General features: G+C 29.0%; 3 protein-coding genes across 27 annotated transcripts; 2 read left to right on the top strand and 1 right to left on the bottom strand.

Moving 5' to 3' along the window:
* Positions 1-2,335: 2,335 nt before the first annotated feature.
* Positions 2,336-3,211, bottom strand: LOC129975451 (gastrula zinc finger protein XlCGF7.1-like). Its single transcript, XM_056088513.1, has one exon. It carries the CDS (start codon positions 3,209-3,211, stop codon positions 2,336-2,338), a length of 876 nt encoding a protein of 291 aa, XP_055944488.1.
* Positions 3,212-3,932: 721 nt separating this feature from the next.
* On the top strand, positions 3,933-5,078 carry LOC129975452 (gastrula zinc finger protein xLCGF3.1-like). Its single transcript, XM_056088514.1, has one exon. It carries the CDS (start codon positions 3,933-3,935, stop codon positions 5,076-5,078), a length of 1,146 nt encoding a protein of 381 aa, XP_055944489.1.
* A 24,540-nt stretch (positions 5,079-29,618) lies between these two features.
* LOC129975221 (neurogenic locus notch homolog protein 1-like) lies at positions 29,619-92,471 on the top strand. Of its 25 annotated transcripts, none has more exons than XM_056088220.1 (39): positions 29,620-29,780; positions 32,874-32,990; positions 35,460-35,570; positions 38,369-38,476; positions 40,668-40,787; positions 42,299-42,406; positions 42,494-42,601; positions 47,944-48,054; positions 50,855-50,962; positions 53,151-53,270; positions 54,781-54,888; positions 54,986-55,093; positions 59,829-59,936; positions 62,929-62,991; positions 63,095-63,166; positions 64,679-64,798; positions 67,274-67,384; positions 69,348-69,398; positions 73,068-73,112; positions 73,231-73,275; positions 74,944-74,994; positions 75,118-75,168; positions 75,295-75,345; positions 76,095-76,145; positions 76,859-76,909; positions 77,037-77,087; positions 77,215-77,265; positions 77,393-77,443; positions 77,571-77,621; positions 77,749-77,799; positions 77,927-77,977; positions 78,104-78,154; positions 78,282-78,332; positions 78,821-78,871; positions 79,004-79,054; positions 80,259-80,309; positions 82,286-82,403; positions 83,730-83,761; positions 88,538-92,471. In XM_056088220.1, the coding sequence occupies exons 1-39, from the start codon at positions 29,702-29,704 to the stop codon at positions 88,597-88,599; spliced, it is 2,949 nt and encodes a 982-aa protein (XP_055944195.1). In that variant the 5' UTR covers positions 29,620-29,701; the 3' UTR covers positions 88,600-92,471. The 25 variants fall into 25 exon arrangements, with proteins under 25 accessions (XP_055944200.1, XP_055944199.1, XP_055944206.1 ...); XM_056088219.1 differs by lacking the exon at positions 76,095-76,145 and adding an exon at positions 76,529-76,579; XM_056088225.1 differs by lacking the exons at positions 76,095-76,145; positions 79,004-79,054 and adding an exon at positions 76,529-76,579 and having other exon boundaries at positions 29,619-29,780.
* Positions 92,472-128,207: the final 35,736 nt, after the last annotated feature.

The raw sequence follows: 128,207 nt of genomic DNA on the forward strand, positions 1-128,207 counted from the left end.
TTCATCATGACATTAACAAAATTTTCATTTTGTTAAACATTTATTTGCATAATTGTTGGACAGTGTTTGGCAGAGCGAGGGAAGAAAGGCTTTTCACTCATTGTGTAGTTGAACAATAAAGTATTTCAAAGAATAAGAAAGTTATTTCGCTATGTCATTAATGAAACTTTCATTTCTTTAAATATTTATTTGCAAAGTTGTTAAACAGTTTCTTTTTCTGAAAGAGTGAAAGAAGAAAGGTATTTCTCCATGGCATAAACAAAAATCTGCTTTTGTTAAAACATTCATTAGCACAGTTTCTGAACACAGTGTTTCAAATCAGCAAGATTAGCAAGGCATAAACAAAATTTTCATTTAATTAAGTTAAACATTCTTTTGTACAATTGTTGAATAATACAATATCTCAAACAATCAGATAAGAAAGTAATTCTCCTAGATATAAAAAAACATTTCAATTTGATAAGTTAGAGACTCATTTGCATAGTTGTTGAATAACAGACTATTTCAAAGAGAAAGATAAAGGCATTTCTACATGTTATTAACAAAACTTTTATTTCATTAAACATTTATTTGCGTTATTGCTGAACACATAGTTTTTTTTAAAGAGTGCAATAAGAAAGGAATTTCTCCATGTCATTAAAAAAAAAATTATCTTCAATAAGTAATATATTCTTATGCATAGCTGCTGAATAAGAAGAAAATTTCAAAAAGCAAGGATTTCATCATGTTATTAACAAACATTTCATGCCATTAAACATTTATTTGTATAGTTGTTGAATGCTACAGTATTTCAAAGAACGAGATAAGTAAGGCAATTCTGCATTCCAGAAACAAAAATTTCATTTTGTTAAGTTAAACATTCATTTCTATAGTTAATGAATAATAGTATTTCAAACAGCAAAATAAAAAAAATTCATTTCGTAAAACATTTATTTGTATAATTTTTCAAATAAATGAAATAAGAAGGCATTTCTTAAAGTCATTAAAAAAATCAGTTTGTTAAGGTAAACATTTATTTGTATAGTTGTGATATAATAGAGAATTCCACAGAGCAAAATAAAAATTTCATCACGTCATTAACAAAAATTTCATTTCATTAAACATTTATTTGCATCGCTGTTGGACAGTGTGGCAGAGAGAAGGAAGAGAGTCAATTCCCTAAACTATTATCAAAAACTTTATTTCATTAAGTTAAATATTTAATTGCATAGTTGTTGAACAATACAGCATTTCAAAGAATGAGATAAGGAAGGCAATTCTTCCTGTCATAAATATTAATTTGCATAGTTAAACAATATAGGGAGGCATTTTTCCATGTCATTAACGAAAACTACATTTCGTTAAATATTTATTTTAATAAGCTGTTGGAATAGTTTTTTCGAAAAAAGATAGATAAAAGATATTTCTCCACATCATAAACAAAAATTGGAATTGGTTTAATATTTATGTGCACAATTTCTAAATACAGTGTTTCAAATCAGCGATATAAGACATTTCTCAAAGGCATTAACAATATTTTCATTTAATTAAGGTAAATATCTATTTGCACAGTTGTTGAATAATAAGAGCAGGTATGATAGGCATTTCTCGATGCCATTAACAAAACTTTCATTTCGCTCAATATTTATTTGCAAAGGCATTAAGCAGCTTTTTGGAAGAGTGAGAGAAGAAAGATATTTCTCCATGTCATGAACAAAAATTTCATTTTCTTTAAATAGTCATTTGCATAGTTTTTGAAATAAGTGAAATACAAAATGCATTATAGAAAATGCAAAATTTCTCAATCATTACAAAAATTTCAATTCCTTAAGTTAAAGATTCATTTACATGGTTTTTAATAATACAGTTTTTCGAAGAGTAATATTACAAAAATAAAATACATTTCACCAGGTCACAAAAAAAATTTCATGTACTAATTACTGACTAGACTTTATCAATATGGAATATATTTTTACAATTAATGTACAGATAATACCACCAGAAAGGCATTAAACTATTATTCAATTACATACTATCATATATTTTGATAAAATACATTTTAGTTTAAATTTATCATAGAACAGACATTTCCAATTATACGTTTTAAAGCAATAACAACAGAAAAACTGTAAATGGAATTTAATCTCTGTCTTATGTACTTTATTGTTTCTAAATACTAAATATTTTGCAGTTTTTAACATTTATCACATTTTTAAGGCTTTTCTAGATCTACAGCTAGTAAAATTAAAATCTAGCATTTCTCATACATAATAAGAAAAGAATTATTGAGTTTATAATAAACATCACCAAACCAAATATTAAGAAATGCTATTTCTTTACAAAAACAATGAATCATTTATTCTATGAAATGGGACCGCTCATGTCTTTCCAAAGCACTTCTATTTTTAAAAGATTTAGGGCACACATCACATGCAAATGGCTTCTCATTTGAATGGACTGCACAATGCTGATCAAGACCAACTTTCATCTTAAAACTTTTACCACATTCTTTACACACATACGGTCTTAAGGAGGAATGTGTAGAATAATGTTTATGTAAATTTGTTTTCAATGTAAAAGCCTTGAAACAAACACCACACACATGAGGTCGCTCATCAATGTGTATGAGCCGATGTTTCTCTAAATAGCCTTTGGATGTGAAACCTTTATCACACAGATCACAAATATGCACTGGTTTTCGATCTGAATGCGTCAAGTAATGCTTCTGGAGGTTTGTTTTCAGTGTAAAGGCCTTGCTGCAAATATTGCAAACGTGAGGTTTTTGTCCCTTATGTATCAAATCATGCTTTTTCAAGTAGGCTTTAGATGTGAAATCTTTACCACATACAAGACAGAGATATCGTTTGGCCTTTTCTGGATCATGAGTAAGATAATGTTTCTGCAAATTTGACTTGTGGCTGAATGACTTGTCACATGCATCGCACGAGAAAGGTTTTTCACCGTCGTGTAGCATGACATGTTTCAAGAGGTATGCTTTGCTGGTAAAACGTTTCTGGCATATCTCGCATTGGAAAGGTTTCGATTCATTTTCAGTTGACGTATCAGGAACAATAGTTTCTTCCTCGTTGTTTGCTTCATATCCATGCGTAAGCAGGTGTTCAGTCAAATCCGATCTTGTCGTGAAAGCTTTACGACACAGATGACATAGGTGAGGTATAACTGTAAAACTTGTTACACCGTTTTCTAATTTAAGAAGTTTGGTAACCAACATCTTTTCTCCAAAACGAAAATTCAACTAATCCCTTCACTAAAATGATAACAAAATTATATCATGAATATTTCATTTCAGAATAATTTTATAATCTATAATAATAGAAAAAATAAATTACTACAGGCGTGCTTCAAAACAAAAGCATATTCAGGCAGTAACAACAAACTTTGTGCTACATCATGTACGATATTGTACTTTTTTCCACCAATGACAAGCAACATTCATATTGTTCCGAGTTTTAATTCGCTGATAAGGTTATCTGAATTGACCAATAGACATCGCTTTATACAGCCACCTAAAAGGCATCAAAGTCGATGATACCTTATTATATTAATATGTTATTATACCTTCGAATCTTTTAATCAAGATTATTCCTCTACAATTATCTTCGGATATATTATAAGAGTTGTTACTTTAGGTTAATCAAAATTTTTGAAAATTCATTTATTTGAAAAATGTGTTTAGAAGCAAGTGACTAATCGATATTATCTGCGCTAACGATAGAGCGATACTGATTATTTAACAACCACAAGTAAGAAACAGGAATCAAAGTGAAAAGTACTGCCATTTTGTCTTCTGTCGGTTTGTTTTGATAAGTTATGAACTTTAGAAATGTTATTCCCTGCTTAGCCTTGCAGTTAACAAATGAATATTAATTTATATGTAGTAACTTACATACTTTTAATAGAATTTTAAGAACTGCAATAGAAACTATTGAAATATGATAAAAATCGAAGATAAAATTGCGCAGTCTGTGCCCTTGATTGTTTTAGATGATGATAGGAACAGTTTGGATACAGACTTAAACATTTTTGATGCTCAGTCATCTACCTTAAAAGATTCCAAAGTGAAACAGTATTACATGTGTGAAATCTGCCGCAAGCAGTTTTCATCAAAGAGTTGCTTAAGTGTTCATCAAGCGAGTCATTTTCAGGAGAGTCCACGTGTGTGTGATGTTTGTGGTGAATCTTTTTCTCAGGCAGGAGATTTTGCTGATCATTATGCTCAGCATTGTATAGAACAAGAATACGAATGCCTTACTTGTGAGGAAATATTTTTCGACAAAAAAGAATTCGATTGTCATCAGCGCTTTCATAAAATATCATCGGGTCTTTTCACTTGCGATATTTGCAATTCCACCTTTGAAACAGACCAAGACCTATGTGATCATTATAAAAATCACTCAAAAAGATCCTTTGAATGTCCGGTTTGCAGAAAATCTTTCAGCTTAAAAAGTAGTCTTAACCGACACAGGCTGATACATGGGGCAGAAAAACCATTTCACTGTGAAATTTGCCAAGCAGGTTTTACTCAAAAAATAACTCTTAAAAAGCATTATATGGTACATAAAAATATCAAACCTTATGTTTGCCAGCTATGCAGTAAGTCTTTTTCAACTAAACATAGCCTTGACTTACATTATCTTAATCATACAGGCGAAAAGCCATTTCTGTGCTTTATATGTGACCGCAAATTCTCAAGTAAACGTAACTTAAAGCGCCATGGTCTGGAACATATGCCTGGACAGCGAAGTGCATGTGAAGTTTGTGGCAAAGTGTTTCCTACTAAACAGAAACTGAGTCTTCACTTTATGGTTCATACTAATGATAGACCATATAATTGTCATATTTGCAATCGTGGATTTACATACAGTAGTCATTTAAAACGTCATATTCTGTGGCACCGTGGAGAAAGACCATATATTTGTCAAATCTGCAACATAGGATTTATAACTAGAAGTCGTTTGACCCGTCATTATGACAAGCATGCAATGGATTGTTTAGATTATGAACCTGATATCGACTTGGAAGAAACAGACATTGAAAACTGTAATACTGATGCAGAAACTTATACTTCTAGTGTTTAAAAATTTGATAAAATATTTAATGAAAATATATGACGTATTAGTGGTATTATTTTTGAGACTGAATTTAATGAATTCTTACATAATCGGACTGAAATTTGGAAACAAATTAAATTAGTGCTAACAGGGTTGTTCCAGAGACATGCTTAAGTTTTAATTCCTTTGTTTTGTATATGATATTATTATGAATTCTGTGGAATTAAACAAACACAGTGTACAAATTGGATTATTTACTGTTAATGGTGTGCTTTATCCAAATATTTTGCATGCTAAGAATGTATATTTATATTAAATCCTATCATGTTTAAGGATCTTTTTAAATACTTAGTTTGACGGGGGAAAAAAGTTATTACTTCTTATGCCTTTCATTTTCATCTCATATATATCTCATCACAACTTTTGGATTTTTTTTTTTTTTCTTTTCCAAATTTTTATTTTAATGCTACAAAATCTCTTCAGGGAATGTAATTCTAATTCCTGTATGATTAAATTACTGTACTAATAATTTACAGTAGAATGAACTTTATTATTTATATATATATTTTAGCATTAAGTGAAAAGATTTTAATTAACAATTATTCATGTAATTTCATATGGGCTTTGTCAGTTTTTTTTTTTTTTTTTTTTTTTTTTGAAATTTAGTGCATGGTTACCAAAAGAAAATTTATACTTATAATATTGTTAGAATGGAAATTTCTTCCTAAGTATATATGTGGTATATATATATATATGTTAAATATATCTATATGTCATGAATGCTGTTTCCAGTACAACATTTTATTTATAATGAACTGTTTTCCTTTTATTTTGACCTATTGTTTGGATATTCATGAATAATTTTTATTATTTGTATTTTGATTGATAATAATTTTATTTGCATGATTTTAATCATATTTTTTTCTAAATATATCCAACATTGTATGTATATATTAATTTAAAAATGCAATGCTTAAAATCATATACAGCAGAATAATAAGGAAAGAAATTTTTACTATTGTACAAAATTAAAATTATTCCTTATTAACCATTGTAAAAATTTTAAATTTTTTTCCTCTATTATTTAGTTATTACAATGAAGTGATATTTATACAATTTTTCTGTACCAAATTATATTCTGAATGCAGTTTTATTTCATATGGTGAATATTCTTTTATGGATTAAGGATACTTTGATATTTAAACAAGTTTAATCCTTATCCGCCAGTGTCCTGGCATAGGAGTAGCATGTCTTCCCTGTGATCAGAGCTTCCGTGGTTCGAGTCCCATTTCGGGCATGGTTGTTCTTTCTCTGTTCTATCTGTGAGATATGTGAATGTGCCCCCCTGTAGAAAGGGGTTGTGCAAGCGAATAAATGATGCGTGAGTGGCAAAGTCGTACTCTTGGCCTTAGTTCGCGCTACTAAAACAAGAGGTACTCTCTACTGGCTTAAATCGCTGTCTTTGTAACAGCGGGCTTGTCCATGGCAAGTGCCATAAAAAAAAATCCTTATCCATCAAGGCAATTAATTAATTTTCTGTGTGATCAATAGCAACAATTATCCAGCATGTGATGAGAAATATCCCTTTAGAAGCCGCACACCGAATTTTTTTGTGGCTTGACAATGTACAGTGTTAAATAAAGTATTTTAAACTGAGATTTAAAAGAAGAAACTGATGCAAATTTTGCTATCTTAATTTTTAAAATTTTTAATTCTGCATGCTTATTAAAAATGAACTACAAAATTTGTCAACGACTAATTTCTAGTTATTACTTGGGCTCATATATCTTCACTAATAGCAGCATATCCTGAAACTATAAATAAATATAGCTGCTGATATTTAACCAATAATTCTTTAATTTTCTCATAAAATGAAATCACTATTTAATTATGAGATTCAGTACTATTAAGATTTAAAGGTTAGGGTATCGAAATTTAACAAATAATTGTCCAACATGTTTGAAAACACTCTAAAATTAAGATATGAAATGATAGGTAATTTAGGAAATATTTAGCAGTGTGAGCAATCATTTGTCTTTAAGGAAGAAAAATGTTAGCATCCAGCAGCATTATTGTAACTCTTTACGAATCAGTTTTTAAAGCATTGACTGCAAACAAAATACTCATATCGCCCCTCTCCACTTTCAAGCAGGGAGAATGGCAATTGGAATGAGAAGCAAAGACTCAATATATATGTAACATTTTTGTGTGTATAATTTTGATCATTGTTTTCATATTCTTTTTTATTCTATTTTTTTAAATTAGATTTAGGCCTGTTTATAACTATTATTGGAATTCAGCATACTTGATTTACAACATAAAAATCAAATTATGTGAGAAACTGTTAAGTACAATAAGTTTTTGCTCAGAAGTTAATTACTCACTATTTTCCCTTACTGTATTTGATGTGTTTTTGTGGTAATGCTATGTAGAAGAAAATCCAAAAGCTATTTGGTTACCTATTTTTGAATCCTGACCTGTAATCAGATAATAATATTAATACTTTTACAATTTTTTCCCCCATTTAGATGAAAAGCACCTAACAGTTCATTATTTTCACCTTATTTCATTTTTTTTTTTTTTTTTTTTATCTAAATGTAATCCTGAATTATACGTGGAAGTTATTTGGAAATCATTTTAATCTGCAAGAAATTTTGCTTGAACTTGATGCCATTTTCTCTGGTTTGCATAGTATATTTACTTTGGCTGCTACTACATTAACAAACATAATATATTGATGTTCTATAAATTCCAAGACATTTTATGTTAGGAAATACTGATCTTAAGTTTTTTCATATGTGGCTTGTTATAAACAATCATCAAAAAAGATTGGACATATTTTTAAAATATAATTCTAAAGGCAGTTGAAAAGACAATTTTTTTAACCGTGAACTCGGCTGTTTACCAAGTTCTTTAAATATTATTATAGTACTATATTTATATGATTTCTTTTAAATGTACTAGTATTTTTCAGTGACTATATATTCCATTTTGCTTCATCATCTTTTAACTCATATTGTCTTAAATTTTACATAAAATTATTTTGTCAGAATAAATAATGAAATATTAAAAAATTTGTGATTACAGATAATTGTTTTAAAATATTAAAAAAAAAAAAAAGAATTCTTTTTTCAGGATTAAAGACAGATTAAAAATCAAGCATCCTTAATGAAAATTTCATTTAAGCTAGAATTTGAAAGTCGTGCTAATATTATTGTTTAAAACATTTTTACTTGATTTTATATATAACATATTTTTGAAAAAAGGAAGTAAGAAGTTATGGATTTATTTTTTGTGCTTTTTTTTTTTTTTTTTCAAAATTTAATTATGATATATTGTATATTTTCTTATTATTAATTTAAGAATGTTTCAATATGGTATAAAGTATGGATTATTAATTTTATATGTCCTGATAATAATTACATTAATATTTAACTGAATTATCAGAACTGGGGCCTTAAAATGTTAAATAATTCTGATTTGTAACTTCCTGACTTGTACTTACAAATTTTCTAATTTAAAATAATATAAATATTTATTTCAAATGCTTTTTTATTGCTCCTCGAAATAAAATTGAATAGAATGTGCAATGCTTGCAAATTATATTTATATATAACTACAATACCTAAAAACTGTACTATCTAAAAATAGTGGAAATAGTCTCCCTAAAACTTCCTTGCATACTCTCTAATAAATTTGTAATGCCTAAGAATGTCTTGCATGTCAAACACCTGAAAAAGATGCCATGGTGCTCTTTCTCCCAAATATATAGTGACACCTGAAATTGCTTAACTGTGGTGATCAGATGAGCAAATACATGATCTTTGGCAGTTAATCTATGTACCTGCTAATAATTTTTTATCCATTGTTATTGTGTCTACTATTAGCAATCTGTTTATAGGCCAGTAGATAGTGCAAGTTGCTTTATTCAAATAATATATTTATCGTCAATAATTAATTTATGGAATTAAAAATTATTGTGAAATCTTTGAATGACTTTTATGGAAAATTATAAAAAGTTATTAAGTTTCATCACTGTGGTTGCTTTTCAGTGTGTGGGGTTTTTTCCCCCATTATTATTGGTTATTTCAATGATTTTGAAAAATTATTATCATAGGACTATAATTTTTATAGTAAATTTGAAGATGGCGTGAATTAGATTAACCAATGCAATTATATCATTACTCTGTTGTACTCTGCAGTTATATCAGTACTCTGTTGTAAGACTGGCTTAGTTTGAATGTTGTTCTCCGATTCATGTTTATAACCATGAATTTGTCTAAAATTGCATGCGAAAATGCAATTATGAAAGCCCCCATTGTTCCAGATTCAATTTATGTAAATTGGACTTGTGTAAATAGATAGTTATTCAAAATAAATGTCTTAAATATTTGTTTAAAGCTCGTTTACTTTTATTTCGATATTCTTGCAAAATGTTAAAGCATGCATGCATCTTTATTGAAAGTAATACTGATACATTCTTGAATATGATTTTTTTAAAAATATTTTGAATGTGGTTTGTTTTAATAAGTTTTATTACAAATACTCCATTCAAAGTAATAATCATAAGGGATTGAATTAATGTTTTGCTTAAGTTCTTTTCAATACTACTACTGTTCGTCAACGGATTCTGAGAAAACCACATTTCGGCGACTCCATCTCTACTTGAACTTTTAGGAATGTTTATCATAAAACACAAGAAAGCTTATGAACAATTGGCTTTTTTTTCTATAATATTTTATAAAATATTATAGAAAATATATTATTTTGTACATAATATTATTATAAATCATTCTTTTGATATTTAAAATTCGTTTCATCATGATCACATATATAGTGTTGTTTAAATTGTAAAATTCTTTCATAATCGATTATTATTTCCATGAAAAAATTAATTGTATAATTTATAGTTAAAGGTAAAGAGGAAATCGTTCAAGTCTCAATTATTTAAATTAAGAGTATTTCGTTTCAGAATTAAAAAAATTATCTTTATAATGGTACTAGTCACTTTTGGCCACCAGTTTATTTGGCAGGCTAAATTACTGCAAAAAAAAAAAAAAAAAAAAAAAAAACTCATTAAATATTTTGATATTTAAGCTTTCTCAAGATAATATTTTAAAAGTTCGATCGAAATATAATTAAAACTATTTTATAGTCTGTATTTTCTGAAGGCGGTTCAAAGTAACGTTTTCTACCGCGTTACTGGTACCAGACAACCAATAGCAAGGTAGAAAATGTGATCTTGAACCGCCTATTGAAAATACACAGACTTTTAAAGCGTTGCACTACTTTGTTCATTATACTATGCATTTCAGTTATTATAAAGTAACCATCTTTACACATAATTTTTTATATATAGAAGTACCAGAAGTATATAAATAAGTACTTTTTTAAGATTTTTTTTTCATCAAATAATGCACAAATTCAAATCTAATTATTGGTAAAAACATTTAATGTACTGTTTACGAATTTAATTCATAAATTACACCAAACAAACTACACATTCTTAAATTTGATTAAAAATAATGAACTCGAAATCGATTACAGACTATTTTTAATTGTTCCATTTTGTTCAAGTAACATTTTAAAAAATTATTTTTAAAAGATATTGAAGAGATGGCAGCACGGGAATATTGAGAATTCTTTCACAGTGCGTTCTAAAATTTATTATATATTTTCTTTCGTGTATCTCCACTTTTATCAACATCATGAAGTTTTTCTATATTTGTTTATCACTTAAGAAGGCTCATGAGATAAATATAAAAAAAATAATTTCTTCCCTCCTCATTACAACGATAAAGGACAAGCATAAAAAAATATCTCAAACTATACATTATAATTCTGTCTTACGCCTCTTGTTATTATTTGGCGATTTTTATATTACGCCAAATTGCCAAGCTCCATTATACATAAATTGCTAAGATGATTGGGGACAGTTCGCAGTTTTCGGCGTTTTATATTGGTGTTTTTTTACATCAGGGGCTGCAAAAATAAACAAGTACCCAATATAATACATTAGCTGCATTTGAAATAAGCATGTTCGTCAATAATATAAATTTTTCCGGTTGTTAAATTGTAAATATGGGATGCATTTATTTATAATTTCAGCTTGTTATTTTACGAGACTGAAAAATGCGAATTTAATGGAATCAGTCTATTGCAACTTACTGCTCGTGCTTATTAAAAACTGTATATATTACGAAATAATATTGGTAGTAAAAATCCTACTTCGGAGTTAATATTTAAAGAAAATGATTCTTTAAAAAATTATTTAGAATTTAACACTGGCAACCGCAGAAAATGGTTTGATGGAAGAAAGCAATTAGTTTGGATTTCATTATAAAAATAAAATTATTATAAAATATTGTATATTAGATTTAAAATTAGATGGAAAGTTGTACGAAAATAAAACGAGTATCATTTAAAAAAGCAATTTTTTAAATTTTAAAAGAAGCAAAAATCTTTTTTTTTTCGGAAAATGCAGCGGAAAAATTCTAAAAATTTACTCAATTTTTTATTAACATATCTTATAAAAGCTTTAATTTTGTAAAATTGATAAGATCTTATTCTCTTCTATAAGAGCATGTGTGCCAAATTTCATGGAGTTGGGGCAAACATTGTAAATTTATATTTTTACAGAAAGATAAAAGAAGAAATAAAAATAATAATTAATGGACTCGAAACAATGGCCATTATCGTCATGGTTCTTTCCCCTGATTATATATATATATATACCAGGTGGGCAAAAAGTCCTTTAAAAATAAACAAAATAAAAATGTCCCGTAAAATTAAGCAAAATAAAAAACGGTTTGCAGATTTAGCATTGATAAATCGCTGGACTTTTTTTTAGGTAAAAAAAAAAATTAATTCAAAAAATAGCCGATAGGTGGCTTTTCATATATAAATGAAAAAAAAAAAATAGACACGCAAATAACAAAAATAATGTTATCAAATCATTTATTATTGTAATATGTGTTCAACATGTCCACCACCACAAGTGATTACCTAGTGCATGCGTGTCACAAATCCAGCAACGGCAGAGTGGAACATGTCCAGCCGTATACATGACATCTCTCGGCGGATTGAATCCTTCAATTCCGACAGATTGGATGGATGGGATCGATACACCCGGAATTTTAAATTTCCTCAAAGCCAAGTCTGTTGGTATCAAATCTCGTGACCGAGAAGACCATGGAAACTTGAAAAGTCTGCTAATGATTCTCTCTTCCCCGAACGTCTGTATGAGGAATTCCTTGACCAGAATAGCAGTGTGACTTGTTGCTCCATCTTGCACAAACGTAACAACAGAAAGAGCATCTTTTACACGCAAACATGAAACAACTTTTTCACTCTGAAGTGTTAAATAACGCTGGACATTTACTATCATCGTTTTCCACCCATTTACCGGACACTGTGTTTCAAAGTAAAAGAATCCTATGATGAAGGAACCTGTGACCCCACACCACACTGTGACTTTGGGGGAACGCAGTGGTTTTTCAGCGTACACTCGAGGATTTTATGTCACCCAGATGCGACAATTATGTGTACTAACGTCACTATAGAGCGAAAAATCAGCTTCATCTGACCATAAGATGTTACAAGATCCAAGAGGTATCTTGTTCAATTTTGGAGAGAGCCCACCTCGCAAATACTTCTCTCTCTACAGTATTCGATGCTAAAAGTTCATGGCAAGACTGTAATTTGTATGGATATTGATTAAGAACTCCATGAAGAGTGTTGCGTATCGAGGATGGTGGTAATCCCAAGCGTCTGCCAGCTTCTCATGCACTGCTAGTTCCTGCAGCAGTTTCGGAAGCTAATGTTTCCATTTCGGCTGCAATGTGTTCCGAACGTGTTTGCATTAGACTTGGTCGTCCGGACCTTACATGATCTTCCAGCAATCCAGTTTCCTTAAATCGCTGAACAAGCTTTATGAAGCCTGCCACTGTTATAGTCATTTCCCATTCACTACATTTTTCTGTCGGTTTTTACGCAGTGGAACAGTCGCTGATTCCTGGTTCAGGTAAAAGAGCTTCACCAACAAATCTTTATCTTTTCCACATAGCATCCTTGTTTACTTACATAGCATGCAACGGAAAATTGATTCTGGATCAAGAGCGTAAGTATTTGTAATCGCCTGTCTCATTTGCATATTTCCAACTGTCGTTCATACCAGCGCCACCTATCGGCTGTTTATTGAATTATTATTTTTTTCCTAGCAAAAAAAAAAAAAAAAAAATCCCGTGACTTATCGATACTAAATCTGCAAATCGTTTTTTATTTTGCTTAATTTCACGTGTTTTATGAATTTTTGCCCACTATATATATATATATATATATATATATATATATATATATATATATATATATATATATATATATATATATATGGTAAAATAGTATCAATGAAGGAAAAAAGTTCAATGTGTTCTTTGGTTCCCTGAATTCGAGGGGGTCTCATTACTATTAAACACTTTTTGGGGTTTCGTGAAAGAGAATTTGCAATGGCAGTTGCAGATTTGGATACACTCAAAGTTAGGAACAGCCAAAATGTTGGCGATGCTTGCCGAAAATCAAAATATCGAGCTGCCAAAGATACTAACGTTGGAATTTATGGACACTAATGGTTTTATTAAAAATTTTATAAGGAAACAACAATATGCCTATTCTAAACCTGTTTAAAACAGAAGGAATCAGTTCAACCAAATTGGGCCCCTTTTCTAAGCAATCATTTATTGATGGGGAATTTTTGCCTCGGGCAGATCCATCGAAGACGGGCCTAATCTTCGTTGTGGAGTTTTCTTTGAAAACAGGGCGATGAGGTAAGTAGTGTTCAGGTTCTGAAGTATCCACCTCCTGATCCAACCAGTCCTTAAAAATGTTTTCGTATTCTATTTTTCCTAATTTCTTTAGAGATTTAATGGAATTTGCAAGTCTTTTTTCAGAGATACCTTTGCAGTTTGTTAAGGGGGGATATCCTTCCACCCAAGGTAATCATATTTGGTATCTCCCTGTTTCATTTCTAGTTACAGTTCGAAAAAAATGCTCCTTTGCTGATTGTTCCAATTCTTCCATAGTTTTCTTTTCAATTGGATCACAAATTCCAAATGTGTCTAATCGCCATAAATCTGAGATGACTGCATGATTAACGTGACAGGAAAGAACAGTAGACGTACTGTCTCTTTCATTTGTTTTTCCCATCAGCGTCCAGCCTAATTTGGTTCCTACACATACTACTCCTGAACTTAGTTGCCTTACCTCTCCTGTGAGCAGTTTACCAGAGACATCAACCCCAATTAACAAATGAATTTCTAATGGAGAAGACTGATACTGAAGCGGTATGAGACGCGTTAGGATAGAACCTGGGACCTTGTGGTTCGCAGTCCATTAACTTAACAATTATACCAAAACGATCGTTCTGGTAGAAGAGTTGTTACTGGCTTATATGCGATTCACCACAATACAATAATTGGTCATCATAAGCATGCACTACATCAGTTAAAAATATTCTATTAGATTTAAGTTCTCTTATATAGGGAGACAATATTACTTTAGAAATATCGGAACAAATCGTTTCCTGATCTAACACCTTAAAATTAAAATGGTAACTATTATCGACATTACTTATGCGTACCCGATACTTTTTATGGTTTTCCGCTTTTTCAACTCCGCTAAATAAAGAATGCATAATAGATTCCTCACTGATAACTTCATAACTCATTCTTTCTGCGGCGTATTTTGATATGTAGGATCATTGAAACCCTATATCATATCGACAACGAATTAATTTTGTTTCACCGTTTCCACGAATTTGAACTACTAATGTTTGTAAATAAACTTGACGTAAGGATGTTTTATTAGTTAAAGAACTGTCGGTAACACTTTTTTCTTCCGAACTTTTTTCATCATTTTTATTACTTGTTCATTCATCATTAGCATTACACATGATAGGTAAATGTTTCCCATTGCATTTAGAAAAATTAATTGTTTGTTTACAGAAACACGCATTATGTTTGGGTTTAGAATTAAAGCATCGAAACAAATTCCGCGATTTAAAAGAATTTCCTTCTTTTTTTCGTATGTTAAACTTTTCGCAAACCTACAATCTTGAGTCATATGCGATTCATCGCAAAAAGCGCATTCTTTATTTTTTTTAAACAACCGGATACGAATTTCTTCTCGGATTATTAAATAAATGAAAACCAGATGGCCTATTTACGTTTTCACGAATATGATGATTCAGCGTTTTTTTATTATGTTTTTTCTAAATCGAAAGAAGAACGCGCAATATTTAATTTTGGTTCCGATTCGATTTCCTTTTTACGAAACTGTAAGAGATGAGTCAACCTATCACTCCCTAAACTTTCTGCTGTAATTAATTCAGTTTGATTTCGTTCGTATACTCTCAATAAATCGCTTGGTAAACATGACTCTACAAGAGGATATAGCAAAATACTTCAAAAGCTTTCTGCAACTCCTAATGATTTTAATACTCTGAGTTTCTCTTCTAAAGTATCATACAGTTTAACTAGAGAATACTTTTGACCTTGAGGATTCGCGTAATTTATGACTACCGAAAGAAGCTCTCTAATGTTAACTTCGATCAGCAAATCATCTCTTCCGCAGAGCTGTTTTAAACATTTGACAGCTTTCTCATAATTTTTTCCTGCTGGCGGGAAAGATTCTATTAATTGCCTAGCTGGAGAACTCTTTTGTGTTGATTGCAACAAATACTAAAATTTGTCATCATCTATAAAATCTACATCTTCATGAATCTTTTTAAATTGCCCCCACCATTGAAACCATTCTTTAATGTTTCCACTAAATTGTTTTTTATCTTCTCTGTAGTTTCGTTTTCGTTTCCATAGATCTGTCTGCATAAGCAGTAATTGTTTCATATTCTAGATCAAAATTTTCTAGAGTGCCCGTTGCATTCTCTAAATCATTTAATTTTTTAAATTTCTGTTCTAGCAGAACTATCTGTGCCGCCAAGATATCTCTGTCCTCTACTTTGTTTTCTAAAATTTCACAGGCTTTATTTAATGATCTCGTAAAATTACTTTTCGTAGGAGTTCTTAACTTTTTAATACTTTCGACATCCATTTCTAATAATTCCTAAATTCTAATTCCAAATACCTCTAATTCTACATCTATTTACGTTAATTCTATATACGTAAATCCCGGCAGGGATGCCAGATTTTGGGATTTCTAGGTCCCAAATTCAAATTTATCGAAATATAAGAAAAAATTCACTCTTACCTTGTCATTCCGGGATCTTCTAAATGATGTAGAATCGAGGTATTAAGCTTTATTTAATGATCTCGTAAAATTACTTCTCGTAGGAGTTCTTAACTTTTTAATACTTTCGACATCCATTTCTAATAATTCCTAAATTCTAATTCCAAATACCTGTAATTCTACATCTATTTACGTTAATTCTATATACGTAAATCCCGGCAGGGATGCCAGATTTTGGGATTTCTAGGTCCCAAATTCAAATTTATCGAAATATAAGAAAAAATTCACTCTTACCTTGTCATTCCGGGATCTTCTAAATGATTTAGAATCGAGGTATTTCAAGGTGAATTAGATCACATAAACATCGAAATCATTAATCCAAGTATTCTCAGTTTTATCATAACTAATTTGCAGGACGAGGACACAGGCACAAATAATTATATACAAATATTTACATATTTCATTTTACAAGCACTAATTCTTTCTACAGCACATAGCCATCTTTGGTTCCATCATACATCTTCATCAACCCAAACTCAAAACTCAACATACATCTGTTATTCTATGGAATCATGGGAAATTTTTAGAAGCGGATAGCGAGAGAACGATCAAGTAATGTTAACGGACTCGGAAAAAGTTTTCGGGAGAAATATCCACCAGGCAGCTCTAATCGATAACATTTCGCTAAGGTGCTTAAAAGTGCTTAATTTTTGCATCCATTTTACACTACGCACTCTAGATCAGATATAATATTAATTTAAGTTTATTTTTGCGTGCAAATACTTTTAGACTATTTGTTTTATTTATTCTGTAATTTTTTTGCTTTCATTTAGATTTTTGTTTAACACTTTAAATGTGTCATTATCTAGAATTATGCATACATATGTATAGATAGGCATATAAATAATTTTAATTGAATTATTCTATGCAATGATTTAAATTAGAATTTTAATCATTTGAGTGATTAATTTTATCAAATTTTTGAAACTGCAATTATTAAAAATAAAAATTTACACTATTATAAATATCAGCTTTGTAAAAAATATTTTTGTTTTATTATCATTTTCTCCTATTTAATCATTTATATATATATATATATATAAAGCTTTATATTAAAACTGTTTATGTTGCTTCAGCCATATAAAATTCTTGATGGTTCTGTGCTATTTTTCAATATATGCTTTATTAATCACATACTTTCACAATTACATATATCACTTTCATTGTTATTTAATTTTTGTATATTTTTGATTAGCACATATCCAAAAGAAATATTTTTTTGTTCTTTTTTTTTCTCCAATTATAACACAAGGAATATGATGATAAGGTTTCATAAGGAATATAAAAATCTTACATTTATCTTACATCTGATTTTAAATTCATTTATAAATTTTACATAATTTTAGATTCTCTGTCAAGTCACTCATGCATTGCTTTAACCCTCTATATTTTGCAATTTTTTAAACGTATATAATTTTAAATTTTCGTTATATTGTTGTTTGAATTTTTGTATTACTGATTACTTCATGAAAAATAGCATTGATTTTCAATAATGGCACAATGTATGTTATATTTTATGTATATTTGATTGTAAACTTTATTTTGAACTTTCTATCTTGTCAATCTAGAGTTCTATTACTATTCTGCAATTTTTTTCCTCAAAATCTCTTCATTTATATTGTTTGAGTTTTTGTATTATTAATTTGTCCAGAAGATTCAGAATTGGTTTTGCTTTTTAATTTTTATAATTTGTATACAATGGCAATTATATTTATGTTGCGTAATTTTCAGATATTTTAGAGAATTTTTTTTTTCTTACCTTGATTTTTATCTTTTCTACCTATACATTGTAAAACTTTTGTAAATTCTACATTTAACTGTACTCATAATAATTTACTTTATAATTTCAAAATTTGTTTTGTGATTTTGATATTTGAAAAACGTTTATATTTATAACTTAGAGCAGTATTCATCTTATATTTTGTAAAGAGTAATCAGATGCATTTTGTAGTTCTAATGTCTGTAATAAAAATTTCAAAATTGTTTATAATTATGCTAATTTATTATTCTCATTCAGTTTTACATTTCAGTACACTTTTTCTTTCATTTAGCTTAGAAAAATGTCAAGTAAAAATATCAAAATATTTATTGCTTAAAATAAATAAAATGAATATGATATAAGAAATCTCTTATAATTTTTCTATAAAAACACTAACATTTTGGTATGGCTACATAATATATCTTATCAGATTTTTATAAAAATATAAAATTATTAATATTTATAATTCATAATTTCTAACAAAAATATTGAAACTTTTATTTAAATTAAAATGTTTAGAAATCAAATTTTTAAAAACATATTTGTATTATTTAAATATATCTGAAAGAATGAGATAATAAATTAAATTCTCTGAATTAAAAAAAAAAATTGCTACACCAGTAGTCCTGGATGGGCAAAAGTTGAAATCATACGAGTTATTAAGATTTTTTTAAATAGTTATTCTATTAAAAAAGAAATGGTTAATAGTTACTCTTGGATTATTGATTAATTTAGTTTCTGATAAATGCATATCAATCATGGTGGTGAAAACTTGTAGATTTTCTATTTTATCTTACTTGCCTAACTACAGAAATCTATTTCAGCAAGACATGACCAAGATAGTTATTCCATGATTGACTCCCTTTTGAGTATATAGGCATGTTAAATTTTATCTAAATATTGTTTATTTTTAAGAATCCAAAGAATTTGGGGAGGGGATCTTATTAAATTTTATTTTAGTCTCTTTTGATAAACATTTTATTATTAATTTAAACTGATGATTTTTTTCCAGTTATCTTTCTCTGATACTACCATAATAAAAACTTAAGTATTCATCAAACTTAAAGTATATGCAGTAACAAAAAGTGTATATGTTTTAAAAGAAAGTCCGTGCCACTGAAGAAAAAAAAAATGTAGCTGTAGAATAGTTCACGCTTATCACAATTAATTTGACAAATGGCTTTTTTTCTTTGCCAGAACTGAGTTTCAAAACTATAATTCATTATTATTATTTTTTCAATTATTTATTAGACTGAAATAAAATTTAAGGAATATTTGAAATCAGTAGAATTATATCCCCTTAAATTCTTTGCTCAAAAAAAGGTTTTAGATCAAATTTTCGTTCCATTGAGAGGATGTAGATACTTATTATATTTAAAATTATTATCTACACAAGTACTTTTATTGCAAAAATAGTTAAAGTGATAATTTCATTAAAAAATACATTGATTAAATGGAATTTGGATTGATTACATGGAATCTTTAAGTGGAAGATTTATTAAATTCTTAGAAAAATTAGGAAACATGATGTAAATAATCCTGTTTTTTATGAACTAGGATTACGATGATAGGTGGAATCTTTAGTATTATATATAATTATTGTATTTTTTATTCTCACTTCAAATTACTACAAAAATAAGATCTAGAATTTGTAATTTTTTATCAGCTCATCTTTCAATTAAAAAAAAGAAGTTTTTGTAACTAAAATGCTCAAGAAAAGAAGATATGAAGAAAAACAGCAGCTTCAATTAATATGCTGGTTGATACTTCCTTGTTGCTCAAAAGCCCTTTTTAAAATGATTTCAAATGTTATTCTCAGAAATTCCTCAAAGGAAGATAAATTTCTTTCAGTTTTCTAAATTATTATGTTAAATTCATAGATATGGGTATTTGATTACAAACATTTTTAAATAAAGAATTTAAAAAATTTTAAAAAAATAAGGTTAACCTTTATTTCACTTTAAATATAAGAAAAAAAAACATAAACATACTTTCCTAACTTACATCCTCAATATAGTATTGAAGACACGTCAATTTTCAGGAAGTTTCATTAAATATTTAAGAAATCAAAAATCAACCCTATTTTTAAAGTTTGAATTATAAAACATTTTTATTTATAAAATACTTTTTTAATTAACTTTCGAAATACATTGAAAAAAAACGTTCCTATTTTTTTTTTAATAGTTGTAAATGATAAAATATTTTTAACATTTTTGATTTTCTAAACACGAGAAAATTCGTCCTGATGATGCTCCTGACATAAGCGGATAGCGAGAGAACAATCTTGAACCATAGTGAATATTACTTATTTTCTCCAGTAAAATCTGAGCATGCGCAGAGACACTCATTCCTGTTCAGAAAATTTCTAATTCCGTTAATATTGTATGATCGTTCTTTCGCTATCCGCTTCTGAAATTTTTTTCTGACGTCACCAGCACGCATGCGCTAAAGGGTTAGATTTAATTAGGGTTACGGCAGGAATCCCAACACACAGAAAAAAGTACTTTTAATATTGCCACAATGCATATGAATAGAAATAAAATGTCAGTTAAAATATAGTTATACAATATTTTTTAATAAAATAAAATTACGAAAAAGATAGTATGGAAATAAAATTAGCACCACTGAACGATTTATTTATTGATTTAAATGTGGTGCAAAAACGATTTTTTATAGTATTATTTTGAGGAAAAAATTTTAAAATTTTCATTACTCTTCAATTAAAATTTTAAAAAGTCTTCTAGCAATGATCCATTATTCAAGAAAGTAATTATATATCAATTTTGACAGCTACAGCTGAAATGATCCATCTTTATGTCATGGTTCTCAGGTAATATGCCAACCTATAAACAATATCATATAAAAAATTGACTGCAATCTTTAGGATTTAATATCCTCTTATTTAATTTTTAATTAAAAACCTTATCATTTAACCTCACATTGTAAATTACTTAATAATTTAATATCACTCTTCCGCCTTTACCTTTCCAGCTAGTTGCTATGGAAACCGGTACATGCGCAGTGTTTCTAGAATTTGGAGGCGGGTATTTAATGCTTAGCTATTTAGATTTGTAATATCTAATTACAAATGTATCTTTGTGTTCGTGTGTGTTTTCCGTGTGCGTCAATAAATGCCATTTTGTGTTTAATGATATACTTGGTTTTGAGAATTAGAAAATAGATTTTAGATGTTGGATCATAGACAATTAAAACCTCTGGACTACATAATAGAATTAGAATGGCGCGATTGCACTTTTAGTTGTTGAAAGCTTTGGCGCTATAAATAATCACTTTTTTTTTTAAGCAACAAGTCCGACATTCGATAGTTAATCATCGATCCTCTAACCGCATTCAATTAGTGTTGCGTTCTTTATTAATCACATAATTCATTTATACATAAATATAATTGTTAGGTCTGATTAAAGTTTGCGATTACGTTCAGGATGATTTTTTTTTTTTTTTTTTTTTTTTGAAAAATCTTATGAAATACTCTAAGCCAATTAGAAGCCACAAGTGTTTTGAAAATTGGAAGAAATGAGATGTTTTGGGCGGTAAGGGCTAAGAAAGGGTTTTAACTAAAGAAGATGAAAAATCTTTCTGGTTCAGAAGTATATCAAATAATTTTTTGGTAATCTTGCAAACGAGGAATATATTATCTAGTTCGTGAAATCAGAAATAAGCAGTATTTTTATCCAATTTTTCAAATATTGGGGTTCAACTGATAAATAATATGAAATTTTCAACTTTTTTTTTTAACTATATAAAGCATTAAAGGAAATGTGAAATCTTTTTAAATTCTGCTAACTCTGTTGCTTACAAATTACAGAAAATATTGAAAAAAATCTATGCGAAAACGAAATCGGAGGGGGGAAAAAATTGCGTATTGACTTATATTTATGGGAAGTAAACCAAAATTTAAAATTTCAGAAGACAGTATTTAAAGCTCTAAATGTGTATTAAAACGTAAATAATGAAAATAAAAGAATCAATGCAACTTCCCAAAGAAAGAATACAATAATAAAATTAATTCGTTTTTATAGAGAAAGCTACTAAGAAATTTAGATCATGGAATGAAAATATTTTTGCCAAAAATCGATTTTATAACGCAGTTATCTACTTTAGTTAATTAAGAAAAATGCTAATTAATTATAATAATTAATGATTTTTAATTAATTTAAAAAGAAAATTTCCTGCATGTTACGTTCATTTGACCGGGATAGCCTGGTTGGTAGAGCGTTGGATTTGCATCTCTTGGCTTGTGAGTTCGAAGACTCTCCGTGTATAGTGGTGGCTGGCGCACGTATAAATCTATAGTGGTCACAAAGTCCTCCATGTCTAGAATAATAACCACTGGGAGTACAGGATCAGAGGTGATCGTACCCTGGTTCAGGTCTAAATCACGATCTGTGGGTGAATGGATGAAATGCATGAATGAAGTCCCCCTCCCCCGTAAAGAGGGTTGTGACGCGTGAGTAGCTAAGATGTACTCTTGGTCCTAGATGGCGCTACTGAAAAACAAGAGACGCATTCTCGGCTTCAAATCGTTGACTTCGTCAGCGGGCTTATCTATGACAAGTGCCATTAGAAATTTGACAAATGACAAGTGCCATTAGAAAACAACAACATTCATTTATCTAATTTTTTCATTGTGCTTAAGGAACTCAAAATATTATCAGATAAGCTACCTTAGGCTAATTAGTTGATATTATTGCTTAATTTCAATTGAATACCTTATACATAACTTGATGCCCATTATTCCCTCAATAAAGTAATTTTAAACATTAAATTGTGATAGATATTAAAACCATGTCGTTTTAATAATCTCACATCGTTCACTCATTATGTGCAAACAACCTAATAGAGTCGAGTACCATGACGTCATAGTGTCATTAAAACATAATTGCCCGTTTAATCTAATTATACATCGTCTTTCGTGATGCTGGAATTTCACTTTCTTATTCCTCATATGAATTGCGAAAATAATCAGGAGAATCTTTTTAATTTTAAAGAATGGAAGAATTACACGATTAATTATTTAATGAAGCATTGAAAACGGCTTGAATTTCTCTACAACAATTAAAGTGTTGCTGAAAATTATGTTAAAACATATTTTTTTTAAAGTTATAATTGGGAAAGAAATTGTATTATAATTAAACTGATATCATTAAAAAGACAATTTTCTTTATTTAAAAAAAGTATCATTATTATTTTTGTTCGTAATAATTTTGGATATTATTGCAGTAAAACGCTAAAATATCGCGTATAATTTTTAACTAATCAAAACTCTAATTAATATTTTCAAAACAAAAAAAAGTTAGACTAACCACTCGCACTGAGGTGGGTATTCTAACCTTACGAATTTGAAATTCCTGATCAAACCAACAGCGTAAATGCGAGTACATTTATTATTATTATTATTATTGGTAGAGTTATATCGTAAAAATATTTTGTAGTATTTTTGAGCGAATTTTGTTTTTGTATATCAAATTCGCTCTTTTTTAGGATTATGATGCTTGCAAAAACATAATAATAATAATAAAACAATTTTAAAACACAATGCTTGAAATAACATAATAATAATAATAAAACAATTTTAAAACACAATGCTTGAAATAACATAATAATAATAATAAAACTATTTTAAAACACAATGCTTGAAATAACATAATAATAATAATAAAACTATTTTAAAACACAATGCTTGAAATAACATAATAATAATAATAAAACTATTTTAAAACACAATGCTTGCAAAAACATAATAATAATAATAAAACAATTTTAAAACACAATGCTTGCAAAAACATAATAATAATAATAAAACAATTTTAAAACACAATGCTTGAAATAACATAATAATAATAATAAAACTATTTTAAAACACAATGCTTGAAATAACATAATAATAATAATAAAACTATTTTAAAACACAATGCTTGCAAAAACATAATAATAATAATAAAACAATTTTAAAACACAATGCTTGAAATAACATAATAATAATAATAAAACTATTTTAAAACACAATGCTTGAAATAACATAATAATAATAAAAAAAATAATTTTAAAACGTAATGCTTGCAATAACATATTAATAATAAAGTAATATAACAAGTAATTTTCTAAGTGACTGTCTTTATAAATTAAATTTGTTAAATATTGTGAAACGGTTTCAGAAAAAAATATCATTCGTAAATTTAAACATTGAGGTAAACATTTTTTTTAAAAAAGAAAGAATCATTTGAGAGGCAGTTTCGATTCCACCCATTATTGCACACTTAAAAAAAAATGTCTTTTTTTTTGTCTTTTACTGATAGCAGTTGCAGTCTGTTTATAAGAAATGGTGATAACAATTTCTTTTTAACAAAAAAATGGAGAATCAACATCACTTTTCTTATCAAAAAAGTTTCGGTGATAATAAAAATGTGGATAATGGTGTTATTGAAGCTTTAGTGAATGCACAATAAAAATGCAACATTAACAAATGTAAAACAAAGTTTTTTTTCTTTTCTTTTGATTTGTAAGTACTTAAAAATAAAATAAAAGATTGCATATAAAAAGATTCATATACACGAATACATATAAAACTAAATGCTTCAAAACATCATCTGCTCTAATAAAGGTATTTAAATTCATTTATTTTTATTATTTATTTATTTAAAAATTTGCAATAACTATCGAATAATTATTTTTATTTACTATAAATTTATTTAAAATATTTGGTACATTTAAGAAATAAGCTATGATAAAATTTAGTGGACCTTCCATGAAAATAATTTTATAAAAAAAAATTGCAAATTATAAAACAGCTAGAATGGGAAAACTTGGATAACCAAAAATTCCAGACCAATACATAAATTTTTCGAATTTCAAAACACTTTCTGTTTTTTAAAGTTCATTAGACTTTCATTTTTCCTTGATAAGAGAAAATTAATGATATCTGTATGCAAATGAAATAATTCCCTTTTATTGTACTATAATGTAATGTAAAGGATTGTACCATCCTTTACATTACATGAGGAAACATAAGGCGATGAATTTCGGAAACCTCTCATTATAATAATTTTAATAATAAACACAATTTTAATTATTTGATTACATCTGATGCATCAGCCCTTTCATTCCTAAGTTTAATCAAATTCAGCTATTTCAAAATGCTAGAATGTCAGAGCTCCTCTTTGAAGAAGGATAATTTTTTTCTCCCCTTGTCCAAAACCCCAATGTGTTATAAAGGTGTTGATATACAAAAGAGGACCCGTCTTAGCTGATGGCTATTAAGCAAATACATGCTCGGACATTCTTTGAGAATTCTTAGAACATACTCCTGTCTCGAATCCATAAACAATTGTCAACTTGCTATCATCTCAAATGAAGTAAGCACATCCCTCGAGTATCCAATCAATCACAGTTAATGAAAGGAGGAAAAAATTTGGCAATGAAATTTATGCGTCTCGGGAGCCTGCCGTAGTTTCGTTAACGGGCATTTGGAACCTTTCAGTTTAGAGTTAATGGAATATTTGAAATATTTTTAAAGTAATACATTAAGAACAAGATAAAACCCCGAGGCTATTCCAGATTCTTTATAGTATCATCCGGTATACATAATCAGCAGATACGATTTCAATGCCATTGAAGGAATGCGGGAAAATTACTGCACAGTAAAAATCTGACATCATTTTTAAAAAATCGAAAACTATTTTAGAATAAGAATTCCGTGTTATTTCAAAAATCTGGAAACTATTGAGGGACAAAAATCTAACATCACTTCAAACAGTCCAAAATACACACATTGTCAAGAATATTCATTAACAAAAAAAAATATGTATTAGAATCAGCTTGTGCTTCTTCATCATTTTAAGAAGAATCGTCGTCATCAGTTATTTTCATCATTAGAATCAATTCATCATTTTCAGAAAATATTGAGTTTTTTTTTTTTTAAATTATTGAATATCCTTCAATTAATTGCTGGATTTAACTTGATCCTTTACTTTTTCATGTAAGAAAATACTTTTTAAAAAGTAATGTAATTGTTAAACATTTTCTTCTTGAGAATTTGCCGAAAAAGTGCCGAAAAATCAAACTTTTTTTGAAATAATGGACAAAAAAAAAAAAAAAAAAAAAATTGGACTATGGTTGTTGTTGCGATATTAACTCAAAGTGACAATCCGTGATCATTATAATATATCGGCTTCGAATTTTGGATTAAGCTTTTGAAAGGAAAGATTCCATGCTTGTAAATAACCGGAAAACGTAGAAAGCTACTTGAATGAAACTTGGTATGAGGTTTTTCATCAAAGACAGAGATTTTTATCCAGTTTTGGAGAAAAGCCATTAATGGATGTTTGCATATCTGTCCGATTCCCTGTATGTTAATACAATAATTTATAAATGCAATGACTTTGATGAATAAAATTTGGAATATGGTTTTATTCTTGTAATAGTAAATCTGTATAAATTTTTTTTTCAAATCTGTTAAATTGTCTGTCAGTCATTGTATCACGATAACTCAAAATTTGCTAAATGTATAAAATTTTACCTTTGCTTGTCTAAATCCTTTAGCAGTTTTAGTGTGTCTTAATTAATCTATTCGTTCAAATTTAACTAAAATATTTAAAGAAGACTTGGTTCTGCAATCCAAAATATCGTAGCATGATAGTGTTTTAAGCTTGAATTATTAAATCTATCTTTTATATGGAAAACGTACTCTTAATTATATATATATATATATATATATATATATATATATATATATATATATATATATATATATATATATATATATATATATATATATATATATATATAGGTGCAGATTTTAAATAAGAAGGGATATTCAAAAATTTCACTCTGAAATATAACTTTATTTAATTAGCTATAGATCGTTTTTATTGAATACCATCTTTGACTTTTCCCATCTTTCAGGCGATATCGTAATTCCATGTTCATAAAATTTTTGATATTTGGCAGCAAAAAACAAAATTAAATGAGATTTTTATGTCATCAGTGCCATTAAAAACTTTACCATTTAAGGAATTCTACATTGAATAAAATGAATGGAAATGAAAGGCGCAAGTTCAGGGCTATATGGTGGATGTGTCAATACATCCCAACTTACCTCCAATAATTTTAGGCGAGTGACCAAAGATTGCATTATCATGTTAGAAAATAACATCCTTACGAGTTGCCGATTCTAATTGCTTTTGTTGAATTGCATCCCTCAGTTTGTAAGTTAGTGAACGTAAACTTTTGAATCAACTTTTTGGTGTCGTGGTAGAAATTCAAAATGCTCTTCGGTTTGTATCATGTTAACTTATATTCGAATAGCTGGGCAGACGGACTTCCTCTAAACAGATTTGACTCAAAATTTGATAAGATTTTGCACATTCGGTGTAAAGACCGTATACCAAATTTCAACCGCCCATGTGAAAGGGTGTTTGTGTTATATTTGTCAGAGACAGACAGAAGGACATTTTAGAAAAAAAGAGTTTTTCGGACTTCGGGAACATGGAGATTCGTCAAAACCGCGATTCCGAATTTTTTTGAGTTACTATACTTCTTCTATACTACCTATACAAGAAAATAAAAATTATTTAATAGTGTTATGATATGAATTATATATAAGTAAAAGACGCAATTTCTATAGCAATGAAAAATATTAAAAATAAAATATAATCAAAAAATTTTTTAAAATTTTTAAATATTTCAAAATAATTTATTAAAAATAAACAAAAATATCAATTCAATTGTTAAATTGGAAATGTAACTTTTGTAAATTTTTAGATAATGTAAAATTCATTTTTGTGTTTACGTAAAATTTAAATTTATAAATGATTGAAAACAATACAAGAAGGATGAAATTTATCATTGGAATACTTGGGTTCATAGACCAGCAACCTACAAAACTGCATGCTATTTTTATATCCCAAATAAAGTAGTTCTGAATCATTTATGCCAAACGATCAAAAAAGAATTCGAAAAAGTTGAAATATATCGTAGAATTTTAAATATTTAAAAAATTACTTTCTGTTTTCAGTACTTAAGTGAAAAAAATATTAAAATTTTGCCCAACATTTCATCAATTAAAATGATGAACTGCATGGTATTTTTATATCCCAAATAAAATAGTTCTGAATCATTAATGTTAAACGATCAGAAAAGAATTCTAAAAAGTTGAAATATATCGTAGAATTTTAAATATTTTAAAAATTAATTTTCTGTAATAATTTTTCAATACTTAAGTGAAAAAAATACTAAAATTTTGCTCAATTTTCAATTAATTAAAATGATGAACTGCATGCTAATTTTATATCCCAAATAAAATAGTTCTGAATCATTCATGCCAAACGATCAAAAAAGAATTCGAAAAAGTTAAAATATATCGTAGAATTTTAAATATTTAAAAAATTACTTTCTGTTTTCAGTACTTAAGTGAAAAAAATATTAAAATTTTGCCCAACATTTCGTCAATTAAAATGATGAACTGCATGGTATTTTTATATCCCAAATAAAATAGTTCTGAATCATTAATGTTAAACGATCAGAAAAGAATTCTAAAAAGTTGAAATATATCATAGAATTTTAAATATTTAAAAAATTACTTTCTGTTTTCAGTACTTAAGTGAAAAAAATATTAAAACTTTGCCCAACATTTCATCAATTAAAATGATGAACTGCATGGTATTTTTATATCCCAAATAAAATAGTTCTGAATCATTAATGTTAAACGATCAGAAAAGAATTCTAAAAAGTTGAAATATATCGTAGATTTTTAAATATTTAAAAAATTACTTCCTGTTATAATTTTTCAGTACTTAAGTGAAAAAAATACTAAAATTTTGCCCAACATTTCATTAATTAAAATGAACTGCATGCTAATTTTATTTCCCAAATAAAATAGTTCTGAATCATTTATGCCAAACGATCAAAAAAGAATTCGGAAAAGTTGAGAATTCTTGAAATATATCGTAGAATTTTAAATATTTAAAAAATTAATTTTGTATTATAATTTTTCCGTACTTAAGTAAAAAAGTACTAAAATTTCGCTCAATTTTTAATTAATTAAAAAAACTTTTAATATAACTCCGAGATGTATATTTTTACCCTCTAAAGCTCATCCATACCAGGTTTTGCAGTTCTACATCAAACTGTCACCAATATACACACATTTTTTTTTATTAGTAGTAGAAATTATAGAAAAATAATCAGTCACTCCTACTATCTATCAGTTATTTTGGAGATAAAACACTGTTGATGACTGACTTAAATATTATATGAAAAATCAAATAACTTTATATCCTGAAAAAGTTGAGTCTCAGTTCCTGCGAGACATTTCTGGATATGAATTTCCGGGAACACCGAAGTTTTTGCTGAAACTACTTAATTTGTCCTGCAACTGTAAAAACTCGCCGAAATTCATGTGATAGCACCTGAATTCTTGCATCTGCTCTTAGAAGGGGATTTCCCTCCTCTTAGATTCATCGTATTGAGAGACGGGAAACGATGAGAAATAGATAAGGAGCCGAAAGTTCAAAATGTGCACTTATCTCTCACTGCGTTGGAAAGCTTTGTTTTTAGTTCGGAGTAAATTTAAGAAATGGAAGCGTTGCTTTTGTTGAGTCTTCTGTTTTTCTTGTATGATCCTGGAATTTCTTTACCAACATCGTTAAAAGGAGGTAATTGATCAAATTTTATATTTTGAGTTTTATTAAGAAGACTAAATAATACAGGCAACACGGAAAATCTTGATTTTCTGTTGTTTGCCTTGAATGTCGAATGTAACCCCGATTGTAATTATGAATAAACAGCTTTTATGAAGAAAAATATGAAATATAATTAATTTTTCAAAAAAATTTAAACTAAGCAATTAATTTTAAATTTAAGTAAAGTAAAAATGAAAATCCTTTTCAAATATTTATTATACGTATAAAGATATACGTATATATATTATACGTATAAAGAGATACGTATATACGTATAAAGAGATCAGACCTCTCGATTTCCGATGAATATGTGATTTTTTTAATGAAATATTTTCGATTGTTTCAATCTATATGTTGAAGTAACAAGTTGAAACTGTTGTGTTCGTGCGTCAACAAAAATAAAATGCAGACAAACTTACTATAAAACTAAATCTTATTACATTATAGATAATATTATCAAATTTACATCAACTTATTTTCATTCAACATTCTAGCATCGTTTTTAAACAACAAGTTCTAAAAAATATCCTGTTGCCAATCTGAATTTTACAACTATTTACAAAATAAAATTTATAATTATTAAAATAATCGGTAGCTACTTTTAAAGAAAATAAAATTTATGTCGCAACAAAACTAAGAACACTAATTAGGTTTAATACTTAGGCTTAAAACATTTACTTTCTAAAATAGAGCCTTTTTAAAATGACCAATGTAGATAAATCCGCCTAATGTAAAGATAAAAAAAAATTTATAGGAAAAATATTTTATTCAGGCTTTTTTAAATCTTTTTCTTTTGAAAATGAATTTAAAAAAATAGTCAATATCCCAAAATATTTTAGTTATTCCTTTTGTATCCAGCTTCATCGTCTGTTTCCCTAATAGCAATTTCTTATTACGCGTTCAGATTCCAGAATGTTTTTTATAAAATTTAAAAAAATCTGATCCTTTAGTATTACTGAAATGTCTCTCAGAGTCATGTTATCTGTTTCTTTTATCTTAATCCTTTATAATGTTTAAATTTTCGAATTTAGTATAATTAGATTTATAGATTAATCTTATTAATTTATCTATTTGCTGCATAGGAGTTTAAAAATGCTTTGTTTGTGTTGCCAAATACTACTGTGTTCGTGGTATTTCAGCTGAATTAGCTTTTAAGATTTAGCAACGATGGTGAAGCTAGTTTATATATATATATATATATATATATATATATATATATATATATATATATATATATATATATATATATATATATATATAAAAGTACCGGAATTTTGTGCAGTTGTATGACAATATAATATTTTGATTTTCTGAGAATCTGCAGCATCGACTGGATTTTTAATAAAATAAAAGTTTAGCTTTTAATCAAGAACAGATAAATGATTCAGACATTATTCTTTCAATTGCATCTAAAATAATCTGTTCTGAAGGAAAAAAATAAAATACAAAATAAAAGGAAAAGAATATATATATAAAAAAAAAATACTCGTAGATTGAAGATTTTTCCTGCTGTTGAGTAAATCGTATTTTCAAGTCAAGAAAATACAGTGGAACTTTGATTGACGATCATAATTCGTTACCGATTTTTACTCGTAATGTGAAACATTCTTAAGGCGAAAATTTTTTTCCCCATATAAATCTTTGTGAAATAGCACAATGCGTTCCATTATGGGAAAAAAAAAAAAACTCAAACAAAATTATAATAATGTAATTTATTATTTATAATGCATGCTTTTTTACAAGAATGATGTCTAAAGATATTTGTCTTTAGCCGCTCTTCAAAATTTGGTGAAAATGGGAACACATAATTATTATTATATGAATTTATAGCGCGTATAGCCACTGCCTTATTAGTGTGATACTTCTCACCGTATGGTGCAATAATTCTTCATGCTCTTAGCATCTCCCTTATTTCAATGGAAAATTGCTTCTCAAGTCTATAATTTCCACCTGACTAAATCTCCACCCCATATTTTTGTTTTAGCACAGAATGCTTCTTCATATGTTCTGTATCAAGTTTTTGCATCGATATTGTCCCCTAATTTGGGCTAGAGACACGATCTCTTCGATTATAGCTCCACAGCCCCTCGCAGTCATTTTCGGCAACGCTATCCAGCCCAAGCTTCTTCCATGCAAGTGTAAGGATTCTCTCAAATAAATGATCAGCAGATTGATATCCAGAATACCAACCAATTCTGCATATGGAGTCACGATGTCTGCTCGTCACTCATTCTGCATAACTTCGCTCGTGAAAAATAGCCTTTTTTTTTTTTTTTTTTTTTTTACATTTTATTTTGCTCGTTATGGTAAATGTTATAAGTTAAGTGACATATGATTGTCTAACGAATTTTAGTAATAGTTCTGGATTTCTGTAAAAATGTATTTTATCGTATTTAACAATCTGCGTGATCTGTCTTTAAGATTATAAACGCAAGATTAGTATTAGAAACTCGACAGAATGGTTGCATATTTATACACAGCAATCTGAATTTTCCTGAAGATTGACCACATTTATTTGTTTCTGTCATGCATGTACCGTCATCGCTTCTCCTTACCACTTTTGAAGAACCCCCGGGGGGTACCTTGAAATGAGGATGAGATGCTTCCGGCATGGTGGTTGGATCTCGCCACCCTGGAGGGTACACTAATAGGTGGGGGATCTGACTCCTCCCATCGATGACGAGACGTACTTCCTTCGGGGAGGGTTGTACCGTGGTGGGGACGGCCTTTAGGACTCAACCACAGTTCCCGCCAATGTTGCTGTTGCGGTGGTCCTGTAATTCAGTTTTTATGGTTTAAATCCGTGTGCCTTCGTGGCGGGAGTTAGATGGCTGACTTACCACTTTTGAAGAAATGATTACCACTTTAGATGAATCCTAATCTTTTATTCTTATTTTGAAATCTCCATCTATGATAATTAGCATGTGACTTCAAAACAGGACATACATGTAATAAATATTTGCAGATGGAGTGTATGCATTATGTTGTAAAATATTTTATTTGAAAAATTATATTAGACTTTAAATTGCTTATTCGAAACCTTAATTTTATCTAATTTATTTCCAGACACTTCTTCTCCATGTGATTCAAATCCTTGCCAGAATGAAGGAGTTTGTGTACCATCTGATGAAAAATTTATATGCATTTGTTCCTTACCATTTTCTGGAACACACTGTGAAAAAGGTAGGCTTGTTTTCTCAAATTAGTGATATAACTTAAATGTTCAGGAATCTTATTAATTATGTTAAAAGTATCCTCATAGATTTTAGACGGAATTATTTCTGAATTTAAAAACAATATCAAATTCCGAAAAGGAGGTTGTTATAACAAAATGAAATGTTTAGAAAAATTGATAGAGAGGCAACTTATAAGAAACACTTCAAAATGCAAAATAATAAATACTTCAAAATTTCAAATTTTTATTTGAGTGTTTGAGAGTATTTTGAAATAACTCCTTCATTTCATATAATGAATTCTATCTGTCTTCTACAATTTCCATTATGTTAATGAAATCAATTTTCTTTTAAAAAAAAAAAAAACTTTGGGAAAATTATTTTAAAATAAAATATGAAGAATCTTCCAAAATAACGTCTACAAACTTTCATATAGGTCAGTCATGCACAAACCAGTCGTTTTTATCATAGAACATGGTGCAGTAAACGGAAAATGGATTGCTACGGGAGTTGTTTGCCGATGAATTTAGAAAAAGAAATGGATACACCAGATAATGAGACAGCATGGCCAGATAGTTGATCCTTTTTATATAATTGGTTCAAATTTTCGCACAAATTTGCATTTCTGGCGATAAAAGATTTTTCATGACATAAAGAATTATATTTCATACTGCTTATATCAATTACTGCACTTCTGAAAATACATCCGCAAGATCTAAAATTTTATAAAAATTCCCTGGTCCTATTTGTCATATTTAGTAAAATATTTTTGACGCACTAACATTTTAAACAAACAAAAATATCTCCATTCTCTTGCGATTTGTACTAACACTGATATAAATCCTTGCATTTCATTTATTTAGGCTCTGTAGAGAGGGCCATTGCAATTATATAGAATGCTTTGAAATACAAATATCCAAAGCTTCATTATTCGATTAGTTTTAATCGCAGAAGTATTATCTTTCTTGGATTTAAATATTAAAAAAATGACTAATAGAAATATTTCCCTTTGTGGTGGTATGAAGATCACTATGATCCGTGCAGTGGAAGCAAGAGGACGTATGTTTTAGGGAACATTTCTTTAATAATCACATTTCACACAAAACAAACACAAATACGAAAGACAAGACAAGACATTCACGTGCGCACCTTAACAGAACAGTGTATCATTTCCTTATTTACAATCGCAATGCACTATGGGATGCGTACCTAATCAGGCATCGCCATCTAATGTCCAAAAACAGAAGATAGAGTAATGCAACTGCTACAAATATTTTTTTTTATATTATTGATTACAAGCTGTGTGCCAACAGCGGCGTTACTCAGAATAAGCTCTATCAGTAATGATTATAAATTTAGAATTTAGAAATAAAAGAACATTCATTCATTCCCTGAAAGACATAAATACATGTGCTGATATGATAGACATGAAGATGGGTACGTAAAATAAAAATAAATAATCTACGGTAAAGGGACACAATCAATATAGTCTACACCACATATTATAGAAAATAATACATTTTGAATAAAATGAAATGGAAATAAAGTTATGAGAGATAAAATAAAAATAAGTACACTAAAATAGAAAATAAATTAAAATAGAAATACATACACAAAATAGGAAATAAATAAAAAGAAAAAGAAGAATCAAGAATGTTTATTTACGGCTTGTGTACCATATATTTCTCATTGCGTTTACATATATTCGAAAATACAAATAGACAGACAGCCAACCGTTTGGCAGATTTGATTCAACATATAAAAAATAAATTTACATTTTAGAAGCTGAACTTGTGTGCTAAATTTTATCTATCTGGTTCACCTATACACCAAACACTCGACAGACAGACTTCTTTTGAATGGATTCCGTTCAAAAAGTGATAAAAACTGTAAATTTGATGTAAAATCCAGATCCTCCATGCGTTATTATGTTATTATCTTCACTGCTAGGCAGAGATAATGTCAAAAATAACGTTTTTTGGGCTCAGAGAGGTCTGGATATTCATCAAAAACGAACTTGGATATTCATCAAAATATCTTTATCAGTTTTGTTGATTACAATACTTCTTCTATAATTCGTGTGCAAGAAAGTAGAAATGTGCCTTTTAAAATCCAAAGGTCTGAAACGTCCAGCCTACTTTGTATTTTTTGACAATTCCAATATTTTCTCTTCCTCATATATTATAACCTCGATATTTATTCTGTACCTCGTAAATTGTGAATAACCGTTCTCTTACAATATTCAAAATTCGTTTAAACAAGATGGATATCTTTAATTAGTTTTTAAAATTTAAATATAGAAATATTCAAATGCTAGAACCTAAGCCAATAAAAATTCAATGCCTTTTCACTTCTGATAAAACGATAGGAAAAAGCCGCCTTATGATACATTGAAAGAAATTTGCATTCTGATAAAAATAAATTACAGAATGGAGCTAAAACTATGATTAATAATTATACAAATATTATATTATTGTAGGTCCATGCACGGAACACCCCTGTGAAAATAACGGAACTTGTTCATTAGATCAGAAAGGAAATCGTATATGCAACTGCTCGAAGCAATTCTTTGGAGAAAACTGTGAAAAAGGTAAAAGAAAAGAAACTGAATTCATATTTTTGCATTGAAAATATTATTGCTACTTAACTTTAGAAAATAAGATCAAATTTTACAAAGAAGCTTGCAGAAGATAAAGATTGAAAGAGTACAATCATAACTTAAGGATTAATTCCGAATATCATATTTCCTCTATAATATTAGTTGCAGGTATCACTGCTTTTGTTATTTTTATTCTTATCTTCATGATGATGATGTCGTATCCGCGTTACCACGGAAAGGGAGTGCAGTAGCTTCTGAGAGTAAAGACCGCTGTGCACTAGAAGGCAGAAGTCTGACTTCTAGCTCATGTGAAGATGATACATACATTTTCGCTTGCACAACCCCTTTTTACGGGGGGGGGGCACATTCACACACCTCACAGACAGAACACAGATGAAGAACAACCTTGCCCGAACCGCGATCCAAACCCGCGACGCCCAGATCGTGGGGAAGATGCGCTACCCCTGTGCAAGGACGCCGGCATTTTTATTTTTATAGAAATCATTAATACAATGCATATGTTACAGACAATGTATGAATTTTACAAGAAGTCAGTATTCCATATAATACTGCTAGAATTAACCAATGATGGCGCCTCATTTATATTTCTATATTACATTACAAATTTGATTTGGACAGATAATAATGAGGAAAAGAATGTCATCTTGATTGATTTACAGTAAAAACTCATGATTGTTTTATTGCCTTTGCTATTGCGCCCTTTTTTTTTAAGTCAAAAGGGTCAAAACCGCTGTAGTTATGTAGACCACTTGTAGTGAAAAAATGTTTGGAGGCCTATTAATAAAAAATACAAACACATTGTGTGACTTTATTAGTTTCCATCGCCTTTGGCAATCAACTGACTCGCCAATTTAATTTGGCAATCAACTGACTCGCCAACTTCCTTTGACAATCAACTGACTCGCCAACTTCCTTTGACAATCAACTGACTCGCCAACTTCCTTTGACAATCAACTGACTGGCCAACTTCCTTTGACAATCAACTGACTCGCCAACTTCCTTTGGCAATCAACTGACTCGCCAACTTCCTTTGGCAATCAACTGACTCGCCAACTTCCATTGGCAATCAACTGACTCGCCAACTTCCATTGGCAATTAACTGACTTCCATTTAATTCCAGTTAACTCGCTTAGGTATAATTGCTTTTTCGTGATTCCATCAACTGTCAAGCATTAAAATTGTGTTATTCCATCTGTTACGCATACATTCTGCACATTTTATACATGAACTTTTCTTTGGCTTTCAACATTAAGAAAATATTGCTAATCAAATATTTAATGAAACAATTAAAACGGTTTGTATTTCAGAGAATCAATATAATATATTATTGGCAATTAGACAAAAAGAATATTTTTTAAAAAATGCTACAATTTAATAAACATTAGCAAGTTTTAAATTGGTATCATTAAAAAGACGATTTTTTACAATCTTCAAACGGTGTAAAATTTATTATTGTGCAATAGTATTTTCGTAAGTTATTCCAGAAAAATACAACAATTCAGTTTAATTTTTAATTGCTTACAATTCTAAATAAAAATTTGGCACATATATAGATTGGATGGTGAAAAAATGAAACCTGCAGCGATTTTTTTGAAATTTTAATTAGAATTTTAATCAATTTAAAATTAAGCTGAATTTTGGCGTATTTCCGTGTTGATTTCCGAAAATATTATTACACAAAATAAATGAATAAAGGAAAAAAATTTTAAAAAAATGTACGGCAAATATTATGATTAAAAAAACAACAATGTGTGCTATAAAAAAATGTAAAATATTCTTTTATATGGTATCTCAGAAATTATCACCGAAGAATGGGAAAAAAATGCAGGTTTTTATTTAATAATTAAATATTTTCAGAAACAATTTATTTTATAAAGTCTAAACTAATACAAATGGACAAGAAATGGGGAAGTATCAATTTTCAACCATGTCAAATTTCATGTTCTGTAACACTTTTAACAGAAATTCTTGTAATTAATAGATAAAAAAAACAGAAGCATGTATTTTTGATTTATATTATAAATGGCAAAATTTTGGTCAAAGAATTTTTATTGGCTTATCTACTGTCTTTATTTTCTGTGGGCATTGTATGTAAAAGCGAAGCTTTATATAAAATGATAAACAATATTTTGCCAAAATAATAAGAGAATCAATGAAAAGGTTTTAATTGAAAAGATATATATTCAAAAAGAAATAAATATAACCTGAAGAAATACTTTTTTATAAGAGACAGTAAGAGAAAAACAAGATATGAACTTGCTTGTTGCATTAACAAAATAAATAATTTCATTTCAAAATGCTCTTAAGGAGTGTCAAACCCAAACAACCAAAGTCTACAACGCATTTTGTTTCTTATTTAAATAATTTTTATTTTAAATATTTCTTTATATATTTTTTATTTAACTTGATTTGTTTTTTTTGTTGTTGTTGTTGTTTGTAAAGAAAGAATTTTAAAATAGAATTTCAACTCGCATTTTTTTGTACTGTAACTTTATGTTTTTTTTATATTTTTCCCGAATTTAAAATTATTTGTTAATAGATTAATTTGATTCCGACGAGCTCCATCTAGTGGTGAAGTATTTAAGTAGAAATTACTTTCAAAATATCACTTAATATTCATAATAATGAATAATATATTAAAGATTAAAAATTAATCAAAGAATTCAAAGCTTTAGTAAGCCTATAAAAGACCATTTTTAAAGATTGCTTTTATTCATTTTTTTTTCACTTTTTAGTACATTTTCTACACCATTTTCTTTTTATTACAGATCCTTGTAATCCAAATCCTTGCAAAAATAATGCTAAATGCATAATTAATGGTACAAGTTACACTTGCGCATGTAATGGACATTTTACAGGAGATAGGTTCCAAGAAGGTAATAGTGGATTTTTTTTTCCTGTATTTTCCTTTAATCGGCACATTGTATCCGTTTCACCGTGAATAAAATTCTATAAGTAATTACTATTTTGTAAGAACCTATTTTGGTATAAAGTAAATGACTAAGTTAAATTCTGTAAAAAATGTTATAAAACAATATAATTTTTAAATTTTCAAAGACATTGATTTAAAAATGATGTCTAAAACAAAAACATATCAGTTAAAGACCAAAAGTTTTTTAATTGGTAGTTTGTTAAACTAAAAAGATGTATAAAACAAAATCTTACTAATTTAGAATTTTATCAAATTACATAATTTGATCAATATTTTGAAGATAATTTAAAAATATATTTTTCAATTTATGAATTAAGAAATTTTTAGATATTAGTATTCGACAAATATGTTGCATTATAAAGCATGAAAACGATTGGAAATTTTTTTAAACGAACAGATTCTTATTCTATATTTTCAGAAACTATAGAACATTTTGTGAAATCATTATACCAATTCAAGCAAAAAAAAATGTATTAGATTCTAATTCGTGATGAAATTTTAAGAAAATTATTTCCCAAATACGACAACAACATTTCAAGATATAAAATGGCATTAAAATTTGGGTTTTGCAAATATAAAATGAGCTCGGCTTCGTAGAATGAACAAAAAAAAAAAATCAATTAGTTTTATAAGGAATTGTGTTCTTTCCAGTTTCTCAGTTTTTTCTTTAAGTTTAATGATTTCTGTTTTGAACTTCAGGTTAAAATGAAACATATATTGTATTTTAGTGTTATTTTTTTTATTTTGTTCCTTTTAATCTATTTCTTAATTTCTCATTATAGTTATTACCTGAACTTGTTAATTTTTCTCAAATTCATAATCAGAAGCTCTCCCTTATATTGAATTAAAAATAAAATCCAGAAATTAAATTGAGAATTGTATTTTGAGAATATTATAATGAGAACAAAATGTTCACTGTGTATTTTTTAAGTACGTTTGTACATTCTTTATTCTATGAACTGTCTGTTTATTAAAAATAAATTTTGTAATCTAAATATACTTGATTTCGTATAATTATAAAATTATTAATTTCAAATATTTTAAATATGCTTTTAGTTAAGTATTTGCATTTTTATTTCAGCTATGCTAGAAATCTTAGAATTTGCATTTAATAAAATTTCACTTAAAAAGAAAACGATATCTGCAATTTTCAGACTAATCTTATTTATTAAAAGACTATTTTGTAGTTCACATTTTATATGTAATGCTTTTATTCACTAATGACATCTAAATTTAATGCATCATTTATAAACTATAGATAAACTGCTGGCAACTCAAATATTTGTCCATAAATTAAATTCTTATATTATATTTTTAATTTTAATTTTAATAATATCTCAAAAAAATGCGTTGGAGAGCAAATTTTTTTATTGGTGTTGTTTTCCTTTCCCTATTTTTATTAAAAATTATTTTCTCTTTATGATAATAAAAGAGCATTTTTAAAAAAATCCTTTTCTTACCTTTATAATTTTCAAACTTTTTGTCTTTAATATATGCATTCATCATAATATAAATATTATGGATGCACTGTTTCTTCATTCCCTCTTCAGATGGTGACACCTTATAGTAAAACACATTAAATGAAAATTGATCGATTAATTAATAACTAATTTTTGAAATTATCTCTATTTTATCATTGGTAACGCATAATTATACAAATTTTCAGAACTTCTGTACACCAAAGATAAGAATTTAAAAACATCGATAACAAAACACTATTTTTACAAAAGTGAAAAAATTAAGTTAAAAAATTTACGAAAAAACGCTTTGAACAATTTTTTTAGTGAACTAAACGGTGAATAATTTTTTAAGTCAATTATTTTAGACTTTTAATATTTAATTATAATCAATTTTGCACAGACTTTCAGTGCAAGGTCACTGGTATGAAATTAAAATTTAACTTAATAAAGTAATTTATTCCTATTTCATATCTAAAAAATTAAAATAATGTGAAGTAAAATTTTTAAAAAGATTCCTTCTTTTCAAATTTGAGGTTAATCAAGTTAAATAAAAGTATTTAATAAAAGCGTATAAAAATTTTAATTAATCTAAGAATATTCCATTTTTACCAAAAAAAAATATGTTTAATACTTTGCAAAAAGCGTTTTTTATCTTTATCTCTCTCTCTCTTCCAGCAATACTTCCCAAAACTTGTGACAACAATCCGTGTTTAAATGGCGGAACGTGCCAAACTGCACAAAATGGCTTCAACTGTACCTGCACTTCTGAATACTTTGGAAATATCTGTGAAAATAGTATGATGTCTTTCATTTGTTCGACAAGTTCTTTAATTAATAATTTTAAATTATAATTTTTATAGAATATATTTTTTGCTTGATTATACGATTTATAGTAGTATTTTCAGCCAATTATATTTTAGATAATTTATTGTTTAATACTTAAAAATTAGCGTGATTAGTCTCCCTAAAATTTTCTCGTGTGTCATCAATAAAGACTTATACTCCTTCTCCCGTATAAATTTGTTAACACTAAAACCGGGAATGCGTTGCATAGTATTAGTGATCAATAATTACGAAATATTGTTCTCTGGCCCGAATTTAACATTTTTACTGAACTTATCGTGTGCTTAATTCCTGGCAGTTAATAATAGGTAACCAAAAATCGCTCAAAATTTTATAGAAATCTATAAATTTGGTAGTAAGTTCATCTAACAGATTTCATAAGTTTAATTCAGAGCGTTTTTGAATTATTGTGATCACAGACAGATAGACAGATATAACGCCCAAAATGTGTTTTTCGGACTCAAAGAGAATGGAAACAGGAAGATTCGTCAAAATCTCAAGTTCAAAGGTTTTGACTATTAATATACTTTCTCTATACTTCGCAATTGACAAAAGTCAAAAGCCCAATTAAATTCAAACAGACAATAGAAAATTTAGCTTTATGAAGATGCTCCAACGGAGTTTGATACTAAAAGCGGTATTGTATAAAAATTTAAATGTATATATATTTGAAAAGAATCAAAGGAATCAAAATGTTTGAAAATTTCTCTATGGTATTCGTTTCTAAAGACGAAAAACATAATACATATACGGATATCCAAATATCCGACTTTCCATTGTAAAGAAAAGAATTAAGTCTAAAACCTTTTGATGATCTTGAAATGAAAATCTGCATAAGCGTGTGTTTCAGATGCCAGGCAACATAATCAATCTAGTATAGGAGAGACAAGATTGACAGATAAGTTTGAAATATTCTTTACTGGCTTCCACAGAAAAAACGTCCTATTTAGAGTGAATGACAGATCTTATAATGCTTGACATACATATTTCCCAAATATCGATCTAGGTTGACATCAGGTAGTCACTTAAATTGGCAATTTCCCTCAATTTTTTATCAATATAATCGCCTTTTGAGACCAGCAAGTTCATCCTGAATGTTCACCACTTGCAGTACATTAGCTAATAAATCAAATTGCCCTTTCTTTATTGGCAAGTAAAATTTAAAATGTAACTTTCTTTTGTTGTGATCAATCATAGTTGAACAAAACGGATTGACATATCTAAAAGAAATGTTGTTAATATGATAGGCAAAAAGCAGGTTTTTTCGAATTCGGTTTGCCAAAATCGGTAAATGAACGTTAACTTTTGAGTGATGCATTTGACAAAAGGAATTTCTGGCAGTAACTGACTATGAGTTTGTAATACATATAAGGAAGTATTTTTTGAAGCACAGTGCTTTAGAATTGCCCTCTGCCATTACTTTTTACTTATTGTACTAATCGTTATTTGTTTCATTGTCACAGAAAAATGCATTTTTAACCAATGTCAAAATGGCGGGATTTGCATTATCCACAACGACACCAATATTTGCATTTGCCCGATACCATACACAGGAGAACGTTGTGTTGAAAGTCAGTCGTTTTTTCTATATTTTTTTAGACTTTTAATTCAAATTCCATGTAGTGTCGATTCTATTTTAAATTTACATTCCAAAATAGGCCCGTGTGATTTGGATCCTTGCAAGAATAATGGCATATGTGAAATAAAAGGACAGGAAGTTACGTGCCGATGCATAACACCATATAATGGGAAATACTGTGAAGAAGGTAAGCATATTTCTTATTTTTTCATTTCTACTAGGAATGCTCACATTTCACTTGAAAACACACACACACATATATATTAAAAAAACCAAAGTTTTTTTTTATTGGAAGGTTTTTTTTAAAACTGAAAGCAAAATCTTAAAACAAAAACCTTCTAATTTATAAGTTTATCAAATTAATTGGCCAAAATTTTGCACATAACTTAAGACATACGTTATCATATTCATGAACTAAGAAACAAACTGTATTTTGATCCAATCTTTTATTAGTAACGTTTGAAATAGAAACAATAGTATAAAAGATTAAATAATTATTAATAATTATATAGTTATATTACTAATAATCATATAATTTGAAAGAATAGTATAAAATTTAATTTTTTTTCTTGCATTATGAAACATTAAAAAAATTTGCAAAAATTATTAATGAACAGATTTTTCATTCCTTAGAAAACTTATCTTTTGGAATAGAAAACATTCAGTCTCATGAAGAGCATGTAAAACATTCTCAGAAATCGTTTAACCACATTTAAACTAAAAAAATGACTTAGATTTTAATTTATGATGGGATTTTTAAGAAAATTTTATCAGAATTCAAAATTTGAGAAAATAGTATTTAAGGACGTAAAATCTCATTCAAATGGAAGTTTTGCAAAAATAAAATATTGCTTGGCTTTCTGGAATGATAGTAAAAACAAAATTCAAGTAGGTTTATAAAGAAAATTCTTCTGAATTTGCAAAAAGTGAATAAAAAATATTCGATACTTTCGCCAAAAATCGCAAATTAGTAATATATCCTAATGGCTTTGAATCTAATTTAACCAAAAAGATGCTTATAAAGCATTTTACAGCATGTGAAAAAAATTATTAAGGACATTATTATTTTGCTTAAGAAAAATTATTTATTTTTTACAAAAATGTAAAAAATTATTTTGGAAATTTGGACATCAAAGCTCAAAGTATAATAACCTAATTTTTTGAAAAAATCTCTTCGAAATAATGGATTTTTGTCACATTCATAATATATTTTAATTTTCAACTAATTGTGAAGAATTTTTTATCATATATTTACTGTGGTAGCAGCTTAATAAGCCAGTTAACAGCCTCCGGATGCGAGTGTTTACTTTTGCCTAGTGGTTATGTTACGCGGCTACGAACCCTGAAGTTGCGAGTTCGGTCCTTGGTAACTCAACCACTTTATTACGATTTATATTAAGATCTTATCATTAAGCGTTTTAATGAATATTACTTTGACCTCCAGGTATAAAATGCAATATACATTTTGAAATACAAATAAGTAGGCTCTTTAATCGCTCTCTTCTATATTTTTTCTCCTGTTGCCTTTAATCTGTTTCATAATTTCTTATAAGAATTATTACAGAAATATGTTATCAATTTTTCTCAAATTCATAATCAGAAGCACACCCTCATATTGAATTAAAAATAAAATCAAGCAAAAAATTGATCATTTAATTCCGAGAATTTCAGAATCAGGACAAAATGTTCATGGGAATCTTTTAATCATAACTGAGTATTCTTAATTTTAAAAATCGCATCTATATTAAAAATATACTCTAAAATCTAAACATAGTTTATTTTCACATTACTATAAAGCTATTAATCTCAGATATTGGAAAGACTTTTGATAAAATACATGTGCTTTTTTCTCAGAATCTGCATTGAATAAAATTTCGATTAAAAAAGAAAGTATATATCTGCGATTTTTATATTTGTCATATAATAAATGACCATATTGTAGTTCATATATTATATGTAATATTCTACTCCTTAGGGACAATTAAATTAATGCATTTATTATTAAATACAGATTATAGGCTGCTAAAATTGTTAGACTCAAATATTTTTCCAGAAATTAAACTTTTGTATTATACCTTAAACTTTAACCTTAATAATATCTTAAAAAATAAAACTGTTGAAAAACACACATTTATTGATGCTGCTTTTAATTCTCTTATTTTTATTTAAAATTATTTTTTACTTATAATTATAACAATAAAAAGCACTCTTGTTATCTTTGCCATTTTCAATTTTATCGTTTTTAATATGCTTCATTCTCCAGTTTTATAAATATTATAAAAGCATTGTTTTTTGGATTCTCTTTTAGATGGTACCACTTATATAGAAGCAAACATTAAATTAAAATTAATCGATTAACCAATAACTAATTTCTTAAATCATATGGGTATTGTTTTATTATTGGTAATACATAACTACCAAAAATTTCAAAACTCGAGTACATCAAAAAGAAGAGTATAACAAATTAGCATTAAAATGCAATTTTTATAAATATGAACCATGTTAAGTTAAAAAAAATTTTTAAATGGGTTTAAAAAAATTTTTTTACTGAGCTAACCGGACAATAACTTTTTTTGTTTAATTATTTTAAACTTTTTAATATTCAGTTATAATCAATCATGTTTAGACATTATCAGGTGAATAGAATTAAAAATTAATTTCATTAACCCTTTATTTACTGAATTATGATGCCATCTTTTAACTTCATTTTTACACTAGTGGTTAAGTTTTCTTGCAGAATAATTCCAGAGAACCCAAGAAAAATATTTTAATCAATTTAATTTTATATCTTAATTAATTTAATTGTCAATTAAATATTTTTAATTCCTTCTTTTAGCTTATATTAACTTCTTGCTATTTGGGTTACATTCTCCGTGTTCTTTAGTATACCATTAGCAAAAATTGTTATATTACGAAGATATAAACCAGATTTAAATGGTACTTTTAAGTACCGTCACTAAATAAAGGGTTAATTAATTACTTCGTAATTAATGCCCTAAAAAATTTCAAATAATGCATTCCGATTTAAGAACACATAAATGTACAAAAGTTCAAACTATAACATATCAGGAGAAGAGAGCAAAATTTGTTAAGAGATTCCTTCCTTGCAAACCTGAAGCTGCCGATTCTATTTTAAATTTCTACATTCCAAAATAGGCCCTTGCGATTTGGATCCTTGCAAGAATAATGGTACATGTGAAATAAAAGAACAAGAAGTTGCATGCCGGTGCATAACACCATATAATGGGAAGTACTGCGAAGAAGGAAAGAATGCTATTTTGTTTTTATTTTTATTAGGAGTACACTTTTATTTGAGTGTATGAGAGTATTTTGAAATAACTCCTTCACTTCATATTATGAATTCTATCTGTCTTCTACAATTTCCATTATGTTAATGAAATCAATTTTCTTTAAAAAAAACGTTGAGAAAATTATTTTAAAATAAAATATGAAGAATCTTCCAAAATAACGTCTACAAACTTTCATATAGGTCAGGCATGCACAAACGAGTCGTTTTTATTATAGAACATGGTGCAGTAAACGGAAAGTGGATTGCTACGGGAGTTGTTTGCCAATGAATTTTACAAAAGAAATGATACACCAGATAATAAGACAGCATGGCCAGATAGTTGATCCTTTTTATATAATTGGTTCAAATTTTGGCACAGATTTGCATTTCTGGCGATAAAATGTTTTTAATGATGTAAAGAATTATATTTCATACTGCTTATATCAATTACTGCACTTCTGAAGAAACGTTCACAAAATCTAAAGTTTTATAAAAATTCCCTGGTCCTATTAGTCATATTTAGTAAAATATTTTTGACGCACTAACATTTAAACAAACAAAAATATCTCCATTCTCTTGCGATTTGTACTAACACTGATATAAATACTTGCATTTCATTTATTTAGGCTCTGTAGAGAGGGCCATTGCAATTATATAGAATGCTTTGAAATACAAATATCCAAAGCTTCATTATTCGATTAGTTTTAATCGCAAAAGTATTATCTTTCTTGGATTTAAATATTAAAAAATGACTAATATAAATATTTCCCTTTGTGGTGGTATGAAGATCACTATGATCCGTGCAGTGGAAGCAAGAGGACGTATGTTTTAGGGAACATTTCTTTAATAATCACATTTCACACAAAACAAACACAAATACGAAAGACAAGACAAGACATTCACGTGCGCACCTTAACAGAACAGTGTATCATTTCCTTATTTACAATCGCAATGCACTATGGGATGCGTACCTAATCAGGCATCGCCATCTAGTGTCCAAAAACAGAAGATAGAGTAATGCAACTGCTACAACTATTTTTTTTTATATTATTGATTACAAGCTGTGTGCCAACAGCGGCGTTACTCAGAATAAGCTCTATCAGTAATGATTATAAATTTAGAATTTAGAAATAAAAGAACATTCATTCATTCCCTGAAAGACATAAATACATGTGCTGATATGATAGACATGAAGATGGGTACGTAAAATAAAAATAAATAATCTACGGTAAAGGGACACAATCAATATAGTCTACACCACATATTATAGAAAATAATACATTTTGAATAAAATGAAATGAAAATAAAGTTAGGAGAGATAAAATAAAAATAAGTACACTAAAATAGAAAATAAATTAAAATAGAAATACATACACAAAATAGGAAATAAATAAAAAGAAAACGAAGAATCAAGAATGTTTATTTACGGCTTGTGTACCATATATTTCTCATTGCGTTTACATATATTCGAAAATACAAATAGACAGACAGCCAACCGTTTGGCAGATTTGATTCAACATATAAAAAATAAATTTACATTTTAGAAGCTGAACTTGTGTGCTAAATTTTATCTATCTGGTTCACCTGTACACCAAACACTCGACAGACAGACTTCTTTTGAATGGATTCCGTTCAAAAAGTGATAAAAACTGTAAATTTGATGTAAAATCCAGATCCTCCATGCGTTATTATGTTATTATCTTCACTGCTAGGCAGAGATAATGTCAAAAATAACGTTTTTTGGGCTCAGAGAGGTCTGGATATTCATCAAAAACGAACTTGGATATTCATCAAAATATCTTTATCAGTTTTGTTGATTACAATACTTCTTCTATAATTCGTGTGCAAGAAAGTAGAAATGTGCCTTTTAAAATCTGAAGGTCTGAAACGTCCAGCCTGCTTTGCATTTTTTGACAATTCCAATATTTTCTCTTCCTCATATATTATAACCTCGATATTTATTCTGTACCTCGTAAATTGTAAATAACCGTTCTCTTGCAATATTCAAAATTCGTTTAAACAAGATGGATATCTTTAATTAGTTTTTAAAATTTAAATATAGAAATATTCAAATGCTAGAACCTAAGCCAATAAAAATGCAATGCCTTCTCACTTCTGATAAAACGATAGGAAAAAGCTACCTCATGATGCATTAAAAGAAATTTGCATTCTGATAAAAAAAATTACAGAATGGAGCTAAAAGTATAATTAATAATTATACAAATATTATATTATTGCAGATCCATGCACGGAATACCCCTGTGAAAATAACGGAACTTGTTCTTTAGATCAGAAAGGAAATCGTATATGCAACTGCTCGGACCCATTCTTTGGAGAAAACTGTGAAAAAGGTAAAAGAAAAGAAACTGAATTCATATTTTTGCATTAAAAAAATTATTGCTACTTAATCTTTTAACTTTAGAAAATAAGGTCAAATTTTACTAAGAAGCTTACAGAAGATAAAGATTGAACGAGTACAATCATAACTTAAGGATTAATTCCGAATATCATATTTCCTCTATAATGTTAGTTGCAGGTATCACTCCTTTTGTTATTTTTATTCTTATCTTCATGATGATGATGTCGTATCCGCGTTACCACGGAAAGGGAGTGCAGTAGCTTCTGAGGGTAAAGACCGCTAATCACCAGAAGGCAGACTTCTAGCTCATGTGAAGATGATACATACATTTTCGCTTACACAACCCCTTTTTACGGGGGGGGGGCACATTCACACACCTCACAGACAGAACACAGATGAAGAACAACCTTGCCCCAACCGCGATTCAAACCCGCGACGCCCAGAACGTGGGGAAGATGAGCTACCCCTGTGCAAGGACGCCGGCATTTTTATTTTCATAGAAATCATTAATACAATGCATATGTTACAGACAATGTATGAATTTTACAAAAAGTCAGTATTCCATATAATACTGCTAGAATTAACCAATGACGGCGCATTATTTATATTTCTATATTACATTACAAATTTGATTTGGACAGATAATAATGAGGAAAAGAATGTCATCTTGATTGATTTACAGTAAAAACTCATGATTGTTTTATTGCCTTTGCTATTGCGTCCTTTTTTTTAAGTCAAAAGGGTCAAAACCGCTGTAGTTATGTAGACCACTTGTAGTGAAAAAATGTTTGGAGGCCTATTAATAAAAAATACAAACACATTGTGTGACTTTATTAGTTTCCATCGCCTTTGGCAATCAACTGACTCGCCAATTTAATTTGGCAATCAACTGACTCGCCAACTTCCTTTGACAATCAACTGACTCGCCAATTTCCTTTGACAATCAACTGACTCGCCAACTTCCTTTGACAATCAACTGACTGGCCAACTTCCTTTGACAATCAACTGACTCGCCAACTTCCTTTGGCAATCAACTGACTCGCCAACTTCCTTTGGCAATCAACTGACTCGCCAACTTCCATTGGCAATCAACTGACTCGCCAACTTCCATTGGCAATTAACTGACTTCCATTTAATTCCAGTTAACTCGCTTAGGTATAATTGCTTTTTCGTGATTCCATCAACTGTCAAGCATTAAAATTGTGTTATTCCATCTGTTACGCATACATTCTGCACATTTTATACATGAACTTTTCTTTAGCTTTCAACATTAAGAAAATATTGCTAATCAAATATTTAATGAAACAATTAAAACGGTTTGTATTTCAGAGAATCAATATAATATATTATTGGCAATTAGACAAAAAGAATATTTTTTAAAAAATGCTACAATTTAATAAACATTAGCAAGTTTTAAATTGGTATCATTAAAAAGACGATTTTTTACAATCTTCAAACGGTGTAAAATTTATTATTGTGCAATAGTATTTTCGTAAGTTATTCCAGAAAAATACAACAATTCAGTTTAATTTTTAATTGCTTACAATTCTAAATAAAAATTTGGCACATATATAGATTGGATGGTGAAAAAATGAAACCTGCAGCGATTTTTTTGAAATTTTAATTAGAATTTTAATCAATTTAAAATTAAGCTGAATTTTGGCGTATTTCCGTGTTGATTTCCGAAAATATTATTACACAAAATAAATGAATAAAGGAAAAATTTTTTTAAAAAAATGTACGGCAAATATTATGATTAAAAAAACAACAATGTGTGCTATAAAAAAATGTAAAATATTCTTTTATATGGTATCTCAGAAATTATCACCGAAGAATGGGAAAAAAATGCAGGTTTTTATTTAATAATTAAATATTTTCAGAAACAATTTATTTTATAAAGTCTAAACTAATACAAATGGACAAGAAATGGGGAAGTATCAATTTTCAACCATGTCAAATTTCATGTTCTGTAACACTTTTAACAGAAATTCTTGTAATTAATAGATAAAAAAAACAGAAGCATGTATTTTTGATTTATATTATAAATGGCAAAATTTTGGTCAAAGAATTTTTATTGGCTTATCTACTGTCTTTATTTTCTGTGGGCATTGTATGTAAAAGCGAAGCTTTATATAAAATGATAAACAATATTTTGCCAAAATAATAAGAGAATCAATGAAAAGGTTTTAATTGAAAAGATATATATTCAAAAAGAAATAAATATAACATGAAGAAATACTTTTTTATAAGAGACAGTAAGAGAAAAACTAGATATGAACTTGCTTGTTGCATTAACAAAATAAATAATTTCATTTCAAAATGCTCTTAAGGAGTGTCAAACCCAAACAACCAAAGTCTACAACGCATTTTGTTTCTTATTTAAATAATTTTTATTTTAAATATTTCTTTATATATTTTTTATTTAACTTGATTTGTTTTTTTTGTTGTTGTTGTTGTTTGTAAAGAAAGAATTTTAAAATAGAATTTCAACTCGCATTTTTTTGTACTGTAACTTTATGTTTTTTTTATATTTTTCCCGAATTTAAAATTATTTGTTAATAGATTAATTTGATTCCGACGAGCTCCATCTAGTGGTGAAGTATTTAAGTAGAAATTACTTTCAAAATATCACTTAATATTCATAATAATGAATAATATATTAAAGATTAAAAATTAATCAAAGAATTCAAAGCTTTAGTAAGCCTATAAAAGACCATTTTTAAAGATTGCTTTTATTCATTTTTTTTTTCACTTTTTAGTACATTTTCTACACCATTTTCTTTTTATTACAGATCCTTGTAATCCAAATCCTTGCAAAAATAATGCTAAATGCATAATTAATGGTACAAGTTACACTTGCGCATGTAATGGACATTTTACAGGAGATAGGTGCCAAGAAGGTAATAGTGGATTTTTTTTTCCTGTATTTTCCTTTAATCGGCACATTGTATCCGTTTCACCGTGAATAAAATTCTATAAGTAATTACTATTTTGTAAGAACCTATTTTGGTATAAAGTAAATGACTAAGTTAAATTCTGTAAAAAATGTTATAAAACAATATAATTTTTAAATTTTCAAAGACATTGATTTAAAAATGATGTCTAAAACAAAAACATATCAGTTAAAGACCAAAAGTTTTTTAATTGGTAGTTTGTTAAACTAAAAAGATGTATAAAACAAAATCTTACTAATTTAGAATTTTATCAAATTACATAATTTGATCAATATTTTGAAGATAATTTAAAAATATATTTTTCAATTTATGAATTAAGAAATTTTTAGATATTAGTATTCGACAAATATGTTGCATTATAAAGCATGAAAACGATTGGAAATTTTTTTAAACGAACAGATTCTTATTCTATATTTTCAGAAACTATAGAACATTTTGTGAAATCATTATACCAATTCAAGCAAAAAAAAATGTATTAGATTCTAATTCGTGATGAAATTTTAAGAAAATTTTTCCCAAATACGACAACAACATTTCAAGATATAAAATGGCATTAAAATTTGAGTTTTGCAAATATAAAATGAGCTCGGCTTCGTAGAATAAACAAAAAAAAAATCAATTAGTTTTATAAGGAATTGTGTTCTTTCCAGTTTCTCAGTTTTTTCTTTAAGTTTTAATGATTTCTGTTTTGATCTTCAAGTTAAAATGAAACATATATTGTATTTTAGTATTATTTTTTATTTTGTTCCTTTTAATCTATTTCTTAATTTCTCATTATAGTTATTACCTGAACTTGTTAATTTTTCTCAAATTCATAATCAGAAGCTCTCCCTTATATTGAATTAAAAATAAAATCAAGAAATTAAATTGAGAATTGTATTTTGAGAATATTAAAATCAGAACAAAATGTTCACTGTGTATTTTTTAAGTATGTTTGCACATTCTTTATTCTATGAACTGTCTGTTTATTAAAAATATATTCTGTAATCTAAATATACTTGATTTCGTATAATTATAAAATTATTAATTTCAAATATTTTAAATATGCTTTTAGTTAAGTATTTGCATTTTTATTTCAGCTATGCTAGAAATCTTAGAATTTGCATTCAATAAAATTTCACTTAAAAAGAAAACGATATCTGCAATTTTCAGACTAATCTTATCTATTAAAAGACTATTTTGTAGTTCACATTTTATATGTAATGCTTTTATTCACTAATGACATCTAAATTTAATGCATCATTTATAAACTATAGATAAACTGCTGGCAACTCAAATATTTGTCCATAAATTAAAGTTTTATATTATATTTTTAATTTTAATTTTAATAATATTTTTAAAAAAATGCGTTGGAGAATAAATTTTTTTATTCGTGTTGTTTTCCTTTCCCTATTTTTATTAAAAATTATTTTCTCTTTATGATAATAAAAGAGCATTTTTAAAAAAATCCTTTTCTTACCTTTATAATTTTCAAACTTTTTGTCTTTAATATATGCATTCAGCATAATATAAATATTATGGATGCACTGTTTCTTCATTCCCTCTTCAGATGGTGACACCTTATAGTAAAACACATTAAATGAAAATTGATCGATTAATTAATAACTAGTTTTTGAAATTATCTCTATTTTATCATTGGTAACGCATAATTATACAAATTTTCAGAACTTCTGTACACCAAAGATAAGAATTTAAAAACATCGATAACAAAACACTATTTTTACAAAAGTGAAAAAATTAAGTTAAAAAATTTACAAAAAAACGCTTTGCACAATTTTTTTAGTGAACTAAACGGTGAATAATTTTTTAATTCAATTTTTTTTTACTTTTAATATTTATTTATAATCAATTTTGCACAGACTTTCAGTGCAAGGTCACTGGTATGAAATTAAAATTTAACTTAATAAAGTAATTTATTCCTATTTCATATCTAAAAAATTAAAATAATGTGAAGTAAAATTTTTAAAAAGATTCCTTCTTTTCAAATTTGAGGTTAATCAAGTTAAATAAAAGTATTTAATAAAAGCGTATAAAAATTTTAATTAATCTAAGAATATTCCATTTTTACCAAAAAAAAATATGTTTAATACTTTGCAAAAAGCGTTTTTTATCTTTATCTCTCTCTCTCTTCCAGCAATACTTCCCAAAACTTGTGACAACAATCCGTGTTTAAATGGCGGAACGTGCCAAACTGCACAAAATGGCTTCAACTGTACCTGCACTTCTGAATACTTTGGAAATATCTGTGAAAATAGTATGATGTCTTTCATTTGTTCGACAAGTTCTTTAATTAATAATTTTAAATTATAATTTTTATAGAATATATTTTTTGCTTGATTATCTGATTTATAGTAGTATTTTCAGGCAATTATATTTTAGATAATTTATTTTTTAATACTTAAAAATAAGCTTGATTAGTCTACCCAAAATTTTCTCGCATGTCCCTAATAAAGACTTTTACTCGCCCCCCCCCCCGTATAAATTTGTTAACACTAAGACCGAGAATGCGTTGCATAGTATTAGTGATCAATAGTTCCGAAATATTGATCTCTGGCCCGAATTTAACATTTTTACTGAAATTATTTTTGTCCTTAATTCCTGGCAGTTAATAATAGGTAACCTAAAATCGCTTGAAATTTTATATATCTATAAATTTGGTAGTAAGTTCATCTATCAGATTTCATAAGTTTAGTTCAGAGCGTTTTTGAATTATCGTGTTCACATATAGATAGACAGATATAACGCCCAAAATGTGTTTTTCGGACTCAAAGAGAATGGAAACAGGAAGATTCGTCAAAATCTCAAGTTCAAAGGTTTTGACTATTAATATACTTTCTCTATACTTCGTAAATGACAAAAGTCAAAAGCGCAATTAAATTCAAACAGACAGTAGAAAATTTAGCTTTATGAAGATGCACCAACGGAGTTTGTTACTAAAAGCAGTATTGTATAAAAATTTAAATGTATATACATTTGAAAAGAATCAAAAGAATCAAAATGTTTGAAAATTTCTCTATGGTATTTGTTTCTAAAGACGAAAAACATAATACATATACGGATATCCAAATATTCGACTTTCCATTGTAAAGAATGGAATTAAGTCTAAAACCTTTTGATGATTTTGTAATGAAAGTCTACATACGCGTGTGTTTCAGATGCCAGGCATCATAATCAATCTAGTATTGGAGAGACAGGATTAAAGGATAACTCTGAAATATTCTTGACTGGCTTCCACAAAAAAAAGAAGTCCTATTTAGAGTGAATGGAAGATCTTATAATGCTTGACACACAAATTTCCCAAATATGGATCTAGACATCAGATAGTCACTGAAATTGGCAATTTACCTCAATTTTTTTATCAATATAATCGAATTTTGAGACCAGCAAGATCATCTTGAATGTTCACCACTTGGAGTACATAGCTAATAAATCAAAATGCCCTATGTTTATTGCAAGAATAATTTAAAATGTAACTTTCTTTTGTTATGAAAAATTATAGTTCAACAAAACTGGTTGACATATCTAAAAAAATATTGTTAATATGATAAGCAAAAAGCAGGTTTGTCAAATTCGGTTTGCCAAAATCGATTAATCAACGTTAATTTTTGAGTGATGCATTTGACAAAACGAATTTCTGGCAGTAACTGACTATGAGTAGCAATACATATCAGGAAGTACTTTTATTGAAACACAGTGCTTTAGAATTGTTCTCTGCCTTCACTTTTTACTTATTGTACTAATCGTTATTGGTTTCATTGTCACAGAAAAATGCCTTTTTAACCAATGTGAAAATGGCGGGACTTGCGTTCTCCAGAACGACACCAATAAGTGCATTTGCCCAAAACCATACACAGGAGAACGTTGCGATGAAAGTGAGTCGTTTTTTCTATATTTTTTTAGACTTTTATTTTAAAATCATTGTACTGCCGATTCTATTTTAAATTTCTATAATATTCTTTTCCAAAATAGGCCCTTGTGATTTGAATCCTTGCAAGAATAATGGCATATGTCAAATAAAAGGACAAGAAGTTACATGCCAGTGTATAACACCATATAATGGGAAGTACTGCGATGAAGGTAAGCATACTTCTTATTTTTTCATTTTTATTAGGAATGTTCACATTTCACTTCAAAGCATATATATATATATATATATATATATATATATATATATATATATATATATATATATACAGGGTGTTGCCGAATTCGACCGACAAACTCTTATCTTCAAAAATATTAAAACTTTAAGAAAAAAAACCCTTGAAAATATTAGGAATTTTATACTCTTTAATTTTATACCAGTCTGTAGTGTGAAAACTGAGGAGGTTTTAAGATATTCAAGAAAAAATAAAACATTTACCGGGAAACATCGCTGCAACATCGGCACCGATGTTTACAGAGGGTGTTTCCAAATTCGAAAGGTAAATTTAGAGAAGTGATAGTAGGCATAAGGAGATGAAAAATTATCATAAAACATAGGGTGGCGGGAGACGTCTATTCTGTGAAACTCACAAAAACAAACATCAAAGAGACAATTAGCCTGGCGAAGAGAATGGCCCTACGAATGCGAGGATTTGGAACAATGTAGTCGAGAAGAAGAAGCTTTCTCGTATGTAAATTTTCCATACGTTCGAGGAATATAAAAGCAGCGAGCATTGTAGAATTGATGGTTTGATGAGTATAAAAGCAGCTTGTATTCATTAAAGAGTGGTTCAGAATTGATAATCGATAAGTTTCATTCATAAACAACATGCCAGATTTCACGAATGACGGATATGCATTTAATTTACTGCCGAGCGTATGGTAATGGACGCTTAGCACAAAAAATATACCAAGAGCAATATCCAAGTAGGCGTTATCCACACCACAGAACCTTTGCAAATATTGATCGACGGTTTCTGGAGACAGGATACCTCAAAATAACGAGGCCAAATGCAGGGTCAGAACGCACACCTGAAACAGAAAACCGAGTTTTGCAGCTCTTTACCGATACCCCGTCGACAAGCACGCGATCAATTGCAGCTGAATTGGGTGTTCGGCACGCTGTATACTTGGTGTCACACAGGAAGATGCACTCTTTCCTGCAAGCATTTTATTCTCAGATTTTATCTCAGACATGTTGATTGGCCACCATGTTCCCCGGACCTCAATCCCTTGGATTTCTTCTGGGCTACATGAAATCTCTTGTTTAACAGACACCTTTGGATACAGTAGAAGAGCTCGTGGCACGGATCGTCGTCGCTGCTGGAGAAATCGCAAGAACACTTGGCATGTTTGAGCGCGTCCGGCGGTCCTTTAAACGTCTGTGTCGGTTGTGTAATAACCTTCGCGGCCAAAACATTGAGTAATTTTTATAAAAGTTTCCCATCGTCTCCTTTCTTATATTAAAATGTCTGTGCTGTAAATGTATGCTGTATCTGTATTCCACCAAATTAATTTTCACCATCGTTTGCGACATTATACTTATTTCTTTGGAAATTCTTATCGCTTTTTTGCCTACTATCACTCCTCAAAATTTTTTGGTAGAATTTGCAACACCCTCTGTAAACATCGGTGCCGATGTTGCAGCGATATTTCCCGGTAAATGTTTAATTTTTCTTGAATATCTTAAAACCTCCTCAGTTTTCACACTACTTGTATAAAATTAAAGAGTATAAAATTCCTAATATTTTCAAGGGTTTTTTTTTTCTTAAAGTTTTAATATTTTTGAAGATAAGGGTTCTAAACTACTTTTTCGTTTTCAATAATTTACGACCCCCTGGTTCATCAAATCGGCATGTTATTTATATGAAAAATAGCCTTTAAGAATGTGCTTTCACTTTTAAAAAATTCATATTTGAAACACCATTTATTATTTTTTTATTAATTTTTTACAGTTTCCAACAGTTTTACGACTCCCTATATTTTTGCGATTTTCACCCCCTAAACGTCGTTTGGGAACCCATGTTGAAAGGTGATTCTTTATCCTCTTGATGCCTACTATCACCCGTCTGAGTTTGTCGGTCGAATTCGGCAACACCCTGTATATATAAAACAATTTTTTTTTTTATTGGAAGGTTTTTTTTTTTAAACTAAAAGCAGAAATTTAAAAGAAAAACCCTCTAATTTCTAAGTTTATCAAATTACTTGCCCAATATTTTGCACATAGATTAATACATATTTAATCAAATTCTTGAACTGTAGAACAAGCTGTATTTTTATCCAATCTTTAATAAGTAATGTTTGAATAAAGAATAGCATAAAATTTAATTTTTTTTCTGGCATTATGAAGCATTAAAAAAATTTGCAAAAATAGATTTCTTATTCCTTAGTTTATAATAGAAAACATTCAGTCTCATGAAAAGCATGTAAAACATTCTCAGATATCGTTTAACTAAATTTGATTGAAAAAAAAATAATAACTTAGACTTAAATTTAAGAAAACTTAATCAGATTTCAGAATTTGGGAAAATAGTTTTTAAAGACATAAAATCTCATTCATATGGGAGTTTTGCAAACATAAAATATTGTTTGGCTACCTAGAATGAGAGTAAAAACAAAATTAAAGTGGGTTTATAAAGAAAATTCTTCTGAATTTACAAAAAGTGAATAAAAAATATTCGATACTTTCGTCAAAAATCGCAAATTAGTAATGTATCCTAATGGCTTTGAATCTAATTTAACCAAAAAGATGCTTATAAAGCATTTTAAAGCATGTGAAAAAAATTATAAAGTGCATTATTAATTTGCTTTAGAAAAATTATTTACTTTTTACAGAAATGTAAAAAATATTTTTGGAAATTTGGATTTCAAAGCTCAAAGTATAATAACCTAATTTTTTGAAAAAAATCTCTTCGAAAATATTGATTTCTGTCACGGCACATTAATACTATATTTTAATTTTCAACTAATTGTGAAGAATTTTTTATCATATAATTACTGTGGTAGCAGCTTCATAAGCCAGTTAACAACCTCTGGATGCGAGTGATCACTTTTGTCTAGTGGTTATGTTACGCAGATACGAAACCTAAAGTTGCGAGTTCGGTCCTTGGCAACTCAACCAAGGCATTACGATATATATTAAGATATTATCACTAAGCATTTTAATGAATATTACTTTGATCTCCAGGTATAAAATGAAATATGCATTTTGAAATACAAATAAGTATACCTATTAATTGCTCTCATCTATATTTTTTCTCCTGTTATCTTTAATCTGTTTCATAATTTCTTATAAGAATTATTACAGAAATATGTTATCAATTTTTCTCAAATTCATAATCAGAAGCACACCCTCATATTGAATTAAAAATAAAATCAAGCAATAAATTGATCATTTAATTCCGAGAATTTCAGAATCAGGACAAAATGTTCATGGGAATCTTTTAATCATAACTGAATATTCTTAATTTTAAAAATTGCATCTATATTAAAAATATACTCTAAAATCTAAACATAGTTTATTTTCACATTATTATAAAGCTATTAATCTCAGATATTGGAAAGACTTTTGATAAAATACATGTGCTTTTTTTCTCAGAATCTGCATTGAATAAAATTTCGATTAAAAAAGAAAGTATATATCTGCGATTTTTATATTTGTCATATAATAAAGGACAATATTGTAGTTCATATATTACATGTAATACTTCTACTCACTAGTGACAATTAAATTAATGCATTTATTACAAAATACAGATTACAGGCTGCTAAAATTGTTAGACTCAAATATTTTTCCATAAATTAAACTTTTGTATTATGCCTTAAACTTTAACCTTAATAATATCTTAAAAAATAAAACTGTTGAAAAACACACATTTATTGATGCTGCTTTTAATTCTCTTATTTTTATTTAAAATTATTTTTTACTTATAATTATAACAATAAAAAGCACTCTTGTTATCTTTGCCATTTTCAATTTTATCGTTTTTAATGTACTTCATTCTACAGTTTTATAAATATTATAAAAACATTTCTTTTTAGATTCTCTTTCAAATGGTACTACTTATATAGAAGCAAACATTAAATTAAAATTAATCGATTAACCAATAACTAATTTCTTAAGTCATATGGGTATTGTTTTGTTATTGGTAATACATAACTATCAAAAATTTCGAAACTCGAGTCAAAAAGAAGAGTAAAACAAATTGGCATCAAAATGCAATTTTTATAAATATGAACCATGTTAAGTTAAAAAAAATTTTTAAATGGGTTTAATAAAAATTTTTTTACTGAACTAACCAGACAATAACTTTTTTTGTTTAATCATTTTAAACTTTTTAATATTCAGTTATAATCAATCATGTTTAGACATTATCAGGTGAATAGAATTAAAAATTAATTTCATTAACCCTTTATTTACTGAATTATGATGCCATCTTTTAACTTCATTTTTACACTAGTGGTTAAGTTTTCTTGCAGAATAATTCCAGAGAACCCAAAAAAAATATTTTAATCAATTTAATTTTATATCTTAATTAATTTAATTGTTAATTAAATATTTTTAATTCCTACTTTTAGCTTATATTAACTTCTTGCTATTTGGGTTACATTCTCCGTGTTCTTTAGTATACCATTAGCAAAAATCGTCATATTACGAAGATATAAGCCAGATTTAAATGGTACTTTTATGTACCGTCACTAAATAAAGGGTTAATTAATTACTTCGTAATTAATGCCCTAAAAAATTTCAAATAATGCATTCCGATTTAAGAACACATAAGTTCAAACTATAACATATCAGGAGAAGAGAGCAAAATTTGTTAAGAGATTCCTTCCTTGCAAACCTGAAGCTGCCGATTCTATTTTAAATTTCTACATTCCAAAATAGGCCCTTGTGTTTTGCATCCTTGCAAGAATAATGGCATATGTGAAATAAAAGAACAAGAAGTTACATGCCGGTGTAAAGCACCATATAATGGGAAGTACTGCGAAGAAGGTAAGAATGTTATTTTGTTTTAATATTTATTAGGAATGTTCACGTAAGTATAAGTAAGAATGTTTATAAGTACCTTCAAAGTCAATCCGTAATTTAGATAGTGCACTGCTTCTATGTTAACGTCTTAGCCTAGGGTAGCTAATCTTCCCGTGATCTGGGCGTCCTGGGTTCGAGCCCTGGTTCGGGCATGGTTGTTCTCTACCCTGTGTTCTGTCTGTGAGTGTGTGAAAGAGTCCCCCTGTAAATATGGATTGTGCAAGCGAGTGTGTGAGTGTCATCTTCATTTGAGCTAGAAATCAGACTTTTGCTCTCTGGTGCTCAGGGATCCTTACCCTCCGAAGCTACAGCACCCCTCTTTCCCCGATCTCTTACTTAGTTTGAATTGGAATGCAAGTCAAGGGGGGTAAGCAACAACAACAACTTCTTCTATCCGTCGTAGGATTCAAACAGAAAAAAATACAAGACAAACCAAAAGAGAACACAAAATAAGCCAGAATCGATTAGAAATGTATAAGCTCTGGAAATGTTACGCAGATGAATTAAAGGTTACAGGAATATGCAAAAGTTGCAAAACAATAGCAATGAAAAATCTTTTATTCATTAGAACAAACTGAACACAGTAGTTGCTAAATCTTTTGATGAATTCCTTAGGAAAAAAATCCCAAGAACGAAGAAAAGGATATGACTTCCCTCTGGAACCATTATATCCATATCTACAGTAAAAATTCGTATCTGCAAGCAGGGAAGGGAAAATATATTCCTTTTCCAATAGATATAATGATATTCTCCAACAATTTCTTCCTCTAATTTCATACGAGTTTGTCTTATGAAGATAGAAGAGAGCAGGATAAAATGCAAGTATGAACTCAAGTTTAATAAATTTGGGATGAAAACCCATAATTTCGGAGAAAATCATTTTTCAATCCCTAACTTTTAACCAGTTAACTGTTTTAGACGAGTATACTCGTCATGGAAAAAGTACATTTTGCGTTATAACGAATTTATTCAATGATAGTTATTATATTTATATAATAATTGTTAACAACGCAAAGTTGTTCATTATAATCAGACGGCAATCATCAATTACTATTGATAATTTTGAAAAATTTTTCTACCTTCAGTCATAAGGGAATTGTCTAGAAATAAAATCCCATTCCACTCCAACATTCCTACCTCTTTTTAAGTGAACGACCCTCCCACCTAAGCGGCCAAGATTTTTACTTTCCCCACACATATTTCTCGCCTATTTACGTCTGGTTAAAACTATTCGATTTATCTTGTTCACGCCATGAGTGAATTTCAAGGAATGATTTTTATATTAATAAAATTCACTAAAATTAATTTTTTTTATTATATTTTAGACCAAACCTTTAACAAGCAGATTGTAGCTTTATTTATTCGTTTGTTATTTGTTCGATAAAAGGGCAGCAAATTAAAGTCTTGGTATGTCGTCTTGATACAGAAATTGTAGATCCATTTCAAATAATTAATCTAATAATACTAGGGGAAGAGGTCCAAAATGCATAGTTGATTCTTTTCATTAAGATCCGAAAATAAACATAAAATGTACTGTATTGCATCAAATGATTGCAAAATAGTTCATGTCCGATCTATTGGTAACCTTCAAACATACGAGATTAAGACAATATAGCAATATTATTCATGAATATAATCTCCAATACCTTGAATAACATATTTCCATCGATCTACAAATTTGCCAATTCTATTTTTGAAGGATGATCTAGGTTTTCCAGGGAAAAATGCCGTGCAACGCTTTTATACATACCACTATTATGTATACCACTATTATGTATTTTTACCACTATTATGTAAAGACTTAAGCAGGTGATAAGCAGACGGCGCGAGACTAGAAGAATATGGTGAATGTTGAAGAAGCTTCCAATTTCAATTCTTGCAGCTTTCACGGCTTTTGTTGCTATGTGCAATGTAGTTTCGCATTGTTGTGGAGGAAAAATTTCACCATCTCTGCTTCCTAAAAACAAACGTTTTTCTCGTGTGTTTGTATCGAGTTTGGTAAGTTGTTTACAGTCCTCGTCAAATGTGATCATTTCTAATGTCATCGTTTCACCATTTTAGAATAGTTCGAAAAGAATAATTCCGATGATGTCCTATCAAGCACATAATATCAATTTTAAAAGTGGCAGACTAACCTCTGCGACAGGTTCTGCACTTTCACCCTCTTTTTTTTTTGCAAGTTCTTTTCCCCTAAATATTGCTATAGATAATCCATTTCTTATTCCTGATACCACACATAAAAAAAGCGCTCTGTATTAAGAAAAAAAAAAAAAAAGGTACGGAACCCAGGTATCGAATATGGAAACGCATCCAAGACTTTTTAATGACCAGACTTGTGGAATTGTCAGTGTCAAGTTCTTCCGCAATTCCCTGTGGTTTCTAACATTTTCTTCCATTAAAACATTTATAATATCGCTATCAACACCAGAAAGTCATCCTGTCTTGCTTGAATCTTCCAATATAAAATAACCATTTCAAAATCCACTTTACCATCTTTTTCACAGTTCATAGAGCAACAACATGTTTTAAATAAACAACCGTAGCAATTTTGTACAGTTCCAACACCCACGCCTTTTAGAAATTGATAAAGCATTACATGTCGGTATTGAACCTTTTCGTTGTTCATCTTTAAAAATGAATCGTATTCAAAAATCATTTTATTTTAACAACATTCAAAGCTTAAAAAATAAAAGACATTTTTAACAAGTTCAAGTTTTTTTCTTTAAGGAACACAGCCAAACAAAGCAACGACATTTCGCTATAAATATACTATTTCCCCATAAAGTATACTCTGACGCCATCTATGAAAACTGGACAGAAAATTTTTCATTTACCTAATATAAAGCGTGAGAAAATCGAAGGAATACTACTGTAGCTAATGTGGAATAATCACATGATATAACTTGTCTTTTTAATGTATAATATAGTTATAAACATTTAATTTTCTTTCTAACAGTAAAAACGAGTTCGTTGAAAGTAACTGATTCGCCGGTAACTTTAAACGATGTAGGCACGTATGGTAAGTATATCTTTTTTAGTAAAAATTAATGTAAAATTAAATATTAAAAGATTTTAATTTCTGAACTTAACGCATAGTTTAAGAAAGTGGTTTTTAATTTCAGACACAGATGAAACTTTTAGTGAAATACAGCCGATAGATGTAGAGGTAACTTCAGATCGTTCGACCAAGGATGGTAATTAGCACATATTTTTGTTCTTCTGTTTGTTTCGATACTTTTAGAACAATTTATGTAAATTTAAATTATTAAAGTATGAATGGATAACACTCTACAACTTAGAAGTGAATATTTTTCTTTATCTTGTAGCGTTTTTCGAAATAGGAACTCACCACTAGGTGTCGCTATAAGTGGTTGCGTTACTACGTAGCGCGTAGCCAATTTATTATACCTAGACAACACTTATATTACTATAACTGCTGTCGTTCTGAAGCTGAAAGGGTTTAAGTACCTGTCTGTATATGCGTGCATTTTATTTTATCATTATTTTAGGAGCCTTATCTCCATTGTGATGTGTGTGTGTGTGTGTGACGCCACAATTAAAAGAAATAAAACTAATATGTCTTTCTCTAATTTGATTAAATGCTCGTGAAAAAAAGTTTAATAATTCAAAAAAAATTTAACAAATAAAAATAATGAAACACAAAGATTTATTGGCAACATTTTGTAAAAATGCTCTGCTTTTAAAAAAATTCAGAAATGGCTTCTGTTGTGTAAGCTTTGATATTTTTATATGTAATTTATTATAATCTTATCAAGAATGTGAGAGTATTGAATTTCGTACAGATAAATTTTGATGTTTTGAATGTACACATCTCTCTCATGTGTTGTTGTTTTTATTGTTGGAGTGTCAAGAATATTTCCCAGAATACAATTCTTCAGAACTAAAAGAATGTATAAAATTTTTACTACATATTTTTTCGTAGATATATTTATCGACTGAAATAAGATAAAATATTATTATTTACGTCATTTAAATCCTTTTGAAAGTAAAATTAAAAACTGAAATTTATGATGATTCAGAGAAATTTTTACTCATATTGCACAAATTATAAAACCAATATTCTGTACTAAGGAAAAGATTTCAACGATGGAATGATAATCATTTCTTTCATATTTAAAAAAATATCTACGAGTTTTACGAAAGCGTTTTTTTATTAATTGAAATTTAATCACTTCCACTTTAATTTAAATTTAATTTGTGAACTCTCGATTGCATGATCGAGCCTGCAAAACATCAACTGACAAATATGCAATTTCTTTTTTATTTTTAGTAAAGATTTGATCTTGTTTTAAGTATTGTCAGAACTCTTCTTACTTTCGTATGTTCCATGATTCCATTAAATAGAAAAACTTAATCTGTGACAAAAATAAATAAAATTAATTGGTTTTCTACATACGTTTAAAAACATATAATTTTATTAAATGTTAACGGAGAATTTTCAATGAAATATCATACTGGACATCGGATCAATTTAACTTTTCATTGTTATTTTATTAGACTTGAGAACACTATACAGTCACTGTCTTCAAAATTTTTAAGTGATAACTCAACAGATTTTTTTTTATTGTTAAATTTTAAACTAATGTGATAAGGGCTCTCAACTAGTTTTTTGTCTTGCGAAGTAGCTTACACTTTTTCAATGAATGAATCCTTTTTGATATTTATTTGGAAAAAATTTGTTTTAGGAAACGAAGACACCTGCGAACCCAATCCTTGCAATAATGGCGGTACCTGTTCATTGGATGGTTCTAAAGGATTCAGGTGCATATGCATGGCAGGATACTATGGAAGCTGCTGTGAAGAATGTAAAAATTTCTTTGATAAAAATTGTCATATTTTGTGTTCAGTTAAAACTTATTATTTACATAAGTCTGTGAGGCTTTTGGGAAGGAGCAGGATTTGGATGAAAAATTATTCAACAAAATATTGTATAATTTTGGGCATCTCTTAAAATGGGTTGGAGATTGAAAAAAAAAACCTTTTGATTTAAATAAGGAATAGTATCAACGCATCAATCAATTCTGCATATTATTAAATCTTTGAATCCCGATAAAAACATATTCACTATAATATTGGTAATTTTTTTTAATGTCAAAATGGCAAATTAAACGTGAGTGAAGACCTTAAGATATTAACTGGTAGCATGGGAGAGCGAAGGATTTTAGGAACAAATGAATATTATTACTGCTGATTTTTTTTTCTTAATCACACATAGAAAAAAGATAGATGAATGCAGATAAGAGATCGAGGAAACTATACAATGTAAAAGTAACAATTTATTACAAACAGCAAAAGTGGAGGTCCGGGACTACCTTTAAAACCATATAAAGTATTTAGAGAAGCCTGTATCTAAAAACAAACGTTACAGTTCTTCCAAAGTATTACAGACCTGTCATGTTTGCATTTTGTGCCATTTTGTGACACCCAACTAGCCTGTAATAACTTACAGAACACGAATAAGTAAACTTTTTAACAATGATCGGTGATAATTTTCTAACGATGATTCTCTTTTTGATGATGAGATATGTCTCCGGAGCTGGCTTGAACTCCTCATTGAACTCTAGAATAAATTATGTAGGAAATCTACATCGCATAGTTACTTTTTTGTGGTCAATATCCTTCTCTAATATGCTTCGTTTGAGTTGTAAACGAACTTATGGTAGTATCCGAATTGTTTATACTTTTGTTTTTCGCACCTACGCAAAATTCACAGTCAGTGACCATCACTCAAATATCTCATTAGACTAAAATTACAATATATAAGTGAATGGAACTTCTTAAACGTATTTAAACAAAATTCAGAATTAAATTTTTTTGAAGGTTGAATAGGCAATTGCAATTATTCACTGAACTGTTGCAGATATATCATTAAAAATTTCAACACTATTCAAAAACATTTATCAACTCTATTCAGAAGTTTAGCCTTTCTTCAGATCTCTACGGGCTGAGATGTCTAATTTATAAAAATTTAAGAGAATAATAACTTAAGCTGTACTAAGTGCCCTGATAAGCATCAGATGTACTCTCTAATTCTTTTGGGAAAATTTAAAGGCATTTTTTTTTTGCACTTGAACTAAGATTTTCTGTTTTATCCAATTTAATTTATTAATTTTATATGCTCACTTCATTTTCTGTATCTTAAAATATCCAAACTTTACTTTGGGGGATACGGGCGAACTATCGAGTTAACTTGTAAGGTACGGGTTTATGCTATCGAAAAACATCCTTTTGAAGCTAGAATTATCATGAAGAAACGAAAAAAAAGGCATTTTTCATCTTTTCAAATCATTGGGCATAAGATAGATGCTCTTTTTTTTTTACTTATGCATGAGTTGCTTACGCATGCTTTTTCAACAATTCTTTCCAACATACTTGCAGTTAATAGGTTATTCAAAAGGACAACTAGATACGTAATTAGTCAGTCTGAGAAAATATTTAGAGAGAGAACCCATTTTTTTACTCTTCGACAGTAAAGTAATAGCAATGTATATTACAATATATTTAACACTGCAATTGTGATATCTTCATTGGAACCCTCTAAGACCTTCAGTCCTTACCATTTGATAAATATGACTATGTTATTATTTCGTCCCTTTAAGCAATTCATCAATTCTAGTTGCTACTAATTCGATTGCTATAATTCTTAACATAAAATTGCAAATAGTTTTATGCAATATTCAGCAGATTAACTGAAATCAGCAGAAAAAATCAGTTTGAAAACGGAAGCAACTATTCAATGTACTCTTTGTCAAGCAGACTATGAAAAAGTGATGCAAAGGTGGCGATACAAGGATTAGAAAGTAGGTATTACTTATATAAACAACTAATGGTGTAATTAAATGGTTTGGTGCAATAAAAAAATGTTTAGAGTGGAAGTTAATCCATGGATTAACTAGTTAATTAACAGGTCTTGAACTTTCTCGATAAAATATACGCCATCAAATCCCATCGCTGCGCACACCTGAATTCCCACTTAAGGCCGCTTGATTAAATAAATAACGAATATTAAACCCATAAAGCAGGTGAAATGTAATAAATTCAACACTTGACCTTGAGTGTAAAATTTTTCATCAGAAGTCAATATTTTTTCGAAGGAGAAAGAAGATATTTTTTCAATTCTTGAGCGAAAAAATCGTTTGCACCTTCTTTTTTTTTGTTTTTTTTTGTTTCTGAGTTGATGATAATCTACAATTAGATAAAAGATAATAAAAACTTTGGAAAATAAATATTTCGTTTCAGGAAATGATAAATATTTTTGACTTAAATAAATATTATTCCAGATCTTTGTTCACCAAATCCGTGTCAGAATAATGAAACATGTAGTATTATTGGACAGGATGATTATGAATGCGCCTGTAAATCTTCATATTTTGGAAAAAACTGTGAAACAAGTAAGAATTTTTTCTTTCTTTCCTTAGAGCTAATGCTTGAAATTTATGATAAAATTAAATATAAATAATTTTAGTATACTTTGATATTTTGAGATATTCAGTGTACTCATACACTTTCAGAAGATTGCATGTTTCATGCTTAGAGAAGATAAATTAGTATGTAGTATGCATGCATTTATTTTCTTCAGATGGTTTTTTGAGTATCACACTCTTTTACACTTAAATTAACAGGCCAACAAAAAAAATCAATCAGTAGCTAAATTTATTCTGTTAAATAAATATTTACGATTCTAATCGTGAAGGAATATTTGAGTTTTCGTTCACCTACTTGTGGTTTTCTTTTTAATTTTCTTACTCACATGCTGACAGATACATACCTAACTCCCAAAACTGTTTTCTCGAACTAAGGATGGTCTTAGAGGTGAAAAAATCTTGGAAATCTAGAGTTCGAATTTCTTGATGATTACAGTATTTCTTTTTTCTCTTTTTATGCTTTCTTCGTAAATAAAAAGAAGAAAAATCTCTTTAGCATATATTTGTGCGCCATTTTTGTTAAGAATTTGCTCTGGGAAAAAATCTCCGCTCGACTTTTTTCATATACTTTCATGTAAGAATTTGCCGGCGTCCTGGCATAGGGGTAACGCGTCTTCCCCGCGATCTGGGCGTCCTGGGTTCGAGTCCCGGTTTGGGCATGGTTGTTCTTCCTTTGTTCTATCTGTGAGATGTGTGAATGTGTCCTCCTGTAAAAAGGGATTGTGCAAGCGAATGAGTGATGCGTGAGTGGCAAAGTCGTACTCTTGGCTCTAGTTGGCGCTACTATAAAAAACAAGAGACGCTCCCCTCCGGCTTAAGTGCCATAAGAAACAACAACATGTAAGAATTTCATTCACAATATGTAATCGAAGCTAATTTATCTATGCGTTATTTAAACAAATCAGCCGTCTTTAGTGTTCAGCTTGTTCGCCAAGTCTTTTTTTAGACTATTAAGTTATTAAAAGGGAATGCATTTGTTTTTGAAATTTCATTTTGTTTCTTAATAATATTGAAAAACATAATTTTAATTATATCTGTACTACAAATTATCCCATTGAGAAATTAAGTAATACATGTTTTAAGAAATAAAAGCAGGAGTGAGTTAATGTCTAAGAAAGTCAATTTTTTCAATCTTAATTTTAACATTGGCAAAAACATGTTATTTTATATTTTTATGAATAAGTTTGAATTTCATAATAACATTAATTCTGATACCGATTTTGTATCAAATTATATTTGAAAAAATCATTAAAAATAAAAAAATGCATCATTATAAAGGTAATTTTTTGAGTTTTAAGATAAAAATCATTTTTGTGAAACAATAGTTGAGGAAAATTTGAACATCAACTTCCAAAAAGATTACCTATCTGACAAAGGTTAAGCCTATTTTTGCATTCGGTTAACCTTTGTTTGACGGCTATTTCTATCATATTGGTTTCTTTTATATCTTCTTTCCTCTGATTGAATGGTGATTTCAAAAATTCCAGCCCTTCTCAATATTGCTAACAGTATTTTGCAGTTTTATTAATTACCTTTTTTAATTATTTTCAGCTTATAAAACATATGATGAAACAATCGCAAACCTTCTACATTTGACTGTTACTATTCTACAGAAAATAATATGAACAATTACTACGCCACTTATGAAACTCATCGCAATTCCAGGCTGAAATTTGTTTTCCTTCACAATTGTTTCTCTATATGTGCTTTGTACGCAGAAATTTTTTATTATTTTACAAAAATCTATAACAGCGATTAATCCTTAAATTGATGTTTGCCTTCTAGCATATGATAATATCTATTAAGTAATTCTTTATATCTCTTAAAGTGTTGTGCTAATAAATCTATTTTTGAATTCCTAAGAGTTTATTTAATTATTTAGTTATTATTAACATTTTATTGTTTATGAAATATTTTCTAAATTTTACAGAGCTTGATCCAGGAACGGAAGCAACAACTGAAGATATGTCTTCTAGAAAATGTAAGATCTTACTGCTTCAAATTTTTATTTGATCCTTGAAGAAAGCGAAAATAGGCTACATAAAAGTATATAGTATTATATACCTTTTAATCGAGCCTATTTCAAATTAGAATTTTTCTATAGATGTTGCTCGTAAAATGTGGCAACCACCAGTCAGTGTGATTTTTGCTGTAATTCTAAAACTCTCGATGAGTTCTTAATATTTCGTATGATTTGTGTACATTGGAGAAATAACGATTCCATTTATTTAGTATTATCTGAATCTTGCTATGACTCATTTCAAATCTTATCCAAAATTACTTATTATCACACATACGAATACTGCTGCTAAGATTTAATTTATTCTTATATAAATTCAATAATTCGACATTAAAAAGTTTTTCTACCTCCTTTCTTGTTCCCTCTTTTTTTTTCTAATTCCTAAATATTGATATTTTCTATTGTATGTCAATCAGAAATTAATATTATAAAAATGATTTACAAATATATACTTCATTAATTCCCGAGTTATTTAGTTTTCCGCAACTGTCTAATTAGATAACATCTGTTTTTGAAATATGTTAGTGTTTTGATTTAGTGAAATATCTGTAACTAAAGTAGGATATGTTTGCATTCTAAATCATCTTTGCATCGAATTATGGCGTCAATAAATGATTTAAGTCCATTTTATTTAAAATAAATGTCTTTCTTTAACATTTTTGTTTGAGCTTGAATGAATGACAATATCACAGTAAAAAAAGTCCATGAAAACATCCCGTTAAATGGGCTTTCAAGATAGTTTTTGTCTTAAATCTATGGACTAAAATTTCGCTTTCGTCCAATACTTAAGCTGCAGAGAGACATTAATATAAAGCTTTTTTTACATACTGTTATATTCTTATGACCATCATGACACATAGTTGTCGACAATTTAATGTCGTTTTTTAGTTCATTCGATCTGAATATCCTCAAACTTGGAATCTCTAGGATTAAAAAAAAAATGATTTGAGCTGTACTTACTACTTTAAATTGTTGGGTTAATCATTCGAAATCATTTCTATGTGATATTGGATTGGATAAAGGTATGAAATAGTAAGAAAGTTAAAATATTGGTTATTTACTTTTAAATAAGCTTTTAATCAGAGAAGGAAATTTTATTAGCAAAAGTTTAAGATCTATAAAATGAATCGTCAAATATTGCTATAATTTAATCAAGTGATGAAAATTTTTAAAAAAAAAATAAAACATTTTTATTTCAATTTTTTTTTTTTTTTTTACTAATTTATCGTATTTTAGTAAATATTTTTTCAATTCCTCTTAAGTATGTGTTACACAGAAAGAAAACCTAGTGAAAATTTCATATCGATATCTGTATTTTTTCAGACATTTTTGACAATGTTTTTTTTTTTTTTCAAACAAAATTAAGTTTTCCAAAAAAAAAAATAATGCAGACATCAAACTCAAAATTTTGCCATTCTTCGAAAAAAAAAATGGTTATGTGGAATTCCAACAGTTTTAATACATTTTTTTAAAAATTAATTTGCAAATTTGTGCTTTTTTAATTGATTACTGACCTGATTAAAGTATCTTAACATTCGTAAATTTGTTATAAGCTCTATAAATTTCCTATTTAAATTCTTCCGTTTAGATCAATAATCTTTTATTAAAACGCAGAAAACATGTTTTCACCAACCCCTGTTCCACTTCTATATCAACGAACTTATAAAGTGGCCTGTTTTGGAAGACAGGTCCAACAGTTTAAAGGAACAAACGATGAGATGATTTTTTTCCTTTCATTTTGATACATTTCCTGACAATTCAACTGAGTTTGAACAGAATTCTGAAACAATGTTTCAGAATTTTAATTCTATCAGTATGACGTGGTTGTAGGTGAAATCTTCTTCAATGCAGGATGACCCATAATACTTCAAAAAATCATAAATTAAAAAAAAAGTAAGAAAAAAATAGCTGCTTACGGGAATATGTTCAAAAAAGTCTTTGGATTTTTCCCCATTAAGAATGACTCTAAAAATGATCGATAGATGGCGCTTACACGTCAAACCTAGTCGGTTTATGCAAATCACGATAGCTATAAAAGCTGGACATTTATCCAATTTTCGATGCCAGAGCATGTTATCGTTAATGGTTAAACTTTTCTATAAGAACGGTGAATCCACAACTAAAGCATTGCGAAAATGGAAGTAATCAAGGCAAATAAAAGCCCTATTTCCTTGAATGGGATACTGAAATTAGTGGAAACAAGGAGTTTGCAGGGCCGTCTACAAAGTGGCAGACCTTCCATCAATGGGAATCACGTTCTTGTTGCACAAAGTGTCATGGGAAACTTGCCAGCCAAGACGTCAACGTAGGGTAGCAGCGCGCGTGATTCTGAGAGAATAACGGAGATTTCGAAAACGTCGATCCGAAGCTGCAAGGAATCTTGAAACTGCATCCGTATAATAAAGTACAATTATTACAATTATTGCCTTCATAGATGCTTCTGAGGGCTGAGAGTTAAGCAGAGAATGTAAGATAAAGTGGCCCTCATGATCGCCAGATCTTACTCCAGCAGTCTTTTGGTTGTGAAGATACCTAGTCTCGTGTCTGCTGGAGCTCACCAGCCACTTTGGGGGAACTTAAAGATGTCTTTCAATGGGTCGTCGGTGGCATTGATGACATGCTACACTCAGCTGTAATAGGCGTAGTTACACGGCTCATTGGACAGTCATGTTGAACATCTTTTGCTTTACAATAATATTCTCTGTGTTAAGTCACTCTGCTCTGTTTTCCTAATTTGCATAAACCATCTCAGTTTGACGTCTGTGGGTTATTTTGAATCCTTTTTTTAATGAGGATGAAAATCTAAATGCTCTCTGACTATATTCTAACAAACCGCAGCATTTCGAGCATTCTAAGGAACATCATCGGTAAAGAACTGAAGAAATTTTTCCAAAGTCTTGTTATGAGAATCATTGGAATAGATAGTCTTCCTATAGGAATCTATCTAAAAGAAGAAGAAAAATCAGACTATGTATATCAGTGCCTGATTGTATCCGTTGTTGAATGGTTTCATTGTCCATCCAGGTGTTTTTTTTAATGGTGTTTACAGGGAATCAATTCAAAAACATCGACTTGTATTAAGGCAAGATTCTAACCATGGTGAATGGTGAAATGAGCCAGGTCCATTAACGTTTTTAAACAATGTTTATAGGAGTAACAAGTCATAAACACCATAATGCATATCAATGCATAACTGTGCTGGTCATGGAATGGTAGCTGAAACCGATTTTCATTTAACTTTTAACAACTATGCAAAATCCGTGACAATTAAATCTGTTTTCTGGTATTGTAGATCAATATATCAAGAATAAAAAAACTTTCATATTTCGAATAGATTTTATTTATGACGATATGTATTAAAATTCTCATGAAATAAGACAATTTTAAAATGAATTGGGCGTGACATCGTCGTCTTTTTTTAATGCAATTTTCTCGAAATCTGAGAGTTTGAAATAGCTGCTTTTTGGACGCTTTTTATCCTTTGAGATTGAAAATCCGTACTACACCGAATTTGTAAGGTAATTGCGAGGCACTGTGTATATAAAATTTTGTCTCGTTTCTGTCCTTATTTAGTATTTTTTCATTCATATACCTTATTGATATTCTTATGAATGAAGCCTTTATTTTCAGTTTCTACAACAGAGAATATGACAGTAGAAACTACTTCAGTTCAAGGTAGGTAATGTTACATTCATAGAGTCATTCTCATGTTGCCGAGCAAAAATGTTTCATTGGCGTACTTGTATTTTGCTTTGAAGTTTGCACTGTTTCTCATAAGCTCTTATACTTTTAGTTCCTACTTCAACAATTCAGATAAGAACTGAAGAAACTACCAAAGGTAGGAAACATATTTTTCGAATTCATGCACAATTTTTGTGTGTGCAAATATATGTTTACATAATTATCCTTCAGACTTTTATTGAACATAAATATATTAAAATATCATTCTTATATTATCAGCTACAACAACACAAACTGGTTAAATTATTGATACTGTTCGTTTCAGTATTCTGAGACGACCACTTTTCAACGTTTCTCCCTCATTATGAGATGAGCACATTTATGGAATTCTTCCTCATTGATATTTTCCCCCTAAAAGATACTTTTCCGTTCAATTATTTTTCACGTATGTGTCGTTTTTGACTGACTATTTTATTTTAATTGAAAATTGCATGTTGATTGTTTATATGGTTAATTCAAGTGCTGGTTCAAATTCTGCTAATTATTTCATGTGATATACATAAAATAATAATATTTTTAAAGAAATAAAGTCAATATTAATAATTTTTTTTAAAAATACGATTTAAAAATAATATTTATAGTATTCTTAAGACGCTCTATATTTACAGCAACTCCTTAAATGAAAAAAAAAAAGTTTTTAATGGAGTAAACTCTCAATTATCTTAAAATATTGTCAAAAAATTCAATAAAATATCAAAAAAGAAGTATTTTAACATTAAAAAAAAACTGTATTATTTTCTAAAAAAGTAAGTCACCAAGTTTTAACTTGATCTTATGATGAAATAATGTTTATGCCCTTTACCATAACTAAAAGCGTTTAAAATTTTATGGTGAATAAGTATCTTTTTGCTATTGTATTGCGAATTATCTACAATGTTTACGCCTCATAAGTCCACGAGTAATCCACGTAGACTTTATTGTTAAATGTAAACATCTCATCCTTTCATTTTTCCTCTCACCCCTATTTTGACGAATGAGATCCATCCTAACGCTTGCGCAAAAGAGCGGAAGGTTTTAGAATCCGTTGGCAAATAATACAACTTCAACAAAAGGTAGATAATATATTATTTATTGAATAATTTATCGTAAACGCTTATGACTGATATATACGTCAATCAAACCATTAGTTCAGATTTACATAGTCGTAATAAAATCTTTTATTACCAATTTCTGCCATGCCAATAGAAAATGCTATTGAATAAATTACTGCAAGCAAAGGCAGGGCTTATTATTTTTCTTAAATCGTGTTGTCATCACAAATCATTTCGATCAGCTAACATACTTCATTGTATTACTTGTTAATAAATATTATGTAAAATTTACGTATTGTTAATAGGAACCTGCATTTTTAGATCCTACAACATCAACAAGGGAAGTGATAGCAATATCTACAAAAAAAAAGGGGGGTGGCTATTGCACCCTTCGTCATCACAAACGATTATTTTTACCATGTCTGTTTCATTCGCGTACTCGACACGTATGATAAAATAATTATATCAAATTAACATTCCATCAGTTCCTGATCTTACTATGCTAAAAGCTGGAACAATTGTGAAAACTGAATAAATTTTGTAGTTCATGCCACTTTATTATATATCTTATTAATAGCTTCTTTCATTAATATATATCATTTGCATAATTATTGAAGAAAAATTCTATCTTCCAGTTATAATAAATTACATTGTACTTCCAATTATAATATATTTCTAAAAGTCAATATTTCCAAACTGCTATTTTATTCATTTTATTATTTCTCTATTTTTAGGTACAACTACCTCAAAAGAAGATGTAACCAATAAAACGTTCACAGCGAAAGGTATCACATATTCCATCTCATTATTTTCGTTTGAATTTGTTTCACTCCCTACGTATTGCCATTTCTCTAAATGAAGCATTAATTTCATATTCGTATTGTATTAATGACAGCCCGTATTTTTAGACCCAACTACACAAGCAGACGACACAACTGCTGAAACTATTTCAACCGTAGGTTGGTATCACTTAATTCAATTTACTATCTTATTCTTATTTTTTTTAGTATTCGCATACATGATTAACTAATAATGAGACTTTTATTTCGAATATATATTAAATTAACGTTATCCTTAATTTTTAGATTTTACTACAAAAACAGACGATGCGACTGCTGAAACTATTCCATCCAAAGGTTGGTATCATTTCATTCAATTAACAATCTCATTCTTATTGTTTCTTTCATATTCGCCTGCATGATTAACTAATAATCAGGCTTTTATTTCGTATATATGTTACCGTTAAAGTATGAAATACGTTATTTTATAGAATACCTAGTTATTCCATGAAATAACTGATCGTGTCCGTTAAAGTGAAAAACTCTCTTGCATTTCTTGGTTTAACTAGTTATTTCATAGAATAACGATCTGCAGGATGTTAAAGTGCAAAATGATCTATATCATATATCTCGCACGACAAATACATTTACCTTCCACCCCTACTGCATTTATGTTTTTGTTTGTTTGTTTTAGAAATAAAAAATGTTTTTGTTTTAGAAATAATGTTCTTTGTAATTCCAAGTGTCATTTTAGTAATCCTTGTTGTAACAAATGATTTTATGGTACGTTTCCATAAATACCATTTATATGCTGCATAAATGAGATAAATTGCTTCTTTTTTAATTTTAATTGTCTATCATTAGTTTAATTTCAATTTTAGATCAATTTTTTATTTTACACTTTAACTTTCTCTCATTAGTTAATTTATGGAATACCTAGCTATTTCATAGAATAACTAGTTAAAGTGTCAAATTAATAACATATTACACACTTTAACGGACACGATAAGTTATTTCATGGAATAACTAGGTATTCTATGAAATAACTGCATTATATACTTTAACGGTAACATATACATTAAATGAACGTTAGCCTGTATTTTTAGATTCTATTACACATGCAAACGACACGACTTCTGACATTATTCCAACCAAAGGTTGGTATCATTTCATTCAATTCTTATTTTTTCATTCTTATCAATTCTTATCATTCTTTCATTCAATTCTTATCATTCTTTCATTCTTATTCACTTCTTATCATTTCATTCATTCTTATTTTTTCTCATATTCGCCTGCATGATTAACTAATAATGAGGCGTTTATTTAATATATACATTAAATCAACGTTATCCTCTATTTTTTGATTCTACTACACAAGCAGACGACACGACTACAGGAACTATTCCAACCGAAGGTTGATATCATTTAATTCAATCAACTATTTTAGTCTTATTTTTTCTCATATACCCCTGCATGATTAACTTATAATGAGGCGTATATTTAGTATAAACTTTAAAACAACGTTATCCTCTATTTTAAGACTCTACTACACAAGCTGACGACACGACTGCTGACACTATTTCAACCGAAGGTTTGTATCACTTCATTAAATTAAATATCTTCTTATTTTTTTTTCATATTCGCCAGCATTATTAACTAATCAGGCGTTTATTTATTAAATACATTAAATCAACGTTATCCTCTATTTTTAAATTCTACTACACAATCAGACGATACTACTGCTGAAGGTTGGTATAATTTACTTGAATTATCTCATTCTTATTTTTTTTCATACTCGCCTGCATGATTAACTAATAATGAGGCGTTTATTTATTATACACATTAAATTAACGTTATCCTCTATTTTTAGATTCTACTACACAAGCCGACGGCACGACTGCGGAAACTGTTCCAACAGAAGGTTGGTATCATTTCATTCCATTAATTATCTTAATCTTATTTTTTTCTCATATTCAATTGCATAATTAACTAATAATGAGGCGTTTATTCATTATACACATTAAATCAACGTTATCCTATATTTTTAGATTATACTACACAAGCCGATGACACGACTGCGGATACTATTCCAACAAAAGGTTGGTATCATTTCATTAAATCAACTATCTCTTTCTAATTTTTATTTCATATTCGCCTGAATGATTAACTAATAATGCGCCTTTTATTTAGTATATACATTTAATCAACTTTATCCTCTATTTTTAGATTATACTACACAAGCCGATGACACGACTGCGGATACTATTCCAACAAAAGGTTGGTATCATTTCATTAAATCAACTATCTCTTTCTAATTTTTATTTCATATTCGCCTGCATGATTAACTAATAATGCGCCTTTTATTTAGTATATACATTTAATCAACTTTATCCTCTATTTTTAGATTATACTACAAAAGCCGATGACACGACTGCGGATACTATTCCAACAAAAGGTTGGTATCATTTCATTCAATTAACTATCTCTTTCTAATTTTTATTTCATATTCGCCTGCATCATTAACTAATAATGCGCCTTTTATTTAGTATATACATTTAATCAACTTTATCCTCTATTTTTAGATTATACTACACAAGCCGATGACACGACTGCGGATACTATTCCAACAAAAGGTTGGTATCATTTCATTCAATTAACTATCTCTTTCTAATTTTTATTTCATATTCGCCTGCATGATTAACTAATAATGCGCCTTTTATTTAGTATATACATTTAATCAACTTTATCCTCTATTTTTAGATTATACTACACAAGCCGATGACACGACTGCGGATACTATTCCAACAAAAGGTTGGTATCATTTCATTAAATTAACTATCACTTTCTAATTTTTATTTTATATTCGCCTGCATGATTAACTAATAATACGCCGTTTATTTAGTATATGCCTTAAATCAACATTATCCTCTATTTTTAGATTCTACTACACCAGCAGACGAAACGACTGCTGAAACTATTCCAACCGAAGGTTGGTATCATTTCATTCAATTAACTATGTGTTTCTAATTATTTTTCATATTCGCCTGCATGATTAACTAATGATGAGGCGTTTATTTAGTATATACATTTAATCAACTTTATCCTCTATTTTTAGATTCTACTACACAAGCCGATGACACGACTGCGGATATTATTCCAACAAAAGGTTGGTATCATTTCATTAAATTAACTATCTTTTTCTAATTTTTTTTTCATAATCGCCTGCATTATTAACTACTAATGAGGCGTTTATTTATTATATGCCTTAAATCAACATTATCTTCTATTTTTAGATTTTACGACACAAGCCGACGACACGACTGCGGATACTATTCCAACCGAAGGTTGGGGTCACCTCCTTTGCATTATTTTATTCTGATTTTTTCTTACATTTATGTACATGGTTAATTGTTTACGAGAATGATAGTTCAAATATGTATTAGGTCATTTATTTCTAGGTCCTACAACATATGCAGAGAATATTACTACTAAAATTATTCTAGTTAAAGGTTGATTTCGTATAATTCGTTTCATTTTCTTAGTTTTTTTATAGATTGGATTTACGTACATGATTAGTATGACTATTAATATGACGTTTCTTTCAAATATGTTTTGTGTTGATGCCATCTTGTTTTTTGAAATCTCATTACACTTACAAATGATGCAACAACAAAAACTATTCCAACCGATTGTTAACGTCACTAAATTGTTTGCATTATCATATTGTGTTTCTTTTTCGTTTCTTTTTATCTTCACTTACTTGATTTGTAGACCTATTAATGAAACGTTTATTTCCAATATATTTTATTTTGATACCACCTTGTATTTGTAGATCCTACTACGTCGATACAGGAAGTGACTACTAAATCGTTCTCGGCTGAAGGTTGGTATCGATCGTATTGTTCTTAATTGATTTTTTTTATTTTATTTACAGGAGATATATATATATGTCTTTCAATAAAATTTTATTTTCAATTTTTCTACTTTTATTTCCATGTTTTTAATGTATCTCCAGATCTTACTACCAGATCAGAGGAAATGACTACTATAACTATTACAAACAAAAGTAAGCAGCATTTCATTCGTCGTTTGTTTCTTTTTGTTGGTGTTGCTTTTAAACATTCTCTCTCCTTTTTAAATGTTTCTCAATAAAACTTTATTTCGAATTTGCATTTCATTTATGAGATATAAGTTCCTACTACAGTAGCAGGAGAACTTTCTGCTGAAATGTTAGTCACCTTCTTTTCGTTTCGCTACAGAACACCCTAATTAGAATCTCTGGGATTCCTTGCAAACTTTAATTACCCAATGCCTATAACGCTCCATTTCCTACTTTAATTTTTTCTAGTCTGTGAATATAATGTATTTTTCATATTCTTGTTGCTTTATGCGATATGGTGTCTGGAATATCCTCACTTTTCCAAAATTTCTGTTTTGCTGAATTTCATCTTTAAATATATCTCTTAACATATTCTTTTTCTGATTCCATGCCATACTTTTTTGAAAAACCATTTTTAAATGTTTAGAATTTTCTCCATTTTCACCAGACCGCAGCAGTAAGAATTTATGGTGCTACCATAATCAAACAGGTACACAACAATCCTGTTTAAACACTGCTGGCTTTTTATTTAAGTGAAGATTGCATGTTGGCATCATACCTTCTTCTTCTGCCATGTTCAAAAATGTATTATCATAAAATTGATTTTAAAAATATGTTAACATACCGAATACAGAAAATAAAGAAGTCATAACTTTTTGGATCTCGCTTTTGTTATTGCACTTCAAGAGAGAATTTTTTTTAATGAAAAATATGGATGTCAAAGCATTAGTTCCGGATATTTTAATAAATCTCATTAATTAGAAAGTTAAACACTTTTGAAATTTTTTTAAATCCGATATGCTTTGGAGATTTATATCAGTATCTTGAGCTGTTCCATATATTTTTCTTCAACTCCCTCCCCCCAACAAAATTTATTTTCCATTTTTAAATAAAATAAGAAAAGCGTGGGTTTTAAACACTTGTTTTTTTAATATTATATTTTTCTCAAGTTTTTAAGATTAAGATTGAGTTTTTAAGTACTTATCAGTTATATATGCATACTTATGACTCTAATGTACAAACAGCTTCCGGGAAAAAAAAATTTTTTAATTTGAGCGAAAATATTTTTTAATTCGTTGTATCAGTTTTTTCAGTCATTTTAATTTTTTAAAGCTATTTTTTTAAATCAGAATTTACACTTATAACTGTTAATAGTATTGAATCTTTTCAGACTTTACTGCAATTACTGGAAGTATCAACGATGAAACTGTTACACGCGAAAGTAAGCAAAATTTCTATGAATTCTTATCCCTGAATAATTTCAGAACTCATCAGAAATATTCATTAAAAATTAATCCGACAATATTAAATTCTTGTACTACTGAATTTGTGACTGATGACCAGGTTATTAAAATAGGTTAGATACGTTTTGAAAAATTATATCTAATGAGATATATAACATAAATAACCGAATTCTTTCGTTGCAATTTTCAAGTATTATTCAAAATTTTATTTCAGTGTCATTTGCTTTTAGCCATCCAGAAGGCTTTTTATACTTTCTCGTATTCTATGTACTTAAAGAAAAAGTATTGCCATCGTCAAAAATAAAAACTCAGAATTTTGATAAATCTTTTCAGATTTCCCTGACTTCGAAAAACACATTTTTACTTTATCGCGTACGAAGTATAGTGGAAGTATTGTAATCATAAAAAGTTCGAACTTGAAATACTGATGAATTGCCACGTTTCAATCCTCCATATTGGAAAAACATATTTTTGATATTATGTCTGTCTATCAGCCTGTGAATGCGATAACTCAAAAACCCTTTAACCCTTTATGAGGAATTGGGACTAAATTTGTAAATTTTTGACAGATTTTGAACGAAATTCATTCATAGGCAATTTATCTGTCTAACTGTTCGCTTATAAGTCAACATGATAGCTACAAAACACAAAAAGTCAGGTTTGTGAAATTTGGTATACAGGCTTAGCATCTAAAATATAGATAACAAATTTGGAAACATTTCCGTCATTGGGTTGACTCTCTGTTGGTTTATATTTTTATATGCATGCAAATGCAAAAGTTCAGAAATGCGATAACTTAAATCAAGAAAATGTGGCTCGTAATTTTTGCGAAATTTGTAACATTTTGTTTAAAATAGTCGGGATAAAAAGGCATCCAGAATTCAAAATCGATTTTCTGTTATCTGTATATTAACCATATCCCAGCAGTTATTCGCCAAAGAACACCCGCTTGGTTCAATTAAAATGGAATTATGTCTTTTAGTGACCTCTCGATAAATGAACATCAAATAAAAGCTAAAACATTTAACAATTATTGATTTCTATTAAATAATTCATAATTTTATTTACAGTGCGACGAAATTCAGAATCTATACGGTTACAAATTTATAATATTTATTTCCAGTGCAGTAAATTTTTTGTAAGGACAATTTAAAATGGTAGATGCTAAATGGTTACCGAGTCAATGTCTCTCGGCTTTGGCGGTTTGGCGAAGAATTCGGCGACCTTGGTGATAAAAATCAAAAATTCCAGAAATTGCAAGAATCTTTGAAATAGATATATTAGGACTCTAGTTATATTGTTCGTTTTAGAAGTTTTTATATTGTTTAGAAGTTATTTATATTGTTTTGAGAATCAGTTAGTAGTGGGTCGACAGTTGAGTTCAGCTCAAGCGGATAGTCAGTTGAGAGTAGCAGATAGAGTCGAGAAACGTGACTAATCTAGTGAAATTTTTCACCAGCGACTTCTATCTGAGAGCTTTGTGCATTAAGATTGCTTATTACCAATTTGTGTACTAGACCTTGTTCTGTGCTGCTGTTTACTGCAAGCTCTGTTCTTGTGTAGACTTGAATTATGTTTTATTACTTCTGTATTTTTGTTTTCGTATATAAAACCGTCATTATTTGTTACTGAGCATGTTGGACTTTATTCGCTGTACACCCACTGCACCGAACCTTGATTTTCAGAAAATTTTCATTGCAACATCCTTTATCTCTCCGACTCGTTCAGAAAACTACCAAAAAAAGCGTTAAAAAATTTCTAAAAGAAATTAATAAATTTTCATATGTATTTTCAATGCTGATTTATCCTACGATTCCAATGTCGAGATTGATGATATTGACACAATACATAATTTACTTGTTATTCCCAAAGTTATCTCATTTCTTACATTACGTCTATCAAAGATGGAAATTGCAATTCTTCGGTATTTAAAGTTTTCTCTCTCTGTCTTTAGACATTTTCAGCAATGAAAGAGATTCTCATAAAATCACCATGTACTCTGGAGGAGCAGCTGGTGTGATTCTTGTACTGTTGACAGTAACTGGTGGAGTCGCCTTTTTTTATACGAGGAGGTGAGAAAAGTGATATTTTTTTTATTCTAAGCATTGCAGAGATAGAGTGTTTTAAAACTATTATTACACACTTAAAGGTGTGATGGAACGTATCTGGAGAGCAGCAATAATCATGGAATGTATGGTGACAATTTAAACCATGAAATGCTTGGGACAATAGTTGCAGTTTTCTAAAATAACAAAACATAAAAATGAAAAATAAGTGTTGAAGTAAAAACTTATTAATTTAAGAAACACGTTTAAGGAAAACATGTATATAATATATTAAAAAATGAAGAGACCAGTAGTGATGCAAATAGTTTTCATGCCGTAGACATATTAGATAATTCATTAGCAAATGCATTCGGTGTTTCTCCTATGGCAACTGTAACTGTAGAAATCCTCACTAAATTGATGGAATAATATAATGGATGGTTCATAATATGATCCATCTGGAAGAGTACAGACAGGAGAAATTAGGTTATCATAGCATCCAATCAGTTGAATTGTCCCAAAGGATAATTTCCTTCTGCCATTTTCCAAATTGAGTTGCAGAAATGTGTAGTAAATTTTTTGCGACTAACTAGACCAAGATTGTAAATTATATATTCGGTCGTTTCATAAAATGTAGGCAATGATTTTGAAACGTCCTATATACCCCCTTGATGCGTATATTGCAATTGCATATATAAAAAATTTTTTTAAGCTTGATGAAAGCAATGGATTGTTAGTTAGTTTACTCTACTTTGCATATATAAAAATTTATCTCTGTTTTTTTAAGCTTGATGAAAGCAATGAATTGTTAGTTAGTTTACTCTACTTTGCATACATAATACAATTTTCTCTGGACTCAGATAATCAAGAAATTATCCGTTGCGACAATTCTTTTTTATATATGGCACTATTTCGTTGGGAACTGTTTCGTTTTCTCAAGTAAAAATCAGAAAAATCATATCAATAATACGTCTGCTGTTAATGGTGGAATCGATGCATGCACATAACTTTGGTGTCGATTGGAATCTGTCTAATGGAAACAGTATTTCATATGCATATAATTTTTGAACCAGATGATGTTGCATGCCTTATTTTTCAGCACCATATACACTAGTATCATTATTTTAATTCTTATACGCGTGTATATATTCTAAATATTTGTATTTATTTCTTTTATATTTTTAAGTAATAAATTTTACTTTTGTTGTAAATTTAAAATTGATACGGCTTTGCGATGAAAATGATCTTTTGATTGATTAAATTGATATTTTTGGGATAGAATCCATGTATTATGAATTCTGTTTCCATGTATTTTCTTTTATAAAATAATAAATTCCTTTTTTTTTATTTCAGGAAAAGGCAAAGAAGACAAAATACTTTTCGAAGTAAAGTTTTGTTTATTATATTCCAAATCTTATTTAAAATTTCTTTGAATTTAATAATGGAATTTCCACATTTTATATTTTAAATATATATATATATATATATATATACAGGGTGGTTATAATTAAACTTCCCCTATAGACAGCATTCTACAACGCAAACGGGTGAACGGATGGCAGTGAAATTTGGTATATAAGCTATACACGAGATGCACTAGCGGAATTTCGAAAAAAAAAAATTTTGAGTTTCAAAATGTCCACCAGAGGGTGCTTTTTAAGGAAAAACATTAAATTTGTCACAATAAATGACCAAAACGGAATACAGAAACAATATTAACATTTATTGACTAGTTTCTCATCGCCTTGTCATCGAACCACATTAAATAAAGGTAAGAAAAAGTAACACTACGCTGTTTGAGGTAAAAAAGCAGTTCAGGTTGAAGAAACAAGAACAGATTTGGACGAAATTACACAAGAGGAGCAGTTGTTAATCGTGTCCAGGATGCTGTAAAGAAAGATGCTCATATTGCCACCCTCATTCACCTGCAAAATTTGTGCGGCAACAGCTGTCTTGACGCCATCGACAAGTGCCGGTGTGACAGGTTTACGGCCTCTTCCAGGTTGAACTCCTACTGTGATCCGTCGCTTCAAATGTCTTAATCATGGCCCGGATACTTTTGATAGTCATTGGTCCACGCCGTAGGTTCTTTAAACGATGAAATTCACGAATTGCAGCAGAAGCATTTCCCTTGGTTTTCGTAAAAAAGCTTCACCAATAACGAACGTTCAACTAAAAATAATGTCATCATTACAGCTGGAAACATCGACAAAAAACATGACGTCTGAAAACGTTTCATACTCTAACCCATTTCGCATAAAGCTTTCTCTTCTTTACTAGCATGCAAATCTCGAAAAAATTTTTTATTAGAACTGACAGCTTTTCCCGGTTTTACATTGTATTACTCATCATTCGTGTTTTGGATTGTTAATATTGTTTCTATACTCCGTTTAGGTCATTTATTGTGTTAAATTTAATTTTTTTCCGTAAAAGTCACCCTCTAGTGGACATTTTGGAACTAAAAATTCTTTTTCGAAATTCCGCGAGTGCATCTCGCGTATAGCTTATATACCAAATGTCTGCCATCCGTTCACCCGTTTGCGTTGTAGGATGCTGTCTATAGGGGAAGTTTAATTATAACCACGTATAATTATATATATATATATATATATATATATATATATATATATATATATATATAAGTTTCTTTTAATTACGGCTTACGTATAACGTGTCACTTAAAAATCATTGAAACTGATGCAATTTTCTTTGTCAATCCTTCTTCACACTTGAGAAAATTGAGAATAATTTTTTTTTATTTAACAAAAAACACCTTTATTTTATTAAAAACCTCTTCATTTTTCTCTGTACCCTTCACTTCCTTATCACAGAAGAAAAATAATTGTTTGTTAGCTATAGGTCATCTTTACCATATGTGACGAAATGTTGTTTTAATGCATAACGATCCATTTCGAAATTTTGCGTCGTCTCTCAGTTTTTATAGCCAGTGTAGTCTTCAGCAGCCTGTTGCGGCACCGTTAAATAGTCCTTGATCTCTTTTGTTACAATCAATCTATGAAAATAGGTCTTTCTTCTTCGAGAATGAAATTCAGTACACCCTTTTTGTGCTTTTAATGCCGAAACTTGACTAAAGTGTACTTTTCATTTGGCCAAACTTTATGTAATGGAATGAGCCTTATAAGCCCTGTGCTCTGCGATGTTGCAACGACGCTTTAACGATATTGTACACCATTTAGAATATCGATCAACATCATGGATATATTGCATAATGTCTTGTGCAAGTATGGGTAGGATTATAGATTACCGAAAATATAATTGAGTTCGTAACTGAAGAAAGATACCAAAATTCAAAAATTTATTTGTTTTTTTAAAAGCAGGTAACAGATTTTGCCTTTTATGAGCGAGTAGGAACACGATAGTTTACTATATAACAGATATAATGATCACATATGTTCACAGATGGCGCTACCTTATATAGTCTACGATGTGATAGCGAAAAACAGAAGGAAGAAATCGCGAATAGGGATAAGATGGATAGAGATGCATAATCCACGATTTTTTGAATAACAAATAATATTGCTATTGTTATTTTTAAATATACGTTCCAAATATCTGTTATTTCAATCATGTTTTTAATTAAAAATTATTACTTAATATTAAATATAAAATTTATTAATTGTAATTAATACTTAATTTACTAATTTAATTGAATTAATTTATCTGTTTCAGCTTACTTCTTAAATTTTATTTTTTTTCTCAAAACTATTTATTTAATTTATTTATTAGAGTGAATCATTTTCTGGAAAAGATGAGTTAAAAATATATGTCATTTCTTTAAAATGTTTACTTTAGTCCTATATTCTACCATTAGATGGCGCCAGCAATAAACAGAGTACATGTAATCAAAGTGAATCATGCCACGAGCAATTAAAAATGATCTGTATGGAATAGCGCATCATCAAATACGAATATCGGTCACTCCCGTAAAGTGGAGCGGTGACTTCGCACTTTCCAGTGAAGCCTCGCACTTTCCGGTGAAATCACCGCTCCGATAAATTTCAGTGATATGCAATTCAATGATACGATACGATAATTCCAATAACCGGTCCGTTCACTTTTCAATCCAATCACAGATTTCTTTCGAGAGCTTCCATTGGACAGATCGTATCGATTCTTACTTTCCAGTAAAGTCACCGCTCCGGCAAATTTCAGTGATATCGTATCGATTGTTGCTTTCTATCGTGATCCAAAACCTGTAATCGAAATATCACCAGTAAGATCGTATCAAGGATTTGAATCACACCCCTCTTTGAAAAGTATTGATTACTTGTATTTGTGACTTTTTGATATTGGTTACGTAATAACCGCTCTGAAAATATTCGTCATCCCTAAAGATGGACTGCATTGTAGTCAGCTATTAATAGTTGAAGTGGCAATTTGTGTATTCGGCCATTTTATCCAATCGGCTAAGTGGACTAGAGCAGAGTATTTAACCACGCTGTGCTTCCCTTAAGTTTTTTACTATCTTATTTTACTATTTATTATTATTTTAATTTTGAACAAAAAATAATTTAATTATTAGTTTTAAATATATTAAAAACTTGTAACTAGCTAGTGACAAGGATTTTGACATTAAAAGGAATAGAGAATTATTTAAGATCATCATTAAAATTATATAAGTTAAATGAATTGTTTTTTTTAAATTAGAATGACATTTATAAGCAATATTTTATTTAATCCAACCGCTAAAAACCGCTTTATGCATATGTTCAGAGCTGATACAAGGCAAATCCAATTTTGAAAAGGCACTGATTTTTAAATTTTTTAGAATTTAATCAGAGTAGGAGACTTTTTTTTTCTTGTCATATATTTTATTTTTAGGCATGTATTTTCGTTGAGCCGTAGATGCTCAAATTCTTCGATAAATTATTCTGGCTCAGAGAGCCAAACTTTGTTAAGACATACCTACATATATAGAAATTACCGAAAGTAAAAATAGAATGTAAAAATGAAAATAACATGTTCAAATAATTTGAATGTTTTTTGCAAAAAATTATGAAGATTCTTACTGTCATAGAAGACATATCTCTAATAATAAAGCAAGAACTTGTATATTTTTTCTTTTAAATGAATGCTCCAAAATGCATCACAAAATATCAAAACATAAAAAAATTTCCGTATTTTTTTAAAAATATCATTTATGTAATTGAATAAATATATTATTATAATTATAATATACATTAGATTTTTGAACAATTAATTCCATAAAACCACCTATATTTAAACTTGCTAAAAGAAAAATAGAATTATAGAATAAATAATATCGTTAAACATTTATTTCCATGTTTAAAACAAATGATATTTAAACTTCATAGAAAAAACGTTATTAAAATAAACTAAAATACTAGATATTTATTTCCTTATTTAAAACAGACGATATTTATATTTGACAGAAACCTACATATAACAATGTCAAAACGAAACGTATACTCATTTGTCCTTAAAATATTATGTAATGCATTTGAGAATAATATTAAAAGAGCTTTTTTGAAAAAAAATAGAAAACAAACTAAATTTTTAACCAATTATTTCTATACTTAAAGCAAGTTATATTTAAACTTGTAAAAAAACAGTCTTTCAAAAAAAAATTAGATTACGAAGCATTAACTTTTATACTTAAAACAAATTACATAAAAACCAAAACAGAAAAAAATAAAATTAATATTAAATATGGCAACATTCAATTGCATATTTAAAACAGACGATATTTATACTTAACAGAAGCAAAACGGGTTTTTTTTAAATAAGAATTCAAGTAATGCATGCTCACAAGCAAAGAAAATCAGTATCAAAAAGAAAATAATATATAAGAAAAAACAATATTTTCTGAATTGTAAATCCGAAAATCAATCGTTCTGTTTGTCAGTAAATGCTCTTAGAAGAAGATGCAAGCATTTTTCGCCATGAACTCGGAATCGTTTCGAAAGCAATCGCTTTTATAATTACTTATATATCATTATAAATGACAAAAGGTACTTTTATTAATTCAACCGGATTTTTTGTTGTTGTTGTTGCTTTGCTAAATAAAAGAATTGGGTACTTCTGACATATTTCAATTGGTTTTTTAAAATAGAAATGCGATTTTTTGATAACAATAATTTTACTGTCAAATTTATAAAAATTGTTATTAATATTTTCAGGTAATGATTCATCAAGCGTCGGCAGCGCAGAGAGCGCTGACAGCACTAGTTATCTAGCTTAGTGCCAAGGCAAGTTTTGCACCATCGTGCAATACTTTGCATCTCAATTTCAAGTGGCCAGTATAGTGAAGAAAAATAAGAAAATAACAGAAACATACTTTAAATCAGCGCATTTGTACATTTATATCATAATGATATTTTTCTTTCATTTTGACCTCGCAAGTTTTTCTATATATCATTGTTTAACATTATAACAAATTCAGAATCATACTAAATCATCTTACATTAAATTATTATCATCGTATATGTAGTTAAAGAATTCTTTATTTCGTAGTTTATAATTTTGAAAAATGCATATATTTTAGACACATTATTATTTAACTGAAATTGTTTCATTTGAGTAAGGTTAGAATTTTATGATCAATTTTTCATCTCCTTCTTGATGTACTAGAATTTTGAAATTTTTTTCATTTGTATATAATTGATGATAACGCACTATTTTTAATATTTTCAATCCTTAACTGCAATAGATTAATTTTTAAAATTTAGGAATTTTTAACCTGCATCGTTACGTCCCCTTAAAACAAAAGTGGTTATTCTACCCGTATTTGAAATGCTTCGTCCCATTTTCACTGAAAAGAAATCCACTTGAAACACAAATTGGTCATATATATTAATCAATAATAGCGACGAAACCAAAATAAATCATTAATGCTTCCAAAAGATTTAAGTAGAAGCATTAGATTTCCAAAAACTTAAAAGTAATTAAAATTTGAATTCTTATCAGTGACACCATCTGGTTTGAATTTGAAAAAAAAAAAAAGGTTTTCAAAATCATAATATCTATAATAATTCATTATAAACAAAATGCTTAAAAAAAAATTTTAAAAGAATAAAATGAAAAATTTCTAAATTTTTAGTACATTAATAAAAATGAATTTTTAAAAATTTTTATTATTTTAAGTATGATTACTTAATCATGTAGAGCTTCTGATTGTAAATTCCTCTCCCATTGTTTAAATATAAAAATCTAACATTTTCATTTTTATGTCATTAATATCGTATCACTTTCAAGAAAGCAGCTTTCATGCAATAGTTATTTATAAGAAAATTGAATTAAAAAAAGTGACAATTAATCGTATAAGAAGAACATATTTCAATCAAAGTCCAATAACTGTTTTGGGGTGATTTAAACGATCAAATTCTATCGTGATAAAAAAATGGCTTCGATAGCAATGACAAATATCGGCACCTTAGTATGAATTATCTATATAAATAAAATCGAATTATACCCTTTGATAACATATAATCTGTCTTCAATATATTTGCATTTAAAAATTTCCATTTGTTCTGCAACACTCCTCAGAAAACAGACTTTATTTTTTAAAAATAAATCAGCAATATTAATGGCATTGCATGATCTTTCAATGGAATGCAATTGTGTCTTAAATGTCATCTACTGATTCATCCACCAGTCGCTTTAACTCATATTGGCTCTGAATTAACTGAAAACCATAAATCGAAGGCTAGTTATTAGTTGAGTATCAATTTTGTTATTCGTATGACGTCAAAAACAACCAACTATATAATAACCGTCGATCATATAGTTACAGTCAAAGAAGACTCCAAGTCGATTAGGCTACTGTGGATAAGATTGTTCTTAATTTTTCTTTAATGAAGGATAGTATATGATCTTGTGCTGATAACGAGCGTGATGATATTGTGGATGAGACGGTATATCTTTCAAATAATGTTTAGAATGACTTTAATGAATTTGGCAGCCAGACAGATGAAGTTATATTAAGAAACCTGATATTAAGAAACAGTGTCGGAGACTTTGAGATATTGATAGAAAATCTGAAACAGAAAATGATGTATTTCTTGACACAACGCAGTTCTGAAACAATAATCCACTAAAAAGAAAAGTAACACAATTTTTTCGTGAAACAGAAGTTTATCAATTTTTGACTTTATTAATTCACTTCTGTTTTATATTTTCTTTCAAAGAGAAGCCAAATTATTAAAATATTGGTAATATTTACTTTTTTTAAAAAAAATTGCAGTGTATTTTGAAAATTTTATCCTTAATATATAGACAGTTATCTTATGAAAAATTGTTTCCTCTTATACTTTTCCTATTATCCACCAGCTACAATTCCTATGCAATTGGATAAAGAGACTCTTTTGCAAAACCATTTTCCGTCTTGATGGTAAAAGAGATTGTGAAATATTTTATTGGCAAAACTGCGTAATGAAATGTTGTCTAAAAAGGTGTGCTTTATATACATAAAATAAACTTTAACGTATTTCTCATGGCACATTTTCCACTTATTTATTCATTTCATCTGTGTGACAAAAAATGCTGTCTATCAAGGGAGATTTGATGTATTCTTTGTGTTTTCAATAACAAATTCTTCATACATTTTGTCTGTCCACGAAAGGTCGTTGTCTATCAAAAAAAAGTTAAATAGATTAAAATGCAAAAGATCAGTTGGAGTGACTTTAATAAATAATCATTCATAAACGAATGAAGTGAGGCAGATTTTAGCTCAGGATTAATGGAAATGAAACATAATTTTTTGAAATCAAAATTTATTGATTGCTCAGTTTGTAATCTAAACGACCAGATGGCTCTGATATCGTCGGAAAATACGTGATATTAAATTAGTATGTCCAACAATCAATTCGAAATAAAGTTAGTTAAAAATGTAGTATTAATAAAATAACCTATTAAAAACATTATAATTACTAGAAACAAATTTGTGCTTTAATAATAATATCTAGAAACATTAGAATTGGTGAAAAAAATATGACAACTAATGGGAATTAAATAAAAAAAGTACAGGTAAAAATAAATCCAGTCTGAAAATTTTTTCAAGAATTAATTTTTTAATAAAAGTCAGGCCATCTAAGAAAAAATTTCTAGTTTGAATCTTGACCAGGAGGCGATCCTTTCCTAGATTCACTTTGATTTTTTGTTAATTCACGTTAATTTTCAAATTTTTCCGAATCCTGATATTTATGACATTCAATGAGACATAAATCGAAATAAAGGTTTACAAATGTGCAATGCGTCGTTCTCCATTCAAAAAGCTCAGAAAAAAGAATAATTTTCACAGCATTGAGAAATACTCATGCTCTCTCGACATACCATCAGAAATAGTATATAATGCTATGAACTACAATTTTTTGCAGCACTGAGCAACATTTCTGTTGATCATGCTTTGCTGTACCATCAAAAATAATGCATTATACCATGAACCATAATTTTTCGCAGCATCATTCCTGTTTCTTTTGTTTGCCATATCATCAGAAATGGTGCTCATTTCTATAAAAAAAAGTTGGTCCTTCGTTTCATAAGTGAGCTGTTGAATTGTTGGCGACACACCGAATATTTTGAAGTTTTTATTGTGACCAGAATCTTACCCTGAGTAACTCAAAATCAAAAAAATGTTAGAGCAATCTGACGGTTTTAAACAAGAAATTTCGTTTTCAATACTGGTTTTTAAAAACCATTTTTGTTCTCATACGATGTTTTTTTATCTTCATTTATTCATGGGTGAATGATTTTCAAATTTCTCCGGAACATTCAAATTACTTAGGCAGTTATCAAGTAAATGAGTATGTAAATTGTATAAATATATTTTTATTTTGTTGTAATTTGTCTTGTAGGTTTCTTCTATTTCTGTGATTTATAGACTTTCATATTAGAATTTCTAAAAACTTTCTTCTGTAATTTTTTTTATGTAGATCATAAATTCAGTATTTTATGTTTTTAAGCATGACGAATTTTCTAAATAGAGCTAGAATTTATGAATAACTCTTATAATCAGTTGTTCTAATATTTATCCAAGGTTTATTAGCTAACCATATTAGAATTTCCACTTTTACTTTTCTCTGTTATTCATATACTATTTATATAATTTTTATAAAACATGAAAAAATCATATAGCATATTTCAAAAGTCAAAAACTTTTGTGAAGCATGTTTTCAGATTGTAAAAAGTTTATATGCTACTTTTGAATAAAATGTTTATTTACATGATTGTTTCCTTAATAACTTTGACTACTATTAGCCGCCTTTGTCGACCAGTTGTTCATCCATTATATTAATAGCATTCATTTAATAGTATCGGCCACCTTCGAAAACTATAGTTCAATACAACAAAAGAATAATTTTAAATATATATTTGCATAATATACATAGATAATTCTGAATGGCTAGACATTTTTACAAAGTGGTGAAAGCATTTGACGAATAAAATTGACAAATTTGCTCGAGTTTTTCAGGTTGAAATCTCATTTAAAACTTGATGAGAGGCAGGCGACTATTTATGCTATATCTGAAGGTTGGCCTTTGATATGAAATAAAAATTGATGAAATAAGCGCCTCCTCTGACTGATTTTGCCGATCCCGAGAGACTCTCATTGTTTTTCTCTATAGAGAATGTTCAGTAATTTAAATTTTTTGAAATTTCTATCAAATATGGAATTCAGTGGTTGATTAGATGATATATTCAGAAATTATGAATTTTCATGTAAAATCAAAACTGGCATAATTAGCACAGTGACGACGACGACTCTGCTTTCAATTCTCACATATTTTTTTAAAAAGACATTCTGGGATTCAGTAAAATGTCTTTATATTAATGGCAGTTTCATCATTTCCCCATTAATTAAAAATTGAATTTTACGGGCGCTGATAGAAAATGAGAGAGAGATGCGTAGTACAATGATCAGAACAACTTAAGGCCTACATAACAGTATAAGTGAATTATATGACTATCAAAATTTGGAGCTTAAAAATATTTTGCTAAAAAACCTATTATGAGAACAAGTTACATAAAATAATGGAACATTTTAAAGACCAACATACCTAATTGGCTGGTCGCCAAAGGCGGCTAGTATTAAATAAAAATTTTCAAATCCAGTGCAGTGACTATATGTGGAAGACACGTTCTTTTCCTTTTAAATTATTCTAAATATTTAAATATTTTAAAGTAATTTCTACCTTCAAAAGTTTTGTTATGTTGCAGATGAGTTGATTGGTTTTATCAGATGCCAATAACCTGGCAGGGAAAATGACTTCTTCCATTAATACAACAAATGTAATAGATTTTTTTTCCAAAATAAATTAATGTTGCCCTCTCGAGGTAAATATGTTTAATCCATTTGTGTTGATAATTGAAATTTTCGAGATTTCAGCGTAAAATTAAGTTTGTTAGGAGGAGACATGTTGGATTAAAAAAATCTAAAGAAAAAAATTATTATTTCTGTTTTTTTTTGTTTTTTTTGTTGTTTTTTTGAGTTAGTTGACTTTCTAAAAATAATAAACAGGAATATTCTTCTCTCGATTTATAAAAAAAAAATTGTAATTAATCTTCGCAGTGCTTAGTTAAAAAGTAAATGTTTGTGGGCACGCGTGTTATTTTTTAATAATTTATATCGAAAAATGAAACAATATGGACAATAGAAGCCATTTTATTTCTCCTTGTATATAAGTACTATCAAACCTATTTTACAATTTCATGACGATAACACACAAAAAACATTTTTTCCATAAATAAAACAACACAAACAAGATCACAGATTTCAATAAATAATTGCACAATCACCAATTTTCTAATAGAAATAGCTTAGAAAAATTATCACATTTTCTATGGGAATAATAATAAAAATCAAGAGAAATCAAATTTAAATTTCTGATCTTCAGCTTGATATTATTTATATGGCATCAAAAAATGCATCCACTATCAGAATGCCATGCAAATTATTTGATGCCATATTTTGATTTGGCGCAGTTTAGCCAAGGTTGGCTCTTGCGCCAATAAAACTCAAAACCAGCCATATTTTGATGAAAAATACGCAGGATGAAATAAAGCTATGCATCTTTATTAGCTGAATAATTAAATTGATTCTATTAATGTTTCTAAAGTATTTTTTCCCTCGAAAAAGAATCGCTTTAATGCAAATCTGACCATATTATTCTATCACACTATATCACTGTGATGACCTCTCGAAAGTCTTGTAAAGAACAGGTGAATCATCAACAGTACAAGATATGTCTATGTACATTAAATTTATTCGCATAGTCACTGGTGTGGCATGGAAGTATGGAGAAGGTGTACCAGTTGAAATGTCTCCCTAGTTGTCTGATCGCAATTAAGTAACAAGACTTTGCATTCAAAACTACTTTCCTTGAAAAAAGAGAAATTAATTATCGGTTTTTTTTAAACATATTTTCTAATCCCAAAATTTTACATATTATCCATGAGGTTGTTATTTTCTATCCCTTTTCGATCCTTAGAAAATAAGTGAATTTCATGTTTACAGTTGACATTGGCATAAAAAGTTCAAAGGCTAATTACTGTTATGGAATGTTTTTATGAAAGTACAGAAACACTTTGAGAAGGGGGAAATAAACCAGTTAATATTCCCAAGGGTAAGATGTTAAAACTACTTCATTCCTATTTGCTTGTATTCCTCAATATAAATCTCAGATATTAGTATTTTGAATCCCTTAGTATATTAATTTTTTTATAAGTTTTAATACCTTGTTTTATTATTGTTTTGAAAATAAAAAATGAGATCGATAAATAACAAAATCTTACATGCAGTTTTGAATAGTTCGAAATTTAAATTTCTAAGAAAATGGCATATACTAAATGAAAAGTTTTAAATACAGAAGAATAGCCTCAAATATTTGAAACTTTTTTCAAATGAAATCACTGGTTTTAATCATTGGAATATAAATATTTACTGTTAAACTTCAAATCACCAACCAATAATTAAAACCCATCGTTACCTGAGACGAAATAGATTATTCACTGAGATCCAATTTTTCTAACCGTCACCAATACTTTTGTTCGCTGAAGGATCGATCTTTTTAGGCTTAACGCTTCCAACAGCCCTTAGCAGCGGTGTCCATCCAGAATCTTTTTGCCAATTTTTTAAATCGAAAGAAAATTCATTACTTGGGAGATTTGGAGAATTATTTGATCTAGTATCAGAATTATTCTCGACACGTTTCCTTTCAGATTGTCCGGCAGAGTCCTCAGACTGGGCAGTGCGATTTCCAACAATTATTTTATAAGGGATTCTGATGTATCCATCGTTTTCTGCAGCTTTCGAATTACGACTGGTAGAATTTCTGTTTTCATTTGATGTGGTCTTATTTTCGAACTGGTTTTCTTTCACTAAAATCCACGCTTCACGACCTTTGGGAATTCTCTTGGTAAAAGTCCATGAATTAGTAAGATTATGATTCTGCATTTCGCTACCATTCACTAGTTTAATGGCATATGTCTTTGGTGAAGCTGTAATTGGAATATTCCATTCATCTTCTGTGGAAGTATAGCTTGTAGACGAAATCATCGAATCCGTTGGACTTGAATCGGTTGGTTTTACTCTAAGTTGCTTCATGATATCCGAAAATGGTATGATCCTCAACGTCTGATTGCCAACTTTCATTTCTTGTTCGAAATTAACTTTTTTCTCAAGCACTTCTGCATCCATAGTGATATTTTTCACTGAAAAGCTTTTGAGTTCTGGCTTAGAAAGATCGATATTAACATTTCTGATGATTGTTTCATTTGGAGTTTGAATATTACTGGAATTATGATGTTGCGGTTTGGTATCAATGTACACTGTGCTTTCGCTCTTCATGATTCGTTTTATTTCGGTATTTTTTCCCTCGGACTGACTTGTATTGTTCTTAAAATTCGTTGTATCTCTGTTTGGGACTTTTACAACTCGGAATAAGGGTATCCATCCTGATGCAGGTACATTAGAATCATCAATAGGCGCGCTCCAAGATTCTTTTGTTTCTGACTCTTGCATTAAACCATCCCAGTCTTGGTTACTTTTAAATTTCTTCGCCTTTTTAGCCGTTATATTTTCATGCTTTATATTCCTTATCTGAATTAAAGACGGAACTGTGTTTTTAATTGTTTCATTGTATTCCCTTTTTCCAATAATATCCAGCTTTGATTTATGCCTCTGTCCGAAATTAAAAGAATGCTTTTTGGTAGAATGATTGTCACCAACAAGTATATTTGCGCTTGCCAGATAAAATCTGTTTTCATTCGTTTGATTACTTTTTAACTCTATACCATTTCTTATGACTTTGAAAATCGTTGGGGCACTATCTCTCGGCCTAACGTGATGTCTTATTCTCAATAGTGGCTTCACTTCTCTCTTAAATCTATTGCTTGCAACGGGAATATAGAAAGGATGGTTATAACTTGAATCAGGTATCTGAGTACTGGATGGAATGTTTTCAGTTATCATGTCGGTTCTAAACTGTGGAGGGTGTGACATTTTATCCAGTCCTGCAGAATCCCATGTGTCTGATTTCTGTTCCAAACCTGACCAACCATCATCATTCATGGGTGTTTTTTTATCATCGCTTTGATCTCTAGTTTGATTGACACGTTTCCTAAATTCAGGCCTTAATGTTATCGGAACCCAACCGTTTCCTGTTTCTCCATTGCTGCTTATTTGAACACTCCAGACAATTTTTTCCTCCTCCATAGCCTTTCCTCCTTTAATATTCTTCATGGGATTTGTCTGATCAGTGCCATCCTTCCACGGCTTCCGAGGCATCATCTCAGAACTACCTTTCGACGAACTAGGCATAACCATAGCAGTCTTAGTCCTTCCTTTTGTGTTCCAGGAGCTAACTGGGTTTTGACTTTTGACATTTGTTTGAGTCAAAGTGTCTTGATTCCAAGCAGAATCGGATCCTTTGTTTCCTGGCCGTTGGTTTTCTCCAGTATCTGAAGACCAAGACATTTTTCCTGCATTATCAGATGACCAATCTTTACTACTATCCCATGAATCAGACCAAGACGAGGAACCCTTATTAGTACGAAATCCGGTCATCGGGGTAGGTTTTGAAGGAATATCCATTGGCCAATATTCATCCATTTGATTTGGGGAATTATTTGATCTTGGCGATCTGTCGTCATCTGCCCACCGAGTTTGAGTATTGGGTCTTAATTTGCTTTTAGTTTTAGTAGAACCTCTTTTATTATCTGGAAGTGAAGAAGACCAGTCTGAAGCAGTTTTTGGAGAATCCATTTTCCATTGACCCGTCTGCATTTGTGGGTCATTCCAACCGTTTTGTCCTTGAGATAATGCAGGCTTATTTCCTTTAATGGAACTCGGTTTTTGACTATTAACATTTCCTTTAGCATCCCAGCCGGACTTGCTTCCAAAACTAGCTTTAGATGAATCGTTGTCACCCCATGAAGATCCTCTAGAACCCTTATTTTTCGATGTCGCTTGCCAGTCTTTAGAGCTTCTGTCATCATTACTTATATCTTTCTGATTTTCAAAAGACCAACTATTTGGAGTATCAGAATCATCACTGCTTATCTGGCGATCGTCCGGAGACCAACTCAAAGACTTTTGTTCGTCTGGCAGTCCTCTTTTATTCCATTCATCTCTGGCGCCGATAGGTTTGTCAGAGGACCAATTGGTATTATCCCTCCTGCTATCATTGGACCAATCGTCTTTGGTATTTCTAGATTTAGAAGCTTTAAAATCTCTTCCTCTTCCCTTATTTGGATTAAAAGAAGGTATAGTGTCTTTACTTTTTGATGACCAATCATCACTTCTGGATTGTCTATCGTCCGCTGACCAATCATCACTTCTGGATTGTCGATCGTCCGCTGACCAATCATCACTTCTGGATTGTCGATCGTCCGCTGACCAATCATCACTTCTGGATTGTCGATCGTCTGCTGACCAATCGCTTATATCTCTCTGAGAATCTTGAACCCACTCGTTTTTATCAGATGATGGGGGCCCTGCACTATCTCTTTTCTTATTACTTGATGGTTTTTGTCGTCCTTTTCGAGAATCGCTGGGTTCTGATTTCCTTCTATCAGACCAATCTTCATCGTTACTGGGCCAATCAGCTTTTGTCCTTTGCTGATCATCCGAAGTCCAAGAATCATCATTCAATCTCCTTGAGGAAGACCATACATTTTTGTTGCCATTGGTGGGAAAATTCGAGTTCCTTTTGTTTTCTACGTCCCATGTGCTTCCACTTCTAATAGGAGGAACAGGATTGCTACTATCAGATGACCAGCCTTTGGAATTTTGTCTGCTATTGTGATTAGATTTATCCAACGGTGCCGGACCATCTCTGCTTCTACTCTTAGTGGATGGCCAATCTTCTTGAGAATCTCTAGGTTTTGAGGACCAATTAGGTTTAGTGTTTGTATCAGGATAACCTTTCCTTTGATCATTTCTTTTAAAATTCTTATCATCGGAAGACCAACTTCTGTCTATAGATTCTGGAGGAAATCTGCCATTTTTACTTCTTCCCGAAGACCAACTACCCCCTTTTGTATCACTATGAATTCTCTTATTTTTATCAACATCTTCATCAGAAGACCATGACCCCTTCTTCCTAGAATCAAAGTCATCATCCATTTGCATTTTTGTAGAAGACCCAGGCTTATTAGAACTATCAGAAGACCAAGATCTTTTATCATTTTGATCACTCGGAAAGCCAGCTTTAGCATTCTTTGGATTCGATTCTGCCTTCAGATACTGATCAGAATTCCACTGAGATCTGTCATCTTTCCAAACAGGTGTATCAATGTGAGGAGGAGAAATTCTCATATTTTCTTCGCTACTCATAAACCATTCGTCTTGATCTCTTTTAGTTTTCTTCGAATTATGCATTTGATTACTTTGAGTTTCTGGCCAACCTTTGCTCCTCCCAACTGAAAATACATCTCGGTTTTCTGTAGAAGACCAATCCTGATTTCCTCTGCGAGGTCTAAATTTGTTATTGTTTCCTTTTGAAAAGGAAGGTGGCCAATTTTCTGATTTTGTATTACTTTGTGAATTCCCATTGGCCCAGCTTTCCTTCTTAATATTATCCCATTTCTCAGTTCTAGGACTGATATTTTTATTATTTTGTTGTCCTGCATTTATTTTCCATTCTTTTCTGTCACTTTGAGAACTCAAAGCATCTTGTTGCCAATCGTTGTTAGAGTTCCAATTTGTTCTTGTATCAGAAAAACCATTTGAACTAGGTGCATACATTCCATTTCCAGAATGTTTTGAATTTTGTTTATTTTTACCCTGTTTGATATTTTTATGATTTCTGTTATTCGACCAATCATGCTTAGCATCATTGAATGGACTATCGTTTGAATCTCGGATTTTTTTCTGCTCACCAAAAGATTTTCTTTGCGAATTTTGATTGTAATCTTGTATTCTGTTTTGAGTTCTTTCAGAAGGAAATTCACGAGGCCAAGAGTCACCTCTTGAAGGATTGATTTCCATCCAATTAGCATTAGTAGATGGACCACTTCCATGTGTATTTGAGCCCTTATCTTGAGTTTTAAACTCATTATTGTCATCGCCCCAACTTGAAATAGAATTTTCTTTATTATGAGATTTTGGTGAAGATTCTAACCAGTTTTTCACTAATGTGAACCAGTATTGTTGATCCATAGATCCAAAGCTTATGTTGGGCTTATTACTTGTTCCTCGGCCATAAATATTTGGAGTATTCTCTTTTGGTGTTGTTTCGTGGTCGGGTAACATATTTTGCATTACAATTATTTTGGTGTCATCAAATGTATTCTGGCAACCTCTTCTCTTGACAGTTTTCTCCTTTGTGACAGCTCCACTATCAATAATGACACTCCAGCCTCTAACAAGAATTTTATTGCCGTCTTCATCTTCGTCGCAGTCAGGACCTGGATCGTACTTAACAGTCCACTGATCAGATGGAGAAATCTCTAAAAAGCTTCTTCTTCCAAAAAGATCATTTTTGATAACATCTGTGGTAGAAACATTTACTTTTGAAGTCATGCCATTATTAGTTACACTGTAGTTTTCTATGCCCATGCTCTTAAGCAGTTTAATGCAGATGGCTTCACAATTAGTGGTTGCTTCAGAATTCGTCAGGTTTTCGTCAGGTTCATTCGCTTGGTATTCTTCTCCATTAGTAACTGTTAGCTCACTAGCATTGCCTAAAGTAACGTCAGTTGAGCTGCTGGTAGTTGATTCAGCCAATGCCATTAAAGTAAATGATAATTTTGTACTTTCTGTCATCAAAGTCTCACTTGTAGGATCCGTATAAGATGTTGCTGCTTTGGGATTTTGAACTGTGTTCGATTCTAAACTCTTGTTCTTCTCAAGTTCTGCTTCTTGAATTTGAATGGAAGATTTCACATCGCCAATCAACTCCAATTTCTGCATTTCTTCTTTCTTCAGATTTGATTCTTGAATCATTTCAGACGATTTCACATCTGTTATTTGTAATTTTTGCGTTTGTTCTTTTACTTTTCTGAGACTATGAGCGCTAAAATTCTGAGGTCGGGAATTTAAGAAAATTTTCCAGTGACTTTTTCTGCTAAGTGAATTATTCTTGGTGGGAATCCACATTATTCTGCTTCTCAGCTTTTTGTTCCTCATGGGGCGTTTCCTGTATTCCACATCCATAAAGGAATCTCGATTATCATCAACATCAGCATTTGCTGAAGCATCTTGAAGCTTTAGATTCTTTCGTTTCTTGCTCTGACCTACTCTTCTCCATTTTAATCGACTGATTCCAGTTTTAGCCCTTATTGTAACAGACACAGATACATGGGTTCCATTGCCTAGAGTTGCAGATGAAATATTTGAAGAAGGAGGGTATAAAGCTATATTTAATTCTGTATTAGGTGATGGCATTGGCAAATGGGTTGAAGGACTTGGAGATTCACTCAATGAATTGTTAGTTTCAGAGATGTCTGTTTGGTTTACAAAATATTCTTCCTTGAGTGGAGTCAATATATCTGTACTGTTTTCGATATTTAAATCAATTAAAGCCATTATGTCATTGAAATCCTCTTCGGTTATTTCAATCGGAATTGAATTAAGAGTAATATTTTCTGAAACTGAATGGACATCTAATGATGCTGTTGAAATGCTTAATGGAATATTGATTACATTTTCATTAAAACTGCTCCTTGTAGTTGCATCATTTTGTTCGACATTTTCAATTTCGATGTCATTAGACATTGGATAATCATCAGATGAACTTTCAAAGACTGAAATGTTTTCGGTTTGATTAGATTGAATTGTGTTGTTCATAAACTGTGAAGTAGTTTCGAGAATATGGTTGGTAGAAGTTCTTTCAGGAGAGAATTCAGTGGTTCCTGCAGATGTCGTTGTATAATCAGAATTCACAAAATCCAGATGTTTCGTTGAGGCTAGCTGCTTGAAATCTTCGATTTTAAGGGCAGCAGTTACGCCCACAGGCGGAACATTAATTAGATTATCACCAATCTGTTTGTCGGTGGATTTGGTTGCCCGCAACCTTTTCCAGAAGTTGGAAGGTCTCATTTTTGGCATAAACAAGTTCATGATTCTACGACGTTCCATCTCCGCCATAAACTTTTGATTGTCCATGGAGATTCTTTTCATTCCCTTATTAAAATCATTATCTGAATTTCTCATGGAATTTTTCATTAAAGATGACTTGTACTTGGTTCCTTCGGTAAATCGCCGCATTTTTTTCATAGTCTCACGTATCATTACAGATGCAGGTGTTGCCCCAGAAGAAGTGTAAAATTGCGCATTAAGATGAAAGAAGGTGGGCGTATCATCGCACCTAAAATTGAACCACCAATCGCAGATAAAGTTCATCTGGTTGAAGACCGTGCCCACGGGACACAAAAAGGAATCATGTCGGCCATCTTCCTGGCAAATGTGGAATACCTGAAATAAAAAGAAATGGTTAAGTTAGATGAAGAATTCTGTATTTTCGAAGAGAGTGGTTAATCCTCTATCATTTAATCCCATAATTCTTAATTGAGAAAGTAAATTTATATTTAGTGTAACTTTAGGATTTTATTGAATTTCTTGAGTTATAAAATTTTTAGCCATACGCTTTGCTATTTATTCTATCGTGCATAGGATGATAGTACAAAAAAGTACAAGAAAAACAAAGAAAGAAAATATCTGAATGATTAAGCTAATTTGTTGTTTTTATAGGATTCGAGATTTTTATGGAGCCATTTAAGGCCTTCAGAAATCAAATCTTCCAAAATCTGGTATTGGCAACATTATGAAATTATCTTTCCTTACATTTCATTGAAACTATGTGAGTGGTTATGTAAAATTCCATAAAATATATGTTATGTTCAAAGAATTTGTAGCAAAAAAAAATAATTAAATAGAAATACAAATGATATCAGTAATTGGTATTATAATATTTATCATTGGTTGTGTTACATTATTGGTGTCAAATTTTCAGTATAATAATTTAAAATTAAAAAAATCAAACCTTGAACCATTCGGTGGACAAGAATATAAACTATTATATAATTCAAAACTTTTTCTTATATTTTTTAAATTCTATTAATTTTTTTAATTAATTTTATTATTATTTTTAGGAAAGCTTCAAAAAATATAAAAGCTTTAAATAGAAGCAAATTTTATGATAAAACCTGTTTTGTTTGTTGTTTGTTTCTTATGGCACTTGCCACTGACAAACCCACTATTACGAAGACAGCGATTTAAGCCTGAGGGGAACGTCTCTTATTTTTTTATAGCAGCGCCAACCAGGGCCAGGAGTACGACATTGCCACTCACGCATCACTCATTCGCTTGCACAACCCCTTTTTACAGGAGGGCACATTCACACATCTCACAGATAGAACAACAGAAGAACAACCATGCCCAAACCGGGACTCAAACCCGGGACGCCCAGATCACGGGGAAGACGAGCTACCCCTATGCCAGGACGCCGGCTGATAAAACCTTTTTAGTACTTTGAAGGATTTAAAAAAGTTATTATTTGTTTCATTAGAAAGGAAAATGATTTTTTATAAAGATTATCATAAACAAACAATTGAAACTTTACTATTTTTTTTATCTTTTATATTCACCTAGAAAAACAGCTTCAACTAATTTCTTTAAACTGATTATTTCAATTAGATATATTAGATGCCTACAAATATCTTAGCTTGTAATACTGTTCAGTGGCTTATTCAATAAAGCCATTGTGCATTTTTATGAAAATTAATACTTATGTTTATTTGAAACGTAAATTACCAGCATGCAACTATTATATACTTTTAAATTTAATAAATAGTATTTTTTACGTAGTGAAGATAGATAGATAGATATAGATATGATAAATGATACTATTTCTCAAATGTCTTTACTATTTTCGATTTTACTTAAATATTCGAGGATTGATCAATTTTGTAATGAGTTACGTAATAAAACTGATGTCAAGCCTTACTAAATAAGAGTTATCTAAAAATCCCTCATTTCATTTCTGTACTTACTGAAAAAAAATCAAATATTCTTAGCATTGAAAGAGTGATAAAGTATATAAAACAATGGAATGGATTTTTAAAATTAATATCAATATTAATACTGATACCGATATTCATTTTGATATCTATACTTTAAATATCTATATAAGGATATCGATATAAATATTGATTCTACCACCAAACGCCAATGTTGAAACTACAAATTTTCTTGTGAGTGGCAGGTAGAGAAACAGAAAAGTGCCTTTCTCACTTTTTTCTTTCGAACCACACTTATCCTTGTTTCCAAAATCTTTACTTATCATAAAGATGAATGCGCATGTTGGCTTTTATCTATGTGTTGACTTTCTATAGGCAAGACTGTTTGAGCAAGATTTACCAAAACTGGCGCGTATATAACTTGGAGAATGGGAATCTCGGAACGGATTTTTCTAAATTTTAATCAGAATTTTGATTAAAAATTAAATCAGAATTTTAATTAAAAAAACATCAAAATTCAAATAAGTTATCTTATTAATGATGTAATCTTTTGCCATGTAATTTGTTTTCTATTTTGAATCAATTTTTAGAAATATTTTAAGAACATTTTTCAACAGAAATACAAAGATATGGAAGAATTTTGCAAGAATATTAAACGGATCACAAACGATAACATTTACATAGCATCTCAAAATCAAAGGAATTCTGGAAGAATACCAAAATTATTAATAAAAAGTCACTAATAAAGTTGCAGATATTTTTTCGTTTTCATTTTATAATCCCAAATACTATCGATATTAATCTTTAAAAAATAATGAAACATACAAAATAGTTGCATTTTTAAATATTTGTGCTATTTCCTGTGACATAATTGAATTTGTAGCAGATTGGTAAGAACGGAATTGAAAATTTATTTTTAATTCATTAACTGTTCGATCGTATAATTTATATTTTCCAATTTTTTATTGTTAACAGTATTATTATTTCTACTTAAGCATCATATTAACTATAACTGTTATGCAGATCGTTTTCACTTTCTCCAGCTTCACTTGTATTTTATTTTTATTCTCTGTGACGTTCTTATACGCTCAGTGTTGATTAAAATAATTTTTGTAGCTAAAACAATGGAAACGTAATTTTCTTAAACAAGTTAATTCTTCATTGTAAACTATATTTTAAAAAGCATTTAATATTTAATATGGAGATCATAAAAACTAAACTCCATAGATGTATAAAGATATAGATAAAAAAAATTAAGGAATTGTATAACACAATCAAAAGAATGGTATAAGGTTTCTAAAATAGTATGAGTTCTATATCTATTAAAATTTGAAGCTTAAAAATATTTTTTTGAAGAAATCAGTAATAGAATGAAATAGCGAATACAAATCCTGCCTGAACAGCTATTCGCCAAAGGTGGTTACTTTTCACAAATAAGAGGATGTAATTAGCCAAGGCAATAAAATTATCTATAGGATAATTAGATTGCAGACTGATAAGTTTTCATGAGGTAGTGAAATCCTATAGGCTTAAAGTGCTTATCATGTGTATAAGAAGAATTTTCATTGTCCCTGGCAGTCTTTTCAAAACATTATATCCGATTCCATAAAAAAAGCTACCATCCTCAAAAATACACATCGCAAGAAATATAATGTGGTGAATAGCATATAAGCCAGTTAACAGCTCTGCTACCCGAACAATTGTTTTGGTACCATGGTCATGTTACTGGACTATCCTCGCCCAGGTTCTATCCTCGCGCATCACAAGCCACCACATTGGTGACCCGGACGTGATGAACTTTCAACCTTCGGACATCTGTTGTGGCGCCATCTACTCGCAACCAAAGTCGTCAGATTCACTTGACGCAGCAACACAAAAAGGCCGCAGCAACCCAAAGCCGTCAGACTCACTTGACGCATTAGCAACCGCAAACGCTCGCCATAACGCTTGGCGCTACTCAACTGGGTACAGGCCTATTAGACAACAGCTAAAAAAATACATCACCACTCAACAGTCATATCGTTCATCTCACCTCCGACTCACTGGAGGGAGAGTCTGTGGTGAATAGCATATAAGCCAGTTAACAGCTCTGCTACCCGAACAATTGTTTTTGTATCATGGTCATGTTACTGGACTGCAAACCACAAGGTCCCAGGTTCTATCCTCGCGCATCACAATAACACTGAATATTTTCGACCAAAGTATTTAAAAATTGATTTTACCTGACATTGAGCCTCCACGTCACCATAAAATCCTGGATTCCTCTGATCTTGGCACTGGAATGATGTGTCTGGTACACTCTGGTACATCGGATAGTCTACGCCAGGAATGCCTGGTATCGTGGACCGCAGCTGCTTCAGATAGCGTTCTTCGCTCATCATTTCCGGCACGTCTTCTGGGAAGGATCTGGACCGACCCTCCCTGTCGGGTACTTGGTCGTAGTAATCCGGGTTCGGGTAATCTCTATCGTGGTAATCAGGATAGTTATCTGGGTAATCCTCATTAGTGTTATAATCTGGTGTTGTAGTGCTGCTGGAAAGAGAATCCTAAAGAAGAAAAGAAAAGCATAATTTTTGAAAGTTCCAATTGATTTTGTGTTTACAGCACTTTCATCAACCTCTAAATAATGAATATGCATTTAAAAAAAACTAGTTGATTATGCAGAAAAAATATTACAAAGTGGATGATGAAATTTTAATCATGATTTTTGAATGAATAAAATGAATTTTTAATTAATTTTAATTATTTAATATTAATTAATTTTAATTATTTAATATTAATTAATTTTAATTATTTAATATTAATTAGTTTTAATTATTTAATATTAATTATGAAACTATTATCACTCATAAATCTAACAATAGTTAAATAGTTCCATTGTTTAACTATTATCATTCATGTTATTTGTTAGTTAGTTAGCTATATTAACGTCCGTTTCAAAGCAGCACTAGTGCTATTTTGGGACGGACATCGTATTTCTGAACCTCGGTCAGATGACGAGGACGACACCTGAGCTGGCACCCCCCTCTCCACACCATACCATATCAACGGGAGGACGTTTGGCCCTGACGGATTTATCGTGCAACAGACCCCCTTACACGTCGGTTCTTCGGTGGAATGGGGTCTCGAATTTGAAACCCTACGGCTCATAAGCCGAGACCTTACCACCAGGCAACCACGGCCCCTTATTATCATTCATAAATCTTTGTGAATGATAATAGTTAAATAATTAAATTAACTCATACTCACATGCATCAAATGTGCTGTTTAATCCAATTTTTCAGGAAAAAAAAAAAGAAGAAGCAACATCATTAATTCCTTTTAAAGTAACATTCAGTTAGATATTGCATGACATGAGCAATTACATTTGTCATGTGGCTAATGATGTCAATTAATTTGATTCGACTTTAAAACATACAACTAAAAAGTTATCAAATTTTTTCAAAGTTTATTATGTCTTGGATAACATATTCATCAACTTTGTTACTATTCAAAATTTTTAGTAAGCTTTACGATTGAAGACATTATAAACAAAATTTTTTATATATTATGGGGGAAAAAAAGAAAAGAAAACTTTAATTCTTTGAAGATCAATAATATGATGTTGATATGTATTTCTTATTAATCATTATAGTTAGTCTCAAAAATAAATCTTGAATATAAATGATAGCATAAAATTTTATTTTATATTAAAAAGTTACAAATAGAAAAACTTTAATTTCTGATCAGAGCAAGCACGAGAATTATTAAAAATTCTCATAGGGATTTCATCTAAGCTGTATTCTGGCAAGTGACGCCGTTTAAAATTATTAGTCAAAACTCAAAAACTTTTATTCTTACTGTAATGTATTTTTTGACTTTCGAATTTCCGATTGTACCAACTTTATTTTTCTTTCTTAATGATTCATAAAAAGGCCAGTTTTAGTTATTAATTACAGTGGATAATCAGTTTACTGACATAATTCATTTATAGTCAACGTGTCTTACTCAATCTGGTCATTTGCCTCGAATCAGTATTTCATTGATAGGGATAAGACCCCCCCCTACCCCCCCCCAAAAAAAAAAATGGGGATAAGACAGAAAAAGCTAAGCAAAAAATCCCACTAAGTAAAAAATTTCCTCATGTACGAAATATAGATATGATTATTGACTATTATGATAGATAGATATGACTATAAGATTTTGACTATTATGATAGTCAAAAAATTTCAACTTGAGATTCCGAGGAATCTCCACATTTCGGACATCGTACTTAAAAACGCATTTTTGCCTTCACGCCTGTCTGTCGTTTATCTATCTATGAATATGATAACTCCGAAACGCTTTTAGGTTGACCATGAAATTTAGTTTGCGGGCTTAAGACCAAATATGTAGATTCCGTCAAATTTTTAATGAAATCTATTCTGGGAAACTTTGTCGGTCCGGCTCTTCGAGCACAAGTAACTCAATAACTACAATGTATAAAGATTTAGATATTTCAAGTTTGGTACATTAGAATCTAAAATATAGATTTTTGAGAAATGTCTGTCAAAGTGTTGACAATATGTCGATCTGGGCTTTCACATGTATATAAATACAATAACTCATAAACATAAAAACTTAAATCAATAAAAATTCATATATGATTTTTTTAAGTATAATTGCTATTCCATGTCAAATTTTAATTTCAATCAGTCAGGAAAAAGTTGTCCAAAACACATATTCATACTATAGATTCAGTAAAATAATAAATTCACACAAAAAATCAATATTTCGTAACTATTTTTCGGCAATGCTTTGAAAGGCATTCGTGATCATTTCCAAGATCCACAATTTTATGCGGATGCGGGAGAGGATAAGAACCTTTATTGGAGATTATGATGAAAAATTTGGGGGAAATCACTCCAGCGGGTTCTGCTACTTTAAAGTGCCTTAAAGATTAAAAAAATGTCCCTCGCTTAGTTTTGATATTGCACGCTGTTTTTACTACTTTATTCTTAATACGAATCATAATATTAATTTGATGATGTACATAGATTATGTACATAGTTTAGATGTTGCATGCTGTTCTTACTACTTTATTCTTAATACGAGTCATAATATTAATTTGATGATGTACATAGTTCCGATGTTGCACGCTGTCCTTACTACTTTATTCTTAATACGAATCATAATATTAATTTGATGATGTACATAGATTATGTACATAGTTCCGATGTTGCACGCTGTCCTTACTACTTTATTCTTAATACGAATCATAATATTAATTTGATGATGTACATAGATTATGTATATAGTTTCGATGTTGCACGCTGTTCTTACTACTTTATTCTTAATACGAATCATAATATTAATTTGATGATGTACATAGATTATGTACATAGTTCCGATGTTGCACGCTGTCCTTACTACTTTATTCTTAATACGAATCATAATATTAATTTGATGATGTACATAGATTATGTACATAGTTCCGATGTTGCACGCTGTTCTTACTACTTTATTCTTAATACGAATCATAATATTAATTTGATAATGTACATAGATTATGTACATAGTTCCGATGTTGCACGCTGTCCTTACTACTTTATTCTTAATACGAGTCATAATATTAATTTGATGATGTACATAGATTATGTACATAGTTCCGATGTTGCACGCTGTCCTTACTACTTTATTCTTAATACGAATCATAATATTAATTTGATGATGTACATAGATTATGTACATAGTTCCGATGTTGCACGCTGTCCTTACTACTTTATTCTTAATACGAATCATAATATTAATTTGATTATGTACATAGATTATGTACATAGTTCCGATGTTGCACGCTGTCCTTACTACTTTATTCTTAATACGAATCATAATATTAATTTGATGATGTACATAGTTCCGATGTTGCACGCTGTCCTTACTACTTTATTCTTAATACGAATCATAATATTAATTTGATGGTGTACATAGATTAGGTACTACCAGCAAATTCGCAATGAATCATGTGTGATCATTCAAATAGTTCCTTTCTTTATCCAGTTATTTTTATAAAAATAAAGAAATCAGGAATTACAGGCTTCAATCTCTCTTATTTTTTTATTTTCTTTATGGAGTATCCAAAAAAATAGTATTGTGATAGTCAAAAACTTTGAACTTAATATTTCGGCCAGTTTTCACATCAGATCTTTCGAATCTGGAGAGCATATTTTTGGAATAATGTCTGTCTGTCTGTGACCATGATAAATCAAAAATTCTTTGATCTAGGGGGATAAAATTCATTTATTAGAGAGTATGCGAGTTCAAGGAGATCAATCTTGCTAGTTTCATAAAAAACTTTAAAAAAACTGAAAAAAAATGAATTACTTTTGTAGCGGACATCAAATAAAAATGCACTAGAAGGATAGGAGTTCATATAGTTCACCCTTGCATTTTTATAAACTTATTTTCACATTTTTCAGGGAGAACAGCCTGTTGCACAATATTGTGTGTTATTATATTATATTATGTAATATTAACCAACTATAAATTATAAATTAAAATATATTTGAATATAATATCATACAATATTGTATAATATATGAATGGAAGGATCATATATTATCAAGGGAAGGATAATTATTCATCTGAAAAACTCGCAATCACTCTTATAATATACTAGCATCCCACTTTCATCTCATTCAACCCTCTGGCGGCGGCATCAACAGATGTAATTCTTCACGTGTGTTTCATATCACTTTTTCTCGTGCTTGTTCTATGACGTACTCATTAACCGAACATTTTTTCCATTGTTAGAAAGTAAAAATATGTTCCTAAAAGAACATCATTGGATTTTTTTTTCAATCCGAATGTTTGATGACCAGTTATCTATAGCACTGATTGTTCATTTTTTTTAAAAATTCGAAATTGTTACTGATTGCAAAATTAATGTCACTTTTAGAGATAAATTATATAAATTAAAGGAGGTATAGATTTAAATCTGAAGTAATGTATAATTGATACTTAAAATAAGCAGATTTCATTACCTTTTCTTCTGCTCCATATGTAAATATTACTGTTCCTGAAATAAAAAAAAGCAAATTGTATAAAAAGCTAAAAAATATATAGATAGAAAATATTGCACATTTGTGCATAGTAGTTGTGTAGCAACAAAATCCGTTAAGAACTCCAGGGCCTCAAAAATTATTCAATAGCAATCATTAAAGACACAAGGTGAAAATGTATTTCGTTAACAAAAAAATTAGAAATAATTCTTCAATATAAATTCTATTTTGAATTCGAATAAACTAAAATAAATACATTAATATTATAACGATAAGAAATTTATCAAGACAAAAATTCAAATTACTGATGAATTCGAATTAAAAAATTTCTATATAGTCAAGTTCCATTGTATAATGTAACTACACTAAATTCAGTATAGACAAATATATATTATTTCATTCTAATCAATAGAAATTATTCTGTAGCAAGAAATAATATTGTGTTCCACTTCTCCATAAAAACATTTTTATCAGAACACAAACGAATACAGTGATAACCAAAAGATAATACAATTCCTAGTCTTTTAATTGTTCTTAAAAGAACAATAAACGAAGTTGAAGGTCTTGCTTTATAACACAGAACGACTCTTGTAATCTTTTTGAAAGCATCTTTTTCGAAACCTTTTAGTATTTTTAAGAGGAAACAGTGCGATTGCCCAATTTACATCTTGAAGAAGGGGAAAATAATACCTAGAATAATACTTAATTGAATAAATAATAATTACCTGTTAATATAAATATCTGCCAGCTAATCCACAAGAATAGCATCATTTAAACTTCAGAAAGGATTATAAACCTGTAAAAATGAAAATAAAAATTTGTTCATGAAATAGTTATTACTAGTTAATTAGTTTCTTTATGAATTATATCTACTTACCAATAATTAATTATATTGATTTAATAAAATTATTAATAACTTACAAAATTATTATGTTGCATTAATGTTTTAAAATAATATACGATTATTTTAACAACAATTCATTATTTATCTAATATATAAAAATGAATTTTTTTAATTTGTATTTTATACGCTGACGTACAGTTCATCCGATTCGATAAAACTTTGCCAACTTATTGTTTTCATTTGCGTGATGGTTATAAGCATAGTACAATTATTATATCTAATAAATAAGAAAGAATTTTTGTTTGTTCGTATTTTATGCGCTGCCGAACTGTGGCGATACATCCGATGGCGATAAAACTTTGCCAACTTATTGCTTTAAACATAGAAAATCGATGTTTTGCATATGCCTGTTGTATGTTGGATACTCACGAATCGGTCAACCAAGAAATTTATTTGTTTTTGCTGAAGACGGAAAAACAGGAAATATTGTCTGCCCTAAAGTACACTTGAATAATAAAGTCAAAAAATTAGAATAAATTTTATTTATACTCCACCTTTATATATCATTCAATTTTAATAAATGTATTCATTGTCGACAAGAAAATAAATATCGTTCTTTCTATCATTCCTAATTAAACAATACAACTATTTCCGATTTCAAACGATATTTAAAAATTAATTTCTTCTGCGGCAGCAACGCGTCTGGTACCAGCTACTTACTAATAATTATTACATTATAAATAATAATGAAATCTAGTTATGCAAACAGGAAAAAATCGGTAAGATATTTTTTGAATTCTAATTTCAATATTACCACTATAATAAAAGGTATAATTTGTTATGCAAAATTGATATAATTGCATTCCGTATATAGCATACTACTTTGCAATAATTGATCTTAGAAAAAGGCAGAATCCGAATTTTTCCTGTAATGTTTTGCAAAAACAGTTATATTTTAAAATCTGAAACTCGGAAATAGTTTCCAATTGAATTTTTCCTGTAATGTTTTGCAAAAACAGTTATATTTTAAAATCTGAAACTCGGAAATAGTTCCCAATTGAATTTTTCCTGTAATGTTTTGCAAAAACAGTTATATTTTAAAATCTGAAACTCGGAAATAGTTCCCAATTGAATTTTTCCTGTAATGTTTTGCAAAAACAGTTATATTTTAAAATCTGAAACTCGGAAATAGTTCCCAATTGAATTTTTCCTGTAATGTTTTGCAAAAACAGTTATATTTTAAAATCTGAAACTCGGAAATAGTTCTCAATTGAATAATTAGATCTATATACAGGAACAAGTAAAATTCTATTAATCTCTTTCAACTACGGAAAGTGGACAGCTGTTATCATAAAAATTGTATTTAGATACTGTACAACAGTGGTGAGTTAAACCTGACGACCACTTATACATTCAAATATCATAAAAATAAGAATAGGCACCTTACTATCCTTAGATACCACTTCTATGACTATAGTTGTCGTCGTCCTGAAATTAAGGAGGATTGATATTAGGACTTAAGTGAGCCCCATGTATATAAAAATAAAAAGATAATTTATCATTTCTTTCATCTTAGCAATATCTGTGACTACATCTGAGCCTGAACTCTGCTTTCTAATATAAAAAAAGTATAAAACATGTTTCAAAGCCACTTAGAAAACCAGAATAGTTTAATAAAGAAAAATTATAAAACGTTACATCTAAAAATATTTTCATAGTTTGAAATATTTTCTTCATCCTCCTGAACATGAATATAAAACATATTTATAGTTTCGATGGGAGTTAAATAATAAGGATGAAGGTTTAGTAATTTTTGATAATATTTTTTTTAATTAAGTTATGCCATAAATTGTTTTTGTTTTTTGTAATAGAGGAAATTATTTTCCCTCAAGAATAAGAATTCAACCTTAAATTTTGAAGTCTTATTATCGTTTTAAGTCAACTAGAAAAATTTCGTAAATGCAGATAAAAATTACAAGAAAAATTGAATACTGATAAAAAAAATGCTTTGAAATTCTAATTCATTTCAAATTAAAAAAATAAGTAAAAAATTTTATTTACTACTTAAGGTTTATATAAAATTATAAATTATGCAAATATTTATCTCTTTGAATATAGGATTAAAGTTACCATAAATTCACAATTAACTCACACGATCCGCCATTGCTTTAATTATATATTTTAAAAAGTATCTGGATCAACAAATAAGAATTAAAAATTTTAATACTTTTTATTTATTAATTTATATTAATTTATTATTCTTAAATATTAATTATTTTTATTTTAATACATCTTCTTACAATGCTTCTATTGGTCTTAAAATAGTAATTAAATCAAGCATAAGGCAGTCACTCATACGAAGACATTCTTTCTTATACTTCAGCATTTGTAGTACTAATATAACAAATATTAATAACTAATGAAAAAAATCAATTATCGATAACTTTTAAAAATCAACTGGTACAGTTGATATTCTAATTTTAATTAAAAGTTGATGGTAAAGATCTTAACAGAATAAAAAAATTTCAATTTTAAATTATTTTATTCAAAAATAGCTACTACGTTAAAAATATTATATATAAAAAGATTTTAATACTGAAATTACATTATCTTAAAAGATAATGTGCAAATTTAAACAATTAGACCAGACACTAAAATTCTTAATAGTTCTATGATATTCCATTACCACATAAAACAATGTGTAGTTATATAAATAAATTAAATGACACTATGATGCCACAGGGTAAGACTTTATTAGGGATGGTTCATGTATACAATAAAAAGAACAGGTGTAAGTCTGCTAAAATCACATAGCTTTAATATTTTTTACAATTTGATGCTTAAAAATTTCTGAAAAAATCATAAACATCATCGCATGTGTGATGCATAAATAATTTAATTGAAACTAAGCACAATCAGTGTTCTCACAGAATCAACAAATGTGGCTAATTAAGATGATAACAACAAGATAATTCTGAAGATGTGAGCCGTTCATTTCAACGTAATTCTGAAGATAATTTAGTGGCTTTTCACGATTAAAAATGATCATCGTTATAGGCAGAATATATCAGAAAAATCCCGCGTATTACAAAAAATATATACCTTACAATTATTAAATGCTCAAAAATTCTAAACATGAAACCACCCTTTTTCAGAGCATTAGCCATTACCTTATAAAATGAGGCTTAATATCAAAAAAATGTAATTCCATGCTGGACAACTGAGCTCTTAAACAGAGGACGACACACTGAACATCTGCAGCCCTTTATTCCAACAAATATTCCAACCTTTTCAGTCCCAGATCCAAGACCTAATTACCATGTTACCTGAATCCACTTGCAGAAGGAAAGGTTTGAGATGATGTGAGGTTAGATGCTATTGCTATGTGACATGCACTGTTACTTTTGTCATGTAAATGTGACATCGCATGAATTGGTTGCAATCATAAAAGTTTTAAGTGTATATATTCATTTCTAATGTTAATATTTTTTCTTACGTACAAAGGCATTTGGGGGAAAGCATTAACTCATATTAAGAATTTTTTTCTGTATACAAAGGGGGGGGGGGGCGTAAGGTCCAATACGTTGATCAGACTACACCAAACTAAATATTAAAAAATAAACAAAGAGAAAATATTGTTATCGTCAAAAAATTTGAGCCTTAGACTTTGACATACCTTCTTTCAGACCTCTCCAAGTCCGGAAAAAAAAATTTAAAAAAAAAACATTTTTAGAAAACTGTCCAACTTTACGTGAAATACGTTTTGAGTTAAACGGATGAAATTCAGTACGTGTTACACCAATTTGTACATTTCAGTCAAATTTGTCTTAATAGGATAACTTAAAAACATAAAATGCCAGACTGGTAAAATTATATTAATTTTAACATATAATTTTAAATAGAATTACAAAATAAATAAATTAAATTAAATAATTAAATTAAAATAATTAAATTAAATTAATAAATAAAGTTCAATAAAGCATTATAGTTAATAAAGTTAAAATAATTAAATTAAATTATTTTAACATATAATTAAATAGAATAACATAGAATTTTAACATATAATGTGCAAATTCCCATTAAAAATTAAAAGATATATATCATATCTTTTATATCTGTCAAAGAATTGATCATTTATAGATCTGTATATTTGCAAGCATATAAAAGAGATATGTAAAAAACTCAGCGATTTAAATAAATGAAAATTAGTATGTGAGCTTGTAATTAAAAGTGTAGCTATGCATCAAATTTAGTTTGAATTAGTAACAAGAGACAAAAATGTGCATTCGTGTTTTTTAATTACATTACGAAGAAAAAAGCGCTTATGTGTGAGATTCTAAACATTTAAATCTGAGCACATATGACCTTGCTCGAAATCCACAGTTTTCATACTAGGAAGAATAGTTAAGATTCTTTAGGTATAATTTGAAATATCCAAACAACAGCTTTTTTTATTATTATTTTTCCCTTTTGTATAACTAGATCTCATTGCAATTCAATAATTGTATGTAATTATACATTTTATTAAAACTCAATAATAATAATATATGAAACAAAATATTAACACAATATAATAATTTAGTATTTTTAATAATTTAATTCAATTAGTATAATTAATTATTTGTCTTCGGGGTATCTCTTTGAATATCATTAGAAGAATTAAAGTCGAGAAACGCATTTGATACATTTTCTCCGAAATATTTTCATAAAAACTCTAACAAATTAAAATGAAAAACATGAGCATTTCAAACAGTAACTGTGTAAGAAAAAAACAAATGCTATTCGAAACTTGTAAATAATTTTTAAAAATAATAAATGGAATTTAATGTATCCTTCTTTTTTTATTTTTTCATCTGGTTAAAGGTAGATAGATAATTGCAACTCTAAAGATAATAAGTATCAAAAAATTGGTTCTTGCACATTTCCTTTTTGGCAGTTTTATTTATAAATAAAAGATTAAGAAAAACAAATTACAAATTCTTAATTAGATCTCGCAACAATTCTATAAAATAATTTACCTGCCTGCATCGATATGAAAATCTAATAATTAAAATTATAAAAGTAAGATATATATATGCATAATATTTAACTTATATACGCCATGCAGGAAAAAATTAAACCTTAAGATTTTTTAAGTGAATATGATGCAGATTAAGATGATTTAATATAACAAAGGAAGAACGAATTAAAAATAAATTATTGAAAAAAATCTTTCTAACGAACAATAAAAAATAAAGATTAGAATTTATTTGTGATGCGATTAAATTCAAAAAGAATATGATCACCGAAAAAAAATCGTCTGCAGGAATAACCAAAGGAATAAGATAAAACTGTTAAAAAATATAAAAATATTGATATGAAAATTCCAAAATACCTCAGTGAAATTGTGAGAAAAGTTGTTGATCTGGACTTTCTTCAGTGATGTCTCATTGCCAGCAAAACTGATTAGCCACTGTCCAGCTAATCGTCAGTGGAACCGAAGGCGAAAGTGGATCCGAAAGAACTGAAACCATTCGCCATTTCCTTCTGCCCATTTAAACATCTTACAAATAATTCATTAATTACAAACACTTCTCTTTGGTCCATCTAGGTCAAGCGGGTCACTTCTTCTACCCAAACAAGAGAGATGAGTTTCGAATTTGTATTTCGGCAATTCGAACACCGCTCGTTGTTCTTTCCCGCCAAAAACAAAAGGAACTTAATTCGAATTTGGGACTTTGAAATTCGGTGAGGGTCAAAGCTATATGATTCCAATGGACTTGACTTTTTGCGCCTGCTTTTGAAACTTTACTAAATGTGATGAATGTATATTTTTGTCTTGACCTACACTTCTGAATATGATACTTGTTAATTACAAATTGATTCAAAAGAAATGAGGAAATGGCGACGTGAAATATTCGAAGAAAAGTTCATAGTGATCATTACGCCACGATGATTTCTGTTTGTGTTGAATAAAATGAAATAGTAATATACACCATTTACCAAATACTAGTTGGCTTGATTTAAATACAAATCACTTGAAGACAACCAAGTGGCAATATATTGTTTATGACTGCAATAACATGACATTCTAATATTGATCTGAGATTTTCTCTTACAATACCAGGTTTCACAGAAATTCATGAGTGGAAAATTTTTAATTAAAGTCATAATTATTTACTTTAAAGGTTAGAAATTTTCATGTTCGTTGTATTATAACGAACACGAACATTATAGTTTAAATAACGAAGTGAGATAGGACAGAATTTTTTAAATGACAAGAAAGTGATATAAAATAAATAATCATCTTATTTTTATGTCGGATAATTTTTTAATTGTTATCGAAAATCTGTTGCTATAAAATAAATTTTATTCGTCATAAACCTTTAACATTGAAATGCAATAAGCTTGAGTGATAACATTTTTCTATGATATTTTCATTGGAATTGTTCATTGTATCGAATTTCAAGACAAATCATACAGAAAAATTTGACTGTCTATTACCGGAGATAATAACCAAGAGGTAGAACGAATCAAGTGAATAAAATTTGGTAAATAATTCTTACATTAAAATATTCTATCTGTCTCATATTTAATTAAAAAAGTCTTTCAAAGGGAAGAATAATTTTCATAAATGCGTATTCAGTTTTCTTCATTGTACTGTAAAATCACTCAAGAAGACATCATATTTAAGAAGATATTAATAAAGGCTCTACTTAGACCAAGGAAATATCACTTTGTTCAGTTTTTAAGAATACGCATTTACAACGCGTAACATTTGTTACAACATTTATTACATTTGTTACAACGCTTAAATATAAATGCATTGCGATGGCATTTAGTAAAACTACTCAACATTTCGTTCCATCTTAATATTGCCATAGTTAAATGCTAAATTGAATTTTAAAAAAGGATTCAGAAATCAATGGGGGGGGGATAATATCAATTGAACTTGTGTTGGTAAGAAAATATTTATTTCTAAGTTTCAAGTGCATAAAAATTGGGTATCTAGAAAATAGTTTCTACAGTTACAATAATAAAATAAGAAATATCAAAAAAGAAACAGAATTTTTGATGTTTTATAACAGATGTCCCAACACGAAATAAAAATAAAATTTTGGATATTTTTAAATAATTTTTATGAATGTCAATTGAAAACATTTGATTTTATAATTACAGACTCAATAATTTTTGATCATATGCTATTAAGTGATTTTTTTTATTAAGAAATATACGAGTAAGTCAAGTAAGAGAAAAAAATCGATTTGTATTTTGATTTTGAAGCATATATTGATTTAGAATATTATTTCTGTATTTTGTTACCCTTTGCGACATTTTAGATCAATTTTGCTAAAAACTGCAAGACATCAAGATTGGTCTCCCAAAACTTTCTCGCATATTCTCTAATAAAGAAGTGATTCCCCTCCTTCCGCTAGAGTAACTGATTTTGGACAAGCTCGTGAACGCCGTAAGTGCTCAGATTTTTGTTTTCTTGTCTCGCACAAGAACGTTTTTTGCATTTTAGTACAGTAAAGATAACGAAATATATAGAAGAAATTTGGAAGATTTTTCGATAAATTGAAACCAAAATTTGACATGGCACTATAACAAGATCCCATACCAGCTTTCATTTATTTAATTGGTTGTTTTATTTTTAGTTATCGAGTTTGCATGCATGCGAAAGGTGCAGACCGACAGGTGATCAATCCCATGATGATCACCTGTTAGTGCACCAGATATGCACTTTAAATGTTAAAACCGTATTCTAAATTTCATTCGGTCAATCTGTTGGCGAATTTGGAATAAAATTTGAAATGGATGAACACTTTAAATGCCAAATCTGGGATTCAAAGACTGAACGGAGAAATTTTAAAACGATATTTATTAGAGATTCAAAATTCTCTTTTTATTTCTCTCTTTTCTTTAGACTTTCGTTATTGGAGGTGGAAGTGATCGAGAGTATGTATGCGACTGCGTATAAAAATAATTGTCACAATATCTTATCTATTTACGCTTTAAAAATATGTAAATTGATTTTATAATAAAATTAACTATTTAAAAACAATCCTTTGGATAAAGCTTATTATTAAATAAACACAAAAGTTTCTCGGAACTTTATTTCTTATCCTCATTTTCAAAAATTTGATTTTTCCGTATCCTGTAATACAACATTTGTACATTTTATTATTTATGGCAATATCTCTTCAATCCTACATTCTATCGAAAAATTCACGAATTGACAATTAAACTGCAACTTTGATCATTTAATTGTGGGAAGTTGCAATTTGAACTGAACTTTGTTATTAGCACTCTTGTCGTTCATCTTAACTGAAAGGTGTTGTCTCTGGGTTCTTTTGTTTCGTTTACAAAAGGATGCATGTGTATCGCTTTCACGCATCGATGGAACCATCCAACTTCCGTTCCTTTGTAAAATCGTCTGCTTTATACAATGTTTCATTTTAGTTTTCTCTTGGTAAAAGTGGACGTTTCATGCGTCATATCAAATGGAACATTTTGTGACCTGATTATCAAAAGTGAAATGGATAGAGGGGGAGTTAAGACTAGGTAGTTATTAGGTAATTACCTGTAAAAGGAAGAGTACTTTTACTTATATACTTTGATAGTTAAGATATGGATGAACATGCAGTCGGAATTTAATAATATTTTTATGTTTTTGATGGCACATAATTTAAATAAAGAGGACAGGAGATTAGACTAAAAATATTTGTATTCAGAATGCCTCATGTTAATCCCTTTAGTTTTTTTAAAAAAATATTGACTTTTATAATAGTATATAAACATTATCACGCATTTTAGAATTGTACCATACCTTAAATCAGTGTTGCTATTTTTCATGACTCAAATTTTACACTTTTAGGCATTTGAATTTCGTAGACATTCCGTATTTCCGTAGACATCCCGTATTGAATTTCGTATCATAGTTGATATATACACATATTTTAACCCAATTTGGGGCCGTGGGAAGTATGCTTCCCACCAAATTTATCAATCTTTGTAGTTAAGATGTGGATTTTTGTAGGTTGGCATAAGTTCTGACAAATTTTTTTAGTAAATCAGAAACTTAGATGCTTCAGTTCTTTATCTCAGACAAAATGATGTGTCTTGATTTGTTATTTAATTATTAATGAACCAAATTAATTAATTAATCGAATTAAATTTATCTAATAAGCTAAATGAATTCCTTTTCTTATTCTAATTTCAAGCCTAAAAATATTTTAACATAATATGACTAGAAAAAAAATGGCCCTTTAAAGGGTTAATACCTTGAGTATGGCGCAGCTTAGCCAAAGATGATGATTTTTGCCATTAAACACAAACAGACTGAAACTGTATTCAGATCTCAGTATAGAAAAAGAACTGAATTCATAAGAATTTCGATAGAATACATTTCAGAACATGACAATAAATGATAAGAAAAATTTATGAAGATTAACAAAAGGGGAATATAGTTGAATACTCTCTAGCAAAACATTGATGAATGCTAATTATGAGTAGTAAATAACGCGTAAATGCAATAGAAACAATGATTATCGTAAGCATCAAAATGCTAATGAATAAGGTAAAATATTATCAGGTAAAAACTTATAATTTTTGCAAGATTTTTTAATTATTTTTTTATATTCTGAAATTTTCGATTAATAGTATTAACATTTTATAATTCTTCCTAACCCTATGACCACAAAATACCCTCACAGTATTGTCCAGTATTCAGAATATCGAAAGACATTGTGGAGATGTTATACAATATCTTGTACTAAAAGGGAAGTTTCCTTTTCCTATTTTTTTAATAACAATAGAAATTAGTGTCAGTAATCAAGATGTCAAGACATCCTTCCACTCCCCGCATAAAATTGTGAATCTTGGGAAAAAATCATGAATACTATGAGTACTCAGATTTTTATTTCAGAGTCCTATTCATAAGAAAACCGAATGTACATTTCAAATACCTTTTTTTTTAATAATAAACTGTGACTAAAATTTGACTCAGAACTATAATTTTGGTAAAAAAGATCACACACCAAATCACATTTATCTAAATCGTTACATTTTTTTTAACTATCGTGTTTGCATGAATGTGAACGTACAGACCGCTAAATGGTTAAACTTTTGAAGAATTTTATTCAGGATTTTATAAAAATCTGGATTTTAGTTCCTTAATCTGTATCAAATTTCGTTTACTCAAATCGTTTGCCTTTTTGAGTTTTCACGTTTATATGCATATAAAAGTATAGACTGACAAACGAAAGATTTGGTTTAAAATTTGATAAGACTCTGGATTGTAGATGCTTAATCTGATTGCTAAATTTTATTTATCTAACTCTTTACGTTTTATGGCTATTGCATTCATTTACATTCAGACATATAAGTAGCAAACATACTTTTTTTGAAAGAATTACTTTAAAATCTGATAGAAATCTGCAAAGACCATATACCAGATTTCATCCGTCCAGTTCAAAATTCTTTTTTTTTTTTTTTTTTTTTTTGCAGGCAGGCAAACATAATTCCAAAAATGCGTTTTTCGGACTCAGAGAAGTCTGAAGGTTGAAGATTCTTCAAAATATTTGTTGTTGTTTCTAATGGCACTTGTCATAGACAAGCCCACTGACTTTAGAAGTCAGTGATTTTAAGCCAAGGGTGCGTCTCTTCTTTTTTCAGTAGCGACATCTAGGGCTAAGAGTATGAATTAGCTACACACACGTTACAACCCTTTTTAAGGGGCGAACTTCATTCACAGATCATAATTTAGACCTGAATCAAAGAATGATCACCCCTAACCCAGTAACCCCAGTGGTATTACTCTAGATATGCAGGACTTTGTGACTACGACAGATTTATACGTGCGCCAGCCACCACACACACGAGAAGTCTTCGGCCGGCGGGGTTCGAACTCGCAACACAAGGGACGCGAATCCACCCAGGTTATCCCGGCCCTCAAAATCGTTATACACTGTGAATGAAAATGACATATTCATTTGAATATGAATGAATATGACTTTTTTTTTTTTTTTTTTTTTGCTTTTTATATAAGGAAATTAATGATTTCGCTTTCAAGTTATAATATGATTTTTATGAATGGATCAGTAGTATGAAATGCTTCAAAATAAACTAATTCAATGTTTAACTATTTCTATGTTTAATAACAAAACAATGTTAGTTTCGTGTTCTGGTAGGGTTTTTTTTCTGGTATTTTTAACAAGACACTCTATTCTGTCAGTCTTCTACAAGTGCCAATTGAGTAGTCAATATAAACAAAATGACGATGGATTTAATTTGTTATCTAGAACTAAATATTACGAACTGCTTTCCAAAGCTTACAATACACACATGTAATACACCAAAAAATTATATCCACAAAATACGCTATACACTATAATGTCTTGATGCAGTCAATATTACGGGTGTATTATTTATATTTGCATTATATATATTCATGTAATTCAGTACATTTTTTGTAATAATATTTTAAATATATAAACTTCTTTGACTGTAATTAAAATGCTTTCGTTATTCCTGCAGTTTTAAAGAGTGGTGCTCATTATCGATACAGAAAATAAAATTGGAAAAGATTTTACAAAGCATCTGCAGTGGAATTAATACTTCACAGAAGTTGGATTGAGTTGAGTTGTATTAATATCCCATTTCAAATCCATTACGAAACTTATTTTTGAAAAATCTCCTTGTTCAGATACATGTGGAGGATTTCAACTTCTACACTACACCAGCGAATAGAGAGTTTAATACTCGACGTTAGATTAAATATGTTCCAAGCTCACACTAACATTTGGTCTTATTAGTTGGCATTTGGTTATTAACATTTGGTGGCATGAGTTGGCATTTTGTTTTGAATAAGAATGACAGTATCATCACTATTTAATCTCAATTTTATGTCTGCCTTGAAATGTCATTCTTAAACAGGGGAGGCGAAGTTTCCTGGCGAGGGGGGGGGGGCCAATTTTTCTAACTTAACTTCAAAATAATACATAATAATTAATTTGTCATTAAACTGAAGATAACAAAGCATTAATTAATTAAAGTTTTCTTGGTTACTTCATTTTGTTGAAAACGATAAAATTTTTGTAAATTATAAATATAAGAATAAATACCTAAAACACTGTTGGCGCAAGATTCATTCATGTTTAACAACGGTGGTATCCGGAAGAATTTTATAATTTTTAAGGTCTTCAAGACGACGAACATTTATGAAATAATTTCCCATGAGTTCTTCCTTTTCTTCATTTCCACTTCTAAGATAGGAGCAGTCTGATTTTTTTGTACTAAATCAGGATGATTCACACTCTTGTGACTTTTAGTGTAATCATTGTTCAATATCCTTTTACATAGAACACATTTAACTTTATACTGATTGTGCCTTAATGTCCTTTTATATTAAATGAATGTAATATATGATATTGAAATTGATTCTTTATAAAATAGACATAGAAACTAAATTCAAATCTTTTTATGAAAAAAACTTTTCATAAATCCAGATAATGTAATAAAAATTATTCTAAACCTTACCAAAACCTTTCTATCAATTTCTTAAAAGAATTTTTATATAATAATTGTAGCTAACGAATCGGAATTCAGATTTTTCTCCCCCCCCCCCCCCCCCGAGTCTGATTCAAATGAGCTCTCGTACAAGAACAAAAATTTTATTATTCGTTCACGAATAATATAGAATGCAGCAATGATATAATGATGATGCTTTTTTTAAGATGACTGGAGAAGACATATAATAAATGTATGTATGTATTAAAATTATTCTTTTATAAAATCCTTAGTAAGTTTTGAAAAATGCACATGTAAAAATTAAACTACTTAAAAATCAGATTCCCCATTTACTAATGTATATACTTCTAATCGCCGGTTCGCCAGTATTAATGATCGCTAAAATTTTCAATTAAATATTTTATGTAGCTTGGTCTTTTAATAGCTTTTTCTGCAAAATATTTTTAAGCTTCAGATTTTGATAGTTACATAATTCAGTCATATTATTATGTAGGCCTTAAACAGTTCTTTTCAGTGTACTAATTATCTCTCTCTTTAATTTTCTGTCAATGCCCATAAAATTTCAACTTTAAATTAGAGTAGAAATGTTAAACTGCAATTAATATAAACAATTTTTTTTACTGAAACCAACTATGCCTTTTTTAAAAAATATATATAAAAATTAAAGCAGTCTTTAGGCATTAAAGTTGTATGTGCACTGCTCGTAATTTATATACTAATATTTTAAAGAATTATTCATAATCTTAAAAATTTCTCTGGTTCATCTGGTTTTTAGTTTTACTTTCAAAATATTTAAATGATGCAAATAAAAATATTTTATTTTATTTCAGTCAACAAATGTACTTACGAAAAAATTATGAAATTTAAATTTTACACAGTCTTTATGTCTGCGAAAATAGTCTTCTGCGAAATACTCTTAACACTTCAACTGTTGAATATATAAATATACATTTCTATCTCCTGTGATCAAATCTGATCGATTTATGAAGTTTTTTTTTTTTTTTAATATCAACATTTTCATAGGTTAAACATAATCATAGTTTGAAAAATTTTCTCAGAAGATAGGAGTATCTTCTTTGAGAGATCGATGAAGTAATCTAATATCGTCAGTTTAAAGAAGGGTGATATTCAAATTTCATAAATTAGTCAGTTTTAGTAATGGATTTAGTTGATTAGAGTTCAAAAATTTTTATGTAAAATATTGGTGTCTCAAGAATATTTTGTTAAATATGATTCAAAGGGCAGAGGATCTATGTAATAATTTAAATTTCGTATTCATCTTAGCATTTATTGACTCAAGTTACATAAAATATAATTATTTAGTTCATTTAGGCCATTTTGTTAGAAGATATCCCACAAATTATCTGATGGGCACTGATTAGAGTGATTATCCAATATATATATTGAACCATGTTTGCTTTAAGGTGTACGTGTACACTTGAAGATTTTTTTTTAATTTTAACTTTAAAAGTCCAGTTTTTTCACAGTAAGTCATTAATATATATTTAAACTCATTTCAGTGAGAAAAAACCATATTACACATTAATTAATTAAATAATAATTAATGGGCTAATTAGCCTATTTTTTGAAACATGATAACTTAAATTCTAATTTGCACAGACACACAATTCTAGTTGGAAATGATGCCTAATATTAGTCTTCATGTTGTCTGCCTCAATCAAGTTATAAAAATTTATAGTTTTTTTAAACAATGTTTTCATCAACAATGAATAGAAAAAGCGAGATTTTTTCTGTAATTTTAACTTTTAAATAGCTATAAAAAATTTATTTCTATAAATATAACTTTGATTGAAGCACAAAACATCCGCTATTTCATACAGATTATTTTGATATATAAATAACTGTATTTGGTTCATTTCTTGTATAGTTATGATTGTTTGAATGAAGCAACATAGTGGAAAAATACCATTCTTCATAAAATGAGTTTTAAAAACACCATAACTAGAGTTTTTAATGAAAGCTCCTCAAGAAAAATAATTATAACTCGAGAAATATTTCGAACATTGACAACATCTTGGTATCGTCTGAAAACTAAAGGATCAGACAAAATTATTAAGCAATAAAAAATATTCGATATTTTGAACGATTTTCGAAGTTTAAAGTGTGTACATACACCTTAAATTAAACTGTTTCAATGAATTAATAATACAGACATTGCAAAAGATCATAGAAAACTTTTCCTTCATTTACTTTTTAGAAAACAACATATTTCAAATTTTTTTTCACTTTATACAGACACTTGCTGACAATTATACTTTTATATATTCAATTTGCAATAATAGTGGATTTCTTTTTTAATTTGAACCTGTTAATGTGATGGCAACACGTTGACAAAAGCTAATTTTTTCTTATTGACGTGCTTGTGCAGATTAAATTTTATTTTCATTTAGTGCGAAATAAATTGTTAAAAAATATAATTAAATTACTTTTTAAAATTCATTAAAAATGGAATTTTAATTTGTAGGTTTAAATATCAGTATCATTAATTAGATAATTTTTTTTTATCTTTAACATGATGCAAAAATCAATTTTTTGCTATAATATTTTCTAAGTTACAGCGGGAAAACGCTAAAATTACGCTTACTTTTTAATTAATTAAAATTCTAATTAAAAATTCGAAAATATTGTTCCGAGATGAACATTCCCATCTTCCAAGATATACACTTGCCAAATTTGGTAGCTGTAGGTCAAACGGTCTGGCCTTTACAGCGCCAACACACACACATTATAAGTATAGATATAGATGTGTATTTTATATATTTTATTGAAAAATAATTATATTTGAAATTTGAACTCCTTTATCTTTATTTTTTTAGGCACGTATTCTTATCGTTAAGTACTTTTCCCCCTCAGAGCTAAGATAAGCTTGAATATTTTAAAAACAATTAAGTTTTTTTTTAATCAATTTTGCTGATTGTATTTTTTTTTTTTTTTTTTTTTTTCAAAAAATGAAGTGCTTGTGTTAAATTATATAGAAATTCTTAAATTTGTCGAAACAATTTACGATTTGAATATTGTAATTACTAATACTCTATGCATAACATGCATTGATTTGTAACGCCTATTTATGTTTAAAAAGGCTAATTCTAGAATGAACATGTTTCATTGTTTAAATATAATTCAACTGAAATTAAAAGCTTTCCAGTTTTTTTTTTTTTTTCCCCTGGATCTAAGTACAATTTACAGAAAAAATAAAAAAAATGTTATCATTCCTATAAATGAGTTCATTTAAATGAAATCTTAACCATTTAGCAAATTGCAATTCTTTTTCTGCTGAATAATAAATACCAACCATTTGAATTTTTTGATGATGGAAATAATCCTAAGAATCCATGCAGTACGAATGAATAATGTCTCGAGATTTCTTGGTTTTTATGGACCTCACATTAGAAGTATTTGAATAATTATCTATTCTTTGTTTATTACAATTTTTTTTAAAAAAATTCATATGTTATTTATTTTAAATATTAAATTAATGCGAAAATAAATAGGGGGCAAATATTAACATTAAAATTATTATTTTATCGTTTAGCTATTATTTATTATATTTTGTAATAAATTATGATCAATTTTCTTTTAAAAACCCTTTTTACATATGCAGAAAACTATCGAGTGAATTGTTTCTAAATCAAGATCAAAATTAATAAATTAATTTTCAAATCAAAATTAATAAATATTTATGATAACTGTGAAGAATTGTATATTTAATTTTTTAAAGCTGTATTTATTTATCTCCACACTTTAATAGATGCGCCAGAAGCTGGCTATCTTCAAAAATTCAGCAAAAAAAAAAGTGTCGATATCTTGTACGAATAAAAAGCAGACATGAAACGAACAAAATACAAAAATATCCTAAAGAAGTAACCTTTTATTTTTCTTTCTTTATCTTCTGATAGATGAGAATTATTGACTTGTGATTCAGCGAACGAAAACAAATTGGATCTGATTGATTCGCTAATAAATTTGAAATAATAAAAATCCTAAGAAAAATACTCTAAAATT

This window comes from Argiope bruennichi, chromosome 7, assembly GCF_947563725.1.
Source record: "Argiope bruennichi chromosome 7, qqArgBrue1.1, whole genome shotgun sequence".
NCBI classification, from domain to species: Eukaryota; Metazoa; Arthropoda; class Arachnida; order Araneae; family Araneidae; genus Argiope; species Argiope bruennichi.

Excerpts from the sequence above, each read along its gene's own strand:
- LOC129975452 (XM_056088514.1), top strand. The coding sequence starts at position 3,933 with ATGATAAAAATCGAAGATAAAATTGCGCAGTCTGTGCCCTTGATTGTT.
- LOC129975221 (XM_056088220.1), top strand. The coding sequence starts at position 29,702 with ATGGAAGCGTTGCTTTTGTTGAGTCTTCTGTTTTTCTTGTATGATCCT. Across the intron at positions 40,788-42,298 it reads TGGAAATATCTGTGAAAATA|AAAAATGCATTTTTAACCAA; the intron begins GTATGATGTCTT and ends TCATTGTCACAG. Across the intron at positions 63,167-64,678 it reads AGATCGTTCGACCAAGGATG|GAAACGAAGACACCTGCGAA; the intron begins GTAATTAGCACA and ends AATTTGTTTTAG.
- LOC129975451 (XM_056088513.1), bottom strand. The coding sequence starts at position 3,211 with ATGTTGGTTACCAAACTTCTTAAATTAGAAAACGGTGTAACAAGTTTT.